The sequence below is a fragment of the Sapajus apella genome, unplaced genomic scaffold (genome assembly GCF_009761245.1).
Source record: "Sapajus apella isolate SASKATOON/1434 unplaced genomic scaffold, GSC_monkey_1.0 scaffold23, whole genome shotgun sequence".
Lineage (NCBI taxonomy): Eukaryota > Metazoa > Chordata > Mammalia > Primates > Cebidae > Sapajus > Sapajus apella.
Window position 1 is genome coordinate 22,718,569 of NW_022436963.1, and position 137,858 is coordinate 22,856,426.

General features: G+C 42.0%; 3 protein-coding genes and 1 long non-coding RNA gene across 8 annotated transcripts in view; 2 read left to right on the top strand and 2 right to left on the bottom strand.

Moving 5' to 3' along the window:
* The first annotated feature begins 25,650 nt into the window (after positions 1-25,650).
* On the top strand, positions 25,651-45,028 carry LOC116559206. The gene is made up of 3 exons (XR_004272374.1): positions 25,651-25,677; positions 42,188-42,194; positions 44,731-45,028. It is a non-coding gene; the product is annotated as an uncharacterized LOC116559206 (long non-coding RNA).
* Positions 45,029-47,027: 1,999 nt separating this feature from the next.
* EIF4E3 (eukaryotic translation initiation factor 4E family member 3) lies at positions 47,028-119,357 on the bottom strand. Of its 4 annotated transcripts, XM_032289667.1 has the most exons (9): positions 118,415-118,529; positions 117,879-118,038; positions 93,957-94,104; positions 76,100-76,172; positions 64,952-65,046; positions 62,134-62,194; positions 59,540-59,606; positions 55,717-55,872; positions 47,332-50,181 (listed from the first exon to the last, which is right to left on the bottom strand). In XM_032289667.1, the coding sequence occupies exons 5-9, from the start codon at positions 64,975-64,977 to the stop codon at positions 50,135-50,137; spliced, it is 357 nt and encodes a 118-aa protein (XP_032145558.1). In that variant the 5' UTR covers positions 64,978-65,046; positions 76,100-76,172; positions 93,957-94,104; positions 117,879-118,038; positions 118,415-118,529; the 3' UTR covers positions 47,332-50,134. The 4 variants fall into 4 exon arrangements, with proteins under 4 accessions (XP_032145560.1, XP_032145558.1, XP_032145559.1 ...); XM_032289669.1 differs by lacking the exons at positions 117,879-118,038; positions 118,415-118,529 and adding an exon at positions 94,554-94,672 and having other exon boundaries at positions 47,028-50,181; XM_032289668.1 differs by lacking the exons at positions 117,879-118,038; positions 118,415-118,529 and adding an exon at positions 119,189-119,357.
* GPR27 (G protein-coupled receptor 27) lies at positions 118,674-121,464 on the top strand. The gene has a single exon (XM_032289663.1). The coding sequence runs from the start codon at positions 119,018-119,020 to the stop codon at positions 120,152-120,154; it is 1,137 nt and encodes a 378-aa protein (XP_032145554.1). The 5' UTR covers positions 118,674-119,017; the 3' UTR covers positions 120,155-121,464.
* A 10,974-nt stretch (positions 121,465-132,438) lies between these two features.
* PROK2 (prokineticin 2) overlaps positions 132,439-137,858 on the bottom strand; it is a 12,526-nt gene continuing 7,106 nt past the window's right edge. Inside the window, exons 3-4 of one of the 2 annotated variants that reach the window (XM_032290477.1) lie at positions 135,949-136,011; positions 132,439-134,342 (exon numbers count right to left, since the gene is read on the bottom strand). In XM_032290477.1, the coding sequence (XP_032146368.1) occupies positions 134,238-134,342; positions 135,949-136,011 (168 nt within the window). In that variant the 3' untranslated portion in view covers positions 132,439-134,237. The remainder of the gene's footprint in view (positions 134,343-135,948; positions 136,012-137,858) is intronic. The other variant, XM_032290478.1, reaches the window with a different exon arrangement.

Below are 137,858 nucleotides of genomic sequence, written 5' to 3' on the forward strand. Positions count from 1 at the left end.
CTGCAACCTCCGCCTTCCAGGTTCAAGTGATTCCCCTACCTCAGCCTCCCAAATAGCTGGGACTACAGATGCACGCCACCACACCTGGCTAAGCGTTTGTATTTTAGTAGAGACAGGTTCTCACATGTTGGCCAGGATGGTCTCGATCTCCTGACCTCGTGATCCACCTGCCTCGGCCTCCCAAAATGCTGGGATTGCAGGCATGAGCCACTGAGCGCAGCCTGCTTCTCAATCAATTGTAAGAAGCAACCCTTCCGAGGCCATTTCCACAAGCAAAGCCAAGGTCTTTCACAAGGTAAACTGCCGTATTTATTGTAGTATTTATCTATTTCTTGGCCATTTAAAATATGTAAAACCAGGCTACTGTTTTTACTAGGTTCCTGTATTTTTTATTATGGGTTGCTGACAAAGTTTTGAATATTATGGCCCTAATCGCACTCTCTTCATAAGCCCTGTAGTTTTTGTTGTGAGATTTTTGCATATCATGTTAGTTTTCAGAAATGCCTCTGGCTGTATTTCTACTAGACAGGGCTGAGCTACAGAACCTCAGTTCCCAAAGCACATTCTGGCACCTCAAGAATACTTTTCAGCCACCTGCTTAATAGAAGCCTAGATCTTTCTTTAAAATAATTTTTAAAGCTATATTTCTAAGGAACTGTAGGCCCACACGCCATATAATCTATATTTATATGGCTAATGATGACTTTGATTTAATAATGTTCCTGCTAACATTGCTGTAAAACTGAAAACAACTTATAAGTTTACGAGCAATGTGAGGGGGAGTGAAATAAATAAATGGTCTTACTGCTTTGATGAAAACATGCTTGATTTATGAATAAGATGGACAGCATGACTATTTAGGAGGGCTCTTCCTTCAAATCCCAGGGGCTACAATTGCTATGACATCATTGGAGAAGTACTGGAGCCCGGGATTCCTGCCTCTGAGATGATGACGCTTTATTATTTTTTTTTTTTCCTGAAACCAGGCTTCATCCTAACACTGTCAGAAAGGACCCTGGGGGCTTGATTGGAAAACCAGTGTAGAATATGGACTCACTTAAACATAGACACTTCCTTAAAAGCTTTTGGTTCGATGTGAATGTAAGTCATTTTGATTACTCAATTTCTATATTTATTAGGAATGATAAACCAAAGTACTTGAAAATAATTTCAGTGGCGATGAACTGTGGCGCTCGATCGATGGGGGACACAGCAGTCAATTACCCTTTCACTTTATTTTGGTCCTCGGCAATCAGTTGGGATCAATACTCTCAATCTCAATTGATAGCAGAGTGCAAATCACAAATAATTTTTGTAAGTGGCCTGTCATAGTGTGTGCAGGCAGCTCCAACAGGTCCTGAGCCAGCCCCCACACTTCCACGTGGGCAATCAGGACCAGGTATGTGCTGTCGCAGTCAAAGCACCCGTCGTTTCAGCACGAGTAGCTGCCAACGACCTCTTCAGCCTGAGCGGATGTTTAGCATTGCGGCTGCATCTCCTTACAGCCTAGTCTGTCATATTCAAAATTTAGCCGCCTGAAATCATCTCAAGTCAGAAACTTGGTAAAATAATTGAGAAAGGAAGGAACTGGAAGAAAAATCATGCAAAACTCAATGAGGAAAAAGAAGGGAAGAATTATTTAGAACATATGGGATTAATACCCATACATTCTAAATACACTTTTTTTTTTTTTTTGAGAGGAAATCTCACCCTGTTGCCCAGGCTGGAGTGCAGCGGTGTGATCTTGGCTCACTATAACTTCTGCCTCCCAGATTCAAGTGATTCTTCTGCCTCAGCCTCTGGAGTAGCTGGGATTACAGGTGCCCACCACCATGCCCTGCTAATTTTTATATTTTTAGTAGAGACAGGGTTTTACCATGTTGGCCAGGCTCTTCTTGAACTTCTGACCTCAAATGATCCACCCACCTCAGCCTCCCAAAGTGCTGGGATTATAGGCATGAGCCACCACACCCAGCCCTAAATATGCTTTAAAAAAGGAAAAGAGGGGTGCTTTTCCTAAAGGGTCAGCCTCTGGAGGAAGGCTTCTTTAATGCATCCCCTCACATCTTCTTTGGGGTTGCAGAAAGACCCCTGAATTGCAAGTGAGATCCCTTCAGCTCTGCCATGCAGAAGCTGAGTGACCTAGGATAAAAACATGCCACCACTTCTCCTCTAGAAGGTAAAGTAAGCTTTCATGAAATGATCAGGTTGGATTACATTGATGGTTTGCAAACTGTGTTCCCTGGGGTACTTTGAATTTCACAGAAAGGAGAAAGAGGCGGAGAAGGGGAAAAAAGGACAGAGGGAAGGAAGGGGGGGAGGGAGGGAGGGAAGGGTTGAGAAGAAAGCCAAAATACTCCTCACTACATATAAACAAGAGCTGCTCTGTTTATTTTTGTTTGGTCATATGGCTTTATGTAAGCTTTTGTTAAAAGGGGCAGCCTAATTAGTGTCTAAGAGTCTGAAGACTGGAAACAGATTGCCTGGGTATGTATCCCAGCTTCCCCTTTCTAGCTGAGTGACCCTGGACAAGTTACCTAACCTCTCTGTGCCTCAGTTTCCTCAAATGAGATATTGCCATAACCTACTCTAATGAGGTGGCTAGGAAGACTACATACGTTCATGTTTGCAGTATACCTGGAACACTGCCTGGCATATAGCAAGCACTACAGAAAGGTCTGTTAAGTACATAGATCTGTGTGCTACCTTTTAAAAAGTTTCATAACTACAGCTCTAAATTAGGAGTCCCTAAACTATTTTGGCCTTATGTTTTTGTTGGAAAATAAATTCTGAACATACAGTTCCCATGTGTGTACACTTGTATACATAAACGTCCCATTGTTCTCGTGTATTTTGTGTTTGAAGGAATGCAAACAATTCTGGGATGGGCATAAGGTGGGGACATGAATAGTGAGTGAAATTAGACCTGTTGCCTTGATTTTCCTCCAGGGTTCTGGGTTCAGAATGTCTAGCACTTGAAGCTTGTCTCAGGCCTCCAGAGAAAGGAGTTGGGTGAGTCCTGATTGAGCGTAACTAGACAACTTTGCAAAGTCATGGCAAAAAGCCACTTGCCTGTCTTGGTTTCCAGTCAAGATGGGATGCTCTGAGCATCCCCAAGCATGAAGTGAGCACCTTCTGTGTGCCTTGGGGGCAGAATGAAGCAAATACAAGTTGAGTTATCTGGTCCTACATAACAGCTAAGCAATGTCATGAACTACAAATACTAAAAAGCCTGGCCACAGGCCTTACACTGGAGGATCTCTCACAGAAGGTCCATTCTAGCATGTAAATATCACAAGGGAAAGAGAAGACACTCACGAAGACAAGAATGGTCTTTTATGTTAGTATTCTAAGATTTGAAGCATCTTAGATTCAAAGCATCTGGATATGTCATATCCAGGCTGGGAGTCAGTGTCCTTGTAGTCTGTGTCCAAGAGCATTTCCAAAAAGACCATGCTCAGTCATAAAGAGCCATGGACGTGCCATGGGACTCCCATATATGGACTTTCTTATTCTGGGCAGGTTTATCACTCAACCCTGTGGCCAGCTTAGGCTGCATGAATTCTCCAGACTTAATGTGAGATCAGAGCCTGCCACCTGCCATATGGGAGAAAAGAGAGAATCCAGGAACTATTAAGAAAGCATCACATAGACATGAAACACTTCATTTATACCGGGACAAATGTCTCAGTCATTCTCCTCTACAGATGTTCTTAAGAGCTACTGTTTCTCTCCAGAAGTAGCCTCCAGAGCTGAGCATATGGATGTTATTTCAGTAGAAACATTCTGAGCTATCTGTTCAGCTGCCACCAGCCTCTAATTGCCCACCTCATACACAGAGTGATGGTCAGGCAGCTATGCTGTTTCTACGGCTCAAACGTGCATACCCACGACCTGGGGATCCTGTGAAAATGGAGATTCTGATTCAGTAGGTCGGGAGGCCACTTGAGAGTCTACATTTCCAACAAGCTCCCAGATGAGGCCACTATCGCTGGCCCAGGGACCAGCTTGAGTGACCAAGTTGTTTGTAACCCCATGCCCTGGCCCCAGTTGACTGGACTCTGAGTAAATACCTTCCAACCGAACCCCAATCAGCCTCACTCCCTGAATTTAGAATAGGGTCAAAGGGGGTTCTTTTCCTGTCAGGATGATCTCTCAAATGGAGAGAGATATAAAAACTCAGGAGCTGTGGGGGTGACCATGTTCTGCTACGTGAACTGAGAAAACGGGAAACCAGGAGGCAGAGGAAAAGCCAGGAAGCCATGCTAGATAAATGACACAAGGGAACTGCTTGGGGCCCAGGCTTTTAATTCCTGGGTCCAGATCTTGCATTTCTGTCACTTGGGCTCCACAGGACACCATTTTATCATTATAATATTTTATCTTTTTAATTTTACTTTATCTTAGAGACAGGGTCTTGCTCTCTGCCCCAGGTTGGCGTGCAGTGGGGTGATCACAGCTCAGTGAAATCTTGAACTCCTGGGCTCAAGGGATCCTCCTCCCTCAGCCAAGTAGCTGGAAATTAGTGCATGCCGCCATGCCCAGCTAATGTTTTCAGGGGTGGTGGCTCATGCCTATAATCCCAGCACTTTGGGAGGCCGAGGCAGGTGGATCATGAGGTCAAGAGATCGAGGCCATCCTGGTCAACACGGTGAAACCTTGTTTCTACTAAAAACACAAAAATTATCTGGGCATGGTGGTGCGCACCTGTAGTCCTAGCTACTTGGGAGGCTGAGGCAGGAGAATTGCCTGAACCCAGGAGGCAGAGGTTGCAGTGAGCCGAGATCGCGCCGTTGCACTCCAGCCTGGGTAACAAGAGCGAAACTCCGTCTCAAAAAAAAAAAAAAAAATTTGTAGAGATGGGTTTTGCTATGTTGCCTGGGCTGGTCTTGAACTCCTGGGTTCAAGCCTTTACCCACCTTGGCCTCCCAAAGTCCCGTGATAACGGGCCTGAGCCACTGTGCCCAGGCTTTTCTTCTGTTTCACTTAAGTTTGTTGCAAATTGCTTTCTGTTACTTGCAACCACAGTGTCCTAACTATACAATTTTATAGTCTATAAACCATTACCTAGGATAAACCTGGTTCTTTTCATCTCAGGCTTCAGCAGGAGCACAACGGAGTTGCTTGTTAGATAATTGATAACTGAATGAATGAACGTGATGCCTCAGGCGTGATGTTCTCTACAACTTCTCTGTGCCCAGATTTAGAGAAACACTTTTAATTCCTGTCTCACTGTCAATCCTAGAAATCCAATCGTGAGCACAACACATTGACTGCTGATTTTTCTATTTATGCCTTCTATTCCCTCGACACTCTAATTTCATTCTTCATATCTGGCAAGGGAAAAAGGGACTTGGGGAAGGTGTATTTCCCCTTTAAATACCATGAAAGTTATGAATATATCTTTCCCAAACTGCCAAAATAATTGTTTCATTTACAGAACTGAAATTCTCCAGGGAGCGTCCCAGCGAGGTTCGAAACTGCTAACATCAGATATGCAGAAAACAAATATGGAGTGAACCATATGCTCCCAATCCTGAATTTAGCATCTCAGCGCAACAAAAACTTACATTTCAATCACTTTCCATCAGTTTTGTGTTATGAGTATGCACAGGGTTAAAAGGCTGGATGGAAGCCACCGGCCTGGAACCTTCTGTAGAGAAGGGCTCTGTCTGCACAGCCTGGGGCTCCAGCACAAGTTGCCATTTGGAGAGTTCGCTTTAAATTAACACGTATAGGCTGCAGATCCCCAGTCAAAGGGGAAACCTGAGAAGGCACTGGCTGCGTGATTGCAGAAGGGGAAGCTGCCAAATTTCTCCCTCTTCTTTTTTATTACTACTCAAAAAGTCCTGTTGCTTGGGGGGGATTGGGACATGGCCAGGAGTTTCCATTATAAAAACAATATGTAAGAAGGCATCGTAGATCCGTAGCTTGGCGTGATGATGATGATGATAGCTAATATTTACATAGCAGATTCTAGGTTCTAGCACTATTCTCAGCACCTCACATATGTTAACTCATTTAATCTTCAAAATAATCCTATCATTCATGGATCATTTTTATCCCCATTTTACAGATGAGGAAGCTAAGGCTCAGAAAGATGGAGTAACATACGAATTAGGTGTAGTGGAACAGCTATGGCTTTTTCCAGCCAGCAGTCATTCCCCCTCTTCTGCTAAGAGTGACTCAGTTTTCCTTTGGAAAACCAACCCCACCCTTACCTGTACATTGTTTTCTGATTGTCTGCTTTGTTTTTTGAAACAGGGTCTCAATCTATTGCTCAGGCTGAAGGGCAGTGGTGATATCTCGGCTCACTGCAACCTCTGCCTCCCGGGTTCAAGCAATTCTCCCACCTCAGCCTCCCAAGTAGCTGGGATTACAGGCGCGCAACACCACACCCGGCTAATTTTTGTATTTTTAGTAGAGACAGGGGTTTCACCATGTTGACCAGGCTGGTCTCAAACTCCTGACCTCAAGTGATCTGCCTGCCTTGGCCTCCCAAAGTGCTGGATTACAGTCATGAGTCACTATGCCCGGCCTCTGCACATTGTTTTGAGGAGACAGAGGTCCCAAGTTATATTCTAGGACCAAAAGATCCTATCTAATTCAGTCATTGTTGGACTGTTAAGTACTCCAAGAACAGGCACTGGTCTTTTTCATCCCAGACCCTAGCACAGGGCACAGTTTAGGTACACAGTAAATATCTGAAGGGCAAACAAATGAAGGTAGCATACCAGGTGTAACATATTGGTGTGATATTTTCTACAACGGCTGTGCTTAAGAGGTGTCCTGATTGGTTGATTCTGGGTCACATGTTTACCCTAGCCCAATCAGAAGCTGTCCTAGGATATGAATGAAATGACACATGGATAGACGCTTTCTTGAGCTGATTCATTCTGACCCTTGTGCCCTAGTGGGGTTATCAGTTCCACCTTGGACTCACTGGCTGCTGCACTTTCCAGGCCCAATGTTCGGCTTTTCCTTCCATTCTCTGAAACAACCTTTAGTTCATACAAAATTCCCTTTTTGCTTAACTGGGTCAGAGTTGGTTTCCGTTACTTGCAACTAAATCGCCCTGCATTCTAGCTGGAATATTTGTGCCGTTCATGACATGGATAGACCCGGACAATTTAACTACAGGGGCACATAGCAGGGCTGAAGGCTCAGGACCTAAAATTAGGTACAGCCACTGGCATGGGGTATTCATTTATTCAACAAACATCATTCACTGAGTGCCTCTCTGAGCCTGGAACTGAACCAGGTCTTTTCTCTAGCTCCTTCCTTTCAATCATCACCATATAATGACATAGATATTATCATGCCCATTTTTCAGTGAGGAAACTGAGGCTCAAGGAGGTTAAGCAACTTGCCCATGAACATGAACACAGTGAGTGACATAGCCAGGGCTGGAATCATGTCTTCTTGAGACCAAAGCAAGTGCTCATACCATGATACTGCACAGTCTTTGAGGGACTGGGAGCTGGGCTCACTGGCAGGGCTGAGAAATCCAGTTGCTAGGTCTTGGACAAAAGGACAGAGAAGAAGTGAATGGAGACTGAGTTCTGAGTTCTGTGCAGGTTAAACTAATTCAAGGGATGGGGACCTTAGGCCAAGTAAATTATATTATTCAATGAGATTTTCTTTCTTTCTTTTTCTTTTTCTTTCTTTCCTTCTTTTCTTTCTTTCTTTCTTCTCTCTCTCTCTCTCTCGTGCTCTCTCTCTCTCCTTCCTTCCTTCCTTTCTTCCTTTCCTTTCTCCTTCCTTCCTTCCTTTTCTCTTTTCTTTCTTTGAAACAAGGTCTATCTCTCTGTCACTCAGGCTGGAATGCAGTGGCACAACCATGGCTCACTGCAGCCTCAACCCCCCAGGCTCAGATGATCCTTCCACCTCAGCCTCCTGGGTAGCTGAGATTACAGACACATGCCACCAAACTAGGCAATTTTTTGTGTGTTTTTTGTAGAGATGGGGTTTTGTCATGTTGCTCAGGCTGGTCTCAAACTTCTGGGCTCAAGCGATCTGCCGGCCTTGGCCTCCCAATGTGTTGGGATTACAAAATGTGAGCCACCATATGCAGCCTCAGTGACTTTTTCAATTAAATAGAATAGTGCCTCATTTAAGCAGAAATCTTGTCTGATGCAATAAGGGCCCTAGGAATTTGCTGAATCTCCCAAATCTCCCTTACCTCCATGCTCCAAGTACTCCAAATCTCCTACCATCGTGGTCTAACATTCACCTACAATCTCTTCTGTAAGAGTCTGCTCACAATCAACTTAAAATCCAGTACAACTCATTAAGGATAGTTGAAAAATTTAAGTTGAAGAGCAATAAATGACATCATACAGCCAAATGGAACCTTCTTGCCTTGATAGAGTGAACAGCAGATGTTTTCATCCTCATAGCAACCATTTCACCTTCTTGTGATTTCCCTTTGAGTAAACCTGACACTTGATCCATGGGGCTTAGTGGGGCTAACCTTAATTCCTCCTCTCTCCTTAGGTGCAGCAGGGGGCATGTGATTTGTATCTGCCAAACAAATGCCTTCTATCCCCCCAAGCTACAACATTTGGTTCATATGTTGGTCTTATGTGACTCAGTCCTGGGAATTTTGCTGGGCTAATGATTTAAAAAAAAGCTCTCCTTTCCCTGAGGTTATCAGCTATAACAGCTAGAAGGAAGATACAATTCTAGAGCTGCCCAGGAACAAAGCCAACACTGGAGGTGGTAGAGTCGCCGAGAAGTGAAGAGGAGAATGAAACTCATTCATCCTTTGAGTACCTGAATACAGTCATAACAAGTCCATGCCTTGAACTTGGTAGTTACAAAGAAAGCCAGAAGTTTCGTTTCATTCTTACGTAAGCTGAGTTGGGTGTCTGAATCTCCGAATCAAAACAGCCCATAGTAATACCATACATTCAACCACATGTTTTGAAATTGCACTGACCTAGCCTGACTTGCTCCTATATTTTCCCAACTCTTACTCAAGTTGCCTAAGATTTACTAATTTGAATGGATGGAACTGGAGATCATTACATTAAGTGAAATAAGCCAGGGACAGAAAGACAAACATCGCATGTTCTCACTTATTTGCGGCGTCCAAAAATCAAAACAATCAGACTCATGGACATAGAGAATAGAAGGATGGTTACCAAAGGCTTGGAAGGATAGTGGGGCATGGGTTGGGGGGGATATAAGGATGGCTAATGGGTACAGAAAAATAGAATGAATAAAACCTACTGTTTGATAGCACAACAGGGTGACTATAGTCAAAAGTAACTGTGCATTTAAAAATAAAGGGTGTTATTGAATTATTTGTAACTCAAAGGATAAATGCTTGAGGTGATAGCTACCCCATTCTTCATAATGTGCTTATTTCACATTGCATGCCTATATAAAAACATCTCATTTACCCCATAAATTACGTATATCTACGACGTACTCCCCCCAAAAAAATTTTTTTAATTAAAAACATAGTTTAGGCGAGGTGGCTCACACCTGTAATCCCAGCACTTCGGGAGGCTGAGGTGGGCAGATCACTTGAGGGTAGGAGTTTGAGACCAGCATGGCCAATATGATGAAACTCTGTCTCTACTAAAAAAAAAATACATAAATTAGCAAGGCATGGTGGTGCACACCTGTAAGCCCCAACTACTCAAGAGGCTGAGGCAGGAGAATCACTTGAACCTCAGGTTTCAGGGAGCCAAGTTCGCATTGTGCTTCAGCCTGGGTGACAGAGCAAGACTCTGACTAATAATAATAATAATAAATTTAAAAAATTTACAAAGCAAGATTTACTAATTTGCGAATCTTGCTTGTTTTACTTCATGTGCCTGGGAGTTAAATGTTTCAACAGACGAAAGGGAAAAACACAATTCATTCCAAATGGGAATTCATTAGATAACTTAATTCTCTGTAGTAAGCCCAATGAATGATGTTTAGAAAAAAATAGTTATGTGCCTTGCATATTATGCAATATTTGCTAAAAGCCTACTAAGCTCCAGGCTGCTGAAAATAAGGCAGGGAATAGAGCCAGGAAAATAACTCCTGCTCTCATGGAACTCATATCCTAGTAGAGGAGAAACTGATGATAAACAAACATATAAATAAGCAAAGTGAGAGAAAATGGTGCAGGAGGTGATGTGATTTTGGCCAGGAATCTCTGATAAGGTGACATTTTTGCAGACACTGACGATGATCGGGGAAGAGCATCCTAGGCAAAGAGAGTAGCTAGTTTAGAGGCCAGCGCGGGCGTGTGCTTGGCATGGGGGAGGCCAGCATGGCTGGAATAAAGTAAGTGAGGAGAACAGTGAGTTCAGCAAATTAGCCAGAGGCCGGATCATCTGGGGTTTTCTGGTCCTGGAAGGACTTTGGGGTTCATTTTGCTGCGATGGGAAATCATTGGTGAGTGGGGCAGAAGAATGGCATGTGTTTATATGACAAAAAGATCACTCTAGTACCATGCAGAGAATGAACCACAGATGGGCAAGAGTGAAAGCAGAGAGTTCAGTTAGGAGGCCTCTGTGGTTTTGGCAAGAGAGGACTGGGCCCGGGAGGATGAGGTGGAGGTGATGAGAAGGAGCTAGATTGAGGTTTTCTTTTCTTTTGGGAGATGGAGTCTCACTCTGTCACCCAGGCTGGAGTGCAGTGGCATGATCTCAGCTCACTGCAACCTTCACCTCCTGGCTTCCAGAGATTCTCCTGCCTCAGCCTCCTGAGTAGCTAGGATTACAGGCTTGCGCCACCACACCCAGCTAATTTTTGTATTTTTAGTAGAGACAGGGTTTCACCATGTTGGCCAGGCTGGTCTTGAACTCCTGACCTCAAGTAATCCACCCACCTTGGCCTCCCAAAGTATTGGGATAACAGGCAAGAGCCACCGTGCCTGGCTGCAAATGTATTTTGAACATGGAGCTACCTAGGTTGAAGGATGGATTGGGTGTTCCATGTGAGCAAAGAGAAGAATCGAGTATGAGACTCCAAGTTTTAGCACATGCTTAAAGGTGAATGGAGGTGCCATTTTTTAAGATAAGGAGGATGGCAGGAAGAAGCAGTTTGGGTGAAACCTAAGAATTTCATTTTGGACATGTATTTTTTATTGTGGTAAAATTTATATTACATAAAAATTACCATTCTTACCATCTTAAAGTGTACCATTCAGTAGCATTACATGCACTTAGTATCGTGACCATCACCATCGTCCATCTCCAGAAATTTTTCATCATCCCAAGCAGAAATTCTGCACTCACTAAAGTCTATCTCCCCCTCCTCCACTCCCTGCAGGCCCTGGTAACCTCTATTTCACCTCCATCTATAGTTGAAGTTTAAGATGCCTGCTGGACATCCAAGTGAAGACGTTGCAAGGTAGTTGGTATACTGATTCTGGGGCTGAAGGGAAAGATGAGAGCTAGAGACATCAATTTGGGAATCATCAGCAGACGGAACAGTATGCACACAATTCCCATTGATTCAACTGAATGTTTGACTTAGCTTCTCTCACTCCATTGCCGCCCAGAAAATGAACATGGTATAAGACACAGTACCCGCCATAGAGTAATGCCTCAATCAATATTTATTAGACTAAGCAACGAAACCTTTTGCCCTATAGTTTGTAGGAACATACATTAGTCGAACAAGAATTTTTAAAACGGTAAGTCTTTAAAATAAATAATTTTCTCTCTTGAAAAGAAAAAGTCTCAATGAATCTTAAATACACTGGCACTTCTTTTGCAGTTTTCGGGAATAATGTTTGATTTGTGATCTCTTTGGCTGATGGTTGCACCAAAATCCAGTGCCACCTGATGCCATCCTGTGCTACATAAACAGAATGGGAGTGACACGACCAGATGTGTGGTGTCACGGTGGACCCATCAGCTTGAGAAACAGAAGAAGAGCTTCTGTCTAAACCCAGGCATACAAAGTGTGTTTCAAAACTGCCAACCTCTATTCAAAGTACTCTGGCGGCATTTAAAGAAAAATGTGGTCATGCACAGAGGTAAAATTATGGCTACCAAAATGAGACTCAGACAGTGATTTATCTTCAGCCAACAAGTGTTTTCTACACAGAATCATCTTCAAGTGCCAGATCTTGATCATCTCAGTTACATGCAAGTATTTAGGAACTGCTGAGCCTCAGTGGGCAGCAGCCCTTTGGCTTATCTATGTGTGCAATGCATAGCTGGGGTGTGGGAGATATTGGAATTTATCTTTGGGTGATAACATTGGAATCAGCTTCTCCAGCCACGCAGTCACAAGTGTAGAAATACGGGGATATGGGAAGATTTCAAAAGCCTCAGCTGTATATTGCATTCCGTTGGCATCTGTCTCCCATCACTCCTATAATTAACCGTAGGTTATTAATCCACCAGTGTCATGGCTACAGACTTGAAGTTGAATGGAAACAGCCTCTTTGCCATAAACAGAGGCTGTGAAATTCAAAGTTGAGAGGTACAAGATGGGCAAGTCTTCACATACTCCAGTTTCAGTGCTTCACTGAAAAGTGAAACCTGTTCACACTAAAATCATTAATGTTTTCTCTCAGTCCTCATACCTTCTCAATTCACACTGGCTGTGTTGGTAGATGCAAAAGTATCTGAATTTGGCATTAATAATACTTCAAGAAACCAAGCAGTTTCTGGAAGGCATATGAGAATCTTCAATTACTTGAGTTGGAATTTGAACTTTGAAAGCTAGAATATATTTGCCTACTTTGAAAAAAGATAACCTATCAACTTAAAAGGCTGGTAATCCAACTCTAATTGTGAGGGAAACATTTAATTTCCCTCCTCCCCTAATTGTCATTATTTTATTAACTTCTCATTAAGTTAGATGAGGAAGGGACCAGTATTTCCCCATATTCTTCTTCTTCTTTTTTTTTTTTTTTTACAGTGGAAAAATATATTCAGGATGGAGTTCACAAAATACTTTCTTAACCGAGTACTATGCTGAATCACCACCCACCTCCAGATGTGAATTTCCTTAGGGTATGTGGGGCTCCACCTATCTTCAATGATGATAGAAAAAAATTATTTTAATTGCTATTGTATCATGAAAAGACTTACGGACCAAAATAAATGCTAAAATTCCTGCTTCTGAATGTTGGCAAAACACAAACTTGTATTTCTAACGATAGTCAATGAAGGAAACGAATATGTCCTTAGTGATGCACCAACAGCATTTTCTAACAAATTCCACTGCAAAACTCAAAGCCAGAAATCTTTTCCAACAGGCAGAATAATTTCAAGTGCCCTGGGGTTTTTGAATGAACTATATATTTGATGTAAAACCACTGTTCAGTGATGTGTCCAATTCTTTAAGCTATTTTTAAGTTATCATAGCCCTATTAGACAATGCTGATGACCACTATTAGCAGAAAATTTAAACTTGACTTTCCTGCTACCTTGGCTTGGTGTATGTCATAATCCATTATCAATTGGTGACTCTCACCACACACACTTATTTAGCCAAATGCACAGCTTTTTAGCATTTCCTCAGGAAATAATTAATGCAATAAAAACGCTTTATATCTATTTAAAGGCCATGAACTCCTTTTCTTCCATTGTATCATTGGGAATGCATTATAAGACACAACATGTTTCTAGGAAGTCCAAATGGAGATTGAAAAAATCTACATGGCATGACACTATCCATATATTGGTCAAACTATGGCAACTGCATCTTAGCCTCTGGGTATTCAAGCAAGCCTTCAATTCAGGTAAGAAGGAAGAACCTATTTTATGTTGAAGATATGAAGTGTTCTCAACACGCAATCCAGGTTTATCAAATCTATAGTGTACACGAATAGGAATCATGGTGGCTAAGAATGAAAATATGGTAGGTAAGGGTTCTTAATAGCATTAAAGCTTGGTAAGGAGAATATGGAAGGCAGTGAGAAGTTATGGGACACCTGGCCACCAGCATGGTTGTTGCTGGGTTTTAGAAGCTCTACATTCTTGTTGGATACACTGGAAGGAACAGTCAATCAGCAGGCGTGAAAAGGAACCATAAAGGAGATGGATCCTCATGTGTTGAGTTACAAACAACTGGTTCCAATTCACTGATCTGAAAAAGGAGACCAGGAAAAGGAGCTGGCATTGATTAGAGCGGCATAGAGGGGGTTGTATTTTGAAGAGCTTGAGTTTGAGGGGCCTGTGGAATATCTGCCTAGAAGTTCAGATCTTGTGTCCTAGGAGAAAATACATCCTGAAGGTCTAGATTGTGGAACACCTGGGAGAGAGGTGCTAATTAGGCTCTGGGAGAGAATAAAAAAGTTGAATGTAGAGAAAAGGAAAGCTGAGGCCAGAATCTAGCGGGAGGCAAACGGAGTGTGGGGAGAGGAAACAAGGAGGGACCCCAGCACATGTGGTGGCATGGACACCAGGGAGGGGGGCGTTTCAAAAGCTGCAAACCATGTAGGTTAGTTCGCAAAGAAGAGCCCAGAAAAGGCACATAGGATTTGTTAGTTAGCGACTGGTTTATTCTGTTGGGTCAGATTAAAAGTGAATAAGGAGATGGGGCAGTATCCACAGGCATGATCAGTTGTGGCTCTGCAGAAAGACAAGAAGGTGAAGGAAAGGAGAAGCTAGGAGGGCGGCATGAGGACTTCCCGGGACTGGAGACTTCAACAGCTAAGAGGCAGAATAACATGTTCTAGGAAGTCCAAATGGAGATTTAAAAAATCTAGCACGAAGTCTAGCTGGAGCAGGGTGCTTTCGCTGTGGCCAGTGCACAGGTCAAACACGTGGCCATAGGTGTCGGGATCCTGCTCGGCAGGGGACATCAAAGCCACAGTGGAAATGACAGAGCCAGGGAGAGACTGCCTAGAGGCTGATGAGGGGATAAGATATATACTATACACTGGTTGTTTTCTTTGTATGTTTTTCTTTTAAACACACACATACAGTTTTGAGTGACTAGTGAAAAGGTCATACGTTGTATGTTTTACATGAATTTTTAAAACACTGAATTCGTTGCTAACATTTTTATTTAATAACTTATTTATTTTGAGATGGGGTCCCACTCTGTTGCCCAGGCTGGAGTACAGTGATGTGATGTCAGCTCACTGCAACCTCTGCCTCCCAGACTCAAGCAATCCTCTCACCTCAGCCTCCAGAGTGGCTGGGACCACAGGTGGGCACCACCACGCCTGGCTAAATTTTTTGTATTTTTGGTAGAGATGGGGTTTCACCATGTTGCCCCGGCTGGTCTTGAACTCCTGAGTCCAGGCAACCTGCCTACCTTGGCTTTCCAGAGTGCTGGGATTATAGGCGTGAGTCATGTCACCTGGCCTAGTTGCTAACATTTAAAAATTGAGAATACTTCCTGTAAATTTTCTTTTTCTGACTTACCTGGATAAATGAAATGACCGGGGGCACTTTCCCACTTGGCAGCCCTTGTCAGGAGCTGCCTGGTGGTGGCACCTGCCTTGGATGGTACAGGTGGTCCCCTGTGCCCTGGTCCTCACCAGTTCCTATTGTCTACCTCAACCCACTCCATTCACATTATCTCCTCGGCCCCTTTAAACACATGAGTTTGGAACCCATGGGCTGGAAGTTCTAGTCAGCAAGAAAAAAGTCAAATACTAATAAGCCATGGAGAGGGTTACAATTAGACCCAAATTTACAGCCAAATCTCAAAGGCTATTTCCAGTAATCCATAGATCTTGAACGTAACTTCTATATTGCATTTCTTCTAAAATATAACCCTATGTATACAATATAAATACAGATTCACAGTCCCTTATTCACAATTTTGAAATTCACAGGTTCTAAGGCACAAAGCTTTATTTTTACAAACGAACTCAACGTTGGCAAGACCTGAGCTGATGTGGGGCTCTTTATAGAGTTCAGTTAGCCCACTTAGTGTGAATATTCACACATTTCGCTGCGGCAATATTAATGCACAGGTTATGGCGTACATAATATACAGTTTCTGTACCATAGTACCTTTATAAAATTCTAAATTCTGGCACCAAGGGTTTCAGATAAGGAACTGGGACTCTTAAACAGCAACTTTCACATACTTATAAATGAAGATACCACTTTTGCCATTTGAGGGGGAAGAAAAAAGTTCCCTGTTGGGAAACAAAAGGGAGGTCTAACACGGTATTTTCAAAAGAACATCTATGAAGACAATAAGCAATATTTGGTGGGGCAAGTGATTCAATATTCTCAAACCAGTAGCTGGAGGAACAAGCCATGCATGGTATTCCACAAGGTTTTTTTGTTTGTTTGTTTTTTCCCAACAGAAAGCAGAGAACACAAGTTTATTAGAAAGCAAGTCACTTCTCTTTTCCCCGTCCCCAAACCTCCTCTTAATATTCCTTACATACTGAGAAACAGATATCTCTACACCACGGCGATCTCACAAGAGGAGGTGAGAAGTTGCAATCATCCTCAAGTCTACTTGCTACAGTCAGACTGGTCATTACAGACTCTGGCTGTGCCTCACCCAAAACACTAGCCAAGCCCACAAATGGAGGCTTACCCCACTCTGGAGATAACCTGCCTTTTTTTGTGTCAACTAGAAGTCAGGCTCTACAGGCTTCCAACACCACGTTACCCTTGAATGCGCCTTCCAGACTATGACACCCTCAGGCACATTTCCGATTGGACTTTGACCAGTATTCCCCATTGCCTGATGTTCTATTTTCTCTACTGGGGTGATGGACAGAAACATCATCCAGAAAAGGAGGCTGATGTTACTACAGAAAGCCAGGCTCCCCAGTGACCTCCTCTTAGCCAAGGTAGTCATACGGTTTGCAGGGATGCTAAGCATTTCAGAAAACCATCTCACAGATGTGCCAGCAGCATCCTGCACCTCTTCCCTGAGTGTACGGTACTGAACAGGGCCTGGATACCTGCTTGCTAAGCAGAGAAAAGCATGCACCTGGTTCTGTGCCAAGCCAGAGAAGACCCACTTGGTACGACAATAGCCTAAGATCTCCAAGAAACTGCGATATTTTAAAAAGCTTTTCTATACAGCCAGAGAATATGCTGGCGAGTTCGCTGTTTTCAACTGCACCTGAAGCTATGGAACCCCTACAAAGGAATTTGGATGAAGTTTCCTTCCCTTCTTGCCTCTTTAATCTCGAAGGAATTGCCACTAAACCTATGCCACGTTGGCAGAGGCTGCACCAACTGAGCCTTTCTCAAAGACAGAATTGAAAAAAAATGCCCTCCTGCATCAATATCCTAGAATACGTTTTATTCCCCAATGCCCATCTGTAAAAGGCAATGCTCACTTTGTGACAAACAAGGGGATAAATGTGCTGGCACCGAAATTCAGACTCCGCAGCCAGGCCCTGTGGGGTTGGCCACTTCACTGAGAATATCTACACCCCCGTCCTGTAACAATAGGAAAGCAGGGAAGGAGAGGAGAATGGTTCAACAAGGTTTTCATTTTGTCTTTAGTTATTCTATGCCTGAAACAGAACCAAAAGTGGAAAACACCTTCCCATGTTTTGCACTTGCGGTTTTGGTCTGATCTCTCTTGCTTTTAATATTTCCCTAAACCTTTTCTTTCAGGTTAGATTTGAATCTGTTTTCTCTGAAAATGCAAAAGAACCTGTCCACATTGAACTGCTAGATCACCTCTCACCAGTGAAAGTCCAATGGCAATGTAACATACTTGTAACATGTTTCCTAGTTAATGTCTCTCTCTGGGAATCATTCCTGTGTGCTCAACCTGCAAAGCCTGACAACCTGCTGGCAACACACTGAATCTGTTCAGTCCTTATACTGGATAGCTGACTCTCTCCATAATTTATGTTACAGTGCCATCTTATGGCAGTTTATGACCGCCAGTTTTAAAAACTGGGCTGTCTCTTCTGCCTTTTAAAGAAATATATGGGTTTAAAAATCATCTTTAATTAATCACACCAGACACTGTGTCAATATCATGGTCTGTAAATAAGAAAGCTGTTTCCACATGGGGTCTGCTAAAGATGAGAGACTACAATGAGTATTTTGAGCAGCCCACACGCCTTAAAGAGAACGGATTAATTTTTAAAAGACATTTATGTTCTTGTTCAGTGACTATTACTGCATAATCCGACATTTCAGAAGCAGTGTTCTTTGTGAATGCCATGACATATTTGGGAAGAATATCAGAGAGAAAGTCTGCTCTAAGTAAATGATGTGTGGTCCAGAATTTTCGGCTCTGCATTCTCATTGTGCATCATTCCTCCCTTCTCATCTCCAAAAAAACCCACAAAACTCTCTCTAGGCCCATACCAGCATGACACGAGGAAACCCAACCCCACTTTTAAGCCCAATCATTTGCAAATGTATTTCAGTCCTAGGTTTAATTCTAGGAGAAGATTCCTTGGAGAAGCCTCCTTCCGGAAGTCTGCCTGCCAATTTTTGGAGGCTTTAAGGCTTGTTTCCTCTCTCTCCTCCAGGTTTCTTTCCACCCACAAAGTTAACGTGCATCGTGAATGGGCCTGAATATAATTCCTTCAACAGAACTTGCCAGTTCTGTGGCTGCACTGCCAGTCACTCTCAGGAATGCACAAGGAAAAAGATGATTTCAAGTCCAGGTTTGTTTGGGGGGTTCTGGGTACATAAAATGAATTTATGAGATGGGGATCTGGAAAGATCTGGGGTGTCAGCGGGTTTTTTTTCTAAATGCTCTATTCTCCTCTTCAACGATAAAACACTCTAATAGCTAGCAGAGTGATTGACTTCTAACTCCTACATTCAGTTCTTCAGTTCACATTCCAATCCCTTTTCCAGATTACCCCATTTAACGTCTCATCATTCCTATAGGATGAAGATGAAAAGTTTGAGCTAAGGGAGCAAGGCAGGGAAGACACCGCTTTCCTCTTCATAAAGAAGACACAGAACACACAGTGATTCATTAGGAAGGAAGAGAAATTAATATGCATTTAACCAGATGCAAAATAGGAACTTTGGAACAAAGGCAGTTTAAAAAAAGGCATTTGAATGTCAGATATTTCTCAGGTTCTTCCTGCCCTGTCACAATCAAAATGCCTCCCTTTCTAACTGCTCCATTTTCAATAATTGTAGAGATCACAATTTCAAATTAAACATTCCTAATAAGTCATGGTGGGTTTGGTTTGCTTGGTTTTGCTTCTTTTATTCTCTCCTGGACTCCCCACCTGCTCCCCGCCCCTTTGTTTTGCTTGTAAACTTACCTTTGCTGACCCTTCTTTCCTGTTTTGGGGGACTGTTCTTGCTTCCTTCCCTGCATTTAAAATGTTCTTGTCTCTTCAACTGTCATCCCCAGATCAGCAGGAGCCTGTCTGGTGCTCACATTTCCCCCATCTTTGGTTGAGTGTGTGTTTTTGTGTGTCTGTTATTGTTTCCCCCCGCCACCCCTTTAATAGAAGAACATTATCAGAGACTCCAACACATTCAGCTGGGGCTGAACTGACTGTACCCATTAGGAATTCTTAAAGTGCAGATCGACTCTCCAAAATGACTCTTTACAGATACAAAACTGACTTCATGGGTTGCCTCACCCCCACTCCATCTCCCAACATGTATGGTTTTTCATCGCTGTTCCAATTTAAATTTCTCAGTCTACCACTCAAAAGAGATGATTTTTTTCTAATATCCATCCTGCAAACTCCATCTGGGATCCCCCAAACAAGCTGTGTTCTTCTGTTTCTCTCACAGGCAGGAATTATAAAAAGTCTGCAATAGGAGCAGGAAGGAGGTCAGACCTTCTTGGTCCTGAACCACAAGCGTTTTAGTGCCTAGAAACACACAGGGTAATTGAACAGGGAAGAGAAAATAACTGTCCACTTAGAGGCGATTGCCACACCCCCTCAATCCAGCCCGCGGATCTGGTGCACATCACCTTGGGAAAGCCCAAGTTACAGTCCTCAGAAAACCAGAAGCAAGGAGCATCTACTATAATCACAATTATCCTACGATGTTCATGCCTCGCAGGATTACTATCCTTCCAAGCTTTGGGCCTAGTGTCTTGTGTGAACAGAGAACCAGATGGGAGTTTTGGGGGCTAAAATGGATCCACCAATTATTTATAGATTCGGACTAAAAATCATGTGAACCGCCTTCTGTGGAGTTCCATCTTCCGAGAACAGACTTGAAATAGACATAGTTGTGGAAAGTCTCGGAATCATTTAGAATAATCCTGAACATTGTATTGCAAGTAGGGAATGGTGGAGTTAAGCCTAAAGAATGTTAGAAGCCCCTTCAAAAAGAAGGGCAGAGTTTTAGAACAATCTTTTGGAGATCTCTAGAACGAGACCCTGTGGTTCAATTTGATATCCCGTTGGTTTTAGTAGCATTGCCCCTAGGCAATTTTTTTTCCTGCTGAAAAAAACCTTTAAGGTTTGACATGACTGCTTGCATAGCTAGGTGACCAGCTTTGGAGAATAAAATTGTTCTTAGTGCCTTGCATATGATAGACAACCAACATTTATTGTAAGGATGAAAATAAAAGCAGACCTTTTATCGTGCTAAGTATACGATTACATAATATAGGAGGAAGTTTTCTTAAGTTCTCCATTTTATTTAACTCTTGACATACATTTTTTTTTCCTGGAGGGGTGGGAGTGGAGAAGCAGTATTTCCTGAAGAATTTCTTTATGTTAGCTACCATACTAAATACTTTTTTTTTTTTTTTTTTTTTTGAGACAGGGTCACGATTTTCTATCTGTTGCCCAGGATGGAGTGCAGTAGCACGATCATGGCTCACTGAAGCCACAGCCTCAAGCGATCCTCCCAGCTCAGCCCCTTCAAGCACCTGGGATTATAAGCATGCGCCAGCACGCCGGACTCATTTTCATATTTTTTAGTAGAGAAGGGGTTTTACCATGTTGCCCAGGCTGGTCTCAAACTCCTCAGCCTCCCAAAGTGCTGGGATTACAGGCATGAGCCACCACACTGGCCTAAATATTTTAACCTATGTTGTTTCATTGCAACCCCACAGCAACCTAAAGTCTTTTACATTTTACTTTGGAATAATCACCTGGTTATTATTGGTTGAGAAAGGTTAACCAGCTTGTCCAGGGTCACCCAGCCAACTAGGGCCCAAGCCCCAAATGCCCCTAAATGCTGCTGGGTCTGCTGTGATTCCGATGGAGAAATGCTGCCTTCCTTATTACTCATTTATCTCAATATCAAGAGGTTTTGAGAATGGCTTAAACCATGAGGATTTTTCAGGGATAGTGATTTTTCAATCACTTTGGGAGGCTGAGTTTTCATTTTCGTAGCCAAAATACCATTTAAAGGAATCAGAAAAAAATGCTTTTGCCTTCACATTTAAGAATATATATTTTTTTCTTTTTCTTTTTTGAGACAGGGTCTTGCTCTGTCACCCAGGCTGGAGTGTGTGGTGCGATCTCAGCTCTCTGCAGCCTCAACCACCCAGGCTCAGGTGATCCTTCCACCTCAGCCTCCTTGGTAGCTAGAAGTACACAGCTATAGGCATGCACCACTATACTTGGCTAATTTTTATATTTTTTGTAGAGACAAGGTATCGCCATGTTACCTAGGCTGTCCTCGAACCCCTGGGCTCAAGCCATCCTCCCACCTCGGCCTCCCAAAGTGCTGGGATTACAGGCATGAGCCACTGCTCGCGGCCTCAAATTTCTGAAATAACTCTCTTCAGTCTCCTGGAAGGCACTGCCAAGGGTCAGATGCTTAGTACTGAGCTGCTCTCCACAGGCTCTCCTGTTAACAGACTCATTTGGTGTACATATTATCTAAAATGCTTAAAAGGAAAATTTAGAAATGAACTTAATATTTGGTGACATCCATACCTGAATTATAATACTAATTCTAAAATAAGCTATTTCTACTGATTTACTTTTCACTGATATCCATTTAAATATACATTAATATCCCCAAACATATGGGAAATTAATAACTTTAATTAGCATTTATTTTCTACTTGGACGAAATCGTCATTCATCAGTAAGTGAATATTTTACCACTCTATCGAACCTGTTTGGAATCAAAACAAGCTTTTGTGTTTTCCCGATTAATTCTCAGGAAATTGAGATGTTCCCGGCTGAAAGAGAACCCCGGTATTCCAGGGTATCCCCTAACACATATACACACAGAGAGGTGTTAATTGGGCCAGGCATAAAGATCTTGAAAGCTGATACAATTCTAGGCTCTCTGCTTCATGTGGTTTGAATGTCAGTTGAAAGAAATCAATTTTCTAAAAATTACAATAAAGCATGCATTGAGTTATCAATATTCACTTTCTATGGGGTCATTTTCAAGTCAATCACCTAAAATGTTCAAAGACCCCGCTTTATGATGCTCAGAAAGCTGCAAAGGTGGAAACACATCTTTCCTCTTAGTTTCACATCCTCTTGTGCACCCATTTTTCCCCCCACTGTCACGGCATGAAGTGTTGTGGGATTGTGAGTGTGTTTGTGTGTTCTCTGCTTATTCTTTGTACTTCAACTGAACACCACCTTAGATCATCCTTGACAAGTGAGTAAAGGTTATCATTAGCATGTTGAATAATGGATGGGTTCCATTCTATTTTCTTGTTTAGGAAAATAAATCATTCTGAAATCTTGTATTATGTTCTATGTGAAATGGAAGCACATCAGCCCTTGTTATGTTTTCCTCTCCTGAGTCGGTTTGGCAAGGTGCCTGAGGCTGGAAAGAACAGCCAGGGGTTGCCAAGCAAGGGCTGGCTTGATTCTGTGCCCGTTCCTCTAGGGGATATAAACATCCTGCCCTGGAATACTTCACCAACCTGTAGCTAGAAAACTCCCGTGTACCACGGGGCAGCTGGGAGAACTGGAAACTGTGAGTCACAGCACCCATGAGGCCCTGCTGGGTAACGAGGAGGTCAGGCGTTGAAGTTTCATCCGCTCCACCCCAGCCCCCAGAATGAGGATGGCACTCAACTCAGTGGAGAAACATATAGGAATCATCTGTAGGGGAAGGGCCAAGGAGTCTAGGATTTCCTGAGGACCTACTGCCCACATGCTGGACACTGTGCTGGGCACCTTCATGCACCTTCACTCATGTCAAATCGAGCAGTGTTGCCTAGTGGTTAACACCACAGGTGTCTAAAGGGAGACATACCTGGGCCCCACCACTCACTGACTGGACAGTCTTGGGGGCAATTTGCTTAATCTCTCTAATTCTCAATAGATGATCAGCCAAATGGAGACGGACCAGTTAAAATACTGAAATCCTTTCACACCACAAGGGCAGGAGCAGTTGCCCTGAGTCCTGAGAACACACACATTCCCACTGCCCTTGCCGAACCAGCCGGTTCCTGGAAACCACCGAATTATGCAGGAGAGTAAGGGAGACTCAAGCCTAGAAGAGCTCTTGAAGGCAAGGGCTAGTGTGCTGTCATTGACCGGTGCCCATGTCATACCAGTCGCTAGCCAGCTTCACAGGGCTGTCATAGGAGGAGTCTACAAGGCCTATCATGTAACAGGCCTGAAATACAGGACAATCATAGTTATGCCCATTAAATAGATGGGGAAAGCTAGGCTAAACAAGATTAAACAACAGGGTTAAAGCCATGTATAGAACCAGGATATGAATCTAGGTGAGTTGGACGCACAAGCTTGCACCTCTCAACCCTGATGTATCGATGGAGAATCATAAATGCCCATTTAATGACAGGGTAAAAGTGCTTCCCTCCTAGAAAGAGCCAAATGGATTTCAGATGTCCATGCTCATCTAAATGTCGCCCTTGAGGATTCATGTAAAAGGCAAGCATGAACCCAGTTGCTAAATGTTTTAATCACAGAAACTGCTTTTCTCAAACCTGAATAGAACATACTGGTCTCAGCCATGGCATCAACTGTGACAGGGGCACAGATCGCCCTTTGACAGGATGCGATTCTTGTTTGGGCACTCTGAATGGGCCATGAGTGGGACCTCTGTGGTTCTGCGTGAATGAGGATAGGGGAGGAAGGAGAAAGTGTGTCAAGATCTAATTCCATATTGAGAATAACATTATTTCTTTAAAATTTTTATCAGGGTAGAATACGGCCAGGATATATTAAAAACAATAAAAGTTCACCAATTAGAAATGCAATTTTCACATGTGTCACACCACAGTTCCTATACCTACTGTCTTCTGAGTCCACGCCCTGCTTCTCCATCAGGTATTAATATTTGAGTATGAAATAGTCACCTGCAGGCAGGAAGGTGCTTTCATGAGAATAGAATATAAGGGAGTTAAATTTGGTTAAGAAACAGGGGGAAAGGCAGGAACATTATTGGGAGGAGGCCAGAATGCAGATTATTCTAGAAGCAATGTAGGACTTTGCTATTCAGCCTGTGGTTCTCAGACCAACAGCAACGGTGTTGCCTGGGAGCCCATCAGATGTCAGAACCTGTGGCCCACTCCCGGCCCAAGGATCGGAATCTGTATTGTAATCAAATGCCCGGGCAGTATGCATGCTGACTGCTGGAGAAGCTCTGCTCTAGAAGGCCCAGCCTCTGCTCACACTCGGTGGGTAGGAGTTGGTGGGGGTGGTGTGAGCAGAAAGTGAAGCTATAAGAGTTGGGAAGGTACCCAAGTGTTTGCCTAAGAGATTATCCTGTCTGAATCGGCTGGAGGAGAAAAAAAAAAAAAATCTGTTCTCCAATGATGAGCAGGCTGCGGTTGCAGTTGCACACAGCGTGATGACCATCTGTGTATAAAAAGTGAAGTTGAAAAAAAAAAGCAAGCAAGCCAAGAAAAGAAACACTGAGCAGGAGTGCAGAATTGCTACAGAGGCTAAGCGCGGCCAGGTGTGTAAGCGGGAAAGCCAGTCTTGAAGATCAAAGGCAAGTCGATTGTAAAAGACAATATCTTGCCCACCAAACCTGGGCCCTCTGAATGGAGAGAGGGTGACATCTGAATAGACCAGATGTTAGCAGCTGAGGGATCCTTAGAGCTTAGAATAAACTCACCTAAATAGCTCTGTGGCATCTAAACCTCATTATCTGCCAGGCCCACTGCTAAATACAAACACAGGTTCTATCAGCAGATGTGAAAGAAGTCCTTCCAAGCACCCAGCTGAGGCAGGAGGAATTTTCGGTCTCTGTGGTAAACGGGTAGTAATTAATTACAGAATGCTGAAGCCCAAAAAGTAAGTTCTCTTTTGCGGATGACCAGGAGATGTGGTTTTTGGAAACAGCTGTGTGAGCACTTCACGGTAACCAGTCTGGGGCCATCACAGGTGCTGTCTCCCACAGGCCTGACACGGGCCAGGCAGGTTATTTTTGTGAAGGATGAGGGACTGAAGCTCTGAAGCTTCCACCCCTCCCCCCACCTGCATTTCACTTCCGGTACCCCAACACCATCCTTCCACCAGCACCCCAGCAGAATCGCAGGGGATTGGCAAGGATACGAGTGTTTCATCAACTTGTGAATTTTCCACAAGTACAAGCTGGTCTCCTCTTAATTGCCCCCACAGAGATTCTCATAAATACGTTTAAATATAATATTATTGTTATTTTACTTTGTTCTTCTAGATGGCACTTTTCCTTCAAGCAGCTCAAAAGAATAATTCAGAAATTATCCAATTAATCTTTGCAAAATTCCTGTGAAGAAGGGGGTTGGGGCGGCAGTTTCTCTACGTTTCTGGAGGAGAGGAAAGGAACAGAGAGGTTAAAGGGTCTGGAGTGAAATAAAGATGACCCTGAAATGGAAACTGGGAAGCCCCATGCTCCCAAAGGGTCCTCAATTTCCAAGTTTATCATCATTCAAAGTGTGCAACTGCTTAGGCCAGTACCCTAAGTGAAAAGCACTAGTATTCAGATCTTGCTGTCATGTCTCAGGAAGTCATGACTTCGTGCAAGTCACTGAGCCTCCTTGGGCCTCCATTTCCCCATCTGTCAAATCAAAGGGAAACCTTAATGGGATGTAGCATAGAAAAGACCCAAGCCCTCTCCTTCAGGGTAGCAAACCCTCTGGAATCCAACCCCAGTGGACTCCTTTGCAGTTTTATGCATGAGGCTGTCTTAGGCTTCGCAGTGGAAATGGAGCAAGAGAGTCCAAGATCAGGCGTGAGAGACAGCCTGATTCAGATCTTAGCTTCAGCACTTTTTAAGCCCTATGACTTTAAACAGGTCACTTAACCACTCTGAGCCTCTGTTTCCTCATCTGTCAAATGGGGGATGGTGACGATTCAATGAGATAATGCTTATGATGGGTCTGACACTGACTAGGTGCTCAATAAGTATATAGAAAGCGGTTAAGAGGAGGAGCCTGGGATCAAAGTGTCGGTATTTGAATCCTGGCTCACCACTTTCCAGCTAAGTTACCTTGGACAAGTCACCTTGCCTTGCTGGATAAGAAAATTTCCTACAGGATTAAGCAAGTTAATATATGTAATTTGTAAAAGAGTCTGGTGCAGGGTCTATGCTTGATAAATGTTATCATTAATCAAAATTCTTGCTTAATTTCTTGTTTCCATTTTGTCTTAAGAAACTGCAAACGCTGGCCTCCACCTCTAAGGAAGGAGATTACTCCATAGTGTAAGGGCAAGGTGGAGGACAGAGTGTCTCAGTATAGAACCACTTTCCACCAGTAAATTGAAAGAAGCATCTCTTAACTAGAAGTATTCCCTCTGGAATTCACAGGGCTATGGTCTGCCACTCATGGGCTAAGCAATGCTGGGCAAGTCCCTGCACTTTCTCTCGGCCAACTCATCTGCAAACCAGTGGTAACCAGCTCACTGCCTTGATTTGTTAGAAAGATTTTATAAGCTAGTGCACACAAACACACTTTATAAACTCTTAAATGCCTCATCTATTGAAAGTGCTATCAATTCAGAAAGATACGCTTATACTGGAAAAGCACACAAAGCTCTGAATTTTCATTAGAACATGGGGAAAACTCAACATGTGTGCTTCTACGTTTCATTCCTCTGAATTACAAAATACAGTGTTAAAAATCTCTTGTCTCAGGTAGGAGAAGAATGAAGGCACTTTAATTTCCGGTGGTGCCAGCACATGGGGTTTGGGCTTCGCCACCAGCTGCTGTGAAACCAAACCAAACAAACAATATATCCATCCACCCAAAGTAACTCAAAGTAACTGGATTTTTCTTTGCTGAGTTTCCTGTGAATACTTCAAAGCCTGGAGACTTTGCAGATGTTTTCTTGGTGGTGATTTCCCTTTAGCAAACACATGGGAAATACTCCAATAAGAGAGAAACCAGCTCCATGAGAGAAGATTTGGGGGCAGACATGGAGGGAAGACGGCTTGCAAGCTGAGCATGATGAGTGCAGTAGCCTGATCTTCATTTCTCAGATACTCAGCACACATTTGCAGCTGGGGCTAATTCTTCAGCTTCTCTCCAGTGTTTACAGCAAGGAAGCACTTCTTGGGTTCTAGCCCGTGAATAGTCAAAACTGAACTTGACTAGAAAGCATTATATTAAATATTTCACTATTGCTAAGACCCTTCTTGCAAGCCGCCATCCCCATCAGAAGAGAAGAACAGGCAGCCTCCTGTCCCAGTTGGAGGAGTGGGAGGGGAACACTGGACAAAGGATGGGTCTCCTCGCCTGTTGTGTTATTTCCAAATTTGTGTTTCTTTTACATTTTTGATTCTCCTTCCAAAGCAAATTTCCCTAAACATGTAGTTGGGGAAATGTTTTTACCTTGAGCATCTCTAAAGCTATAACACAGAAAGTAAATATTTGCTTTCGGGAAAGTTTGTTTGTGGATTAAAATCTGCTTCTTGGAATCAAGAACCAGCTTATCCTTTCAAAATAAGAATTTATTACAAAACTACGACACTGTCTACAAACCTACAGACAAGGATGGTAACAGTCCATGCAGTCGGCAAAATGACCGCTCCCAGGCTCTAAGGCAGGCCCCTCGGGTGTTCTCCAGGGGTGAAGATGGTGCCCATCACGCTCTCGCCAGGCATCAGCAGGATGCTTTGCAAGGCAATGGCCTAGATTTTGGGGTGAGGACCCCCAGTTGCAGGACAGAGTGAAGCTTCTTCATCCACTGGATCACCAAACCCTCAGGGCCAACCAGGCGTTTACCGGGAGTTGCTCCGCCTGCCTGCCTGTGGTTCGCGGCTCATGCCTCACTGTTTTATGAAACAAAGGTCCTTTGAACACTTACTATGAGCCGGGCATGGAGGTCACCTGAGCGAACATCATGGTCTCTGCCATCACCTAATCTAGTGTGAAGGACTTGCAAATAGCGTGCCATCTGCTATACTTGAAGGGGTGCAGGGCTCCAAGCAACAGAAGAGGGATACCCCCTGAGATGGAGAGGGGCTTTCCTGAAGAAGATCAGGCAGGTAAGTGGGCAGAGAGAGGGAGGGAAGAGAGTGCTACAGCAGACTGGGCAGCCTGTACAACAGCACCTGGGAAGGTCCCTCCCTTGCAGGAGCAGTGGGAGGGGTCATGGGAGTGGATCCAGAAAAGGCTGTAGACTTAGCTCGTTGTGGGCCAATGGAGAAGTCAGGACTTCATCCGTCAGGCAACAGGGAGCCACTGCACCACCAGGTCCCAGCCCACTGGCTTCTTGTTTTATGTTAATTACTCAGCTTGATCAAGCCTAACTACATACAAAGCTTAGGATACTACACAAAACCAGGGCAGAATCATCATCTTCATTCTCCAGTTAAAAAAATGGAGCTTTGGATTTAGACAACATGACTTAGTTCACCTAATTATTGGAAGTTGATGCCACAGTGGATCTTTTGGGGTTTTGTCACCCAGAATCGATGCCTCCTCTTTTTGGGGGGCAGAGGATCATCTTCATGATTTCACCCCAGCTGTAGGGGTGGGTGACTTAAGCCTGGCCCGGCACAGCATTTCCATCCTTTGGCCACAGTGACTGCCTCAGGAAAGAGAATCGGGTAGAACTAATGGTACAAAACCTTGGGGCTTACTGGGACAGTTGAGAGAGAGAGAGAGAGAGAGGCCCACTGTGTCTTTTTTGGACTGGAAACTGGGAGCTCATGCCTGTAATCCCAGCACTTTGGGAGGCTGAGGTGGGTGGATCACTTGAGGTCAGGAGTTCAAGACCAGCCTGGCCAACATGGTGAAACCCCATCTCTATTAAAAATATAAAAAGTTAGCTGGGTGTGGTGGCATGTGGCGGTAATCCCAGATACTCAGGAGGCTGAGGCATAAGAATTGCTTGAGCTCAGGAGGCAGAGGTTGCAGTGAGCTGAGATCGCACCACTGCACTCCAGCCTGGGTGACAGAGGGAGACTCCATCTCAAAAAACAAAACAAAACAAAACAAACAAAACCGCCCCTCACAAAAAAAAAAAAAAAAAAAAAAAAAAAAAACCCAATCAACCAACCAGACAAACAAACAAAAAAACTGGAGGGCGTATGTCTACAGCTGGAGAATGAAGAACCAAGAGGTTGTCTCCTGGATCAAACTGTACCTGAAGCTGCTACTCTACAACTTTTCAATTACATCAGATATAAATTTTTTTTCTTATAAGAATCTTTGCTGCTTTCTCTCATTTGCAGTGATGGAGCCCTGAGGCAATGGTGCTCATGGTGACCCTCTCCCACTTTACCCCTCATGTTATAAGCTACTGAAATTGATTTGGTGTTTTGCTATATTCTTATTTAAAAAACTTATCCCAGTGAAAATTCAAACATGGAATAAATTGAGCTCTGAAAATAAAAGCAGAGTACAGAATATAGGAAAGTGTGATTTAAACACTGATAAAATTGTAGCTGTGTAGGAAGAAGGGAAGTGGATGTAGAGTGAGGGGACTGGAATGCAGCTCTTGCTTTGCGGGCTCACCTGCTCTGTGACCTTGTGCAAGCAGCTTTTCCTCTCTAAGGCACAGCACCCTTAACTGTAAAATAAGGGAGTGTCGCTGGATGGGACCCTGACTTAGTGTCCATGACCTTCTTTTTAGGCTGCTTTAGAACCACAGGTTAATACAGCTGGGCACAATGGCTTATGTCTGTAGTCCCAGCTACTTGGGAGGCTGAGGCAGGAGGGTTGCTTGACCCCATGAGTTCAAGGCTGCAGTGACCTACGATGGAGCCACCGTACTCCAGCCTGGGCAACAGAGCAAGGCTCTATCTCTAAAAACAAACAAAATCTAAAATTTGGCTAACACAGATTTAGAAAGTTCTTTCATATTCAAACATAAATGAAGGTTTATCTTTCTTCTAAGAAAGTCCACACCTAATTGTCTGTGGCAGATGCTGCTAAGAAAGGTTCATCACTGGGCTTGTGTTCAGGGAAGTGGAATTATGTAACTGACAAACTCCAGAGGACCTAACTTGTACTGGCTCTTGAAATCTCAATGGCAGCCCTGCGAGCGGATGGCAGAGAGGGACCAATGGGTCTCCAGCCTGGCTTCAGCCTTTGTATGCTCAAGACAACACTCCACCACCAAGTCAACAGAGAGGGAGGACATTCTCCAGGTGCACTCTTAACCACCCCAGAACCGCTCTCTAGCAAACCCTGACAACGAGTTCCCAAGGCTCAGCTAGTCATGGATTTCTCTTGATGACTCCAGCCAGTGAGATTGATGGCAGCCCACTTTCATGATCCCATGAAAGCTGTGCTGGTTAGTTTATAAATGTTGACACTGACAGGTTGCACATGGGTAGTGATTTTAATAGAATCTAATGGGCTGAGTGCTTTATTGATCTATTCTGCTAAAAATTAGCCAGAGGATTTCTACAACCAACTTTTAAAAAGAGATACTTCTCCCTATTTTGAACGTCTTGCAATGAGGACACTATAAGAATCAGAGACATGAAAGTCTGTCACTGTAACATACTTTTTACCAGGAGCTGCCTTCTAGACCAAGCGAACCTAATAGACATCTGCAGAACTCTCCACCCCAAAGCGGACCTAACAGACATATGCAGAACTCTCCACCCCAAAGCAGACCTAACAGACATCTGCAGAACTCTCCACCCCAAAGCGGACCTAACAGACATCTGCAGAACTCTCCATCCCAAAGCGGACCTAACAGACATCTGCAGAACTCTCCATCCCAAATCAACAGAACAGACATTCTTCTCAGCACTACATAGCACCTACTCTAAAACTGACCACGCAATTAGAAGTAAAACACGCCTCAGCAAAAGTAAAGGAATGGAAATCATAACAAACAGTCTCTCAAACCACAGTGCAATCAAATTAGAAATCAGGATTCAGAAAGTTACTCAAAACCACACAAGTACATGGAACCTGAACAACCTGCTCCTGAATGACTACTGGATAAATGACAAAATTAAGGCAGAAATAAATAAGTTATTTGAAACCAATGAGAACAAAGACACAACGTACCAGAATGTCTGCGACACAGCTAAAGCAGTGTTTAGAGGGAAATTTATAGCATTAAATGCCCACAGTAGAAAGCACGAAAGATCTAAAATCGACCCCCTAATATCACAATTAGAGATGCAAGAGCAAACAAATTCAAAAGCTAGGAGAAGACAAGAAATAACTCAGATCAGAGCTGAACTGAAGGAGACAATGACATGAAAAACCCTTCAAAAAAAAGATCAGTGAATCCAGGAATTTCTTTTCCTTTTTCTGTTTTTGTTTGTTTGTTTTGAGATGGAGTCTCACTCTGTCTCCCAGGCTGGAGTGCAGTGGTGCAATCTTGGCTTACTGCAACCTCTGCCTCCTGGGTTGGAGCAATTCTCCTGCATCAGTCTCCTGAGTAGCTGGGATTATAGGTGTGCGCCACCATGCCAGCTAATTTTTGTATTTTTAGTAGAGATGGAGTTTTGCCATGTTGGCCAATCTGGTCTTGAACTCCTGACCTCAAGTGATCCACCCACCTTGACCTCCCAGGGTGCTGGGATTACAGGCATGAGCCATCACGCCCAGCCAGAACTGGTTTTTGAAAAGATTGACAAAATAGATAGACCGCTAGCCAGACTAATAAAGAAGAAAAGAGAGAAGAATCAAATAGACACAATAAAAAATGATAAAGGGGATATCACCACTGATCCCACAGAAATACAAACTACCATCAGAGAATACTATAAGAATAACCATAAGAATCTATAAGAATACTATAAGAATCAAATAGACACAATAAAAATGATAAGGGGGATATCAACACTGATTCCATAGAAATATAAACTATCACAGAGAAACACCTCTATGCAAATAAACTAAAAAAATCTAGAAGAAATGGATCAATTCCTGGACACACATACTCTCCCAATACTAAACTGGGAAGCAGTTGAATCCCTGAATAGACCAATAACGAATTCTGAAGTTGAGGGAGTACTTAATAGCCTACCACCCAAAAAAAGTCCATGACCAGATGGATTCACAGCCGAATTCTACCCCTCGTACAAAGAGGAGCTGGTACCATACCTTCTAAAACTACTCAAAACAATAGAAAAAGAAGGACTCCTCCCTAACTCATTTTATGAGGCCAGCATCAGCCTAATACCAAAACCTGGCAGAGAAACAATAAAATACAATTTCAGGCCAATATCCCTGATGAACATTCATGCGAAAATCTTCAATAAAATAAAAGCAAACCAAATCCAGCAGTACATAAAAAAGCTTACCCACTATGATAAAGTCATCTTCATTCCTAGGATGCATGGCTTGCTCAACATATGTAAATCAATAAACGTAATTTATCATACAAACAGAACCAATGACAAAAACCACATGATTATCTCAATAGATGCAGAGAAGGCCTTCAATACAATTCAACACCACTTCATCCTAAAATCTCTCAACAAACTAGGTATTGTTGGAATGTACCTCAAAATAATAAGAGCTATTTATGACAAACTCACAGCCAATATCATGCAGAATGGGCAAAAGCTGGAAGCATTCCCTTTGAAAACAGGCACAAGACAAGGATGCCCTCTCCCACCACTCCTATCCAGCATAGTATTGGTAATTCTGGCCATGGCAATCAGGCAAGAGAAAGAAATAAAAGGTATTCCAATAGGAAGAGAGGAAGTCGAATTGTCTCTGTTTGCAGATGACATGATTGTATATTTAGAAAACCCCATTGTCTTAGCCCAAAAGCTCCTTAAGTTGATAAGCAACTTCAGCAAAGTCTCTGGATACAAAATCAATGTGCAAAAATCACAAGCATTCCTATACACCACTAATAGACAAACTGAGAACCAAATCATGGGTGAACCCCCATTCACAATTGCTACAAAGAGAATAAAATACCTAGGAATACAACTTACAAGGGATGTGAAGAACCTCTTTAAGGAGAACTACAAACCACTGCTCAAGGATATAAGAGAGGACACAAACATATGGAGAAACATTCCATGCTCATGGATAGGAAGAACCAATATTATGAAATTGGCCATACTGCCTAAAGTAATTTATAGATTCAATGCTATTCCCATCAAGCTACCATTGACTTTCTTCACAGAGTTAGAGAAAACTACTTTAAATTTCATATGGAACCAAAAAAGAGCCCATATAGCCAAGACAATCCTAAGCAAAAAGAACAAGGCTGGAGGCATCATGCTACCTGACTTCAAACTATACTATCAGCCTACAGTAACCAAAACAGCATGGTACTGATACAGAAACAGATATATAGACCAATGGAACAGAACATAGAAATAACACATCTACAGCCATCTGATCTTTGACAAACCTGACAAAAACAAGCAATGGGGAAAGGATTCCCTGTTTAATAAATGGTGCTGGGAAAACTGGCTAGCCATATGCAGAAAACTGAAACTGGACCCCTTCCTTACACCTGACACAAAAATTAACTCAAGATCGATTAAAGATTTAAATGTAAGGCCTAAAACCATAAAAACCCTAGAAGAAAACCTAGGCAATACCATTCAGGACACAGGCATGACTTCATGACTAAAACACCAAAAGCAATTGCAATAAAATCCTACATTGACAAATGGGATCTAATCAAACTAAGGAGCTTCTGCACAGCAAAAGAAACTATCATCAGAGTGAACAGGCAACATACAGAGTGGGAGAAAATTTTTAAATGTATCCATCTAATGAAGGGCTAATATCTAGAATCTACAAGAAACTTAAAGTTACAAGAAAAAAACAAAACAAAACATCGAAAAGTGGGTGAAGGATATGAACAGGCACTTTTCAAAGGAAGACATTTATGTGGCCAAAAACATATGAAAAAAAGTTCATCATCACTGGTCATTAGAGAAATGCAAATCAAAACCACAATGAGATACCATCTCACGCCAGTTAGACTGGTGATCATTAAAAAGTAAGGAAACAACTGATGCTGGAGAGGATCTGAAGAAATGGAAATGCTTTTACACTGTTGGTAGGAGTGTAAATTAGTTTAACCATTGCAGAAGACAGTGTGGCGATTCCTCAAGGAGCTAGAACCAGAAATACCATTTGACCCAGCAGTCCCGTTACTGGGTATACATTGAAAGGATCAGAAATAATTATACTCTAAAGACACATGCACATGTATGTTTACTGCAGTACTATTCACAATAGCAAAGATTTGGAACCAACCCAAATGCCCATCAATAATAGACTGGATAAAGAAAATGTAGCACATATACACCATGAAATACTACGCAGCTATAAAAAAGAATGAGTTCATGTCCTTTACAGGAACATGGATGAAGCTGGTAACCATCACTCTCAGTACATTAACACAGGTATAGAAAACCAAACACCGCATGTTCTCACTCTTAAGTGGGAGTTGAACAATGTGAAGATATGGGCACAGGGAGAGGAACATCACACACCGGGGCCTGTTGGTGGTTGGGGAGGAAGGGGAGGGATAGCATTAGGAAAAATACCTAAAGAATATGACAGGTTGGTAGGTGCAGCAAACCACCATAGCACATGTATACCTAGGTAACATTTCTGCACGTTCTGCACATGTATCCCAGAACTTAAAGCATAATAATTAAAAAAAAAAGAGCTGCTTTTAAAACCTGTATTATCATGGATAAAGAAATACATTTTGTCCCCCAACAACTGAATTTTTGAACTAATCGTTTTTGTCTGCCACATGTGAGATTTTAAAATTATGTTTGGAATGGAAATATACAAATGGATATATTAAATGGCTATTGAGATTTGAAAAATGGGAGAGCATGTTATCATCACAAGTCATTGATGCATTTTCATGGGCAGAAATCTTCTCAGCCTCTGGTAACACCAGGCAACCCTCTCAACTACTCAACGTCCCAGTGAAGGCCTAACATGACTTCAATCTTTGTCGTTTTGAGTGACACTCTAGGGCTGTGACTGGGGTCTCCACATGGGCAAAGAGACACATATTATTTAGCAGAACAACAACAAAAAGGGACAATCAAAGTAATTAACTCTCATTTTTATACTCTTAGAATTTGACGCATCCATCCTAGCGAAATGTCCAGTAGAAACTATTCATAGTGTACAACTCCTGTCCTGGTGACTATAATTCTGCTACATAAACACAAGAGGCATAAACCATCCTTGACGACAAGACACAACACTGCCAAGAATATCAACTGGATCTAAAACCACAAACCTTCAGTGAAGTTTCTCGAGGGCCAACCAATTCAGCCTTGTGGAGTGAAGATAAGGAATAATTGTCTATCAGCATGACTAGTGACTTATTTAATTACCTATAGGTGGGTTTCGAAACTGTAGAACATCAGGGGGCTCTTGCAGATTTTCCCTGTCCTCAAACCTCACCACCTTGGTACAAAGTCTTCCAGGTGTTGGAGATACTCACACCAACGAAACATGGGGGCTATATTTCCTTTAGAGAATTTCCAACATGGGGAAAAAACAAGTGTTGCAAATGAATGCTATCTGCTGTACCACTTGCGATAAGGCGGGTGCCTCTTCACAAAGCTCAGGCAGCATTTCTTTTGCCCCTCCTTTTTCCCATTTAGTATCCTTCCTTCTGAAATTTCCGCCACAGATACCCCCAAAACCCCAAGGCCCCGGGCACAGCCCTGGCCTCAGCCCCAAGCATCCCAACTTTCTTCCATGTCTTGAGATATCTATAAGCACTGTATTTCCTACAAGTATGACTTAGGAATAAAAAGAAAAGATTTTGGTGAGGAGAAGGAGCTAGCTATTGGTATTGTTTTTGGTAAGATAAGCAGGTTTGACCTTTGTCCTTAACAAGGGGGCTTTGTGGAAATGGAAAGGTTTCTCGATGCTACTGTAGAATGTAATTTTAAAACAACTGTACACGTATCTCAAAAACAGGCCACCTTAGACCACTGTGTGGTACGAAGAGCATTAATATCAAGATCTACCCAAGAGAAACACTGAATAGCATGGAAAGGGCCTTCGTGTGCATTTTCTAATTTAATATTCACACTCTGTGACGGGAGAATTCATTGTTCCTGTGACCCAGATGAAGAAACTGAGACTCAGAAGTCAGGTGGTTCACTTAAGTCACAAGACTAGCAATTTGGGGTATAAGGCCAAGGAAGCTAGTCTTCTTAGCAGACCAAAACAGCAATCACACAAGAGTGGAGAATGGGTTTCCCAAGATGGGATCTCAGATGAGCTGGTGGAAATGTTGCTCCTTCAACTCAACCAACAGATGAACCTCTGTGTGCAGAGACATGTGTGATGTAAAGGTGGGAGAAGGCCTGGGAACCCTCAATTTAGTGCCACACTTGCAATGGCCATACACACTATATGCAGAATGGGTCGAAGGCCATAGAGGAGGCTAAAAGAAAATCCAAGTACCCTCTATTTTGCAAGAAAGGAAGCTCTTCTCTGCTGGAGAGCTCAGAACAGGATTTGTGGAGGAGGGGCCTTGGCTCACTCTCAGAGCATCCCTAAGGGGTGAGCAGGAGGGGGCCCAGCAGAGGGCTGCAGAGAGACAAGGGGCTTGGCTGGCCGTGGCTAGGTACACACATGTCAGTGAAGAGTAGGAGACTGCATGGCAGCATCTGGAGCCGCTTGCAGCGGGGGAGGGCTAGCTCACGGGTATTTTGCTCATTGCTGGAATCTAAAATACAGCTTTAAATTATTAAGCGTCCTGGAATGCCACAAACATTTTGAAAACTGCATGTCAGGATCAGAAAGACACTTGAAGGATCTTCAAACTGAGTGTCAGAAATGAGAGATGGGCCCATGTGACCCAACTTCACTCTGCATACTTAACCATCCGTCGCCTCATTCCCCACTCTCCGGACGGCAGGGCGGCTGCGTGGAAGCAGATCCCACAAACTTAGAAAATAGGATCCCACGGTATATAGATTTGTGCATTCTGCCCACACATGAAAGGAAACACTCATCAGGGCCTTCTTTTAAAAATTGTGCTATAAAGGTATAAACCCTCCATTTCTCGTGGAAGCCTTTTTGGGAAGGGCATGAAGCACCCCCAGAACAGTCAGGGGACCATATTTTGTGCAATAGCAATTCTTCTAAATATAGACCATAGAGCAATCACAAGAAGGATGCAAGCGATGTCCTTGGATGCTCCACAGAACAGGCGGATGACAAAGCTGCTAAGAGGGTTTTGCATTGAAATCCTGTGCTCCCCGATTTAGCAGAAGGCTTCTTTCGCCCTCTCACATGAGTGGGCTGCCGGAGTGGCCCCATAGCATTGCATTTTGAAGCCATTACTTCACCTCGTCCTAGTCCTGCCTTAACAGGTACATAAATTCCCTGGACTCAGGGAGCTTCGTTTTTAACCCAGTAGAAGTAAATTTACTTAACCAAATGTGGGCTCTCTCTAACATTTGCCAGATATCACTGGCCGATTTCTTTTTTTTTTAACCTCATCTTCACAGCAGAAACATAAAAGGGGGGATCTATAAACATTTCAGATTCATAATATACTACTTCCTCTAGGTTATTCTAAGTGGAAACTTTGCTCTTGAGAAAAGGTGAGCATCTACTAAAAAGTAATTTTCTCTTGTCAGGAGGACTCGCTGTGCACTTGGTTGCAGCTGAAATGTGTTTTAATAAGGCCTTTCTCCTTTACAAGCCCGGCTTGCTTTTAGCTCCATCCCACAGCCTGAGTAGGGAGGAAGATGGCTCTCAGATATCCTTTTGTTACCCTAATCAGAGCCAGAAGGGCTGTATTGACTTTCGGGCCTCGGGGAGTTGTAGTTCTTTTGTATCCATCTCATCCAAGAAATCAAGTTTGATTAATTTGTCATCAAGGAAAACGTGTGATCTGCTCAGAGCCCAGCCTTTGAAGTGGAAGGATGAACTTGGGCTGCAAAGTCCAGGTCAGCAGGCGAAACAGCAGTGGTGCCGATTCGAACCAGTTCTTCTCCGCAGAGCTGCCTGTTCTCATTTAAAAGTTTTTCTTTCTTTCTTTCTTTTAACCTGTTCCACACAAGTCTTCTGGGTTGGACTGCTCCCTGGCTAGGACCCTCTTTTGTTTACTTTAATTTTAAAAACAGAGTTACCAGGGCTACAAAGCAAGTAAGACCCAGAAAACATTTAGCCACTCTGCAAGGCATGGGGGTGGGAGGATTTGACCTCTCTACAATCTTAAAAGACCACTGTGAGTGAGAGAGCCACGAGGGCTGAACCCGGTGTCAGCACGTGCTTCTGGAATGAATAATCGGAAGGGTCTCCAGCTGGGTCATGGGACAGATGCTCATTAATGATGCTCTGAGCTTGTTGACCTGCACTTAGTGGAGTTCCCAAACTGCTGAAAATGCATAAGGTAGTGGCCCCAAGATATTATTTAATCCGAGACTTAGTGTCATATTTCTTGTTCAGATGCTATATATGCTTTATAAGGAGTTACCAGGCTTTTAAAAATTACAGAGTAAGCAATCTTTATACATTCCACAGTGTAAGGATCCCCATATTTCACATGCTGGTGCACAGGCCTTTTGATGACTGTTACCGCTCTAGGTATATACATAAAGACACAGTGAATTATTGACCAGAAGTCAGGGGCTTGTTTGGCTTTCAAAGATGTTTAAAAAGTACCAAAAAATTATAAACAGCCTCTGTGGTTACTGAATTCAGTGTCTAAGCTGTTATTATTATTAGAGAATTTGAAAACAATAATGGGATTAGTAAAAACACTCAGCTTTAGAAATCTAAGGGTTTTTTTTTTACTTTAAAAAAAACACTGCTTATGACAACATCCAAACATTCCTTCATTCAAACATGCATTGTATTCAGACTTAGATGCCACGCATGTGCAACTCAAAAATGTCTAAGATATACTTCCTGCATGTCTTATGGTCTAGTAGTTCAGTTTTTTTTGTTTTGTTTTTTTTTGTTTTAGACGGGTCTCACTGTCGCCCAGGCTGGAGTGCAGTGGCGCATTCTTGGCTCACCGCAATCTCTGCCGCCCAGGTTCAAGCGATTCTCCTGCCTCAGCCTCCCGAGTACCTGGGATTACAGGCACGCGCCACCACGCCGGCTATGGTAGTTCAGTTTTAATATTTACCAATCCACTAAAGTTGTCAGCACCATGAAACAGGAATGATTTCATGTCTTGTTTTTGTATCCCCAGTACCTAACACATCATAGTTGTTCAAGAAATACTTGCTGAATGAATGAGTCAATATTGTATATGGTCTATATCTCAGCTATACTGAGGCCTATTAACTTTCCTTTAAGGTAGCAAGGATTAAAATAACATTACATAATTATATATAACATAATTATAACATAAAATAATATGCACATCATACAGGGAACTCTTGGGAGCTTCTCACAATTGGCCCCCCAGTGACAAGTTTGAGTGTCTGCAATCCACGGTGGACAACAGGAGACTTATGTTTCAATGGGAATTTGTTCGGCCTCTAAAATATTTTCATCAACTTTTTTTTTTTTTTTTTGGAGATAGGGCCTCACTGTGTCATCCAGGCTGGAGTGCATAATCCCAGTTCAGTGCAACCTCCACCTCCTAGGTTTGAGTGATTCTTATGCCTCAGCCTTCTGAATAGCTGGAATTACAGGCATGTACCACCATGCTCAGCTAATTTTTCTATTTTTAGTACTGATGGGGTTTCACCATGTTGGCTAGGCTGGTCTCGAACTCCTGGCCTCAGGTGATTCACCCACCTCAGCCTCCCAAAGTACTGGGATTATAGGCATGAACCACCGCACCTGGCCCTGAACCTCCTTCTTATATTATGATGGCAATAATGCTCTTAGAAAATAATTGGCAAGTTCATTCAGGTTATAAGTTGGTTTGTGGCAAATCAACTCAGAAGTCAGGTGCACAGAACTCAACTAAATGGGGAAGATTTGTTTTTTCCCAATATGGTACCACGAGGTAGAAAGATAATAAACAAGCAGTTAGGAGACCAGTGGGTTTGGCCACAGTGTTGCCACCAAAGACTTGCAGGACTCCAAACAAGTTAAGCTCTACCAATACCTGAAGAGGAAAGTGGGAAAGTTTCCTTGGAGCAGTTCATCCTCTTCACTGTACGGATGAATTGATACAGCCAACCAATGGAAGTACCATTTACTAACTCTTTACTGCATGCAAAGGGCTGAGCTGAGTGCTTCAGATGTTACTGGCTTTGAAGAAGTTCTACCTTGCCCTTCTAAAAAGGAGGAAACGGGCTCAGATAAGTTGAAGAACTTGCTCAAGGCACAAGCTAATAGAATTTCAACCTAATAAAGCAAATTCCAAACTAAGCTCTTTGCATTACATCAGTTTGCCTTCTTTCTGATTGTTCATATTCAAGGCTAAATTGGGCATCCCAGACAAGTTCAATCCAGAGAGAGTCCTATGGTCTCTTTGTACTCTAAAGTGGCAAAACCACCAAACCTAAACCAGGACATCTAACATTCTAGTCAAGAAACCAAATTCCATCTTCTCTGCTCTTCTCCTTTCCAATCCCTGGTAGAAGCATTTGCAAACACAAATAGTTAAAGGTCACCAGTAAGAAGTAGAAGAGGGATTTTGCATGATCCATCTGTGCTGGGATAATCCGGAATTGGCCGTGAATATGTTGAAGGGCCTACACGCTACACCAGTAATTCTTTTTCACCTGCCATCTACACCAGTCAAATGTGTTATTCTTGTACATTCTTTGGAGAAGAGTGTTAGGCATGTGTGTCTGCAGATTGGGCACTCAATAAGCGAGACAAAAAAGCAAGCTTCAGATATAAATTTTTAAATTCCCAGTTAAAACCTTGAGAAAATAAACGAGTACATGGTTATGTCCTAGCTATAAACTGGCTTCGAGGCAAATCTGCTTACATGGAGTTGGTGCAAAGATGCAGGTTAGAAAACATGCATTTTTCCACATAAGGTATGGAATGAAGTAAAGATCGTTGACTTTAACAGCCAGGAGATTTGGGGATACGGCCGCAACTTTGCCACCAACTGCTTGTATGACCTTGAACGAATTCTTTATACTTTCTGGGTCATTTCTTCATGTGTAAAATGAAAAGTCTGAACTAGGCCAGTGATATTTCCATCTTTTCCTTAAAGCCGTAAAGTCTTTTCTTTATAAATGAACTCTCATAAGGAATCTCAAAATTCTTGCACATCACATCTTCAACTTCCATCAAGACAGCCTCATCGTAGAACAGGCTGTGGCCACAGTACCTCAGATGAATCTTGGCTCTGCAACTGACTAATGGTGTGACCTTCAGCAAGTTATTTCACCTCTCTGAATGTCACGCGTTATGTTTCCACATACATAAACTGGGGACAACAATGATAGCACCTACCTCCTACGGTGCTGAGAAGAACTAATCTCTAGACGGCATGAAACTCCATACATGCTATTGTTATTGTGGATATTATAGCTATGGACAGAGCCACACACTACAGCAACAACAAACTTTGCCTGATCACTAACTTACGGGGGTTTCAATCGCTTACAGTGTGCCATTTGGCACTTATCATTTAAAAGACTTACAAATAACTTTTCTGAACCAATGCTCATAGTTAGAGAAGATTTTCTATGTAAAATGATGTTTATCACCCGAGATAAAACCAGAGAAAAATGCAAGTAAGTGCCTCCTGTAGGTCAGGATAATGGTTAGTTTAGTGAAACGGGAGGGGACACACGAAGGGGCCCCTGGGGTGACTGGCAAAGTTCTATTTCTTGGCCTGCTGTTATAGTGTTCTTCTTGTAACAATTCACGAAGTTACACATTTGTGTTGTGTGGTTTTCTGTACCTTTCTTTTATGTTACAATAAAAAGGTTTTTATAAAACCTTTGTTTTGCTTCGTAAAACAAAATTAATGAGTACATAAATTATGCTTATTGGCTTCCAAAATGTTAAAATTTGGCCATGTAATGCATATCAGTGTGTGTTACTGCTTTATTACACTTTTAAAAATACTTCTTAAAATGTATTTTACAATGAAAACTTTGTTTGCCATATCCAAAAGTGTTTCTGTAGAACCAGCCTCCTAGGCGACATTCTTTGAAAGCTGATGGACATCTGTTAAATTGTGGATTCCATGATGTTTGTTTTTTTAAAAAAATAAATTCTGAAAAACAGTCTTGTTCTTTATAACTTGACTGTTTTCATGAAACACTAATTATGGTTGCCTTAAAAGGGGGCATAGCTTCAGTGTGTGACCTTCACTTCCATCATTCTTTCCCATTAAGAGTGAATCACAAAACCCAAATATTTCCTAAGATCTGAAACCTTTCTCTAGGTCCATACTTTATAGAATCCTATATGTGGAAAAAACAAATGATTTAAGTTTCCTGAGTTAAAGAGGGAATTGGGGAGTAAGAGCTTGTCCATTTCTTTAATGCTTAGAGGAGCACACACATTTAGCCTTGCCATCTGTAAAAATGGTACCGGAGTTCAACATGCTTATGATTATAAAGAATTTATGATTTATGCTTGCTAGTTAAATATGCTTATGATTTAAACTTATTTTCTCTGGCAAGAAATAAGCTAGTCAGTACCATAGGCTAGCCAGATGATGGGAAATAGAGACATATTTTAATGATACATATTTTAACTTGCTGAGCCTTGTAAATGCTACTGTTTTTTCTTTTCTTCATATAACAAAAGACCCATCATCTTGTAGGATTCCAGAGATTTTTTTATACATTCATTAATGAAAAGCAGTTAAAAGTTCTTTACTAGCAGTTACTGCAGTAAAAGGATCACTGAGGAAGAAAAGGCATGCATGGTCTTGGCTTCCAAAAAAACTGTACATTAGGTGACAAGGCAGAGGAACCTATGCTAATAGAACAACAGAGAACACACTCTAAAAAGTGCATCAGTAACGACTAGATGATAAAGTACACGTAGAATGCATGGTGGCAGTAATCAGATGTAAATATGAGAGGGGAATATTATGAAATTGTAAAGCCTTCATAGTATTATGCCCTGCCCCTCAAAGATTTCATTACATTTGCTGTGTTAAAATTAATTAGGCATCACACACAAAATCTTGAATTGCTTGTTTCTGCAGGGAGAGATAGGAAAGTCTGCAGATGAATGGAAGAGGAAAGAGCTTGCTGGTACATTTTGCTTGTTTTTTAAAGGAATATATTAGACAGCAAGAAAGGAGGAGTGAGTTCACTTTACTTGGTGAAATGGGACAACTGAATCTCATGGGCAAATTGCAGCACAAAAGAGCAACAAGAGTAACTGACATATTCTAAAACAAAATCATTCTTAGTAGAGGGTAAAGAAAAAGAATTAAAATAAGCAAAATGTGTTTTCTAAGAGACCCAGATGAGCCCTGTTATCAAATGTGTTCAACAGAGAAGTGTAAAAACAAAAAGTTACTTCCCATCAGAATACCAGATAACCTACTAAGCACCAGACTACATGCTAGCAACATCAAACATATTAGAGCTGCTAGACAGAAACCTTTAAGATGTGTTGGAATAAACGGGGTTATGCCAATTCTCTCTCTCTCTCTCTCTCTCTCTCTCTCTCTCTCTCTCTCACACACACACACACACACACACACACACACACACACGGAATCTAATAACGATTAAGTGATGTGTTTGATTAAACCACATTAAATTCTTAAAACTGGAGGATGAAAATGACATTTCTATACCATAAGAACCTCAATACATAATGAGAATTAGCAGCAACAAATTACAAAATATCTCAAAATACAGTTCTACAAACGAAGAGTTATACAAACCCTGTGAACTACCTTGAAAAACGAAGAAGCATAAATTCATAGCAATATAGTCCCAAATCAGGAAATTGCAAGAACAGTCTAAACATTTGCACTAAACACATAAATCACTACCTTTTCAAATAAGAAAAGTATAGTCTAGTCTTACCTTATTGCTGCAAAAGGCTGGAATAAAAATTACCAACTTATAGAAGCAACTTTCACATGTATCTGAACATCAAACACAACACACAATATAAAATCAAAAATAACTAGAACAGAAAAGTTTTCAGTCTGACCTTAAAAATACTGAGCAAATCACTAGATGAAGCCAGATCAAAAGAAAGGGCATTACACCAGCTTGTAGCCAGATGTGAAAGGGTCCCCAACTGCACAGGGCACAGATGGTATAAAACAGGGGTGGGGGCACAAGCAGATCCAAAACATAATCTAACAAACCTGGTTCAACTTACACAGGTAAGACTATTCTAAAGAATTAATAATGTTCAATGCAACTGATAAGATTTTAAATTTGAGACAAATGACGTTAGATGTCTCAAGCCAAAGTGTGCTCACTAGTTTACAATTTAAAATTCTTTTGTGGAAACACCGAAATAAATTTTCCATGAGAATATCTTCAAAGTCATGGTGACTTGTTTTACATGAATACCGAGAAGACAGTGTTAAAACTTAAACAAAAACAATGGTTATAAGCCACATTATCTGAGAACTTTGGGAAGAATTTAATGTATACCCACAAAATTAATACCTCTATTTGAAAACAGAAACCCTGCAAGTTGATTAAAATGTTCAGAGTCCTTTAATAGTCGTATGTTAAAAGATGGGAGGTAGCATAAATTTTCTACGGAAAACTCAGAAACACTCAATTTACTTTATGTTCAGTTGCACAATGCAAAGTTGACACTTTAATAAATCCCAAATAAACATTTGTTCCAAAATAAAAGTTCAAGAAAAATTATCTGACTTCAATATTAGAAATCGAAATTTTCATAAAGAAATCTTGTGTTTGTTTAAATGAGTTGGTAACTTTTCTCAGGCAGCAACCAAAACCAAAACATTTAACACAGATTCCCTCAATCTCATGATTTCTAAAGGACACAAAAACATAGAATATCCAAAGGCTATTGTATTGGATATTCTAATAAGGTACACTAAACACACACATATACAATGTGACTCTAAATTTCAGTAGCAATGAACAAAAAAATATTGACTTCACAATGACTTTTGCTTATCGCTCACATAGTTTAGGGAATACTTATTTGATTTTTTTGACATTTCTATGTATTAAAGGATCTCTCCAGTTTAGTAACAGCTTTGCTAAGCTATGTTTTGAAAGTGACAATTAATTTTAGTGGAAATTCATTCCCAGGCTGCTTTGATAGTCATTTGAACAGTTTTGCGTTATTTTACATGCAATTTTACAGCTCTATAACGTTCATTTAATCTTGTTCAATGATGCTGAACCCCAGATGCCATAAGACATTATAGAAAGTAGTTACTGCACATATGGAGTAACTACTTTTCTGAACATTAATTTCTTTTCTCTTAACAGGCTGAAATGGTATTTAGAAAAGGGAAAAGCCACCACTCTGTATGAAAGGCTTTATATTATGGACTTCCAGAGATGTGTTTCTATGACTGCTGTGGTGCCAGCCATAAAGTTCTTATTTACGAGCATCATCTATTCAAGTCTCAGTATGAATGGTTTTCTCCAGCCTTCCTTCATAAGATTGTTGGTATCATACATTAGAATCAGGTCACCTGACAGGGGTTAGAGTTGGGAGACTTTCCTCATTTGTCTTCTGTGGGAGTTGAATAAAATCAGGGGTTCTCCAAGAGCGATCTGAGCACCGTCAGCATCGGAATCACTAGGGCACTTGTTAAAAATGCAGATATCCTCCCAGACTTCTAGGGCTGAGGTCAAGAAATGTGCTTATAAGTATCTGAGTAATTTTTCTGCATGCTAAGGGGTGAGAAGCGCTGGTAGATGATCTCAAAGGTCCCTTCCACTCTAAAATTCTAAGAGTCTCTGAGCTTTCTTTTAAAAATGGATTCATGTCAGCAACATGAAATAATTTATAAAACACAAGACAGTGACTTTTGGCCTCAGTGGGTCAACCTAAATAAATATTCTTAGATTTGGATGCATAAGTAAAAATAATAGAAAATAAAATCAGAACAGTATAATCCGACATGAAAGGAATCTATCTGGGATTTCTTCTTGGGAGTGGAGGGGCAACCCACTCTAATTGCTATACATGAGCACAGATTCAAAGGGACTTTTCATTGCACCTCAGTTCCTATTTTTTCCACGTCACCCTCTGACTCCTCCCAGCTGTTGAGATCCAGGCTTTTTACAATCCTGAGTCATCAAACTCTTGAGTAATTTTAACTGATCTCAATATTTTCTTTTCAGAAGTAAACAATTCACAGGCAGTCCTCTACTTTCATTTGTAATGAGTGAAATCTTACAGAAACATACAATATAGGGAAGGTGAAGGATACACTTACATTTTTAAAGGGAAGTTCCATATTCAGAGCTAAAAAAATTAACTCCGAATTTTCTCTCTTTAGGCATAATATTTGATGAAATATTTCCCGTATTTCCTATATGTGAGTTTACTCTTTTTATTCCCAACCACTTAGCCCAATGAGAGCCTAGGATTTGAGATATTTTAAGCACATCTGGAGCGATCTAGCTTTGACACATTTTTATTAGGTGCATGAAAGCTAAATGTCTTATTGCCAAGTATCATTTTTACATTTTCTTGTCAAATTTTTATAAAAGCATAGGAGCAAAATGCAGTAGGATCTTAAAAGAATTCCACAAACATAGCTGGATAAATTCTGCTGCAGAGCCAGAACTGTTGGCTGGAAGGCAGCGCCACCATGTGATCGTTCCAAAGGCTGTCAGTTTCGTCTAAGGACACAAGTTGGGATCCTCTAAGAGCCAGGCAACTAATAGCAAAAGCCCACCTCCTGTCGTAGGAAGGTTATTTTCAAACTCCAAACCCCAGTACCACCTCTGTCTCTGAGAGGGAGAAGGACGAGCTGTTTACAAAGAGGACATCTGATTACGGAGTCACATCAGTGGCCAGACTGGATCAAATATTTAGTGCTTGATTAGGGTAGCTAGTGGGGAAGTTAAGGTAGACAGATTCTGAGTACTCTCCATTTAAGGACGCCTGCACTGGGATGCAACTTGCAGACTTCAATGCCCAGCTCTGTGGCTGGCTAGCCCTATGTCTTTAACAGGTGACAAGTTCAGTCAAGGCTCAGTTGGTGGACTGTATACTATGTCTATAGAACCCAATTACATCTAAAGCTTCTTAGCTGTAAAGTCATGTGACTGTGTGCCTGGTGTAGATGTGGGCTAAATTCAAGAAGATGGGTGAGAGAGAGTCAACTTAAAGTTTATTAGAGTTGTATTTTCCTTTTCACGTTTTTGCTTCATAAAGTATATCATGAATCTAATAGCAATATTATATTAAATGTACATGTTTGCAGTGAATTATACCCTCATTTAAGAAATGTGGAAAAGTTGGGGGAAAAGAGGAAATCTTAAAACTAAGTCAGCGGTGCAGAAAGTGCTTACAAAAGACAGTCGAAATAAAGACAAGTTACTTTAAAAGAGTATTTTTTGTCCTTACTTTCCCAATGTAGGCAACTGCCTGTGACACAACAATCTAGGGAATAATGGGAGAAGAAAAAGCATATTAGTTTCAATCAGATTTCCTGGCATGTATCACAGACCCTAAGGAATTACAAAGACAAAAAAGCGAGCTCTTTGGTTTCTATATGGTTCTTTGCAGAGTCCAAGGCTGCACCTGCAAGCACTTGGCTGAAAGACCGGGATTCTGCTGGAAGCCTGTACTTTCCCCACATCGGCCAAGATGGGTAAACTGCTTTAACACAAAAGTCACATGCCCCATAAAATATTTCCTTCTATCTCAAAAGAGTATTAGCTTCTTTAATCTAAGAAGGTAATGAGAGGTTTTTAAACTGATTAAATCAGCTTAGTTCATACAAAGTCTATTATGACTAAATATTCAATTAAAACAATTTCCAAACCAAAATCTGACAAAATCCTCTCTGAAAGTAATTTAGATGATAGGTTTTTAACATTAGGCAAATTAAATCCTTCTCACAGTTGGTATTTTTGAAAGGGTCAGAAACAGTTGCAGAAGTTCACTGGGGCAAAAATCTACTTTGTGTGCTAGTCATGTTCCAAGATCATAAACAACAGAAACTGGAAATATTAACGTGAGCCTAACATTCCTATTTCATTTTATTTTTACTTCAAAGACTACATACATGCAAAAGTTGAACATGTCATCACAAATGCTTTAAATAAAGTTCAAAAAATAAAAATACTTCGAAATCCATTTACTTATGGAAATATATATGACAATATAGTGAAAACAATTATATCCTTTTTTTCTAATCAGAAAAATACTTATATTATAAAAAAGAATTTTAATTCATGTCCAGAATAATTTTTTAAAATCTTTGACTCATAATTTTAAAACAAGTTAACTGATAGTACAACATTTGGAGAAACAAGTCCCAGGCTTTTGCTAACTGGATCTGATATTCTTATACTTCATTTTGAAATCACTAAGGAAACTCAAGTTTAGAAAAAAAGCATTTAAAAAAACTATGATGATAAGTATTATGGCTGAGGTGGTTCCTAACCAAGGGAAGGGCACGACTTTTATAAACGGATAATGTGGAGAATCCTTTAAAATGTTTGAATGGAGAATTTTATCTACAAACACATAGTGGAGGCTTAAAGTAGCCTCGACTCTCTCTGCTGGTCAACACTGCAAGAGGAATTAAAACTCCTGGGTACACTGAAGATCTCATCGGTACACTGCCCTTTTGAAAAATGTGAGCATGCACTAGCTCCCGTGACTCCAAAATCAAGCCAGCCAGGGAAGTGTCTTCGAATGGCCCTGCCCTTTATCAGGCAAAAGCAGCCAGAGGCTTGGCAAAGTCAGGAGAGGGGAATTGGCGTATTCTGAGCAAGTCTCCATGGTCCAGAAGATGACCATTCCCTTCTAATAAAACCAATAATTCTTTGGTAGCATAATACAATATATACCAACAATCCCAACGATTAATAGGAGCAGAATGCGCTCAAAGTTCAACTTTGTAAATGTTCACATTCATCCTGGTAATGAGATTTAACTTCCTGCACCTATAAGAAAAAGGGCGGGGACAGCTGCCCAGGCTGGAAGACTATCGATGATGAGAAATGACACACAATGTGAGCAGGGAAAGGGATCATTTAACAAAATGTGTTAGCGTTGACTGGGAAAGCCCTAAGTGGGCAAATACCTGAATTTTGGAAGGAGCTTAATTCAAAAAATTAAAATATCATCTTCTCTTTAAATCAGAAACATCAGGTTTTCTATTGGGAGAAATCCCTTGCTACCACTCTAAGCCTTTTGTTGAAAAGCACAAATTGAAATTCGGGTTAGAAATGTTTCCACAGAGGGTCCAAAGACTTAGAGCTTGATTTGTATCCTGATACTGAATTGTGATTATAGTTTTCATGTTAGGCAATTCAACTATTATTTTCCTTTTATCGCTAAAAAAAAAGTTTTTAAAAGGAAAATTAAAGATGTGTGGGCTGTCAGTGCAAAATCAGATTAAGTATGGTTTTTCTTTTCCCTGGGACAGAAAAAAACGATGCCCAGCTCACAGTACGTAGGAATATGTCACAACAAATAATCAGAAGACAGGTTTCTCCAAGCTAGTATCCCTCCTTGTACAGTGTGGTATTCAAAAGCAGTCTTGTCACGATTATGCATATTCTCATTAACTAGGTACAGCAGAGCTAGTTAAAGGGAAACCGATTTCTTGGGCCTCAAATGAAAGGGGAGTGTAGAAAACAATAATTAGGCTGAATAAGGAATTTTAAAGAACAAGAAAAAAAAATGCAGTGTGAAAAGAACAGAGAATTTAGAAAGCCAAAAAAAAAAATTTTTTTTTTTTAAAGCAAGTAATGTGATGGTAGAAACCCACACAATCTCCCCCCACCCCACCTGCCACTTTGAGTCCTAATTGCCCATCTGCAAGGACAGAAACCCACTCTAAATTGACCAGCATCGGCTTCGGCAAGTCTTCTCTTCACTCTCCCTCCTGTTAAGACCGTTTCCAAAACCAATCAGCAAAGGACAAAGAATTCTTTACAGAGTGCAATTAGTGTTTTCCACGTCCACCTTCAAAAGCATGATGCTCTTCATGGGCTAAAGGACAGAAAAAAAACAAAAAAGAAAAAAAGGAAAGAAAACTTTAAGCAAAGGATGGGCCAACCCTCCTCTAGGCATCTCATTCAGCTTCCCCAAACGTTGGCAAGAACTCAAATACCGTTGGTTTTTTTTTTTGGATTTTTTTTTTTTTGGGTTTTGTTTTTTTGCCAGTAACTGTTAGCTAAGGCGTGCATTTCCTGAGAAATGTAATAATGAAAATTAAAACAAGGAATAAACAAGCAATGGGCATGCTGCCTGTTTCTTCTTGCTGTGCCTGGGAGGATGAGTCATCTCGACAAGCCGATGAAGAGAGTATGTTGGGCTGCAAGCAAATGCCACGGGGGAAAATGTGCCCCACAGAATGCATTGCGGGGGGTGAGGGGGGGCGCCTGACACAACCCAAGACAGAGCCACTCACAAGCCTATCTTTAAAAATAAACTAAAAATAAAACAAAACAAAGAATCACACCAGGGTGACAGCAATTATATCTAGGTGTCCCTGCTCCCTACCTGTCAACACTCTCCCTGGGAAATGAAGTTTCATAAAATTGCTAAGTCTTATTTTTCCAAATCATGTTCCCCACCCCCCCAAATAGATTTTCAGCCCTATCGTCTGGCTTGCAAAATTACTAATTTTAATTAGGAATTATAGAATTTTTTTTTTAATGGCATGCAGTGGCACAATCTCAGTTCAATGCAACCTCCTCTGCTTCCCAGGTTCAAGCAATTCTCCTTTCTCAGCCTCCAGAGTAGCCGGGATTATGGGTGCACACCAGAATACCTAGCTAATTTTTATATTTTAGTAGAGACGGCGTCTCACCATGTTGGGCAGGCTGCTGTTGAACTGCTGACCTCAAGTGATCGACCCGCCTCAGCCTCCTAAAGTACTGGCATTATAGGTGTGAGCTACCAACCCCAGGCAGAACTCTAGAATTTATTTTCTTTTTTGAGACAGAGTCTTGCTCTGTCACCCAGACTGGAGTGCAATGGTGTGATCTCAGATCACCACAACCTCTGCCTCTCGGATTCAAGCGATTCCCCTGCCTCAGTCTCCCTAGTAGCTGAGACTACAGGCACATGCTACCACGCCCAGCTAATTTTTTTGTATTTTAGTAGAGAAAGGGTTTTACCACGTTGGCCAGGATGGTCTTGATCTCCTGACCTTGTGATCCACCGCCTCGGCCTCCCAAAGTGCTGGGATTACAGGCGTGAACCACTGCACCTGGCCAGAACTCTAGAACTAAAAAATAATATGCTACCAAAAATATTTTCAAAGACTTAACATTGTTTAAAGGAGACCCTACAAAATACGTAACATTTTCTCTAACGCAAAAAAACTGAGTGTGAGAATCTACCTCCTGGATCTGGTTAGCCATCACCAGGAAGCCAGGTCTGATAAAGCTGGGGTGATTCAGGACTCTAGGGGCTTTGTTCCCCAAAAGGATACCCATACTAGCAATGAATGGGGTTCCAGGGAGGCAGATGGGCTGGCCCATTTCACCTTTTAAGCCCCTTCCAATTCTGTGTGGTTTGTTAGTTTGTTTTTGCTTTTGAGACAGGGTCTTGCTCTGTCACCCAGGCTGAAGTGCAGCAGCATGATCTTGGCTCACTGCAGCCTCGACTTCCTGGGTTCAAGCAATCCTCCCACCTCAGCCTCCTGAGAAGCTAGTATTACAGGTGTGTGCCACCATACCTGGCCAATTTTTGTCTTTTTGGTAGAGACGGGGTTTCGCCATGTTGCCCAGGCAGGTCTAGAACTCCTGAGCTCAAGTGATCCACCCACCCTGGCCTCCCAAAGTGCTGGAATTACAGGCGTGAACCACTGCACCTGGCCTCTGTGTTTTTCATATGGAATAAATTCTTCAGACTATTGCTGGGGGGGGTGGGTGGAACAGGTCTATTTTCCCTCTGACATCATCTTGGACGTTCACCCTAACCTGCTCCGCACTTGGATAAAATTTTGGGAGAGATGCACTTTATACCTCCCAGGTCACCTCAGGTTGGCCACACTCCTAAGGGGGGCCTGAAATCTGAACTGATTTAGTAGAACAAATATTTCACATTATGTGTGTGTGTGTGTGTGTGTGTGTGTGTGTGTGTGTGTGTGTGTGTGTGTGTGTGTGTGTTCGTGTTTTCTTTTTAAGAAAGATATTTAGGGAAGACACCAAAGAAAACATGGTTTGATCTGCAAGGAAATTATACTATGCTTCAGGGTCAAGTAGAGGTACCACAGAACTACAGTGACCTGGTTTCCAAATAATAAATCCAGATACACAGACTATCCAAAGTTCAGTATTACTTCTAGGTGTGAGGGGCAGTCTGGCGTGGTCACAGTTGCATACTACAACGTTGATGGGTTAAAGAGACAGTAAAACAGAACATTTGGAACTGGGAGTGCCTAGTGAACAGAATTCTGTCAGCCTTAGGTTACTTTGGGTAGAAAGGGGTTACAAAATTGCTCTACACCTGGAGTTGGCAAACTTTTTCTGGAAAGGGAAGAGAATAAATATGTGCCTTTATGAACCATATGGTCTCTGTCCCAATTATTACTATTATCAATTGTTGTGTTGGCATTTTTGAGATGGAGTTTCTTTCTTGTCGCCCAGGCTGGAGTGTAATAACCCAATCTTGGCTCACTGCAACCTTCACCTCCTGGATTCAAATGATTCTCCTGCCTCGGCCTCCTGAGTAGCTGGGGTTACAGGTGCCTACCACCATGCCCAGCTAACTTTTTGTATTTTTTAGTAGGGATAGGGTTTCACCATGTTGGCCAGGGAGGTCTCAAGTTCCTAACCTCAGGTGATCCGCCCACCTTGGCCTCCCCAAGTGCTGATATTACAGGTGTGAGCCACCACGCCCAGCCTCTGCCTCAATAATTAACTCTGCCATTGTAGCACTAAAGCAGCTATAGACAATATGGAAACAAATGGGTATTGCTCTATACTAATACAACTATTTATGGACACTAAAATTTGATATTCATATAATTTTCATATGTCACAAAATATACTTTTTGATTTTTTCCAACCATTGAAAAATGTGAAAACCATTGTCAGCTACACCTATACAGAAACAGGAGAGGAGAGGTGAAGAGAGGGGGAAGATTTGCGTTCCAGCTTCCTGCTCTAAATATTTCTCACGCCAGAAAAGACCTTTGTCACTTAACTGTTCTTAAGAACTTAGCAGAATTGGCGAGGGTGGGGCTGGTCAGGGAGTGGAGACTGCATTGTGAGTTTCTCAGTCAAATAATCTGTATCCAAATCAAAGGTAAGTTATCAGTGGCCCAATCCCCATCCACCTGCTAGAGGCCATGACTGAACATGCTTGGGTCCTTTCTACATGGAAAATCTACAGTCACCTAGCTTCTGTAAACTTGGGAATACTCACACTAGGATCCTATTAACCAAACCAGAGTAAAAGCATGAATTGGCCATTTCCAACTTACGTTACCCTGCTGTGAAAAAGATTTCAGCTCAAACCTCATTTTTCCAAATCATTTCTGCAGCAAATGGTGTATGCCCTGCTGAGTAAAGGACTGCCTGCTTTGTTTACAATAAAGAGAACTACTTGTTTTTTCAAATTCAAATTTTTATTTGAACAATCTTTGGGTTTTTAAATGTTAACTTATGCCCTTAAAACACGAATTTCTGCCGAGACCCTTACTCAGTTCTGTATTACATACTTTGCAATGGTCTCTACCTCTGGGGTATCTATTTGATTCAACCGGCCGAGCTGCAGTTTTCTTTCCCCTCGTTTGGCTTTTTTCTTCCCCGGAGCCATCACAACAGTTAAGCAGTGAAATCATCCTGCCCTTTGTCAGTCTTACATGATTACTGCCATGGCCCTAAAAACTAGCCTAACCACTCTGTGGCCTTATGATTTGATAAAACAGGTATCTTATTATCTGTGTTGAGCCTGCTGCTAACCCATGTGCTACCTGGAAACTTAATCATAGAATTTTGGAGTAGAAGGAACCTTGGAGATCATCTAAGACCAACCTCCTCGATATTCAGATGAGAAAGTAAAATGATGAAAAGTTGTCAGTTGCTCAAGGTCACACTGGTGAAGGGGGACAAAAATCCATAGTGCCTGACTTTAACTACTCCAAATTGGTGTTCTCCTCTTTCAAGTGTGGAGCTGGTTCAAAGGCAGGAAAAAATGTTTTAGCCCCATACATAAATGCCAATGAAATACACTGCCTTCTGTAGAGTTTCTGCTAGTCTTGTGAAATAAAAAAAGAAAACCCCTTGATGCCCTTTCAATTAATATCTGGGGTGAAAATACAATTAAAGTATCCCTAAAGAATAAAAATGGCATTAGCAAATTTGCAACTTCTACACTGCACAGCCAATAAGCAATTTCTGCCCTGCCATTTGTGTGTCTCCTTTATTTAAACTTCCATTTAAAATTCAGAATATCTGCAGTGCCAGATCAGTCCCACTGCTTAACATCGGAGTCATTTGCCCTGTAATTACATGGTTCCTTATAGGGAGGCCTTAGTGTTAATATCCTCTGTCATACTAGGATACTCAAAACAAAATTTGCTTTTTTTGTTCTTTTTGGCAAAGAGTTGGACAAAGAGAAGCAATGATGAAACGTATTTCAGCAATTCTAAGATGCACTCCTCACCACTACCACACACATATTTGAAGACCTCTGGTACCAATAATGTGTTACGGTTTAATTGGGAACCTTTCATTTTTCTTTTTTAGTAATACTAAAGTAATGGAGCATCTTATCTTCAAGAGCATCGTAGAGTCAATGAAATACGGTAGTTACAAAAATGGGTTATTGACTCTAAGAACAGTTTTGATATAGGAAATTTACCATACATGTATAGGGCTGTCATCTTTTCTCTAACTCATTGCTAAATGTGTAACCTGCAGTTTGAGCTAACAAACATTGGTTTAATAGCACTAAGATGTTTTCATTACGAAAAAGAAGACTTTTTCAAAAGAGCACACGAAAGCAATGAACATGAATCATGATGGAAACAATGGGTCCACACACCTATTCATACTGTTAACATTTCACCACTAGGCGTGAATTCTCTCTCGGTTCTGTGTCACAGTCATTCATAATGAGGAAGTATTAGCATTTCAGTAGGACATTCAATCATGCCTGTGCTCAGAATGTATTTCTTCTGAAAATACAGATGTTATACATTATAAATTCCTGTTTATGAAGGGATGATTGAATATCTACCTGCCAGTTCGTATAATGACATTTTTATTATTGTTGTTTCCAACACAATGTAATTTTTTTTTGAGAATCACAAATTTCAGTTCAGGTACAAATTTCTGAAATAACAAATACAATATTTGTTATTTCCTTTTCTGATCCACACAGGTAGGCAAGAATAAAATCTCATTTTAATTTCTGAGACTAAGCTTTTTTTTTTAAACACTTAGTTTACTGAATTCTTTTCTGAATTATCAAATTTCAAATGAGTCTGCCTTCACCGCATTTGCAAAATGGTTTCTATCGTTAAAAGTATGATGATAGAGTAATAACTGGAAATGAAGCACTTACGTTTATAAAATACTGCTTTAAAAGTTATGTGGGGCAGAAGTTCATAGATCTTTTCTAAAACGGTCGCTTCACCCACTAAAGAGGCATTTACATTCCAGACTTGGATGACGTCTTCTCGATCCCGAACACTGACACTAACTCCTATTACTTCGTCATCTGAGGGGAAGACAGGAAAAAAAATAAATGAGTGATATGTTCAAGTCAGTCTGACTGTTTCTAAGAACCTACTCAGTTTATCTGAAAGTTAAGGATAAGATGGAAAAAAGAAGGTGGCACAAGACAACTTGTAAGAAATAACTGTTTCTATGGGGAATCATTGGAAGAAAGCAAGTTAGTGCACAAAAGCTATGGCAGTCATATCACATTTATCCAGGAACTTATATAAAGTGTTCCAGCCAAATGCATTTTCCAGATAAGTAATTTACCCTTTATAACATTACCAAAGCTTTGGGACTATTTCTTACTCTGTTTTGATGAGACTTTTGCTAAAATGGGTTGCATAATTCCCTGCCCTCTGAAAGCCAAGTGAACTGAAATGAACTTTTCCTTGATGCCTTGCTGTCTCTGTTAAGGATAGCAAGAATTTCTCCTGACTTCCTGCCAAGCTTTCAGGGACCCCGGAGTGGTCAGCACTGTATGCCCCGACACTAACTGGACCCAGATTGTGCATTCTCAGCTGCTCATCTGCTTTCTGTGGTTTACTTGTCTGCTCCTTTCCTATGAATTCTTCCTGCTCTCTCTGATGCCTCCCTCTAGAAATCCCTTTTCTGCTGTTGGGCATTATACTGTGGGTTAGAGACCCAGTGATAATCTGTTAGCACTGTGTTTAGAGTGAGAGTAAAGTCTTCTCTGAGTACAGCTCTGCTATTCTAGGACCGTCCTTCAATGAATGAACTGTTAAGGCATTTATCTACATTGATTAAGGTGGGCCTTTTTTAAAAAAACAAAATTCCAGATTAGGGCTGGCTTGTACATAGTGGAGAATGGCAGATGGATGGTAAGGTGTTATACTGTTTTATTCTCTTTTGCAGTCACTTTGTTAACACTAATTTGCAGCAAAATGAAAGGAACACAAACTTTTGATTCCTGGTTTTCCTTTTTCATGACACGGTAATGAAATATGGTCAACTCTATGGACTTTCATAAACAGCATCAATAAGTAATATGTGAGAGACAAGCATTATCAATATAAGAAAATTTTGCTTTAGTTAGTATACTCTGCCTAATTTGCTGGCCTCTATAAATCTAAATATTCATGCCATCAGTTTTTCTAGTTGACTTCTGGAAGTTAAAACATTTCAGTATTAGGATATAATTTAAATAAAAACATATCCAATTTTGTGCAGTAATTTCTCCATTCTTCCCTTCTCCTTCTCCTCCTCTGTCTTCTTTTTTAAAATGAATTTGATCCTGGCTAAATGTGTATGACTTGACACTAAATAAGTCCATTTATATAAATACTCAAAATCAGGTAAAATTAGCCTCTGATGTTAGAAGTTAGACTGGAGGCTACCTTTGAAGGAAGGAAAGACAGCAGAGGAGGTTGCTGGGGGGCTGGTAATGTCCTGCTTGTACATCTAGATGCTAAAGTTATATGCTTACTTTGTGATTATTTATCAAACCATACACATGCAACGTGTGTAATTTTCTGTGTATTTGCTACGTTTAAACAAGAGTCAAAAAAGATAGTACCTTATCATGGTCATTCACAGAAACTTTTTATCCCACCAAGAAAATATTTTTAGGTACAGATTCCTTATTTTGTAATTTACACTTTAAAATAGTCTTGCCAGAGCTCAATGTTATATTTTATAGGAAAATAAAAATCATCAAATAAGAAGGGAAGCTTAGCAGTTTACCACTTTCAAGAGTGGCCATGAAGTCACGAGATCACCCTTTCGGGGAAATGTTCGTGTTTCCAGTCTTTTGGTGTTACCTATTCCTACCCTACTGGTGAAAGCTTGATGGAACTGATGGGTGCTGAACATGCTTCACTGTCAATATTTCAGTTTGGTTTGGCTCTTGGTACCCAGGCATAGTTACTAGCACAGCACTTTCACAAATGGCTCAGTTAAAAAAAAGGCTGCAGCTCTTATCCAAAGGCAGATCTATCAGCAAACATGTAATATTCATAAGTAGAATCAACCAGCAAAACCTGGATTATTTTAGGGTACTGGCAACATAAGACATTAGAGCTGGGAGGAGCCACTGCTTAAAGATGAGGGGAGTGAGGCCCAGAGAGACTAGCTGACTTGCTTCAAATGGCACAGCTAGATAATGGAAGAGCTAATGGTTAACAGCTAATGGTGTTCTCATGTCCCAAGTCAACCACAGAAAAACTAGTCTTCTTTACTCAATACTGGCTATTCATTACTACCTTAGACTATTTTTCCCTGGTTCTGCAAACAGGAATAATTGATGCAGAAAACCTCCTCTCCCAGGGATTTATGTGTTTATAATTATACACGGGATACATTTTTGGCTGTATATTATCAAGTTGCTAAATACTCCCTATTAAAACAGAAGGAATCTGTACTTACAATTTTATCTTAATCCAGGTCTTTTTTTTTTTTTTTTTGAAACAGGGTTTCGCTCTATCACCGAGGCTGCAGTGCAGTAGTGTGATCATAGCTCACTGTAGCCTCTACTTCTTGGGCTCAAGTGATCCGCCCACTACAGCCTTCCAAGTTGCTGGGGCTATGGGTGTATGCCACTATGCCCAGCTAATTTTTGCACATTTTGTAGAGACAAGGGTCTCTCTCTCTCTGTTTCTTAGGGTAGTTTCGAATTTCTGGCCTCAAGTGATCCTCCCATCTTGGCCTCCCAAAGTGCTGGGGTTACAGTCATGAGCTACCAAGCCCAGCCCAGGTTTTGTCTTAAGTGAATAAAAAGCGGTATTAAGAAGTAAGCAAAACAAAACTGGAATGATTGGAACTCCTTGTGAGATGAATCTGAACTGTGCCCCAGGACTGGCAAGACCTACAGGGCTCTCAAACATAGCCCCATCTAAGACATCCGAGGGACAACTGATCATTGTCATCAGCTAAAAAGAAAAACTTAACTGGCAGCTGGGGAGGAAAAATAGTATTCTAAATGTTACTTCAGGAGCATTCAGAAGGAACTACCAAAAAAAGAAAACAAAACTTTAAACAAGCAATTAAATTCTGCCCTTTGAGTGGGTTCATCATAAACACAAAACACTTAGAAATACCCTGGGTATTTGAAAATGGTCTCCAAAGGAAAGCCCTGAAGAACTTCTGTCTTATCCTCCACCGTGAAATCACGCGTAATAATGGTGAGCAGTCCCCACCTACCACTCTAGTCCTCTGTGAGCAGGGGACAGAGAGAACAAGAGGAAGGGGCTGGGATTGAGAAGGACAGAGAGGCTTGTGCTTGACCACCTACAAACTTCACTAGACACTGAACGCATTTTCCCCTTCTGGAAGAACTGGAACAGGTAAAGGGAATCTACTTTGTGTTAAGAGCCCAGCTAATGTCAGATTTTTCTTTTCTGCCTATTTATTTTGGACAGATGGTTACAGATACTATTAAGTTGAGCTAGGAGGGAAAAACATACGTGACTATATACATACATGTATAAATATTATATGCACATATGTAAATATACATATGGACATAGGCATACATATCTAACACTAAACACCACAATCACATGAAAAAAAATTGAGTAACTTTGTAGTTCCAAAATAAACAACTTCAAAACATGTAAAAAGTCAAACACATGACCACAAACTTATGCAAGAAACAAGCACAAGCCAGGAGCACACGAAGCAGGGCCGGCCAGAGCCGTGGGCTGCTTTACCTGCTGCGGCACAGTCTGTGAACTGTTCCCCGATGGTTGCCAACAGCAACTCTTTCCAAACTGTGGACTGATGTGGGAAAAGAATAAAAAACAAAACAAACAAAACACACATATTTTTAGATAATTATCCTCAGGAGCTAAACAAATTATGTTTTCTTCCACTTCATATGTAGTTTCTGCACCCATATCTGGAGTCTACAGACACCTCCAAATCCTAGGTGCAAACATTTATTATAGTGGCGTATTTTTCACTGGTTTACAAATAACTTTACACAGACATAAGTAAGCCAAAGTCTGGCAAAAGCTAATCGCTAGTGAAACCGTTGTTGAAATTTAGAAGAATTTCTAGGGAAAATGTATTGCAATGACTTAAAAGTTTCCAATTTCTTTACCTCTCACTGATTCAAAACATAGAAGCTGATTATATGTGGATGCTATTAGTAAAATCTTTCTCTTGAAAATCCTTTTTTTTTTTTTTTTTTTTTTTTTTTTTTTTTTTTACAACTTATGAGGTACTTCAAAGGTTATACAAGTAAAGAACACTTAAGGATATTTCTTGTTCATTAAATACTAGAGTCTTGGGAAATTCCATTCATTTGAGGCAGACTGTTTATGGCAGGCAATAGAACTGTAAGGACGTGTGTAATTTCCCTGGAAGGTTCAGTGCACGCTCTGGTCTGCCTCCCACCAATGATAAACACTGGAGTTTCTTTCTCCTTGTGATCTGCTCGTGCCATCCAACAGCCAGCCACATTATTTCCACTCACATTATTTCCTTTGAAAAGTTCTTGGTCCCATTTATCCTCCTTCCTATGGTTCACAGGCTCCAAATTGCCCCCAAACTGGGTTTGAATCTAGAGAGGCTGCTTGCTCTCTGAAAACCAGGTGGGTTAACGGCCTCTCTGATCATTAGTTTCTTTAGGTGAACAGGAAAATAATAATAGGGCTGACCTTCCAGGGCTGCTATGGGTATGAACTGAGTCAACAAGTGTGCTCAAAGGGCTTAGTACAACGGCTGCAATAAAAGGCCTTCACATTTAAGATCCATGCCATAAACAACTGCGTGTTTGCTATATTCCAAGTGCTCAATACATATTAACTATAATAATAGTGTTTATTATTATGTCCTGACAAGCTTAAAGTCTTGCTGAATCTTTAACCAAGGCCATGGCAGTTAGCAAGGGAACTGAAAGTGACCTTTCATCCTTTCCTTTTCTCTTTCCTAGCCTGTCCCTTCTGGTCTGCTAGTCTCCCACCTAGGAATCATTGCTTCCGTTTTCTATCTGTCCAGCTACAGTCCTTTAAGCTGTTACTGATGAAATTGAGAGTTGGGAGAGGCCATTAGGGGAAAGGAGACTTCACCCTTCTGCTTTGAATTCAGACAAGTTTGGCCCACAAGACTCCCACCGGTTGATGATGAAAAGTAGGCTAAACTGCCTGGCAAGAGGGCATTTGCACGGATACGAAAGCATTATTATTTGTGACCCAGTGCAGCCAAGTGAGCTAAGAAGGAGACAGAGGACAAAACTGCCTTTCATCTGCTTTTCAAGGAATGCTGACGTCATGATTACCTCTGGTAGAGTTCAAAGTCTAATGTGAATAAATAAAGAACATGGAAAGGCAAAAAGTGTTCATAATGAAATTTTAAGAACACCTTATATTCTCTCATTCTCTTATTTTCTCTGCTCCCCTGATATTTTTTATTATGTAGGCCAAATAACAGTAAAGCCTTGGAGCTTCACATCTTGACTAACAATTTGCACCTCTGACAAATAAATCTGGTCATATCTTTAGGTATGTGCTTATAGGAAAATGACTCCAGCTCAAGCATATGGGTCCCTGGAGACATTACAGTTCTTTGAGGTTATCCACATGAAAGAAACCATGAAAAGGTGAAACTGGGCAGCATTTCCCCTTTGTCCATTTTCAAAGAAGCTTTTTGGTTTTCCAGGGCTTAAGATAACTTATTTTAGTGTTCACATTCACTTCCAGTCAATATGATGAATTAGAGCTCACTCTGGGAAATCTGGGTTTCTGAGACTTGACCACTGCAAACCAGCATCCCACCAGGTCATCACACCCTCCAGGTTCTCATCAACCCCAGAGGGAGATGGAGCAGAGTCTCTGATGAAACCCCAAAGGATGGTGGAATGCCAAGCCTCCCCATTCTCTGTGCCATGGTCATTCTCAGAACTGCTTTTGCCCCTCCCGTAGAGGAGGGATGAGCCTTTGGAAGAAAAGATTCTGCTTCGGATTTCGTAAAACCAATTTCCCTGTGTTAGTCATGGCTGTCAAGGGAATGCCCACCATAAAGACATTCACCCAGCTTTTCTGTGAAGTTCACAGGCATTTACTTCTGCAGACTGCATCATACAGTCACATATTACACCACGTCTATGGAGAAACATAATTATATACTTTCAAGGTGACAGTGTAAGGCAGAAAATCATTGAGGTCAGAACAGAATTTCTCACCCCTAGCCTGTTTGGGGACTGCCAAGTAAATAGGCTGTCTGCAAAGCACAGAATGCTGATGACAGGCCATCAACAACCCCAAGCCTCGCTGGTTCTAGACGAAGATCAGAAGGAACCTACCGTGCTGTCCTTGGGGACTTTCATCTTCCATACGCCGCCCTTTGCATTACTCTCCTCCTCCCTGGGCCAAAGACCAACGTTTAAAGTTAGACTCAGGACTAAGTGATTCTACATACATTTACATATCTCTACATACATTTCGTTTAACAACGGATGACCTTAAAACAAAAATAATTGGGCATTTTTCTTTAATTTTTATTTTTTTATTGTGGATACATAATAGTTGTACATATTTATGGGGTATACCTGAATTTTTTTTTTTAAGACTAGGTCTTATTCTGTCACCCAGGCTAGAGTGCAGCAGCACGATCATAGCTCTCTGCAGCCTTGAACTCCTGGGCTCAAGCAATCCTCCCACCTCAGCCTCCCAAGTAGCTGGTATTACAAGCATGTGCCATCACACCTGGCTAATTAAAAAAACTTTTTTTAGAGATGAGGTCTCTCTCACTTTGCTGCTCAGACTTGTCTTGAACGCCTGACCTCAAGCAATCCTCCCACCTTAACCTCCCAAAATGCTGGGATTATAGGCCTGAGCCACAACATCTGGCCTACATGTGATATTCTGATACATGCAAATAATGTGTAATGACTGAATCAGGGTATTTATCTATCCATCACCTCAATCCTTTATCATTTCCTTATGCTAGGAACAGTCCAATTCCACTCTTTCCGTTATTTTGAAACCTATAATGAATTATTGTTAAGTATACCTACCCTACTATGCTCCAAGACCTCATTCATTCTAACTGTATTTTTATACCAATTAATCATCCCCTCTTTATCACACCCCATCACCTGCAACTTCCAGGCCTCTGATAACTCTGTCAATTAAGATTTTTTTTTTTTTTTTTTTAGCTCCTACATATGAATGAGAACATGAGATATTTGTCTTTTCATGCCTGGTTTCTCTCACTAAATATAATGTTCTCCAATTCCATCATGTTGTTGCAAATGGCAGAATTTCACTTTTTTGATGGCTGAATACTATTCCATTGTATACATGTACCACATAGTCTTTATTCATTCATCTGCTGCTGGACACTTAGGTTGATACCATATCTTGGGTCTTGTGAATGGTACTGCAATAAACATGGAAGTGTAGATTATCTCTTCGACATACTGATTTCCTTTCTTTTGGATACATACCCGGCAGTGGGACTGCTGGGTCATGTGACAGTTCTACTTTTAGTCTTCTGAGGAACCTTCATACTGCTCTCCACAGTTGGCTGTGCTAATCTACATTTCCACTGTACGAGGGCTCCCCTTTCTCCACACCCTCACCAGCACTCACTATTACCAGTCTTTTGGATAAAAGCCATTTTAACTGGGGTAAGATTGGACATTTTTAAATAAACTCTCTCCCAGTCCTTTTGTTGGAAACAGAAGCAGATGAAAGAAAAGGAAGGAGCTGAGGATGGAGAAAGCAGAAAGTGGCACTCAGTGTCTACATGGGCACGGAGGGCAATGGGACTTGAGATCCTCATCCTCCAAGGGTTGGTGCAGAGAGGCTCCCTTGACTTTGGGACTGACAATGAATATGGCTGCTTCACACATGGGAAGGCCCTTACACGTCAATGTCACAATCACAACACTGTCTCATATGATTCTCCTATCAACCATATGTCAAGGCCTCGTGGGTGTCCCTGTAGGGGACATCTGCTCCCTTTCTGGTAAGAGCATCCCAGTTTCCCTCTAAAGATCCACCTGCCCCCAACTCCTCTGTGAAGTCCACTCAGGCAGGGCTGATTCCACATCCTGGCTTCAAAGATGGGCGTGTGACACAGGCTAGCCTATGAGAGTACTGCCCCTTCCTAGTCCTTGTGATTGGCCAGAAATGGAAAAGAGACCCAAAGTGGGACAATGAGAGTCAGCCCTGGGATTTTATCCCGGCTGCTGAGTGCCGACATTGGTAAAAGTGCAGGACATAAGACTGGGGCATATGAATGCCACTTTGCCACCTCAGCTGGTAGATAATTAAACCAAAAATTAAATCAATGTAGGATAAAGCAAACTAATTCTGGTGGGGAGCATCGGATTCCTGATAAACCTGGAGCTGGATCTGCCAGAAACTAGCCCTATCAGTGAACTTCCCGGTCGCGAGATAAAAACATATTCTCTCTCTCTCTTTTTTTTTTTTTTTTTTTTTTTTTGCTCAAATTAGGTTTCTGGTGGCTGGGTGTGGTGGCTCATACCTGTAATCCCAGTACTTTGGGAGGCTGAGGCAGGCAGATCACTTGAGCCCAGAAATTCAAGACAAACCTAAGCAACAGGGTGAAACCCCATCTCTACTAAAAATAAAAAATTAGCTGGGGGTGGTGGCATACACGTATAGTGTTAGCTACTTGGGAGGCTGAGGTGTGAGGTTCACCTCAGCCTGGGAGGTCAAGGCTGTGGTGAGCTGTGATGGTGCCACTGCACTCCAGCCTGGGTGATCGAGTGAAACCCTGTCTCAAAACAAAGAAAAAATAAAGTAAACCAATCAACCAAACAAAAAACACAAAAACAAATTAGGTTTCTGTCATTTGCTGCTAATCAAGATAAGACACATTTCCATTTTATTAATGAGTAAATAATTCAGAAAGACTGAATGACATAAGGATTTATCACTAATTGGGACTCTAGACTGGGCAAACTAACTTACTGACCATCAAGCTATTAAAGAAGGAGGACACTTATCCCCCAACCCTGGGTGGTGATCGGTATCACAGACTTTCTATGTGGTCCATGTGAGACACACGCCTCAGGTGATGTGATCTTTTATGAGGTTCACAAACATTTCCCTCCCACCTTGACTTTAAATTACACATTAGACACTTACCAGAGTGGTCGCCTCTCTCCTCTCATTAAATGATAACTACATCTCAAAGGCAGGCTAGTCACAGGAGGGATATTATTGTATACACTCCAGAATATCTTCAAAAGAAAAACAAATACTTTGTTTAATATACCCAGTATTGATTTATTATGCTGCTAGATTATAAAATTAATGCATTAAAAACATTTTTATTCTCATTGTTTTATCCATTCAAAATAGATTTTCCTTAGTCTCCCTTTTAATTCTCTGTTAGAAAATGTATACAACATTAAAGAATGCTGGACTTGGTGGCTCACGCCTGTAATCCCAGCACTTTGGGAGGCTGAGGCAGGCGGATCACTTGAGCCCAGGAGTTCAAGACCAGCCCGAACAATGCGGCGAGATCCCATCTTTACAAAAAATACAAAAAATTAGCTGGGCATGGTGGCACATGCCTGTAGTCCCAGCTACCAGCAGGTTGAGGTGGAAAGATAGCTTGAGCCTGGGAAGTCGAGGCTGCAGGTGAGCCAAGGTCTCACCACTGCATTCCAACCTGGATAACAGGAGTGAGACCCTGTCTCAAAAAACAAGCAAACACAACAACAAGTAAAGACGTTCCTTGCTGATGCTGTGCCAAGTTCTATGTTTCAGGAAGCTATGGTTATTAAGCAAACATTCCTATGCAACATGTCTACACATAAAATCGGACAGGACTTTGCTAACGACTTTTGACAGCTAGATAGTATCTACTAAAGCCTTTAGTACCGAATATATGTACTGAACATATTTATTTAGTACTGAATATATGTACTGAACATATTTATAACTATTTCATTATAATAGACCCTGTCTTCTCTCTAAGCCTGGAAGGAGTCAGTGATGCTGTGGCTGGGGGGTTGAGGGGTAAAGCAGATGGCAAAAAGAGAAACCTCCTTAGACACTCTGTTTCCCCCTTATCTCTCCGCTGCTAAAGGAATAGGGAACAGCTTAGGTGCTGAAGCAACAAGCTGCGTAAGATACACAGTGTGACAGACGGCATGTCTGTGTCTTCCCCAAATTCATATGCTGAAACCCTAACTACCAATAGGATGGGGTTAGCAGGTGGGGCCTCTGGGTAATCAGGTCACGAGGGTAACGCCACCATGACGGGCTTGGTGTTCTTATGAGAGGATGAAGAAAGCCAGCCCTCCCTCTGCCACATGAAGGTACAAGGAGAGGGTGGCTATGTACAAACCAAAAGAGGCCCTCACCTGGATGTGCCCATGCTCGCACCCTGATCTCAGACTTCCAGACTCCAGAATTGTGAGAAGCAAGGGTTTGCTGCATAAACTGCCCAGTCTATGGTATTTGGTTCTAGTAGCCTGAACTAAGACACAGGGCAACTGCTAAATAGAGATAGATTACACAAAAATAATAAAGTAATAGTAATAAAACAGGAAGAGTCTCAGCAAAGACAAGTGGTCTGGAGCTGTCCTCTGTGCCAGGCTTTGTTCTATAAACATTTCCACGTTTATACAACTTATCCTAATGACAGTCTTAGGAGGAGGTGTGATTGTTATCCTTGTTTTAAAGATAAGGACACCAGGCAAAGACAAGCCTGCCCAAGAGACACTGTTTGGTATGACCTTTAGAATTAGAATGAGGATTGAGGCTAAGAAGAAAATGCTGCCCCATTTGTTTGGAGTAGGTCATAGAATTACTACGCTATGAATGCTATGCCCAGAATTACTGTGCAAACAAGAAATATTTTTCTGTGTGGTGAGGTAAGCATAGGGTGATCATCTGCATCTCCCAGTGGGTCTGAGAAAACCAGTATGAGTAAAAGAGCAATTAGAAAAATCAATCCTGGGACTCATGAGTTGAGTCACATGGGTGGGATGGAATTTTATCTATGCTGAACGATAATCCTGCTTGGTTGTTAAGCCTGTTTTGTGTTAAAAAAAAATAATAATAAAGCTGAATTAACTGCAAAGGTGGCAATGATGAACTATAAGATCAAATTGAAGGCAAAAAAAAAAAAAACTATAGGATGATAGATATATTAATTGAGAATTTACCTTGGCACCCTCCTACTAAAGTGGTGCTAGCGCTGGGAGGAACACGCGTCTGCCTTTATGGCGGTACCTATCCTACAAATGCTTTGCTATCTGTGCCAATAATACTATTCCAATATTTCAGTTTCTGTCTGTGGTGTGAGGGTGGGTAGGCTGGGCTGGAATCTGAACCCAGACAATTTGATTCCCAAACCCCTGTTCCTAACCACTCAGCTATTTTCTTTGAAGATATTACCATATGTTTTTGGCACATCTTTCTCCAATCTTAGCAGCCAGGAATCAGATGGTGAAGCCACAGAAAGAGGGACACCTGTTGAAGACGTTTTCCCACCAGTAAGATACACATAATTCCCGAGAGGCTGGTGGTTGTCAACTCCAGCCTGAGAACCCGGTTACAATGGGGCAATGACCTCTGTGGAATTTATGCACAGAAATGAAGTTAAGATGAAAACCCCTGCCTAAGGTAAAACTAAGAGGACTTTGGTGCTGGCAAACTTCAAGTCTCCTTAAAGGCATCACAAACCAAAGTTCCTGCCATCATACCCCTGTCAAAGTTGTTAAATCTTGACTTTTTTTTTTTGAGATGGAGTCTCGCTCTGTTGCCCAGGCTGACAGTGGTGCAATCTCGGCTCACTGCAACCCCCACCTCCCAGGTTCAAGTGATTCTCCTGCCTCAGCCTCCTGAGTAGCTGGGATTACAGGCTTGTGCCACCACACAGGCTAATTTTTGTATTTTTAGTAGAGATGGGGTTTCACCATGTTGGTCAGGCTGGTCTCGAATTCCTGACCTTGTGATCTGCCTGCCTCAACCTCCCAAAGTGCTGGGATTACAGGCATGAGCCAATGGGCTCAGCCAAATCTTGACTTTTTAACCTAGTATTTGAAGCACATTAAAAAAATACAACAGAACACTTCTTCCATTTCAAAGATCAGAAAAACACTCTAAGGATCATGCTAAAGACTGGAGCTTTAGAAGCTTCTCTTGAAAACAAAAACAGACAACGGATTGATTCTGTTTGGCTTGGCAAATTTGACAGGAAGAGATTACAGCCCAAGAAGATCAGGGATAGATTTAACATATTCATTAAAGCAAATATTTGTACATTTGTGCTGAGCACAAAATAGGAGCGAAATATCCAGTCACACCATTTTTAAAAAGCATGTGCCATTAAACTGGTCTGTTTCCCTGTTGCAAACCTCATCCAATGCGTAGAATATTTGTGAAGTATGTCTGCTGGTGAAATACCTACAGGAAGGAATCTAGCATTACTCAGCTTCTAAAAACCTCTTCCGCCGTTGCAAAAGTGAAAGGTCTGTTACAGTGGAAGCCTGGTGATTCAAGATTATACTCTCTGGAACACATCTTGAAAATGGAAACACTTAAATTTTACTACATATAAAACCTTACAAATAGATTTCAAAAGCCATTAGGCTTACAATTAATTCTGTCAGGCCTGCAAATAGAAGATTGCAGTAAAACTAAGCACAATGTTTATTAATGATGGTTAAATACTTTTTTTAAAAAGCCTTAATAATCACCCTAGGACTAGAAAAGGTATAAAAGTTGAACATCATTCATTCAGTCAACATCTGTGACCATCAGTTGTGAACAGGGCACTGGGATGAGTCCTTCGGGAACTGAGCTGAATGCAGGAGAATCAGCTTTGGACCACAGCAATCCACTCCTTGGGGGTATGTTCTGGAGCACCAATCTGGCACCTCTCCTTGAGAAACTGAGGCAGGGAAGGCACCTGTCCAGTGGAGTCTAATAGCTGGATTTAAGACCTAGGTTCTCAGGATAACCTTCACAGGCCATGTAGCCCTTGAAACCCAAGTTGCCTCCTCTGTATAAGGATACAGCTATTTCAATGGAAAACGTAATGATGAAATGCAAAGTGAAAGCACTTGCTAGGCCTAAGGAAGGAAGCAAAGTATGATTAGACCCATTAATATGCTGACCATTTGACAAATCCCCAATCTATTAGTACTGATTGAGGCAATTATGCCCCACCTGACAGTCTTCTGCCAAATAGACAATCATTCATCACCAGGAAAGCTGGCAAATTTCCTAATGGAATGTTCTGAAGAAAAAAAATGCACTTGGAAATTCTTCAGAAGAAAAGATGCTATGTGCTGACAGACAACAAAGTGATACGTCTGTTTTGTAAAACAAATAAAAAACAAAACCACTTAGCAAATACACCTCAAAAAAAAAAATCCAAGATGTATTCCAAGGTTGTGGCATGTGTAGCAGGAAAGTATTTTCAAAAAATAAAATAAATATTTTTGCTCATTAGGTATTACTGGTTGCCTGGGGTTTCTCACCAACTGAATCAGTGGTATTTATGTGCAGGGCCAACAGACGTCTGAACCGAGTAGGCTACTGAAGAGCTTAATGGATGTTTTTAACTCACAGCAGACACAAAAGCTGAAAGTGAAGTCCTTCTGACTTCCAAGAGCTAGGTACTTGAGAGAGAAATGGGTTTTCCTTTGAATTCCAAAAAGGGCTTGACTTAAAGAGAGCGCCCAACTGTGGAGCTGTGATCATAGAGTAGACAGATGTGACAGGATGTGAGGGTAATTTCCCACCACATAGAAAGTCAGTTAGGAAAAAACAAACTGAGTTTGGGGGTTAAAAGCATGAAGTGAGAGGAGAGTGGGGTTAAAACCCTAAAAGGATGGGAGAGAGCCCCACCCAAAGTTTGGGGAGCCCTAGAGCAAAGCAATGTGGAACCTGCTTCCTGGTGCAGCCCATGAGGCTCCAAGGCTCCCAGAGAAGACCCTCATTCCTACAGCGTTGGGCAATATGGCAGCCAGGTCTGAGAACAGCTGTGAAGGCAGGACCGTTATTCTTGTGGATGGGCCTGCCACAACCTTATAAAGTTTCCCTCCTTCTGGTGGGGTAGGGGGAAGACAGCCAACATTTCCTAAATTCCCAATCTGAAGCTTAAAATTGCTAGAAAGCCTATGGACAGTAGGGCCTGGGGTCTGGATGTGGGTGTGCACAGTAGGGGGTCTTCATGACATGAGGTTGTAACAGGGCCAAAGGTGGTGGGCATGGCCCAAGGTCTGGAGGGGCCGGGGTATTTCTGCACATGCCTGCTCATGTGGAGAAGGAAAACAGAGTAGTCATTTTCCTCAAAAGGGACTAAAATTGGAAAAGACCCAGTTTCACAGATGAAGTGACTTAATTACCTTTAATTAACAAAGTCATATCTCGCCCCCACCCCAATATACACACACAATGGCCCTCCACTGACAATGTGGAGGAACACAAACAATTTAACTTCAGTTACATTTCTGTATAACTGGGTTGTAGCTACAGAAGTTGATCCTACTATGCATATAATGAATAAACTAAATGATGGATAAAGAATCTTGTTATACTTGATGTGAAGACTGCGCTAGACAGAACTACGAGGTGGACCTGGCTGCAGGTCTTTCTCTTTCTTTTCAGTGCTGGGTTTCTTCCTCTTTCCTCTCAGGCCCCTCCCTTCACCCAAGTGGTTCACTCCGGGTCATTCTATTACAGGACACCACCTACCATGGGCTGTCCTGTTGTATCCTGGGCAGCAAGTACTTGGAATCAATCTTTCCATCATCCTCTAGGATCAATACTGACCTATAAAACCTCTTCATCTGAAGGAAGAGCCCTCATTTCCCAAGTGTTTGGAAAGCAATCTGCTGCCCTAACTTAATGACCCATAACTGCACAACCACAGTCAGGCAGCTTGACCTGCTGATATGAAATGAAGTCTTGATATCATTGACAGTACACAGGATAAGTTTGGCATATGCAGGGATAACATTTTCTTAATTTTAATAGATTATATATTCTTTGTGAAGACTTTCTGTTTATGATAAACAATGCTGAATTTCCACCTACAGAGGAAATATGAAGTTTGTTTTATGCAAATTTAAATAAAAAGTCAATTTATAAGAAATAATGGGTAGAATGTATAAGTGAGACAAGTGTTGCAAAATCTTGAAGGCGATACATCAAATAACAGATTTGAGACAGAGTGCTGTACAGGAATGAGTTTTCAGGGGTGGAATTTTTAGTCTTGTAGCAGGTAAGACAGAAAGAAACTATGGACAAAGGAGAGTTCTCTTGCAAATCACATCTGACAGGTAGCTCTTCATTCTTTAAGAGGTAAAACAGGGCTGGTTCAAAAGCTGTGCTCTGGTTTTTTTCCCCTCCTAGAGATGCGGGTCTTACCATGCTGCCCAGGCTGAACTCGAACTCCTGGGCTCATGCAATCCTCCCACCTCAGCTTCCCAAGTAGCTGGGATCACAGGAATGAGCCAATGCGCCCAGCTAAAAGCCATTTTCTATCCTGCACTGCAACTGCTGAGGATGCAAAACCACAAGAGAAATGTGGAAAATCTGGACAGGTTCACAAAAGAGTAAAAGAATAAATAAGCACCTGGAAAACACACCTAGAGGTAAAATATAATTTTCCAAGAAAGGCAGGAAAGTAGAAATGAATGTAACTCTAGGCAGAGAGAATTACTATTGGGTGTGATGAAAGTATCCACATCAAAGGTTCCTAGGTCCAAAGAAGGCTGAGCCTCCTCCACACCTCAATTAGGGGGAGTAAAAGAAAGAACTGGACTCAAGTAGAGGGAGTTCCACTCCTAGAGACAAGGCATGATTGGCTCTTTCCACTGAATGCTTGAGCCACTTACCTCCAGCCTCAGTCTTCTCAGCTAATAGATGGGTAACACTTCCTCTCCCAAACCCATCTACTTTGATTTGCAAAAGGGCCTCAAAGTATAAAAAGACACATATGTCTTTATATAAGGTAATCATTAATATCACAGGTTTTTCAGTTTTCATCCAAACACATATGGGAGGAAAACATAAACATGATTGGAGAAGCGGTTTTTTTTTTTTTTTTTTTTTTTTTTTTTTTTTTTTTTAGAGCTAATGGAGTGAGAGTAAACAAACTGACGTACAGGCCAAAGTGGTTCATGCCTATAATCCCAGCACTTTGGGAGGTCAAGTTGGGAACACAGCCTGAGGCTGGAAATTCTATACTAGTCTGAGCAACATAGCAAGACCCCATCTCTACAAAAAATAAAATAGTTTAGCTGGGTGTGGTGGCACATGGCTGTAGTCCTAGATACTAGGGAGGAAGCTGGGGTGCAAGGATCTCTTGAGACCAGGAGTTTGAGGCTGCAGTGAGCTATGACTGCACCACTGCACTCCTGCCTGGGTGACAGAGTGAGACCTTGTTTCCGAAGAAAAAAAATCAATATACAATCCTAGAATAAAATAAAAAGACAGTGGGACAAAAACATCCTCAAATGACTTGCAGGACAGTTCTTAAACACAAGGACAATTTATCAGATGTTAAGGATACTCACAGGCTGAAATCTCAAAAGTCACTGATACGTTAAGTATCTTTACATACAAAGAGGTGTTAGCGGTGGTGCAATCCAGAGTATAATCACTTGAAATAAATAATCCAGAAGCAGTGGTATACAGTTGTCTGATACAAAATATGGCTGAAGAAAGCATGAAAAGATGTCTCAAGAGAAGTAGACAAATGACGGCAGATGACCTTACCATTATTATTGGGTACTTACTGTGGCTCTTTACCTCATTGTATCATTTCATTCTCACAACAGCATGAGAAAATCACCATCACAATGATTCCCATCTTGTATATGAGTAAACTGAGACTCAGACAGGTTAAGTAACTTGTCCATGCCAGTAAGTGTCTGCTATGGGACATGAACCAAGGCAGTGTGATGACCCTAGCCCACACCCCAGCCAGATAACTGATGGAGCTGAGGGGTAGAATTCACTAACACTTAAGTAAAAGCTGGCCACATCTGCTAAGAACTATATACCAGCTCATCTAACTTCCACTCAACCTTAGGGAGTAGGCACTATTACGACATCAGTTTTATAGATGAGAAACTGAGGGAGCAGAGGCAGCTGAGACAGAAAAGAACTTCCTGATCCTTAGAGTAGTGTTTATGAGTCATTTTTTCACTGTTGCCCCCTTAGCCCTTAAAAGAACCCTTTTTCCTAATTACCCATGATGAAATTTTAATACCACAGAAATACCATATGTATTTATGGACTGTGTGGACTTCCATGCTTTGTAAATAGCAAGAATGAGATTTGTTCAATGATCTATTCCCCATGCAAAAATCACCCTTTGATCCCACTGAGAACGTGTGGCCTACAGAATCCTCACAGGAGCAGTCTGTTATGACTCAGGAACGTGGTTATTTATTTATAGAGTCTTGCTCTGTCGCCAGGCTGGAAGTGCAGTGGTGCGATATCCGCGCACTGCAATCTCCACCTCCTAGGCTCAAGCAATTCTTCTGCCTCAGCCTCCTGAGTAGCTGGGATTACAGGCATGTGCCACTGCATCCAGCTAATTTTTGTATTTTTAGTAGAGACTGGGTTTCACCATGTTGGCCAGTTTGGTCTTAATCTCCTGACCTCGTGATCCACACGTCTCAGCCTCCCAAAGTGCTGGGATTACAGGCGTGAGCCACTGCGCCCAGCCCCAAGTGGTTCATTTATTAACTTCTCATTCATTCTTGTTTTTTGGGGAGTGTGTGTGTGTGTGTGTGCGTCTGTGTATGTCTGTGTGTGTCAGAGTCTTCCTCTGTCACCCAGGCTGGAGTTCAGTGGTGTAATCTCAGCTCACTGTAACCTCCACCTCCTGGTTAAAGTGATTCTCCTGCCTCAACCTCCCTAGTAGCTGGGACTACGGGTGTGTGCCACCACTCTAATACAGCTAATTTTTGTATTTTCAGTAGAGACTGGGTTTCACCATGTTGTTCAGGCTGGTCTTGAACTCCTGACTTCAAATGGTCCTTCCAAAGTGCCGGGATTACAGGCATATGCCACCATGCTCGGCCTCATTCATTCATTCAATCCTTCAATATTCATTGAGTGCAAGGGATCAGACACAATAATATAGTACTGCATGATTCCATTAATATAAAGTTCAGTAACAGAATGAATGTATGGTGGTAGAAATGAAAACAGTGGTTGCTTTGGGGGATGGGGGTTCAAGGGGCATGAAGAGACTTTTTGGTGTATGGGGAAGTTTTTCATCTTGACATGCGTGATGGTTGTGTGTACGTACCCTCATCAAAAGTTATACTTAAGAAATCTGCATTTACTGCATATAAATTATATCCCAATAAAGTACAGCTTCAAAGGAAGTATTTCCTAATATGTGCCTGCCTGGGTGTTTCAAATTGCTCTCTGATGACCCTAAAATGCTGTAAATTCAGAGGCTCTACCAAATGCCCTGGGTTATCTCGTGGGGTCAGAAAAACCAAGCCAATCCCCTCATCTGACTAGTGTCAGCCCTGGAACTGCTTGCATAGTCCTGATGGTTCAATGTCATGTAGGTTGGGAAAAGTCTAATGAGACTCTGAGAGCTTCTACATGAGGACAGGCCTTCAAATCAAGAGCTCTGAGGGTTGCAAAATGGCTGCTGGAAAGAGGTAACAAAAGTCCCTAAATCCACAGAAGAGGAGATGTGCAGCGAGGCAACCCAGACTCTGAGCGCGTTGGTTTCTCTGGACGGTGGCCCTCGTGCTGCCTTGCGGTGCTGCCTGTACTTGGCACTGCATGGCTATTCACAGCGGCACTGCTGCTCTGCTTCCCATATGCTTATGCCATTTCCCCAGCTACACCAGAAATGGCCCATAGTCAGGACTGTGTCTTCACAGCCGGCTAACTGCCCTTGGTAGCCACACGCAGCACCTTACATTCAGATTCCTGGGACTTTGTTACTACGCATGCCAAATTTTTGAACCAGATACTGAGACAACAGCCTGAAAAAAAAAATGGATCTCTGTGCTACTTCTGCACGTAAGAGGCTGCCTAAGAGACACAATCTAGATGCTGATCTATTGGAATTTCTAAGACATTAAAAGATTTAGGGATACAACAGGAAAGCTATTTAAAACCCATCCCTTCTAGAAAATTCATGGACATATGGTCAATGCAACTCTGAAGCAGCCTGAAAAGCCTTATTCTATCTGCACCAGCACATTAAACTAGAAGACAGGAGAAAATGGATAGAATCTGCTTTTGAAGAAAAGAGAAATGGGATCAACTCAATCTATCAGGTTTTTTTCTTTTTTGAGACAGTGTCTTGCTCTGCTGTCTAGGCTGGAATGCAGTGGTGTGAATACAGCTCACTTCAGCATTGAACTCCTAGGCTCAAATGATTGCCATGCCTCAGCCTCCCAAATAGCTGGGACCATAGGTGTGTGCCACCAGGCCCAGTTAATTTTTAAAGAAATTGTTTGTAGAGATGGGGGTCTTTGTTGCCCAGGCTATTCTGGAAATCCTAGGCTCAAGCAATCCTCCCACTTCAGCCTCCCAAAGTGCCAGGATTTCAGGCATAAGCCACTGGCCAGTTGTGTTTTTTCAATGTTCACCCTCAGAGTTGGATAGAGAAAGAACAAATAAAACTAAGAGCTTGCATTCATTGAGAATCTGCTATGTATTAGGTATTCCGCTAAGTATGGTATAAACATAATCTTATTCAATCCTCACAGTAACCCATGAAGGTAGGTGCTGCCATTATACTAATTGTACAGAAATAAAAGGGGTTTCATGCCTAATTTAGAATGATGGAATTGGGAGATGAAGTAGGAGACCAAGCAGAGACTCTCCACCTTCATGCTCCACACTATCCTGCTCTCCCTATGTGACCTCTGAATCTTTAATAACCCTGCAGGGAAGGCACAATTGCCTGTCACTGATGGGGAACAGAGGCACAGAGAGGCAGTTGCGAGCTGGAGTTTGAACAGGGACACAGATAAAGGTCTTAAAAACCTTTGCTCAACCTTACACAGCAGTCTGCCTTTCATGTGGGTCTATGAAAGGTTTAGGTAGTAAACAAAGGTTCAACAGGTTGCCAAGAGAAAAGCAGAGGTCACCTGATTGTGTGCTCAGCTGGCCCTGGGGTGGACTTGGTCAAGGGTAGTTGTGCCAACCTGGACCCGAGAGCCAACTCCAGAGCAGAACCCTGGACAGTGGCTGCCAGCACAACAGATTTAAGGTGGGCGATTAGGTGTCCGAGATGTGCCATGTTAATCCGGTTCATCCCTCTCTTGATCTTACCTGTACTGTCTGTACTGTGTAGATTTTCTTCAGATTGGATGCGCACTCAGCTGCCGTGGCACCGGGGAGGGATCTAGGCAAGCAGGAGCAGGACAAAGACACAAACAAAACAGTCAGTGCTCACGAAACAGCCCACAGTAGAATCTTTCAGGTCTTCCTAAAAGTCAGGTCTCAAAGCCCAGGACTGGACATTTTGGGGATGCTCATTAGAATTTAAAAGGTGAAATTCCTACTTTGTGAAGTCATGTGTTTGTGTCTCCTAAAAATCAGCATATTTATTCTTGGAAATTTAATAGAAAAAAGCCCAGTAAGTATGGATTAATAAGAAAGGGAATGGACACCTTGAGATCACATTTTAAAACATACCAAAATAACCTAGTGCTAACCAAGCATTTTCTCTAGGATTTTAGAGGAGAAACTGCCTGTTGTACAGGTGACAATAAAAATGCAGTGTCCTGACCTAGTGACATGTTTGAAAAGTTGTTAGCAATCTAGTGGCGAATATTCAAGCACGCTTGAGAAACAGGGTGACCATTTGCCTACTTTAAGAAAAGTCAACTCTGGTTTCATATGAATTTGCATGTTACCAAAACACTTGCCTTTAGAAAATACTTGCAGTTCCTTTCTCCGGCTGATTTAATCAGCTCAGCTGAACTTTGTGGTCAGACTGCATTAATCTTTAGTTTGCTATATGTTCCACTAGATGGCAACATACTACAGGTTTAGTCACCAGACACACTATGCAATTTAACTGGCTTTACCAAGCACCATTGCCTGGGATGGTAAAATGACCTGGTCCCATCAAACCTTAGGAGTTCAAGACTCTCAATTCCTGCTACCTTTTCTTTCTCCCTATATTGAATTAGCAGTTCATGCTCAAAAATGTTGGGGTACAATTATGTCAGCCTAAGATTACATATCGCCCCCAAAATAATGCTTGAAAGCCCACATCTGGTTCTTGGTGAGAAATAAGCAGCTTGCTGAGAGGAGAAAGTACCTTAATCCCAGCTGACCCACGAGGATCTGGAATCTATAAAAGCAGTGCTCTTTACCAGACACTGACCCCTGAGACATTGTCCCCAAGGACCCTCAGTATGTTGTATTTCCTGGATAGTTGCTAAACTGCTGCAGACCACAGATGTACACAAAACTCACAGGAGCCCAGAGGTGGCGGTGATGCCAAAGGCCCATGCCCAGGTTGGGGAAAGCTCAGCAAGGACTACAGTCCTTGAACTATGAACCAGTGAATGCTCCCTAGGAGTCGAACCTGAATATCAAAAATGCATTTCTGGCCAGCCACAGTGGCTCATGCCTGTAATCCCAGTACTTTGGGAGGTTGAGGCAGATGGATCACTTGAGGACAGGAGTTTGAGACCAGGTTGGCCAACATGGTGAAACCCCACCTCTACTAAAAATATTAATATGAAAATGACCCAGAAGCAATGGTGCTTGCCTATAGTCCCTGCTACTCAGGAGGCTGAGGCACTAGAACCACCTGAACGCAAGTTTGGGCCACTGCACTCCACTCCAGCCTGGATGACAGAGCGCGGCTCTGTCTGGAAAAAACAAAAAAAAATGCATTTCTGAATACAGCTTCCTTATCAGAAGGTCACTAAGGAAGCACAATCACAGACTAGGTTTGAGGGAAAACAAGGGACTTCCACTGGGCAGGCGCAGCGCAATAAAGAAATCCACTGTAAAGCACTGAATTTACAACGAAATTTGCTGGCCACCGTTTTTAGAAAAGCAAATCCACATTAACCACCATGTGCATTTTGTTGTTGTCAGACTTTAAGCCTAAAATAACTATGTCAAAGAGTGTGGCAAAGAATGAAGTACTCAATCAATACCGTGCCAATGACAGTTCATGCCTGGGCCCCTGATGAAATATATCAGTTCATGTGGATTGACCAGCCTATAGTTACTGAAGTATCAAATTGGATAGATATTAATTTGGCTATTTAATGTAGGTGTGTATGTCTTCTTCAACTTTATTTTTTTAACGAGGGAAACAACTTTGAAAATCTTAAACATTTTCTGAATAGACTGTTAGCATGAAAAAGCTATCATTTTTACATTAAAATCTGACTTTTCTTTTTTTTAACTGACTGCTCCACTACATATGCCCACATTCCTGGATTCCCCCAAAGCACACAGGAGAGTAAACACAGGGCTTCTTCTGCACGTGTGAGTGTGTGTGTGTGTGTGTTTGTGTGTGTGTGTGTCTGTGTTGGGATTCTAGGGCCCAAAAAAGGAAATACACTTTGCATTTTTTTCATTCAAAAAACTGTATATTTCAAAAAATTTTTAACTAATCTTTACAGTTTACTTCAATTTAAAATGGCTTAGAATGAGTATAATTTGAATGTTTGCTTCATACAGTATTGTATCAATTTTAAGCAAATACAATGAGGATAATACCATTTAACCTAGACCAAAAAATCACTGATGAGCATTTGTTATACATGGTTCTTTTTAAATGCCTGTGTCTCCACAGTCTGGTCTTTTACTCGTATTCCACTGCAGGAGGTAATTGTACAAAGTTATGTAGGTCCCCTCAGTTTCATTATCCAGGTTTTTTGAAGAAATTACGTTTCTAGAGGCCCTAAAAAGACTCTAGAATCAAATAGTAACTAGGAAGTGCTTATTAGTGTAACACAACAGCGTCAACAACTAGCACGTAGTTACGGTGCTGAAGACTTGCTAGCGTGCTGAGCCTCCGACCTCCGTTGCAGTACTGAATCCCTGCAACTGTTTATGCAGCTGTCAATATTATTTATCACCATTTTACAGCTGAGTAGGCTGGTGCCTAGAAAGGTCTAGGAACTTGCCCATGGCCACAGATATGTGATTTGAATACAGGTGACCCATCTGTGATTTCCTGCTTTTCACCCCTCACTGCTCAGCTGCCCATCCAAGCCATATATACACTTGCATTTTTTAATGGAGTTTTACAGTTGACTCTTTTGGTATGTTCTCAGCAAGGCCACCATGTTTGCTGAATCCCATTTTTCTGGGGGCAGACAAGGTCTCACTCTTGTTGCCCAGGCTGGAGTGCAGTGGCACAATCATAGCTCAATGTATTCTCGATCTGTTGGGCTCAGGCAAACCTTCTGCCTCAGCCTCCCAGCTGAGACTACAGGTGCATGCCACCACAGCCAGCTAATTATTGTATTTTTTTTGTAGAGGCAGGGTCTCGCTATGTTGCCCAGGCTGGTCTCAGACTCTTGGCCTCAAGTGATCCCACTGTCTTAGACCCCCAAAGTACTGAGATTACAGGAGTGAGCCACAACCTCTGGGCCTGAATACCATTTTCAATACAAGACTGTATCTATATAATATTCTGAGAAGAAACAATATTAAAATAGTTTTTCCAATGGAGCAGGGTACAGAAGATCTTCACAAAAACCAAAAGGATCACACTCGACAATAGCTCTATTTTAACAGACAAACACGTGATGATACTGATGTATTGGGATTTGAAAGGAGATATGGGCCGGGTGTGGTGGCTCATGCCTGTTAATCCCTGTACTTTGGGAAGCTGAGGCAGGTGGATTACCTGAGGTCAGGAGTTCGAGACCAGCCTGGCCACCATGATGAAACCCCGTCTTTACTAAAAATACAAAAAATTAGCTGGGCATGGTGGTGTGCACCTGTAATCCCAGCTACTCAGGAGACTGAGATAGGAGAATTGCTTGAACCTGGGAGGCAGAGGTTAGAATGAGCCAAGATCGCATCACTGCACTTCAGCCTGGGCAACACGAGCAAAACTCCATCTCCAAATAAATAAATAAATAAATAAATAAATAAATAAATAAATAAGAAAGGAGGATGTCAGGCTCCATGGAAACTCAGTTTCCTAATTTCTTCATGGAGGAGGGTGATTCCATGCTCTTAAAGATTCTCTCCAGCTGCTGGGCACCTTTCTGAATATTCAGGGTTCAAAGTAGCAAAACAGGGTTGTCGGAAGTACTGATGGTAGTAAGCAGTTGGTTTGGCTGGTCAGCAGAAGGCATGGCATCGTTTTGAGAGCCAAATCTGATTCCAGCAGTCACTGAAAAACACCAATGTGCCTCAACCTCATACCTGAACTTCATACTTGCTTAACAAGCAAAATTGGGCCATATCCACAGAATCAATTTAAAAAGAGCAAATAACCCGAGATTTTTAAACGATCTGCCCTGTAAACAGGTTCAGTCTGTTCTGAACTTGCTGATTCAAAATTGAACCGCAGCTGTATCATCTACGGTTACTTTTTCTTAAAGTAGCAGTGCAAGCTGTTCGTGGCAATGCTGCAGGCTTGGCAGCCGGCAGCCACACCTCTCTTCCCTGTCACCCCAGTAGACACTTGTAGCAACTGACGGTAAATGTTTGTAATGCATGTTGAAGAAGGAAACATTCACTGGTATCACATATACAGTATATTATCATAGCTTTAAAAATCTTTATCTTTCATTCATGTTACAAACCTTCCCTCCCCAGCAGAACCCTAGTCCCAACCCTGTCTCTGCGGACCAGAAGTGCTCATCTATCTGAGGGTGATGTTGCTCCCCAGAAGAGATTTGGCAATATCTGAAGACAATTTTGGTTGTCAAAACTGAGGATGTGCTGCTGGCATGTGGTGGGTAGAAGCCAGTGGTGCTGCTGAACATCCCACAGTATGCGGGACAGCCCTCACAACAGAGAATAATCGCCCCAGGATGTCCATGGTGCCCACGCACCCTGCTGGCAACATGTAACAAAGAGTCTCTGAATATTCAGAGGGGATTTAAAATGTATTCAATCAACAAAAATGTTTTATACACCTCTTATGGCTGCTGAAGATACAATGGTGATCATTCTAGAAAAATACATTTTCCCATGGAGTTTATGTTTTAGGACCAACATCCCTCCTCTCGGAAATTCCCCAAGCTCCCAAAGGCAAAGAAACAATGTTCATATCGTCTTTTTATTCTCCTGGGACATAGAATATGGGAAAGAAAGCTGAGAGAGGAACATACATGCTAATAATGACCATTCCTAGTATAAGATGAAGCCAGAGCTATGGAAAATCACAGAACCCAGGAATCAGGACACTGGTTCGGAATTTTCTGAATCATACGCCACCTTCCCACAGTATACAACTAGAGCTGAGAACACAGCAATGCAACAATAAATGCTCCCCTCGATGGATGAGGTTAACGAATTTATATTGTTCCACCAGGAGTTTTCTCTTTAATAATATTAATGTAATAATTGCTTCCTTTTATTAAGCATGTATTATATGAAAGGGTTTTGCAGATATTACCTGTAATTCTTACAGCAATCCCGTCAGGTTGTTTTCATTATCCCCACTTCACAGATTAGAAAACTGAGGCTCAGTGAACTTGTTTTTAAGTAGCAGGTCTGGGTTCTTCACCTGGTCTATCTGGCTTTAAGGCCCATGACCTCCCCTTTAAAGTAGGCTGACTCCTAGTAATAACTGAGCAGTCATTGCCAGCATAGGTATCCTATCGCACATCTTGTGTCAAATCCCTCCTTGGGCCCACCTACTGTTCCTGCCTGCCATTCCTGCTTCCCCACCATACATCTAGTAATACTGCTGGCAAGGCACAGAAGCAGAGATGCAGGAGAAGGCTAGATGCCACTAGAATCCCTGGCAATAAAGACACCCCAAAATGTAATACAAATAACATGATTCAGGAAGAAGTGAAGTGCTTGAAAGCATTTTATCCTGTTTCTTATTCTAGAAATGCTGAGACCCCAATAATTGAAAGGCCACATACCATGTTGTACATGCATACATGATCTCCTTTTATCTTCATTAAAACACCTCAGGTAAATAATAGTTGCAACCTCACTTTAAAAATAGGCAAAGTAAGTCTGAAGGTGATAAGGTAACTTGCCCAAATATATACCATCAGTTAGTGGGAGATCTGGGACTTGAACCAAAGGCTACTTGACAACCATGCCCTTAGTCTTTAGCCTAAACAGCTCCTGCATGACCAATATTTGGCCTGGCACCATCATAAACACACTCTGCACGAAATATGGCCCCAGCTGTCCGCAGCTTACAATCCTCCATTCAGACTTTCCAAATATGCCTTTCCCATTAAACCCCACTTTTAAAGATGTAATTGCTACAGCCTAAGCTCATTAAGAAAGTTCATGGGGACAGAGGCCTCTGTAAATACCTAAGGAAATTATCTTAACTATTGCCTGGCTGTCTTTTATCAGGCCATAGCACCACTTAAGATTCATACGTATACCTAGAGATGCTTCTTACAAAGCAAAGAAGCTGAAAAGGTTTCTTCAAATCCTGCCTGCATCTTTGCCACTCAAAGTGCAACCAGGCAATGGGTAGCAACACCTGGGAGCTTGTTAGAACGGCTGTCTCCAGGTCCCCATGAGACTCGCTAAACCCTAGGTGATTTGTATGTACATTAAAATTTGACACATGCTGGCCTATGTCATCTAAATCAAGTCACCATAAGAAGTGCTAGCTTGGAAAGTAAACTTTAATAAACTACAGCATCACAAGACAAATGTAAAAACCACCATTGTCACAAATGCATTTGTCAACACCCAAAGACATGAAAAAGAGGTGATCCTTAAATGTAAAGGATAGTTCTGTAAAAGCACTTAAATATGGGTCTTCAGGCAAGGGCTCTCTTCTTTCCTCAGCAAATTCTGAAGCAAGGAGTCCTTGGCTTAATCATCTCCCATGAAACTGGCTCTTGGTTTCCTTATTTGTAAAATTAAGTGGTAGACCCAGACAACCTCTTAAGTCCTGTCTGGCTCTGATATTTTAGAAAATAAGATACGAGAGAATTGTGTCCCATCCATGTTCATGTTCACAGGAAAGCAGTGTGTGGTAGGGTCAGGGACACCAGGGCCTGGAGTCATACAGTCCTAATTCAAATCCTGTTTCTGTTCTATATTGCTGTGTGACCTCAGGCAAGTTACTTCTCTGGGCCTCAATTTTCTCATATGTAAAATGTTGCTGACACAGCCTAATTAAATACTGTGAGAATACTGTGGATAATTATGTGCAGTATCCAGTCCAGTGCTTAACACAAAGGAGTAAATCGCAAGTTCATATTAACAAGTTAAAGTGGGGAAAGATGTCTGAAACATTATACGGTACAGTATATCCAACTACTGGATACACATGCTCAATACACAGGCACAATAAATGTTTGCTGAAAAAACCAACGATGACAATATTCCATCTTATGTGAGAGATCATTTTGTTTCAGACAAGAAAACCCAGTTTAAAGAGGAAGACTTAAAAGGCAGACTACATCTCCGAAATGCCGGTCTTCCTGTTGGATTTACAACATCGGGCTCAGCTGTCAGAGGGAAAATTTGCACAGCCCAGTTACATGATTAAGTATGCCCCTCGTATGCCATTCACTCCATTAAAGATGATTTCATTTTAATCACTTTTAGATAGATCTGTGGCTTGCGGCTACAGCAGCTTCCTGTCTGATCAAGAGTCGCATACAAAAATGGTCCAGGCCCTATTACTGACAGTTAATAATGCATCTACTGAAAATATCTACACCATTTAAAGGGTTTATTTCTGCATGTTTATTTGATTTTGATTTCTTCCTGCTTTCCTATGGTCACTCCTAGTCTATCTTACAGCTCTTTGACAGTAGCAAGTGGGGCTCCTTTCAACTTGAGATATATTAATCCTTTAGTACATGTAGGAAGAGTAGAGAATTACAGCAGTGTTAGAGTTGACAACGAAATTAAGAAAGACCAAGTTTTGAACTATCCGCATGCCAGATCACGAAACTGTTGCCATGTTCCCTGGGTTTGGAAGTAAGTAAATGGTCTCTCTAATATTAAAAGCAGAAATGTTTTTGAGCAGCTAGTACCAGGTAAGGACCAGAAACGTTTCTGAGTGAGGATGTTTAAGGCCCTCATACCTTTCTGCAAGAAGCAGCCAGTGACCTGAGGTGGAAGGATGGAAGTACCCTATGTCAGGGCCTTGCCCTGCCAGACGTTCTCAGAGGATCTTTACCCCTTACGAAAAATAAAATCCTGGACCATTTAGAGTTTATGGGTTCAGGAGGGCAAGAGTGGGAAAAAAGCAAATTTCAGATGCCAGCCACTCTCTCCCAGCCAATCATGGCCCTTCCGTACAGTCTCCACCCCAATCTCGTCCCAGTAGGCACTCTATGAATAAGGATAATTTTGGGGTCCCTTTTGTCAAGCTCAGCCCTACCTTCCCATATCAGATTTATTATTATGGACCACACCAATGGAATGTATTTTGAAGTACTGCACCCTTTGGGTGGGTCCCTCTAGAACTCAACATCTCTCAGAATTCTTCACTGACACTATTGAAACATTCAGCATGTGCAATATCCCTCCTGTGAGGGCAAGACCCAAGGTGTAGTCATCTTTGCAATCTTATAACCTGGAACTGTGACTGGTAAATAATATGCTCAATTGATATGATCGATACATAGAGCGGTAACTCTCAAGTCTGGATATCTACAGCATTTCTTACAAAGCTACCTTTTATCCCAGAGGTCTGAATGAGTAGGTCTGGGGGAGGGTGGGGAGCCTGTATTGTAACAAGCACAGCCAGGTGATTCTGATGGGTGGATGAGGGAATAAAATTTGGGAAACACAGGCTCGGTGGAGCTAAACCATGATTGGGTAGGGTTGGTGACAGGTGTATATGATGGCTCACCTCTCTGATCAAAAACAAAAGTCTTCAAATACTTGTTCAGCACCTATTTTGTACCAGGCGCTGTAATGTGCATTCCCTGGAGTCACAGACGTGAAGCGGTTAGATCTATCCAAGGACAAGGCCAGTAGTCTGATGTGACCAGGGAGAGTGGACAGACCGAGTGGTGTTGCGGAGTTGGGGAGTGATAAGGTTAAAAAGAGGTGGGTTTTGGCTGGGCACCTCTAATCCCAGCACTTTGGGAGGCTGAGGTGGAAGAACCCCTTGAGTCCAGGTGTTTAAGACCAGCCTGGGCAACATAGTGAGACCCTGTTTCTACAAAAAATACAAAAATTAGCTGGGTGTGGTGGCACATGCCTGTTGTCCCTGCTACTTTGGATGCTGAGGTGGAAGGACTGCTTGAGCCCAGGAGGAAGAAACTGTAGTGAGCCATGATTGCGCCATCACACTCCAGCCTGGGCAACAGAGAGCCTTCTCAAAAAAAAAAAAAAAAAAAAAAAATATATATATATATACACACACACACACACACATACACACACACACATGCACATTTATATATATTTATATATATAAATCTTATATTTTAAGAGGTAGTTTCCAATTTAAAAAAGCAATACATGAATTTATATCATAATCTGTAAGTCCATAGTTTTCCTTTAAAAAAAAGGTAGAGAATCTTTTATTGAAACTAAAGGGGTCCTTTCATATACGTGCATATATATATGTACATATGCATGTATTTTTAGAGACCGGGTCTCACTCTGTCAACTAGGCTGGAGTGTAGTGGTGCGCTCATAGCTCACTGCATCCTCAAATTCAGGCTCAAGGAAACTCCTAGGCTCAAGGGATCCTCCAGCCTCAGCCTCCCAAGTAGCTGGGACTACAGGCTCTTGCCACCATGCCTGGCTAATTTTTTTTTTTTTAATAGAGACAAGGTACTGCTATGTTGCCTAGGCTCAAACTCCTGGCCTCAAGAGATCCTCCCTCCTTAGCCTCCTAAAATGCTGGGATTGCAGGCATGAACCATCACACCCAGCCTAAAGGGGCCCATTTCTAAAAACAAACCACCCTACCACCACCTCTCAAAGCTGCTCTGGTGGAAGTAGTGGTGGAGATCCAGAATCCCCACTGTCTGGATCACACAACCTTACAACAGAGGCCCTCTTAGGTGGTAAGAGATACAAAGTAAAAATCTGCTGCTGTGGAGGCGAGCGGGGAGAAGCAGTTTTGGAATGACAAGAGAAGGCGTACGTTTGGAAAGCTAACCATGCCAGCTCAGGTGGGGCATGCCTGGAGAGGAGCAGAGCTTGGGAGCAGGCAGGAAGCTAAGAGCAGGCTGGGGGATAACTGGAACTAGACATAACCAGAACCTGCAGAGAGGACACAGAGAAGAAAACGGCTTAGACTTGGAGCAAGTTTTCCTAGGGGAGTTAACAGTATGAAGTACGGAACTGGATGGAGTAGGGTGCTTGAGAAAGAAGATTCAAGAATCAAATGGAAATGCCAATTCTGAAAAGCTGGAAGTATGGCGGGATGGTTAACCAACACGTGGTTAGCAGAAAAGAAAGAGAAAGGAGAGAAATCAGCTCAGTCACTGAAGAATCAGTACTGCATTTGAAGTGCTGTGGACTTTCCCAGCTTTCAGACATGTGCCCAGAACTCAGAAGAGAGCTAAAGGCTGGAGATGGAGATTTGCAAATGATAAGCAAAGTAATGAAGCCATCACAGGAGAAGGTAAGGTCACTGCAGGTGGAATTCAACAACACCCTGGTATTCAGTGCAGGCTGGCTTGTGCTAGGTTCCAACCCAGGAGCGAAGGACAAGGCATCCGGGATGAGAACTCTACCATCATGAAGTTTACATCCTACTGGGAGAAGACCAGTCAGTGATGGTAATGATATGGGGAAAGTATAACAGGGTCAGGGGCCCGGGGGGTGTGTCAGGATGCTTGTGCCATTTCATAACAGTGGTCAGAGAACAAAATATGGTTTTGCTGTGTCTCTGCCCAAAATCTCATCTTGAATTACAATCTCCATAATCCCCATCTATGTCAAGGGCAGGACCAGGTGGAGGTAACTGGATTATGGGAATGGCTTCCCCATGCCGTTCTCATGACAGTGAGTGAGTCTCATGAGGTCTGATAGTTTTATAAGCATCTGGCATTTTCCCAGCTTGCACTCACTTGGTCCTGCTGCCCTGTGAAGAAGATGCCTGCTTCTCCTTTGCCTTCTACGATGATTCTAAGTTTCCTGAGGCTTCCACAGCAATGTGGAATTGTGAATCAATTAAACTTATTTCCTTTGTAAGTTACCCAGTCTTGGGTATTTTTTTGTAGCAGTGTGAGAACGGACTAATATGGAATGTCTGAGAAACTGCCATGTGAGCAGAAGCCTGAAGGCCAGGCAAGGAGGGCAAGCACTGATGGAGGCGAGAACACTCCAAGCAGTAGGGAGCATCAGTGGCTAAGGTCCCTGCTTGGGATGATGGAGAAAGAGTAAGGGAACAGATGAGCAGAAGGGCATCTCAGGAGGAAGACTGACAAGAAAGAATAGGGTCATGGGTGGGGCAAGAAGGGCTGCAAAGCTTTATGGGTTACTGTAAGCCCTTTGGCTTTTGCTCTGGGAGCAGGGGTGGGAGGTGGTTACTCCTAGATTTTTAGGCTGGGCAACTGGAAGGATAGACTTGCTCTTAACTGCTCTTATCTGAGATACAGATGGAAGGAGGCAAGTTTGGGAAGGCAGTTGACGAGGTGGTTCGGCACACACTGAGTCTGATTGTTTCTTACATTAGATATGCACGGAGACAAAGGGGAAGAAGCACTGGATACATGAATGTAAGGTTTTGGGAGTCATCAGAATTCAGGTGGACCTAAAAGCACTGTGACTAGATGAGATCCCTGGTGCAAATGGCACTGGGAAGTGAGGCCTGAGTCTTGCGCAAAAAAAACTCAGAGGGAAGAGGGTCACCATGAGATCAAAAGGAAGCAGTCAGAGACACATAACCCAGAGTGGCTTCCAAGAATCAAGACAGGATAGTTTTAAATGTCCAGAAAAGGGGAGAAAAACTCTTCATCCTATACCCCCAATCTAAAATTACCTTCCTCAAATGCTGAGATCCTTAGCCATACAGTCTAATTTTTTAACCAATTAAGGACTTACTGGAGTTGACTATTAAAAATACTAATAACTTTACCGAGGAGTATTGCAATTCATCCAGTGTGGGGAATGAATTTAGGTTTCTGGCTTCCTAACACGGAATTCAGACAAGCTGCTCCAGAGAATGTTCCTGGAGAGTGTGGGTGTGGGGAGCGGTCAGCAGCTGGGGAACATGGTAATGACAATGTTAGTAGTTTACACTTAGGAAGCTCCTTATGACAGGTGGCACCCATTAGGTGTTGCACATCATGGCTCTCATTTAATCCTCAGAATAGCCCTGTGAGAGATAGCCTAGGACTACCCCATTTTACAATGAAAGTGAAGCTTGGGGCAGCTAGGTGGCTTGCTCATCAGCACACAGCAGGCTGGAGGGTAGGACAGGCCGGGAGGTAGGTCACCAAAGGGGAGTTTTAGGTAGCAAGAGGCCTTTGGGTGCTATGGGACTCAAAAACTGATGTCATCTTGGTGGGGAGACATTGACTATGCTGCGGGGAAGGCTGCCTTGGAGGGCTCTCCTGAGAACCTAATCAGTCTCTAGAATGTTTACCTGAGGGGAAAGTTACTAATGAACTTCTAGAACTCAAGGTCTTCATAATCCCAAGCGGGAGGGGGTGTCCTATATAAAGGTAATGGATTCCCAGAGAAGTAGAAAAAGTTCAATAAAAATTATGAGATGATTGATCAGGCAAAATGAATTCATATGTACAATATTGGAATTCATTATAATTTCTAAATTAATACAGCCATTTCTGTTAAAGATCTGGATACTGTGGCAATAATGTATTTCATTTGATGATTGACCTTCAGAGAACAAAATTGTGTAAATCAATAGTAAAATATAGTTTGTGTTTTCACTAAAGTTACTGTAATCTTAAACTACTGGTCTTAAAAGATTGTGTTATTTGTAGTATTGACATATTAGACCAATGTAAACTAATTTTAGACCTGTTTAAAAAGAAACTCTCTTGATACTGCTTCCACCAGTCAGCAGTATTCACAATTTAGAACACAGGTCCAGGTTTAACACCTTAAAAGCTGGTAGCAGGTAACAATCGCACAGCCACGGCCACCTATGCAAACACACACATGATCTCATTCTGCTAAGGTCTGCCAAAACCACTCTCATTATGACAGTATAATGCTTTCTTAGCATCCCATAATGAAAGTGAAAATGTTCTGAAAGAAGGAGACTCACTCCATCTCCCCCACCACCAACATTTTTTGGTCTCCGGCAAAGAAAATGGCAGCAAACGACAATTTTTATAGACGAGTACTATAAGAATCCAAAAAGAATGAACTTGTCTTCACCAAAAAAGATGAATACCACTTTTTAGAACAATCTTGCAGTCATTTTATGCAAGGCCTTTTAAAACCAGGTTTGTATGTACTAAGCAAACTTTTCAGAACACTGTCACACATTTCCTCCTATCACTTAGCCAGAGGAGACAGGGCTTCATCAAAATTTCCAAATGCTCTTGGGGACAACCTTGAGGTGTCATCATTGGGCACCTACTGCAGGGACAGATACTAAGACGGGGCTTTGCATTCATCCATCTATTCATTTGTCAACGACTTCTGGTGTTCTTACTAGGGGCCAGGCATAGTTCTATGTCCTAAATGTCCAAAAACAAAAAGCCACTGTTCTTTTAACCTTAACTGAGGGGAGGTGTTGAGGAGCTGGGGAGACAGAAAGTAAACAAATTCATGTATAATAGAATCCGGCTGCATTAAGCATTAGGAAGAAAAAGAAGGCAGATAGGAGAATACAAAACGATGGAGCAAGGTTTCTATTTTAGATACGGTAGTCAGGGGGCCTTTCTGGGAACGGGACCTGGGTTGTCCCGTGAGAAAACCGTAATTCTCCCCCTTCCTGACAAGGTGAGCTGCTGCTCACTATTGAATCTGCAGCGCATAGCAGGTGTGTGGCTCCACTGTAGGTGTCCGGGAAATACCTGCCCAGCGGATGAAGAAGAACTGGAAGAGGAGTCCACGGCAGCAGCGGCGGGGCATGGTGGGGGGCGCCCACCGAGCAGTAATTATTGCACCACCGCACACCTCCCAAGGAATGGGCAACTTTTCCGAGCGCTGTCACAGCTGAGGTCGAGTCCTGAGCTCCCAGGCGCCCCGCGGGGTAAGCAGGACAGCCCTCTCCCTGCAGCGGGGACGCGGCCACCCCCGGCTCGCCCACCCAGTCCTACCGCCCGGCCGGCACGCAGCGCTCCGCTCGGAAGGGAGCCAGGGGGAGAAAGTGTTGCCTAAACTTTTGGGGCTGCGCTGTCCTCTCCCGGCCCGGAGGCGAGGCCGCCGAACAGCCGCCCGGCGCGGCCCGAAGCTGGCTTCCGACCCGGCGGGGCGAGTCCCGGGGCGCGCGGGCGGACGCGCGGGGAGCCCGGGTCTGCGCCGCGGCAAAGCGGGGCCGGGGCGAGGGGCTGCGCTGAGACAAAGCGGCGGTGGCGGCGGCGGCGGCGGGGCCGGGGCCCCCTCACCTGTCGAGCCAGAAGGTCCAGGGCGAGTGCAGCGGGACCCCGCCCGGCTCGGGCCGCAGAGCCGACAGCTGCTGCAGGCCGAGCGGCGGCTCCGGGACGGCGGCGGCGCGGGACCCCGGCGGCTCCCGGGCCCCGGCGGGGGGCGCGGCGGCCGGGGGCAGCGCCATTTTCTCCGCCCCGCCTGTGAGGCCGGCGGACGCGCGGACCGCGGGGCGAGCGCGGCTGAGTCACCCCGGCCCCCGCCCCGCCCAGCCCCGTGGGCCCCGCCCCGCCCCGGGCCCGCAGCCGCCCGCCGCCCTCAGGGCCTGGGAGCCGTGCAGAGGGGCCGTGGGAGGCACTGCCGGGCCAGGGCCTCCGAACAAAGACAGGCCCACGGAGGGGTGGGGGGGCCGATCCCGCACAGGCGTGCGCCCCGTGTTGGGGACCGACGGCCCGGCCTGGAGTGGCGGCCGGGGACGGACTAGAGGGCCCACAGGGGTGAGAGGGACCGGGGAACTGTCTGCGGGCTGGCTCTGCAGCCAGGCAAAAGGGCAGCGGGCTGGAGCGGCAGGCTAGAGACAGATGGAGGGATGGATGGGCCAGGGGATGGAGCCCCAGACCCACGTGGTGCGAGGGAAGGAGGGATGGACAGACATACCAGCAGTCAGAAGGATGGAGGGAAGGCTGGCAGATGGCTGGAGGAGGGAAGGAGAGATGGAGGGCAGATGGAAGCACAGTTGGATGTGACAGATAGATGGAGAGGGGAACCGATGGCCAAATGGATAAAGAGGCTCCAGTGCCCGCGAGTACAGAACAAAGGGCGAGACAGAAGAACGAACAGGAGAACCATGACTGGGGCATGAGGTTGGAGCAGATGGGCTTTGCATTCCTCTTGGTGAGGACATACTTCCTAACTCCGCTGATTTGAAGGGGCCGGAGCCCCCAGCCCATCCTCTGGAGCCACCCTGTGACCACAGTGAGGGCCTCAAACCTGGCTTAAAGTATGGCCAACTTCAGAGGACGTTTCCCCAAATCAGCCAAAGTTCTCCAGATCTGCCCCAAAGCAGCAGCCAGTGGGGAGAAGGAAAGCCGGCAGCTGTGAACACAGAGCGCTCTGCTTCCTGTACCCCTGAGCACCCAGGAAGTCTCTTAGGCTGTGACATTCCTGAGCCTAAAGTAGGAGGGATCCTCCTAACACAGCCCCTCCCCAGGTCTCTGTCACTTTCTTTTTCAAAAGAAAAGCAAAGGCATGAGGCATGTGAACACACATGCATGCCACAACTGGCATGGACATCGTCTTTACTCTTGCATTTCTAGATAGTTCCTCTATGGCCTAACATGTTCTGTTCATGACGTGAGCATTCGCTGGGATGGAAGAGCTGCAAAATAAGATGGGTTCAGGGGCTTCACTGTATCATAATAGGCTGTCATGAATCCAGAGTAGATGCCCTCCCAGAAAGGTAATCAAGGTCACATAAAATGACAATAATAAAACCAAGGCTGCTGTTTTGTAACCCCTGGTTTAAAGTTAGCTTCTATACAACATACAGTGCTGGAAGGAATGGCAGATGTTATGAAATCCATCCAACACTAAAATACAGGGGTGCTTTTGGTTAGATGCATTTATCTTGTTGCTTAATAGCTCTTTTTATTTTTCCAAGAAACATTGTATATGGCATTGTTTAAACTGTTCTGAGCACTTTACCCTTATTAACTCATTTAATTCTTAAACCAATTAGGAAGATACGATTAACCCATTTTACAGATGAGGAACAGAGATAAGATTAAGATAACCCCAAGGTCACAGAGCTAGTAAGTGGGAGAGTTGGGATTTGAACTTAGGTATTCAGACTCCAGAGTCTAGACTTTCAACTGCCAGACTCTCCTGCCTCTCTACATGGAACACTAACAAGTCCACATGGTAAAAACAAGCTGTGAATAATAGGTCTCCCTCCCAAGACGATCAATCTTCCTTCCCAGAGGAAACCACTAGCAACAGTTTTCTTCCAGAAAAATGCAAGTATGGCCGGGCGCGGTGGCTCACGCCTGTAATCCCAGCACTTAGGGAGGCCGAGGCGGGTGGATCACGAGGTCAGGAGATCGAGACCATCCTGGTCAAAATGGTGAAACCCCGTCTCTACTAAAAATACAAAAAATTAGCTGGGCATGGTGGCGCATGCCTGTAATCCCAGCTACTCAGGAGGCTGAGGCAGGAGAATTGCCTGAACCCAGGAGGCAGAGGTTGTGGTGAGCCGAGATTGCGCCATTGCACTCCAGCCTGGGCAACAAGAGCGAAACTCCGACTCAAAAAAAAAAAAAAAAAAAAGAAAAATGCAAGTATGCACATACAAGCATATATCTAGATTTATAAGTTATAAATCTATATCTTTTTTTATAAACGAAATAGAAGCATTTAATACCAATACTGCACCTTCTTATTCCACTTAATATTATATCCTTAAAGATTTTTCTACTTCAAAACATATAGATATACTCTATCTTAAGGGCTGCAACATAATTCATTGTAAAGAAGTAATATAATTTAATTCACTAGCCTCCAACATTTATGTGGTTTCTAGACATTTTCTTATATAAATAATGCTACCATAAGTATTTTTATATTTATGTCTCTCTTCATCTGCACAAGCTAATCTCAGAATAAGTTTGGAGAAGAATTGTTGGCTGCATTTAAAAATCTGATACATATTGCCAAATTGCTCTGCAAAGTGGTTACATGAGTTTATATATAGCTGATTTATAAATAATGGTTGATTCTGAAAATTCATATTTACTAAGTGACACATATCTGTATAAAATTCCAAGGCATGGGTAGAGAGGAAGTTTTGCTTTCTAATGATTAAAACTAGTCAAACTGTCAAGTTTAGCTCCTTCCTTATGTCCTTTAACAATATCTGCAGCAAAAAAGGGCTATTCAAGAATTTTTATCTGCAGTTTCTATAAAAGGGAATGTGTACCACATGAAAAAATTCCCTCCAGAATTTAGAACTAGGAACAGTCTGGCAGTTTTTCTTTATTGAATAGCAATTATATAGCTTTCTCTCTTTTTGCTTTGGCTTCCAGGCTGCTCATAATTACATTTGGTGTACAATCACCACACCAATATCAGCCAATGAAGAAGCATCATAATTTTTATATTTATTCCTATTTCTATTTTAATTACCTAATAGCATATATACACCTTACTCTGTGAACCCCTTAAGTTTATTTTTGAAGTAGGCGGTGTATATGAATAGATAAAATTTAAATGACCTTACGATTAATAAAAGAGATAAGACAAAATGGCTAAGGAGGGAACAACGGGCACAACTTTCATTCCCTTCCTGTTTGATATGTGTAAGAGACTCAATTATTTTTATTCCTCTTAAAATCATTCTTAGAAGATAATAAATTAGGAAAATTTCCCTCATCTGGGATTTGGATGGCAGGAATTAGAATTTCAAGGTAGAAAGGGGACTTAGGGATTATCTAAGCAAACCCATCACTTTACAAATGAGGAAACTGAGGCCCAGAGAGGTGAGGTGACTTACCCGAGGCCACAGCTCTAGGAAATGACAGAGGCGGGACTAGAACGTGGGTAGCTTGAGGTCCGGACCAACGTGCTCTCCCACTGCATAACACGCAACACAGACGACTTGGGGTGGCAGAAGAGAGGAAGAGAAGGTGACCCCACAGCCCCTAGCAAGGAAAACAACAAGAGGACTTGAGGCACTCATAAATAATTAAGCAATTAGCTGCAGCAGCTACTCCCCTCCCCTCCAGCATCCAGTCACCAAGGCAACTTGGGCAGGGTGCCTGCTGGTTGCCTAGTAACAGTGTGGTCTGCTCCCCTGACATGCTCCCTAGGCATCAAAGGATTTGAGAGCTGGGAAGAACCTTAGACAGGGATCACCATTCCAACACCTTCATTTTCCAAATGAGAAAAGAGAGGCTCAGAGAAGCTGGGTAACCTGCCCAAGGTCACACAGCTATTCAGAGACACAGCCAGGTTCCATTCCCAGTTGCTTTCTATTGCACCAGAGCTGCCTCAGGGGGGCTGCAGATGGAGGAGAGGGGGATATCTCTCTACAGTTCCAAGAAGAATAAGAAAGTCAGAGCAAGCAAGCAGGCAAGAAAGAGACAGAGACCTGAGCACTCGTATGCAATTAGCAGGAGCTGGTAATCCCATCAGCCCAACTTTCATCATCACCATGGCAACATGGGTGAGGTGGGTGCTGGTTGCCTAGCAACAAGTGGTCCTCTCTCTTCTACTCACATCCGCTCCCTGAGAGTCACAGGAACAGTAGAATGATGACGCTGGAAGGGAAGGCAGGGGTCCTAACCCAGTCTCCTCCTTTGCCAACAAGGAACCTGAGGTTCAGGGACACTGGAAGTCACACAGCCACAGAGCCATCTAGGGGCATTCCCTTCATTGATGGCCTCTGTCTCAACACTTTGGGAAGGTAGCCTTCCGCTCCATAAAGGCAGAACATGGGAGGCAACTGGACAGTGCTTTTCTTGAAAGAAGATACTTCTACCACTTGTCTAAATGGTGGGGATGCCACAGACAAAACTTGGCATGTAGTGGATGTGCATAGGAGGCACTATGCTCACTGGTTACACACATCATCTCTAATGTCAGAAAACCTGAGTCAAAGCCAGTTCTCCCTAAACCTGGCAAGCTTCCTATCCTTTCTGTGGCTCAGTCTCCATGTCTGAGGACTGGACGGTCTAATGATCTCTACCTCTTGAGTTATCGTTAGGATTAAATGAGAAAATGTGCATGCCAAGTGCCTGGGATATAGTAAAGATACTGTAATTATCAGGCATTCATTCATTCCACATTCAATAAATATTTGTTGCATGTCTGCTATGCAAATGTCACTGTTCTAAGGTCTGCAGGTTCATTAGCAATATAAAGAAATTTTTGTCCCAGGGAGCCCACATCCCAATAGAGAGAGAGAGAGAGAGAGAGAGAGAGGGAGAGAGAGAGAGAGAGAGTGTGTGTGTGTGTGTGTGTATTTAAATGTTTGTTGAATGGGTGGGGGAACTCACTGGCAATATGCTGTTTATGTTGCTGGGCTCCTTCTCTAAGACTGAGAAGTTTCCTGTTTACAGGGTGTGATTCTATAAATATGCAGGCCTGTCTTTTATGTGGGAACTCCGTTTTCCTTTCTTTTAACAGGAAAAGAAAAAGGAAGGCAATGGCCACTAGATGGCAGTCTTCAGTCCTTGTAGGTACAGGGCACAGGCTCTGACTGAAGCTTCCAGCAAAGGTAAGTGTTGGCAGCTCGTCAGTCCTAGAGCAATGGCTTGGAGAGGTAGGGGGAGACCTGAAACTATTCTGGGATACTCGCATGTCAGGGAAGGCTGCAGTGTGGTTCAAGAGTGATTGCTTCGGAGTGAGACTTATCCCCGCTCTAATCAAGATCCTGCCATGGGTAAACCCTGTGACCTTGCTGAGCTCCAGATTCCTCATCTGGGATACAGAGGTGATAACAAGAGCGCCCTCAAGGGGCTGCTTTGAGCCATGTTATAAGAAAACATTGTCTAATGCACCTTGCAAGTTGCACACAGGAAAAGCTCAACCAGTGTTATTTACCTAGATTCCAAAGGACCTCTGAAGGTCTTTGAGGGGCCAGGCCAGGCCTCTCTTGTTCACTGCTGCTAATGGAAGAGAAAGGGGTAAAGGAAATGGTATGCTTTAAGCATTTGCAGTGAGGACACTGAAGTCCATGTAGTCACTGAGCCTGGAAAACGTGGCCTTGAGGTTTGTTGCCCAACTCCCTACATCCATCCACCTGCAGACAGAGTTCTTGTCCTGATCTGCCTGCACTCTGTGTGTTGGTCTTCCTTCTTTCTTTTTATTATCATTATTTATTCATTTAGAGACAGAGTCTTGCTCTATCACCCCGGCTGGAGTAGAGTGGCACAATTTCGGCTCACTGCGGCCTCAACCTCCCAGGCTCAAGCAATCATCCCATCTCAGCCTTTTGAGTAGCTACAGGCGCATGCCACCATGCCCTGCTATTTTTTTTTTTTTTAAACGGAGTCTTGCTCTGTCGCCCACATACGCTAGAGTGCAGTGGTGCGATCTTGGCTCACTGCAACCGCTGCCTCCCAGGTTCAAGCAATTCCCTGCCTCAGCCTCCCAAATAGCTGGGATTACAGGTGCTCACCACCAGGCCCAGTTAATTTTTGTATTCTTAGTAGAGACAGGGTTTCACCACCTTGGCCAGGCTGGTCTTGAACTCCTGACCTCATGATCCACCCACCTTGGCCTCCCAAAGTGATGGGATTACAGGCATAAGCCACCACACCCAGCCAGCCCTGCTAATTTTAAAGTTTTTTTGTAGAGACAGGGTTTCACCACGTTGCTCAGGCTGGTCTTGAACTCCTGGCCTCAAGTGATCTTCCCACATCAGCCTCCCAAAGTGCTGGAATTATAGGCATGAGCCACCATGCCTGGCCTGTTCTTTTTCACTGGTGCTATCCACTCCCAGTCCTCACTCCTGAGTCAGCCAAGCATGGCCTGGAGGACTACAAAAGCCTCCCTGCTTCTAACACCTGACCCTCTCATCTGCTGCCAGACAGCAACCTGCACAATAGTTCTCCAACACTGGTTTGCTTCCGCCTGCTCTCAGAAAAAAACCCAGACTCTTACTGGTGGCCAACAGTACTTGGCACCTTCTGGATCCTTCCTGCCTTTCCAAATGCATGGCTGAGCTCTCCCCTGCCTGAAAGCTTCTCTGTGGCCACAGGGCATCTGCACATGCTGTTCTTTCTCCAGAACTGCCAGTCCCTCTGCTTGGCATGGCTGACTCCTTCTCCTGCCTTAGGCCTCACTCTAAAGCAGGTCTTCTCCCCTTCCTCATTATTTTTTTCAGGGCACATGTCAGCTGCATACATCTACTGCCCATCTTCCGAACCAGAATATCCGGTCCAAGTGGGGAGGGCCAGGCCTCTCTTGTCCACCTTTGTAATGCTCAGTGCCTAGTGCAGGCCCTGTCCACAGCTGGCATGCCAGCAATATTTATTAAGAAAACAAACTAGGTATACAGCAGATACTGGTTGAAAGGAAGAGTCTGTGACTTTGTCTCCAAATTTCTTGTCTTTCTCCTCTGCCAGTGTATCCTTTTTATGGATGGCATGTTGGTCTTCCTAAAAAGCACTTTGTCCTATTACTTCTTTGCTCAGAAGCCCTAACGGGCTGCCTGTTTCTCACAGGCTGAGGTCTGAAATCTGAAATCTAGCCTCTAAAATCGTCTACACGACCCACCTTTCCAAATGCATTTGCAAGTATATTTCAAAATATATTTAGAGAGATATAATTATACACCTATATTTACATATACTTGGAATATATATGTTAAATCTATATATTTGGAGATACAGCTATATATGGAAATATATATATTCCAAACAGATTTGCCCCTATTTCTTGGTGCGTTTTCAGCTCTGCCACAACATGAGCTCCCGAAGACAGGCCTGGGCCCACCTCCCCCACCACTGTCTTCCCAGTTCACAGCACGGTATCTGGCACATGGGAGATCCAGCTTTACTGAATCAATGATGGGCTTACTCCCCACTTGGTAAACACACCATATGTACTCGTATCTCCACACTTTTGCCTGAGACCTTTCTTCTCTCCTCTGACCATCCGAATTGTCTAACCATCCTTCAAGGGTTAGGCAAAGTTCCCTCACAGGAAATCAATCACCAAACACACCCCAGATTGGGACAGGAGATTCGCAGAGTCCCAGAGACATAGCTGGGCAGTGCCCAAACTACTTTCCCAGGAGGAAATCCCTTATCCTGGCAAAAGGAGCACTGGGAAGTAACCAAGCTCTTCCCTGGTTTTAAAAAAAAGTCCCAGTGATTTCAGATACATAGGTTTTGTGGCCAATCCAAGAACTCTGATTAAAGGAGCTTTGTTGTGGCCACACAGAATTCCACTGATTGGAGGAGTACTAATTCATATAACCAACTCCTCCTGTCGGGCACTTAGATTCTTACCAATGATTGTGGCTATCATGTGCAACCCTGTAATAAACACTCTGTCAATCACTGGCTTCTTATCAAAGAGTAGTTCTGAACATTCCTGGCCAGCCAATCAATCAGAGATACAGAGATGCTTCACATCAGAAACTGGGCTGAAGGGGAGAGCCGGCAGGCCTCAAATTAGTCTTCAGCAATTTTTAAAAGAGAGGAAACAATGAGCAGTAGGGAGGCAATGTGATCAGAGGGAAGTCCAAAAACATGTGCTTTGGGACAAATCGGTGAACCTCTTTGAGTCTTTTTTTCTCAGTTAAAAAAATAAGTGAGTCAATAACACCTGCTTTGCCTTGCTGCCTGAAGGATCATCAAATCAGGAACATCTGGTGAGGCTTTCCATAAGCCAAAAAAAAAGTTACGCAAGTGTTGACTCGTTTCCTTATTACGGTTCCTGGAGGGGATAACCCTACATCTCTCTGCTCTTTGAACACGAGTGTCCTCCTTTGTATGCTCTTTGGGGATCGAGAGACAGGTGGAATGAACAACTGTCCCAATTTGCCTAGGACTGTTCCGATTTGAGGACTGAAAGTCTTGAGTCCTGGAAAATGCTTTGGTCCTGGGAAAACCTGAATGGTGGATAGGCAAGGAGCAGGTCCTGGAGTGCTACCTGTTCCTGAGGATTTCCAGCAACCATCCAGGAGGCCTCTAATCCCCACTGTGAGCTGATAACTGCTCGCCTGGTGGGATAAATCAGCGGCAAGCAAGTCACTTCTTCACATCTAAGAAGCTGCTTTAGGGTAAGATTTTGTTTGCGGCTTTCAGTTACGGTTCATAGATCATTTAGGGGAACATTTTGTAAGCCAGTTCTCTAAGGAAGTGTATTGTGCTTTCCAAAGCTTTATTTTTAAGCAGAAGTAATCGTGTTTATGACATGAGAAATCCTGATACTGAAAATATAAGCTGACTTGGCAAATATTAGGAGGTGAAGAGTCAGGCTGCAAAAGGATCCCCTGCACCATCTTTCCCTGTACCATATTTAGCCCAAGCTTCCTGAGGGGTGAGGAGCTCACCTCTGAGGTCCTCAGAGACTATTATAAACTACTATTTATGTGCTGGAAACTCAATAAATATCTGAATAATAAATCCTTCTGTGATTAAAAAACATTAAAGTGTAGATTGAAATATTTTATAAGTCATTTACTTCTTAAGAATTGAGTACACTAAAGTTTTGGAAGCCATTATCAATTGATGAGCAATTTAGTAAAGAAAAAGCAGTTTTGGAAATGAAGCTGTATTATTTGTTTTCTAAAAAAAAAAAATCATAATTACATGACATTTTTAGAACTGTAACTACTGTGCAAAATGCTCCATTAGGAAACATGAGGACACTTGCAGTGTTTAGGCCAATAAGACCCCTTTAGTCACTCAATCTCTTTTCTTTTACCATCAGCAGGAATTGCATACTAAGAATACAGAAAGATCCTGTTAATTTTTCACTCTTTTCCTGTTCCTTCTTATTTGTTACATATTATTCCCATAATGGCAGGTTGCACCTTATAGTATTTGCTTCAAATTTTCTTACTGTTTGTGGTAAGATAGTGTCTTATTCCCAGGCTAAAAATGTGCACATATTGATCATACCAGGTCATCACTACAAAAGATGAGCTCTCATGGAGGCTATGAGGAACATGGTACCCCCCCAGATGGCTTTATACAAATATTTGATGTCACAAATATATATACTGCGGTTGACAATGATCTTGGAGACAGCTGAGTCACTTTTGTCCTTTCAAAACCTACCAGGTCACTCAGAAATACACTGTGAATTATCCTAAATTTGGGATGAGTACCTATCATTCCTAAAACGCCTAAGGGTCATGTCCGCCTTATTGGACTAAAATATTTTATGACACATGAAACATAAATTTGTCAATTAAATGCAGTATTGTATTTTTCATAGTTTGCAAAAGCACAGTTAATGATGCAAATAATTTCCTATTTTTCATTCTGAGGGAAAATCATTAATAAAACCATACTCCTTACAAGAATTGAAATCCAGCAGTTAGAGGGCACAAACCACCCATAAAGGCAAGCTATAAATTAGCAGTGAAAAAAACAAGCCCACTGATTATAATGTCCAGATGGAAATAAATAACTGAATCATTCTTTGTCAAATCAAATAGCATCTTTATAAGTTGTTGCATCATCTCTGTTGATTCAATTTAACTGGAAGATATCCGAAAATGACTATGACCTGCATAAGTATCTTCATTTCCCATGCTCATTCGTATTTGGCCTATGAGTCCTCTCCTTTTATTTTGAAGGTGAATTCACGTCTAAAACGGTTTTTAGGTTTCTAATCCTCAACATCATCCCGTGTTAAAAGAAAACTGGCCCCAAGCTGGAATGAAATTATTGGAATCAAAAAACTGGAGCCTCAGTGTTGGGTCAAATCTTTTATCAAAGAAAGAATTCAAGCACTTCTTTTACCAGGCAAGCTGGTAAGTACAAGTTGTCATGGAAACAGGATATATTCAAATTATATGAGGAATGACGTTCCTCATCTAACTAGGTGTTCATCTCGTCTAAATGGGGAGAAATTGGTGTAGCTGAAATCCATTATATTTCTTTCAAATCTGCATTAAAAACAATCATTTCCTTTATTTTATATAGGAGTACACAGGCACAGAGGCTCACTCTCATAAAATGAAGAATTAAAATTACCTGCAAAAGAATTGGGGCATAAACAAAAAGACATAAAATGAAAATGAATCCCGTGATATAAATCTATTGATGCATAGTGAAGGATGGGAGAATGAAAATCAGATAATATAATACCTCCGCCTATCATGGGACATATTTTTCTTCAATAGCATTAGTAGCTAGTTTTTCTATATATATAATTATTATACTTTAAATTCTGGGGTACATGTGCAGATCTTGCAGGATAGAATGGCAATCATTAAAAAATCTGGAGACAACAGATGCTGGAAAGGATGTGGAGAAACAGGAACACTTTTATGCTGTTGGTGGGAGTGTAAATTAGTTCAACCGTTGTGGAAGACAGTGTGGCAATTCCTCAAGGATCTAGAAATAGAAATACCATTTGACCCAGCAATCCCATTACTGGGTATATACCCAAAGGATTATAAATCGTTCTGTTATAAAGACACACGCATACAGATGTTCATTGTGGCACTGTTTACAATAGCAAAGACCTGGAACCAACCCAAATGCCTATCAATGATAGACTGGATAAAGAAAATGTGACACATATACACCATGAAATACTATGCATCCATAAAAAATGATGCGTTCATGTCCTTTGCAGGGATATGGATGAATCTGGAAACTATCATTCTCAGCAAACTGACACAAGAACAGAAAACCAAACACTGCATGTTTTCACTTATAGGTAGGTGCTGAACAATGAGTAATTAGTTTTTCTGTAGAATGATCCAGGCCAGAGCAGTTCTCTGGAAGCTGAGGAGACTTGCTGATAGGTATAATGTCACCACCCTGATAACAGCAGAGCAACTTGTGAATCCACAGATTCCTAATGAAGAAAGGCAATACTGTGGTAAGCAGGAACTTCCCGCTCCTTAATAAGGCAATTGTTGAAAAACACATGGCACAAACTAATATTGTCTGGAGGGTGTTATAGCATGGAGGGCCCATGAAGTCACAGATCTACTTAAGAGGCAGCCTGAAGTTCTTTCAGGATCAAAATAATCTAAGAGAACATCTTTTCATTTTTTTTTCCAAGTGAAAATCATTTCTCTACCTCCCTCCAAAAAATAAGAAAACATTTTCATGTTTTGCTGCTTAAAATACTGAGGCCTCCATGAAACTCTTGTCCAAGCACTTAAGATAATAATAATTCAAATAAAAATACCCATAGCTCCAAGATCTACAAATAAATCTTTAAACTCAAGAATAAGAAAATGAACACTGCATTTTAAAATTAGACGAAAGACCTGAGCAAATATCTTGCTGATCATATACAGATGGCAAATCGGTACCATGAAAAGATGCTTAATAGCATGTCACTGGGGACTGCAAATTAAAACAACAATAGGATACCACTATACACCTATTAGAATGTCTAAATCCCAAAACGTTGGCAAGACCAAATGCTGGTGAGGATGTGGAGCAACAGGAACTCTCACTCGTTGCTAGTGGGAATGCAAAATGGTACAGACACTTTGAAAGACAGTCTGGCAGTTTATTACAAAACTAAATATACTCTTACCATACGATCTAGCAATTATACTCCTTGGTATTTACCCAAATGAGCTGAAAACTTATGTCCACACAAAAACCCACACAAAGATGTTTATGGCAGCTACATTCATAAGTGTCATAACTTGAAAGGAGACAAGATATCCCCCAGTAGTGAGTAGACGAGTAAACTGTGGTACATTCAGACAATGGAATAATATTATTCACTGCTAAAAAGCAATGAGCTATTATGCCCTGAAAAGGGATGGGGGAAACTTTAATGCATATTATTAAGTGAAAGAAGCCAATCTGAAAAACTACATACATATGATCCCAACTAACACAACATTCTAGAAAAGGCAAAATCCATAGAGACAGTTAAAGGATCAGTGGTTGTCAGAGGTTCAGTTGCAGAAGAGGAAGGAATGAATAGGCAGAGCACAGATTTTTATGAAAATAAAACTATTCTGAATGATAGTATAAAGAGTTTAGAACCTGAAAAATATCAGAGTTCAACTACAAATGAACAGTAGTGTAATTTTTACCATAAGGTTCATTGAGTCAACTGCTTTTGGAGAGTGACTGTTTAAGAGGAATAAACCCTTGGATTCAAGAATCTCAATGAACTCCAATCACAAAAAACATGAAAATCACACCAAGGCAGGGTATAATAAAATTGCTACAGTGCAGAAAAAAAGACACATTATATACAGAGGAGCAAAATAAGAATTAGGCTGGGTTTGGAGGCTCACATCTGTAAACCCAGCACTTTGGGAGGCTAAGGCAAGGGGATTGCTTGAGGCCAGGAGTTCAAGACCAGCCTGGGTAGCATAGGGAGAACTCCCATCTCTACAAAAACAAAAACAAACACAGTTAGAAAAGATTTTATTTTCCATAGGAAACAATACAAGCAAGAACAGTCTCTTTACTGAAAGAAGAAAACCTGTCAACCTAGAATTCTATACTCAGTGAAATATCTATTCAAAAATGATGAAGAAAATTCTCTGCCAGAAAGATAGAATAGACATGCTGTCTCAATTCCTCCATGTACAGTGAAAAACCCTGAACATTATATAAAACAAACACAAGAAGATTCTGAAAGGGGCCAAAAGGTGGCATACCAGTTAGGGACCTCAGCAGTTAAGGAACAACACAGCAGTAAGTTCCCTGGGTTTTCTTTTTGCCTCATATATCTCAAAGTCAGAGCTGGAGAAGCTGGCAACCTGAAAATGCAAATGAGCACAGACAAGAAAAGTCTGGTTTCTCTAGCCAAAGGAGCAGCCTTGCAAGACAGAAAACTCTCAGACATAAATATGCCAGCCAAATGCAACAGAAAAAACGGTGATCCTCCCCGTACCTAAGCCAGCAAGGCCAAGTGAGAAGCCTAATTAGACTTTTACCTTCACCAGGTAGAATGGATTAAACAACAAGTAAATACACAACAACAAAAAACCATGATGCAACAAAATGCTATCTATAAAAAAATCACTTCAAATACAGCCATGTGGGTAGGTTGAAAGTGAAAAAAATGAAAAAGATATATCTTGTAACAATACCCAACAAAGTTAAGAGTGGCTATATTAATATCAAATAAAGGAGATTTTCGAGAAAAATTAACCAGAGACAGAGGAGATTACATAATTATAAAATAATCAAGCCACCAGAAAGACATAATGATCCTACATATGTGTGCACCAAACAACAAAGTCTCAAAATACATGGAGCAAAACTTGATAGACCCAAAAGGAAATAGGCAACAGAAAATTATAGCTGGGAACTTCAACACCCCACTCTCAGCAATGGGTAAAACTGCTAGATAGAAAATGAGCAAGGGTATACAAGAAATGAACAACAAAATCAGAATCAGCCAACAGGATCTATTTATTATATGTAGCACTTTAGCAGAGCACAATTTTTTTTCCAAGAGTTCATGGAATATTCACCAAGATAGATTACATTCTGGACCATAAAACAAACCTTAAAAAATGTAAAATAAATCAATGCCAGAAAATGTACAAATGCCTGAAAATTAAACTATATATATATACACACACACACATATATATGTATATATGTACATGAGTGTGTGTGTGTGTGTGTGTGTGTGTGTGTGTGTGTGTATATATATATGGTTAAGGAACAACACAGCAGTAAGTTCCTTGGATTTTCTTTTTGCCTCATATATCTCAAACTCAGAGCTGGAGAAGCTGCAACCTGAAGATGCTAATGAGCACAGACCAGAAAAGTCTGTTTTTCTGTGTATGTACATATGTATGTACATATATACGTACATATATGTACGTGTGTGTGTATGTGTGTGTGTGTATGGGTTAAAAAGGAAGTCTCAAAGAAAATTCAAAGATACGTAGACCCAAATGAAAATGAAAATACAACATATTAAAGCATATCAGATGCAGCTAAAGCACTACTGAGAGGGAAATTTACAGCACTAAATGCTTACATTAGAAAAGAGGAAAGGTCTCAAATCAACAATCTAAATTCCTACATTAAGGAACTAGAAAAAGAAGAGCAAAGTAAGGCCAAAGCAGCATAAGGAAGAGAAAAATAAAGAGCAGAAATTAATAAAATTGAAGCAGAAAAATAAGAGAAAATCAAACAAAAAAAAAAAGAGAAATAGAGGTGTTTTCAGATATGCAAGAGCGAAAAGTATCCACTACAAGCAAATCAACACTACAAGAAATGTCAGAGGCTGGGCCTAGTGGCTCATGCCTGTAATTCCAGTACTTTGGGAGGCCAACGCAAGAGGATCACCTGAGGCCATGAGCCCCAGACCAGCCTGGGCAACATGGTAAAACCCTGTCTCTACGAAAATATTAAAAAATTAGCTAGGCGTGGTGGCACATGGCTGTAGTCCCAGCTACTCAAGAGGCTGAGGTGAAAGAATCACCTGAGCCTGGGAGGTTGAGGCTGCAGTGAGCCATGATTGAACCATTACACTCTGGCCTGGGTGACAGAATGAGACCCTGTCTCAAAAAAAAAAGAAAAGGGAATGTCATGGGAAGTCCTTCAAGAAGAAGGAATATGATGCCAGAAGAGAACGTACATTTACAGAAGGAAATAAAGGGCACTGGAAATGATAACCACATAGGTAAAATATAAGAGAATTTTATTATTTTTGAAATCCCTTTAAAAAATAATGGACTGTATAAATGAAAATATTAACAATGTACTATGAGCTTTATAATATGAATAAAAGAAAAATCTATGATGATAATAAGACAAAAGTTGGGAGAAAGAAATGAGAATATGCCATTGTAAATTGTTATACTATATGTGAAGAGGTATAATATCACTGGAAGGCAGACTGTGGTAAGTTAAAAATGTACACTACAAATCCTAAATAAAGCACTAAAATAAAAAACAAAGAATTATAGCTAATAATCCAACAAGAGATTAAAAGAAATCATAAGTAATATTTACTTGATTTTTTTAAAAAGCATAAAAATAGGAAAAAGGAAACAGAGCAGGTAAGACAAATTGAAAACAAAAAGCAAGATGACAGATTTAAATCTTGCCATATTAATATCGACCTTAAATGTATGGTTTAAATATTCCCAATTGAATTTCGGCCATTATTTGGTTAAGTATAAAATCAAGAACCAACAATAATGCTGCCTACAAGAAATGCGCTTTAAATATAAATGCAACAACGGATTAAAAGTAAAGGACAGGGTGTCTGTTTCTCTTTCTGCATGTAGTAGACACAAATATTCCATTTAACAAATATTGGCTGGGTGCGGTGTCTCCCACATGTAATCCCAGCATTTTGGGAGAGCGAGGCAGGCAGATTGCTTGAGCCCAGGAGTTTGCAGCCAGCCTGGGCAAGATGGCAAAACACCATCTCCACAAAAAATACAAAAATCATCCAGGCATGGTAGTGCGCACCTGTAGTCCCAGCTACTTGGGAGGCTGAGCTGGGAGGATCACCTGAGTCCAGGAGGTAGAGGTTACAATGAGCTGAGACGGTGCCACTGCACTCTAGCCTGCGCAACAGAGCGAGCCCCTGTCCAGAAAAACAACAAAACAAAACAGAAAAATAAGTACTGAGCACCTACTATTGGCCAGGAACATATGAGAAAACCTGTTAAAGGAACAAAAGAATTGTAAGAATTCATTAAATTCATGCACATGTGCATGTGTGTGTGCATGAATACACGCGCGCGCGCACACACACGCGCACACACACACACACACACACACACACACACACACATGCATCCTGGAATCCCAGGCATAGATTGTAAGCAGAATGAGAAGTGACATTGATCCTTAGCTTGATGTTATGAGCATAGTCTACAATAAAATAGTTTTTAAAGTAAAAAAAGATACATTGTGTTAATTCTAATCAAAAGAAAGCTGGAGAGGTTATATTAGTATCGCACTAAGTAAATTCCAGAGCAAAAAACATTACTTGGAATGAAGAAGGTCAATTAGTAATATAAATGAATCAATTCACCAAGAGGACATAATAATTCTAAACATTTTTTGCTCCTAATAACAGAGCCCCAAGATACATGAAACAAAAACTATTAGAAGGGCAAGGAGAAATACAATCCAGATTTATAGTCAGAGATTTCAAAACTCATCTCTCAATTGTTGCTAGAATGAGTAGACAGAAAATTATTAAGAATATAAAAGATGTTAACAACACTATCAACCATCTTGACCCAACTGACATTTATAAACATTCCACCCAACAACCATATAGAACACATTCTTTACAAGGGTACACAGAATGTTTACCAAAATAGACCATATTCTGGGTCACAAAAGTCTCAATAAACTTAACAGAATTAAAGTCATACAAGTTTGTTCTCTGATACAGTAGAATTAAATTAGAAATTAATAATAGCAAGATATCTGGGAATACCCCAAATACTTATAAACTAAATAACACACGTATTTATATCTCATGGATCAAAAAAGAAATCAAAAGGAACATTAGGAAATATTCTGAAATGAATGAATATTAAAAAAAAATACTATAAAATTCACGGAATTCTACCAAAACAGTTCTTAGGGGAAAATTTATGACACGAATGCCTGAATAAAGATCTCAAATATACGAACTCAGCTTCTATGTTAAGAAACTATAAATAAAAGCAAACAGGACACACATAGAACAAAGGAGATAATAAATATTGGAGCAGAAACCAATGAACAGAAAACAGTAGAGAACATCAATGAAAATAAAAATCTGGTTCTTTGAGACTGAAAAAAGTGATAAACTTCTAGCAGGACTGTTCAGGGGAAAATGTACCAATAACAGAAATGACAAAGAAGATATCAATACCAATTTTATATTATAGCTATGTAGAAGGTAACAAGAGAATGTTATTAACAACTTATGCCAATGAATTGGTAACACAGATGAGATGAACAAATTCCTTAAAAGACATAAATTACCAAAATCTACTTGGTAAAATACATAGCTTGAATAGCCATATATATATAAAATAGATGAAATATATAAAAACCTTTCCCCCCAAAAAAATTCCATGCTCGAATAGTTTTACTAGTGAATTCTACCAAACATTGAAGAAAAAAATTCTATATCAGCTTTTAAAAAGCAATTGAAAAGGAGAGAATACATTCCAAGTCATTCTGTTAGATCAGCTTCATCCTGAAGCAAAAACTAGACAAAGTCAGTACAAGCAAAAAGGAAGGCAGCTGAAGATCAATAACCCTCATGAATATAGATGTAAAAATTCAAAAAAATTTTTTCACAAGTATAAAAGAAGAATATACCAAAAGGATTGTAGTTCATGAATGAGTCATATTTAAAGAATGCAAGGTTGGCTTAATATGTGAAAGCCAACCAATAATTCACCACTTAACAAACTAAAAATGTAAATCAGTATGGTTATCTCAATAGATGTACGGAAAGCATCTGTCAAAATCCAACATGCATTGCTGATTTTAAAACAAGCAAGCAAACACCTCTCAACAAAGTAGGAATGGAAGGGAACTTGTAATCTATAGGCACCTATAAAAATCCACAGCTAACATCACACTTAATTGTGAAAGACTGAATGCTTTCCTTTTAATATGAGAGAAGAGACCAATAAGGTCACCTCTTGTCACTTCTATTTAACATTGTCTTAAAGGTTCTAGCCAGTGCAACAAGGCAAGAAAAAATAAATAAATAAATAAGCATCCAGACTGAAAAAGGTAACATTACCTATTCCAGACAAGACACTATGTAGAAAACCTGATGGAATTTACTTCCCAAAACTGAAATAGTGAGTTTAGCAAAATTTCAAAATATGAGGTCAATATACAAAAATCAATTATATTATTTATGTGGTAGAAATGAACAATTAATTTTAAATATCATTTAAAAAAGTATCAAAAATATAAAATGTTGGTAGATAATTCTGATACCAGATATACAAGAACCATACAATGGGAATCATAAAAGACTGCTGAGAGAAATAAAAGAAGAGCTAAAAATGAAGAGATACACCTTGTTTGTATCTCTTACATATAGGAAGATGCAGTATTATTAAGATGTCACTTCTCCCCAGATTGATCTAGACACAACCCCAGTTAATATCCCAGTAGGCTTCATTGTAGAATTAGATAACTTCACTCTAAAACACGTAAGTAAATGCTAATGACTGAGAACAGCCAATACAACTAGAAAAAGAACAATTTGGAGGAAACGTTCCCTGATTTTAAGGCTTATTACAAAGCCACAATACTGAATACAGTGTGGTACCAAGATAGACAAATATATAAATTCAACAGAAAAAAGAGTCCAGGAAGAGACCCATACGTATATGAACAATTTGATTTTGACAAAGGTGCAATAAGTTTTTCAACAAGGGGTGCTGGAGCCGTTGAATATCTATATGTTAAAAAAGTTAATTTCAATCTATTGGAATTCAATCCACTTCACACTATTTACAATATCAACTAAATATGGAACATAAAACTAACTGAAAACCTAAAACCATAAAAATTCTAGAAGAAAACATAGGAGAAAATTTTCATGACCATGGTGTAGGCAAGGATTTCTCAGATATGACTGAAAAGCTTTATTCACCAAATAATTCAAATTGATAAACTGGACTTCATCAAAATTGAAATCTCTGCTCTTTTCAAAGATACTATTAAAAGAATAAAAAGACAAGCCACAAACCAGGGGAAAATAGGATTTCTAAATCTTATATCTGAAAAAAAACCCTTTTTTCCAGGATACATAAGGAACTCCCAAAAGTCAGTAATAAGAAAATAAATGACTTATTGAAAAAATATGGGCAAAAGTTTGAACAGATTCATCAACAAAGAAGATAGGTGGATAGCAAATAAGCACATGAAAAAACATGTTCAATATCATTTATTGTAATTGCCAACCGAGCAGAATTCTATTCCCAGCCAAACTATTAAGTATGACGATGGTAAAGTAAGAACATTTTCAGATATGTAAAAAATTTAAAATATTTACCTCCAAATCAACTTTCTCAGGAAGCTATTAATGTATTACACCTCCTGAAAATAAAAGAATAAAACAAGAAAGAGAAAGATGTGGTTTGTTCCCGGAAATAGGAAGTCTCATAGCGGAAGAGAAGAGCATGCTTTGGAAGGCAGTGCCAGGGCCACAGCTGTGCAGGGAACTGTCCAGACCAGATAAAGTAAGAGAATGAAGGAAGGGAAGGAGCAGGAGGTTTTCTGAAAAATGCAGCTGTTTATCCAAAATGTTTGAGATATGGAAATCAGACCACTGTGAGTTCACATGGAAGTCTAAGGAGAAACAAACCCAAGTTGTACTTTTTATGTGATTTATCATAAAAATCTGTCTGCGTTATCTCTAAGGTTTATTTTTATAGATGTTCTCTTCAACAACTGTCATAATTCTGCAAATGAAAGAGTCTCTACCTCATTTATATCAAAACCCAATGCAAAGCTTAGTGCTGGGGGGTGGATAACAAGAATTTACGTGTGTGGGAGGTAGGAGGTGTATGTATTTAGAGGGTGGGCATTTAAAGGAGCTACACTTTCATATTTTATTACAAGGAAGTCGTTGCATAATAGGTAAACTACCAATTCAAGAAACAGGAGGTACATCCTTAAAGATGTGTCTTACAGGCCCCTGCTCCATAGTTCAGAACATTTTATATGGATGTACCCCCAACATCTCCACCTTAGAAAGTACATTTACTGTAATTCTCTAGAGTAGAAAGTATCAATAATCAATGCACGATTTGATTTTCGATGAAATAAGAGAGAAAAGAGACGAAAGCAAGGATTATAACAATAGTAGCTTTGATATACAATATTTATACCATTACTCCATCCACATGAAAAGAATGCTTAAGGAACAGGTTTGATCCTGTAATCTTCGGCACTGCCAGTAGCACCCTAGTCCTGGTGGCTGCATTGAGTCTTTCAATGCAAAATTTAGAATCACAACATGACTTAACCACTAGAGGGAGTTTAAACAGCTAGTAAATACCATGCAAAATAGAGGGGCCACATTTTTTTTAAAGACCCTTTTTCTCTCTTGGAGTGGTCGCTATAACTTGCTTAAAAAACCCTTACAGAAATATTAATAATGGTATTTTAAATAGTGATAACATGTTAGTGTAGACTCCTTGTCTCTTTTCGATATTGAAAGTGTTTATTTTCAGGTGGTTAAAATACTGCCACCTTTGCCGTTAGCATAACGGTTTTTCTTGATTCTGTAGTAGTAGATACAACCCCAGTTTAATACTTATATCATCCTGGTAGGTTTTCCTTTAATTACATATTAGTCGACAAAGCCCTCTGTACATATTAAGAATTCAGGCTTTTGGTCCAGACAGACTGGAATTTTACCTTGCTTTTGTACTTTGTGCTGTGCAACCATAGACTATGGTTAACTGCTTTAAAACTCAAGGCTCCTCATCTGTAAAGCTGGGGTATGGAGTTTTTTAGGATTAAATCAGATCATGTATGCAAAATAGCTTAGTACATTTTTGAATCTAAAAAATGATAGTTTTTCTAGTGGCTATGCTAGATATATAAAGCTATTGATTGAATAAAATTTTCTCAATCATTCTTCCCAGATTTACCTCAACATCAAAGCCCCAAAGCAGGCAAATGCTAAGGCCCACCAAAGGGGCAATCCTTGTGCACCTGATCATATGGCAAGGCATGACTTATTTCTATGGCCAGCCTCAAGAAGAGCGCAAGAAATCACACCTTAAGAATCCGCATTTACTCAGAAAGTGGTAACCAGGAGTCCATGTTACTTGCCAGGCTCGTATCCACCTTTTAATAAGGACACCTCCAAAGGCCACAGAAGTCACCTCACTTTCATAAGAATTTTTTAAATAATTCTGTTTTCTTAGGACAGCTACAGAGTTGTGGAACTATCACTATTATCCAATTTTAGAACATTTTCATCACCCCCCAAGCCCCCAAAAACTCTGGACCCATTAGCAGTCACTCTCCAATCCTTGTCCCCAGCTCCCAGCAACTACTAATCAACTTTCTATCGCTACGGATTTGCCAGTCCTCGGCATTTCACATGCATGGATTTGTGCAATACATGGTCTTTGTGTTTGGCTTCTTTCATTAAGCACGGTGTTTTCAAGGTTCATTCATGTTGGAGCATCATGTACCAATACTTGTTTTTATGAATGAATAATATTCCACTGTAGGGATATATGACATTTCATTTATCCATCCATTCATTCATGAACCCTCGTGTTGCTCTCTCCTTTTGGTTATTAGGAATAATGCCGTTATGAACATTTGTATATGGGTTTTCATTTCTCTCAGGTAAATGCCTAGGAATGAAATGGCTAGGCCATAAGTTGACTCTATGTTTAAATTTTTTGAGAAGCTGCGAAATGATTTTTCCAAAGGAGCTGTATCATTTTCCATCCCCACCAGCATAATTTGAGGGTTCCAATTCCTCTATGTCATCACCAACATCTGTTATCGTCTACATTTTTGGTAACAGCCACCATAGTAGATGTGCAGTGGTATCTCAGATGGTTTGAAACGAATTGTCCTACTGATTAATGATGCAAAGTATCTTTCCATGTACTTATTGACCATTAATCTATCTTTTTAGAGAAATGCCTATATAAACCCTTTGCCCATTTTTAAAATTGGGTTGTCTTTTTTGAGTTATGAGTTCTTTATATATTCTGGATGCAGTCCCCCATTAGACACATTACCTGAAAACATTTTCTCCCATTCAGTAGGTGGGCCTTTCATTTTCTTGATGGTGTCCACTGAAGCACAAATTTAAAATTTTAATGAAATCTAATTTATATATTTTTTCTTTTGTCCCCTTCCTTTTGGGTACATATTCAAGAAATCACTTCCTAACATCATGAAAATTTACTCCTATATTTTCTTTGAAGAGTTCTTACAGTTTTAGCACTTATTTTTCGGTCTATCAGCCATTTCTAGTTTTTAAAAATGTATGGTGTGAGGTCGGGGCACAAATTCATTCCCTTGCATGTGGAGAAGGAAAACTGTTAAAGAGTTTTCACTAAACATATTTTGCTTAAATGAAGTGTGACAATATGTTATACATATACACATAAAGATATTCAGTTATTCATTCAAGAAATACAGACAGCAAGCACAATATTTTGAGATATGCAGTGATAATTTTTCTTCCTCTATTTTTCCCTTTCCTTCCCAACATTCAAGCAGACAGCAGGCTCTGGGCTTCCTTGCCTAGGAGATGTTTATGGCAAGTTGGCTTCCTGGCTTTTATTTTTTTCCACACACCTGAATTTGGGGACCACAGCTTCCCAGGGAAATTGATTCCAGTTGACCCTTGAACAACATGGGTTTGAACAGCATGAGTTGGTTTATATGTGAATTTTCTTTCGATGAAAATAGGATGGAAAGTATAGTATTTGAGAGATGTGAAACCTGCATATAGGAAGAGCTCACTTTTCATATATGTGGCTTCTGCAGGGCTATGGGACTTGAGAATGGTGGATTCAGGTAGGCCCGGCACAGGTTCCCTGTTTATACTGAGGGATGACTGTAATTACATTGTCCAGAAGAACAAGGAAGAACTGGGTTTTCACCTTCTTCCAGAGCATATAGGGAATCCCTGGAGATGCAGTTAGGAGGAAGAGAAGTAAAGAAGACGGTACTGAGAGAGAGGGGAGCTACACCCAGTTTCTCAGACATACTGCTGAGAAAAATGGCTGTGGGTGCATCTAATATCAAATGCATCCTCAGCCTAGATTCTCTCACCACAAGTCTGGCACAAGGCAGCCTTTAAGAGTCACCAAACCACAATGGCTTGGAACAAGAGGAACAATATGGCAACAACTGATGAAACATCAGAAGGGATACCCCACACACATGCACGCACTAACTGGAAGGACCACATACGAGGCAATTTAGGCACTTTGCCTGAAATTACAGTGTATCCCGAGAAAGCAAGGACCCATGATGAAACCCAAGATGCGCTACGGCTACCTTCTTCCCTCACCAGCAAGACAAAATGGTAACACAGAATCAGAAATGAGGTTTCTAGGAAGCAGCTGCACTTCTTGTACTCTTGATTATATGGACTGACACTCATACTTGCCACACACATATTGAGAACCTACTGTGTACAGGGCATCCTGCTAGGTTACCATGAGGTGGGAAATATAAAAGTCAACTAAACCATGGTTAGCTGAGACATTTATATAGTCAGGTAAGAACAAATATGCGTAAGTGTAGTTACCATTTATTGCACACTACCTGTGTGCATACCTTGTGCTACACTCTTTCTAAATGAATCTCATTCAATTGAATCTTCCCCACAATGAGTTTTTGATACACAGATGTTCGGAGTAGGCAAGAGACTTGCCCAATGAGCCAAAGTCTAGGCCCTTTGCAGTTAGGTCCACTCTGGTTCATGTACAACTGCTGTCAATGCACAAGTAGTCATTGGTGGAACATGTACATGAACCAGAGTGGACCTCACTGCAAAGCCCATTTTCATTGTCAAAGTTATGACTTTATCCAGTGGAGAGATCAACCTGAGGGCTGCCCTTTGATAGTCTAACATTCACTGGGCCTAGACTTTGGCTCATTTTTTCTAAGAGTTGGGATGGAGTTAATTCAAACCAACTTTCTCTAACTTGATGTTTAATGTACCTACTGGCAGGTGACTGGCTAGAAACCTGAGGTTAAACTGGAGACATTGGCCAGACTGGGCCTCATGATGACAGAACCCATGACCTTGACTGTAACTGCCAAAGCTCCTCTGAACAGTGAGGATTTTTAGTACCATTCACATCATCTATATGTACATCAAAGAAGTGACATAACTGATTTGGGGAGTGGGGGATGAGAAATAACCCACATTTCTCTTCTATGTGCAGAAGGAATAATTTGGTTACATAAGCATAATGAAAATTTTTCTTATAGGAAAAAATCTCATAGAGCTCTTTTGCTTTGAGATGAGGGCATGCAATTTGGTGCCTAAGAAAATATTTAAAATTCTTGCCTGCAGCTTCCTAGAAACAGTAAAATACGTTGACCCTGGCCAATGAAATGTTAATAGTTTTTCCTTAAGTATTAATCTACTGAACAAATGTGATAATGAAAGAAGTAGGCATATCAAGGCTGTGAGAGAGCCATGATTTACATATTTTCTGCTGCTGCTTCTGCTATTTGAGCCTGGGAAAATGACTAAAGCAAATCTCAAGTCCCAAAGAGCAGCATTTTGAGCCGTAGACAGAAACAGAAAACAGAAAAATTTAAATTATAAGGAACTAATAATGTCTCTTCTTTCGTGTCCTTTTTTGAAGAATAAATCTCTCCCCATTTGGGAGACATAATCACTTAACTTCCGTTTCCTCAAACCTAAACTCATTCAGAGCCCAGGACCCTCAGAAATCATTTAGTCCAATGTCCCATTTCATAAACGGACACATTTGAGATTCCGAGGTTAAATGACTTGTCCAACATCATGTGGTCATTAGAACAAAAATATGAAGATTTTAACTAAGTGGAAGGTAGTAACCTAGGGGTGAGAGGACCTGGATTCTCCCTCCTACACAGCTATTCATGAGCTTCTCTGTTTGTAAAATTCAAGTGTTAGGATTAGATGGTTTTGAAAAATCCTTTCCCTCTCGGAAGGGGTTACAATTCTGTGCACAGGAGCATCAGTAGTTTGTGTACGTTAGTTTACTGCTTTTATAAACACAAAAGCTTTCTTCACAGTTATAATGAAGAGGAAGTGTTTGTGGAGATCATGAGGATGGACTCTAAACACATTTCCTCAGCTGGGCATGGTGGCTCATGCCTGTGCTCCCAGCACTTTGGAAGGCCATGGTGGAAGGATCACTTGAGCCCAGGAGTTCTAGACCAGCCTGGGCAACATAAGGAGACCCCATCTCTACATATAATTTTTTAAAAATTAGCTGGGCGTGCTGGTATAAGCCTGTGGTCCCAGCTACTGAGGAGGCTAAGGTAGGAGGATTACCTGAGCCTGGGAGGTTGAGGCTGCAGTGAGCCATGATGTTGCCACTGACTCCAGCCTCGGTGACAGAGTGAGACCCTGTCTCTAAATAAATAAAGTCAGACTTCCAGCTCTTACACTTACTTGGAAGTAAGTGTAAAGTAAGTGTAAGTGGTGAAAGCCTGAATACATTAACACTCTGCACCTCCTCTGCAAAATGAAGACAGTAAGAGTATGTACCACATCTGGCCATTACAATGATTACCTTAAATAATACATGTCAAGAATTTAGCACAATGCTTGGCACATAGCAAGTGCTCGGTAAAAGGGGGCTGCCATTAGTGTCACCACAAAGTAAGCAGAGTTGGTGAATTTGTTTGGGTTATTAAGAAGGCATTCCCTCCTCTGGGCAGAGGCAGCCCAAGTGCTAAGGTCCCCAGCAAAGCCAGATCAAATTCTCTACCGCTGTGGGTCTAACTTTAAACAAAGAAATAAAGAAACCATTTCCCACCCTCCCTTATTCAAGTGCTCACTCTCAAGTGATAGCCAATGATATGTTTAAGTGTTTGGTTATAATACAGGGCTTCTAGAAAGCTCTTCTTCGGAGGGGGCCTACTTAGGTGGCCGGAATATTTCTGCTCTTTCCCTTTTCTTCTTTCTGCCTGGAATGAAGAAGCAATGATTGGGGTGCTGGCAGTCTACTGTGATCATGAGGGAAGGGCTAAAAGGCTTTCAGAGATTCAGTCCTTGAGTCAATAAATCAATGTCAGCAACCGCTGACCTCCAGACTTCTTTTTTCATGAGGAAAATAAACTCATGTACATGTTTTTGCTACTAAATCAAACTGCAATTCCGAACCCATACATCCTCCAAAATCTATTTTCTATCAACATACATTTGCAGATGTGCCTGGTCAGCCACTTGCTGCTGGCCGCTTAAGAGTCCCAAGTCGGGTGCTAAGTAGCTGATTTTCTTGAAAAATCACTTAGATTTAAAAATATATATATCCAAACTGTCCCCAAGGGCCTTACTATTCAAAGTAAGGTCAGCAGACCAACAGCATTAGTCTCACCCAGGAGCTTGTTAGAAATGCAGACTCTCTGGCCCCATTCCAGATTTACTGAATCAGAATCTTCATTTTAACAGGGTCGCCAGTGATTTCTGCACATAGTAAAGTTTGAGGCTCTGGACTAGGTTTCCTGGCTCTGCTCTGTCATCCCTCCTAAATGCTGCTGCCAGAATAATGTTCCTGGAACCCACCTAGTCACATCACCACCTTCTCAAAAGCTTTCAAGGGCTCCCGACTGCCTGTAGACTAAAGTTTAGACTCCTTAGCCTGATCATCAAGGCCCTCTATGATCTTGCACTATCCTGAAAATGCCCATCAAGGTGCCTGCCTTGCATTTAATCAATCGGTAGGCAATAACTAATTTTCTGCACAGAAGAAAAAAAATATGAGTGTGCATGAGAAACAATGCATTGTTTAATTCTGGCTTTACCATGCCAGCCACTGGGGATACAGTGGTACCAAAACCCAGGCATGATCCCTTGCCTTCAAAGAGCTTAGAGACAAATGAGAAGAGCAAGATTTTAAAAAGGAAATGAAAGTATATAATGACAAATTCTAAGTGCCAAGAAGGAAATGAATAGAGGGCAGGGATGTAGAGTAAGACAGACTGGTCAGAAGGAGGCCCTGAGGAGAGGGAGCCTGTTGTGGGGCTGGTCCAGGCAGAGGGGCCAGCAAGTGCAAAGTCCTGCTAGACAAATGTAGTGTGTCGAAGAATCAGAACAGAGGCTGTCCTTTCAGGCTTACCCAGAAAATAGATATCCTGGGAGGAAGGTAGCATAGGGTTCACCTTCCAAGTCACTTAAAGATGAAATGCTGAATTTCTCTTCTCCCTGATATAGGTCCTTCCCTGGGATCACTGATGAGTTAGCGAGCAGGGGATGCTGCAGAGTCGCTGAGTCCAGCCCTGGAAATCAGACCAAGCGAAATTCGAATCCCAGTTCCGCCACTTCCCGGCTGTCAACTCCCTTGACCTCCAAGCCTCTGCTTCCTGAGTTATAAAGTGGGGCTAAGGATGGAGCCAACTTCATGATTACTGTTGAGGGAGATAATGCTTGCACCCCCAGCACACTGCTGCCCACAACAGTGAGCACCTGAGTATCAGCGGTTTTAGGATTATGATGACTATTACCACCGTAAATTACTCCTAGCTTTCAGACAGAAGGCTCATTCCAGATATTCCTGTCCCCTCTGAGGCCTCCCGACCCTGCCAGCCCAGGCTACCTCCCCCGCGCACGGCCACCGTGACCCCAGCGCGGGCGCCGCCGCCGGACCCCCGTTACCTGGGGCCAAACGCGACTTGTCGCCACCTTGCGTCCTGGGCTCTGTCTCCCTCCCGGCTGCCTCCCGACCCCGCGGCTGCCGCGGCGGCGCCCCCAGCCCAGCCGGGCCCGGGCGGTGCGGGATGCCTCGGCGGGGCTGGCGGCGGCGGCGGCCGCGCTGCGCGCTCCGGCAGAGGGGAGGGGGCTCCGCGGCGGCGGCGGCGGCGGCGGCGGCAGCGGCTGCGGCGGCAGCGGCGGGCCCAGCGGGGGGCAGAGCCAAGAGGCGCGGCGGCGGCGGCGGCGGCAGCAGAGAAGGAGGAGGAGACGGAGGAGGATGCGGGGGGCTGCGGGCGGCGGCGCGGCCCTGTCCGCAGTGAAGCCCGCGGCGCCCAGGGCGCAGGGAGTGGCCGCCTCCTCCTGCGCACACCATTCCTGAGATGGCGGCAGCGGCTCAGCGGCGGCTCGGGGAGCCCAGGAGGGGCCGGCCGGGCGCGGGCTGAGCCCCGCAGGACCAGGAGCTCGCCCAGGGCCGGCGCAGCGGCAGAGCGCGGGGCCGGACGGCCTGCGGGAGCGGCGAGGCGGGGGACGGCCCCGGGGCGGAGCGCACGGCCTGGGGAGGCCGCGATGGCGAACTCGAGCGAGCCGAGCAGCGGCGGCGGCAGCGGCGGCGAGGCGGCAGCCCTGGGCCTCAAGCTGGCCACGCTCAGCCTGCTGCTGTGCGTGAGCTTGGCGGGCAACGTGCTTTTCGCACTGCTGATCGTGCGGGAGCGCAGCCTGCACCGCGCCCCGTACTACCTGCTGCTCGACCTGTGCCTGGCGGACGGGCTGCGCGCGCTCGCCTGCCTCCCGGCCGTCATGCTGGCGGCGCGGCGTGCGGCGGCCGCGGCGGGGGCGCCGCCGGGCGCGCTGGGCTGCAAGCTGCTCGCCTTCCTGGCCGCGCTCTTCTGCTTCCACGCCGCCTTCCTGCTGCTGGGCGTGGGCGTCACCCGCTACCTGGCCATCGCGCACCACCGCTTCTACGCCGAGCGCCTGGCCGGCTGGCCGTGCGCCGCCATGCTGGTGTGCGCCGCCTGGGCGCTGGCGCTGGCTGCGGCCTTCCCGCCGGTGCTGGATGGCGGCGGAGGCGACGACGAGGACGCGCCGTGTGCCCTGGAGCAGCGGCCCGACGGCGCCCCCGGCGCGTTGGGCTTCCTGCTGCTGCTGGCGGTGGTGGTGGGCGCCACGCACCTCGTCTACCTCCGCCTGCTCTTTTTCATCCACGACCGCCGCAAGATGCGGCCCGCGCGCCTGGTGCCCGCCGTCAGCCACGACTGGACCTTCCACGGCCCAGGCGCCACCGGCCAGGCGGCCGCCAACTGGACGGCGGGCTTCGGCCGCGGGCCCACGCCGCCCGCGCTTGTGGGCATCCGGCCCGCGGGGCCGGGCCGCGGCGCGCGCCGCCTCCTCGTGCTGGAAGAATTCAAGACCGAGAAGAGGCTGTGCAAGATGTTCTACGCCGTCACGCTGCTTTTCCTGCTTCTCTGGGGGCCCTACGTCGTGGCCAGCTACCTGCGGGTCCTGGTGCGGCCCGGCGCCGTCCCCCAGGCCTACCTGACGGCCTCCGTGTGGCTGACCTTCGCGCAGGCCGGCATCAACCCCGTCGTGTGCTTCCTCTTCAACAGGGAGCTGAGGGACTGCTTCAGGGCCCAGTTCCCCTGCTGCCAGAGCCCCCGGACCACCCAGGCGACCCATCCCTGCGACCTGAAAGGCATTGGTTTATGAGGGAGGCCCCGCCACGTAGACCCCCAACCCAGCCTTCCCCTTTGGCTTGGACGGTGACGTCGTTTCTTTCCCTTCTGGCCCGTTTAATTTTCTAAGCTGCCTTCAAAATGACTCGAAGTGGACAGACACTCGGATTGTACTGACTCCTTTGGGGGTGGGGTGGGTGAGGAGTAGGATGCTCAGCCCGCTCCAGCTGCGCACGTTCGTCCTCCTAACTCGACTTTCTTCCTGACAGTAGGCCCTGCAGTCTTTTTGTACCGGTACTGGCGTCTTTTATTCCATGCGTGGTTACTTTTTTTCTTTTTCTATAAAGGCTATACTAATTTTCTTCATGCAACGTTTCCTAAAGACCATGGCCAGTTTTCTACAGAAGCTATTTTTGACAACCTCAAGTGGCATTACATTTTGCAGTGAAGTAGAAGGAACCTAGGGGGACTTCTTCACAAGTTAGATTTCTTGAGGATCTTCTGTTGGAAGCAGGAGAAAGTGGGGGGAAAGTTGTCTGAAATGCCCTCTGAATTGCCGGCTGCGGGGTCCTTGTGCTGCGCCGGTGGTTTCAAAGTGTCAGCATGGATATTGAACTTAAAGAGCAGAGATGGAGTTCAGTAGCAAGGCAGTCATTTTTTTTTAAAGCAGTAAGTAACGAGTAAGATTTGGTTCCCGGTTTACTTTCTACTGCTAAAAACCATGTCAGTGACAGCTGCTCTCTGTATTATACCAATCTTGAATGGAAACATTTCTGTCAAGTTGTAAGTTTTAAAAGAGTAAAGTGTTCTGGTTAGTAATGGTGTGGAGACAAATACAGTATTGCATGTGTTTGTATGTACAGATTGTGATTCGAGGATTGGGAAGGCTCTGAGAAGCCGAGTACTACTTCAAAATTGTTTAAGTATTTTTTTGCCAATAAAAAATTAATTTTATGGAAATGGCTTGTGCTTTGAGAAGCCCAGTTTTATTCTGTCTTATGAAACTATTTTCCACTTTGAAAATTGTTCTTCTGTTGTTCATGGTATAAACAAATGGAATATAATGATACCCTCTTTCTAGGAAACAAAGCATTTCCTTAAACTGTTTGCTAGGTTAAGCTGTGCTGTTCTACTGATGGTTGTTTTAAATTAATAATGAGAACTATAATTTAAGTAATATTTGTTAGACATTATCATGTTAAACTGAAAGACTAAATTCTGCAAGTACTATATAATATTTTTTGCTTATAATGCTACATTTTTATTAATGTACTTTCCGTTTTGAGGATTTATATCTGTATTTCTCTTTGCATTATACAAATATACCAGTATTTTCATTCTGGAGTGGTGGTTTTGTTGTGGTGGTGTTGTTTGAGGCTGGAGTGGTACATGCATCTTAAGTATGTTACATGCCTCTAAGTATGTTATCTAAGGATAACATGTTCTGTGATCCTTTTAGCACATGTTATTTAGTTATAGATTTCATAGTTTCACCCTCAGCATATCCAAGACATGTGGCGGCTTAATTTAACATGCAAGATAAAAGTCTGCGAGTCTTTAAAGGGAAGAAGCAGTAGACATATACTGCTTTAAAACTTTTATTTATTTGGATGACAGAACATTTTAATGACTTCATTAAATGACATAAAAAAGGCTTTTAAATAAACATTTCAAACTCGAGTACAACAATCATTTTTGATAAAAGTACTAGGTAAAAATGGAGGCGATAGGTATTTTGAAACTTAGTTGAGTGTAATATAAACTATTAAATGTTCAGTCCAGTGGGGATAAGTTATGAAAAGAGAGTATGGTCAATTTAATTGATCTCTGGTAAATAGGCTATATGATTTGATTTTGTTGTGGAAATTAATCAGTCTATGAAGACAGTCTCATATGAGACAGTTACCCTATTTCTCCCCACATTATGGGTCCAGGTTGGCTTCAATCATCCAAAGGCCACACTGATCAGACACCACAGCCAACCCAAAGACAGAGGAGCCTAGGAAGTACATCTCTCATGTAACCCTCCATCTGCCCAGGTGATGTCAGTTAAAAAAATAAGAGGTTGGACCAGACTGTGATGGCTCAAGTCTAAACTTTGGGAGGCTGGGCAGAAGGATTGCTTGAAGCCAAGAGTTTGAGGCCAGCCTGAGCAACCTAGCCAGACCTCGTCTCTACAGGAAATTAGCTGAGTGTGGTAATGTGCACCTGTGGTCACAGCTATTGGGGAGGCTGAGGTCGAGGTTGCAGTGACTCATGACTGTGCCACTGCACTCTAGCCTGGATAGCAGAGTTCTTGAGGCCCTGTCTGAAGCCCCCCAAACAGAGATCACCAAGTTTCTGTGTATTTTCACACCTGGCATGGCACAGGAACCAACCCATCAAGTCTGACTCCTGAGCCACTCTAGCTTTGGGCAGCAGCTCAGCTGCACCAGAGATGACTTGTTGGCTTGACATAGCCTTGAATTCAAGGGATATTTTTTCATATGAGAATGCATAAGCTAGAGTTCTCAAATTCTAACATTCATACAAAGTACCTTAAGTGTTTGCATGATCCTCAGAGTCTTAGGAGGATGTGTTGAGTCCTGGGGAAAAGCATTTCAACAAGTTCCTCAGGTGGTTGGAGACAGACCTCCAGGACTTCATTGAGATATGATTTACTTCAGATATGGTGTGTTCAAACTTGGCTACCTGGGTTTTCTGTTTTTATGTTTTAAAGTTCTGATTAGATGAGGGAAAGCACAATTTCTAGTGACAGTTCAGGTGACAGTAAGTAGCAAGAAATAACAGCCAACTGTAAAGAAAACAAGAACCAAAAGAGGCAGAGAAACAAGTTATCAAGGAGAAGGTGAAGAGGTACAAAAGGCCACCCCAAATAGCTTTTAGGATCGCTGAATCTATTAACGTGTGCTTTGATTATTAATTACATTAATAAAAAATTATCCAAAAGAAGGTTAGTTGTGTCCACAATACTCCACTTATCATACCAGCACAGGTCCCAAGTATTTAGGGAAGATTAAAATTGCTTATTTTAATTATTTGGGAAATCAATTTAGCGGAGCTTCCTCACCTGCCCACGGAGTTGTCACTATACTTGAAGCAATAGAAAACAGGCTTCTTGTACATACATCTTTGTATGTTCTAGCATGGAATTATTGGGTAAAAACAAGCATTTTTAGGACTTTTGATATCAAATAGTTTTGTAGAAGGACGATGTGTCTACGTATCTGTTTAAATGTACACCTGACATATTCTTTTTTTTTTTTTTTTTGAGACAGAGTCTTGCTCTGTCACCCAGGCTGGAGGGCAGTGGCATGATCTCAGCTCAATGCAACCTCTCTTCATGTTCAAGTAGGATTACAGCTCAGCCTCCCAAGTAGCTAGGATTACAGGCACCTGCCACCATGCCCAACTAATTTTTGTATTTTTAGCAGAGACAGGGTTTTGCCATGTTGGCCAGGCTGGTCTCCAACTCTTGGCCTCAGGTGGTTCATCTGCCTTGGCCTCCCAAAGTGCTGGGATTACAGGTGTGACATATTCATTTTTTTAAATGAAATATCTTAAGCAAAGCGGGGAAACATGTAATAAATCAGTAACAATAATGATAATCTCTGTGTCCACTACTCAGCCTTACCAAATGTCATATTGGTTTCTACTGTTCCGTTTCTCTTTTCCCTTCCTTCCTTCTCTCCTTCTTATTTCTTAAGAAATAAAATGGCACAATTATTTCTCCTAAATCGTTGGTCTCACTGTTAGCCCTCTACATTCTAAAATGCCTTGCTCCTTAACAGGGGAAAGGGCCCCAGGTCCTGGGGCTGACTCAGAAGCCAATTCCTGTGTTGAGCAGTACAGAAGGACACAGGGATACGGATGGGGTAGCACTCTTACTAAAGAGATAGTAGGCGTGGTGGCTCATGCCTGTAATCCCAACACTTTGGGAGGTCAAGGCAGGCAGATCGCCTGAGGCCAGAAGTTTGAGACCAACCTGGCCAGCATGCCAAAGCCCCGTCTCTACTAGAAATACAAAAATTAGCCAGGCGTGGTGATGCATGCCTGTAGTTTCAGCGACTCAGGAGGCTGACGTGGGAGGATCAATTAAGCCCAGGAGGTGGAGGTTGCAGTAAGCTAAGATCACACCACTGTACTCTGGCCTGGGGGACAGCTCGAGATTCCATCTCAAAAAAAAAAAAAAGTTAGCAGGCTAATTGGGAAAACTTGGCAAATGTACCCAAAACCACAAAGCAAGGCAGAACATGGGGTAGATGCCAAAAGAGGGATCTAGATAAAGAGCTCGGGAATACCGAAGAGATCAGGTATCATCATCGATTGTCTAGAAAGGAGGGAAAAAGAAACCCCGAAGACTGAAACAGAAATTGTCCAGGTTCCATCTCTCTCTCCTCCTGGGTTCTTACATTTCTTTCTGACTCCTTCTGCACTCTCTGCACTCTGGAATCCATTTTCCAAAATGCATTTCTCTAAGCAAAATAAAACCGCATAATTCCCTCTTCAAAGGTTTTTCTTCCAATTCTATCCAAATAGTCAAGTGCTGGTAAGGAATGTGGTCATTTTAGTGGAGGAAGTTTTTTACATAAAACCATGCTGTGAAGAGAGCCAGCAAAGACACCATTGACCAGAAATGTCAGAACTGAATAGAAATTAAACAGGTAGCCCTGAAAAGTGCCACTTCAACACCCTCCAAAAGGAGGAGAAGGGGAAATGGCAGGTTTATACCACAGAGAAGGGTATTTCCTGCTTTCATTAAGGAAAAAAAAGGGCAGGGAAAAGGCTCAGTAGGTACCCAACCAACTCTGTATCCTAGTTGAAGCATTTGAGATAAATAAACAGCTCGAACTTAATATCTGAAAGTCTGAAGTTTTGAAGTCATTTCAAATTACACAGAGAAATCATGCAAAAACATTTTAAGCTGCAACGTCAAGGCATAAATGTAATATTTGTATTTCTCAGTTACATTTAGGAGACAGATAAATTAAAGCTATCACTACTTGGCTTCTAGTAGAAATAATTTAGTCATTTATAAATTAAGTTTTAAGTGGCCAGACCAATCTAGGTGGAAAGTATGTAAACTGTTGGAAAAGTGTATATTTAAACATTTCCCTGAAAAATGTATATTATCTGAACTATGCCAATCCGCATAGCTTTCTGGGATGGAAATCTTATTTTCTGCCAGAAAATGATATCCAAGAAGCATACATTCTTTTTTCTTTTCTTTTTTCTTTTTTTTGAGACGGAATGTTGCTCTGTTGCCCAGGCTAGAGGCAATGGTGCGATCTCAGCTCACTGCAACCTCCACCTCCCGGGTACAAGCAATTCTCCTGCTTTAGCCTCCCGAGTAGCTGGGACTACAGGTGCGTGCCACCATGCCCAGCTAATTTTTGTATTTTTAGTAGAGATGGGGTTTCACCATGTAGGCCAGGATGGTCTTGATCTCTTGACCTCATGATCCACCTGCCTCAGCCTCCCAAAATGCTGGGATTACAGGCATGAACCACTGCGCCAGGCCACATACGTTGTTTTTTGGTTTGAACCTGGAGGGAACAGTAAATGGTTTCACTTTCTTGAAGATATAGATGTGCTGTGATTTTGAAAGGCTTTGAAAAAGTATTTACATTTCAATGCCATCTAATATATGTCCTATTAAAAAATTCTATAGGAATCATTAAGCTTAAAATTCATGAGATGAAACTTTTTCTTGTCTTTTCATTTAACAGACTTATTTTTCCCTTTTATTCCTTATAAATCCCCCATATATTTCCAGAATATTGACCAATGTGCATGGCAAAGTGCTACATAGAAGAGAAAGACAGAGAAGAGATAGGAAAAAGCCTGTCACAGGAACTCATTCTGCAAAGTGACAAAAGGAGTGTAAATGTACAGTGTGTAATTCTTTTAACCCACAGTCACAATCAGTTTAATTTGCATATCTGTCTTGAGGAATTATGGGATACCCAGAGCTATTTCTAGAACTTAATTTGCATAATTGTTCTAATCCTTTATGAGTATAGTGACACGTGGTCTCACAAAAGATTTTTTTTTTAATTTGTAAGTTACTTCATACGTTTTATAAATATATTAGAATTTAATAGTTTTGGATATACATTTAATGATTTGCTTCTATTGAAAGAAACACAATTATATAAAGACATGATTAGTTTTCTGTTAATTTTATATTACTTTGCTTTTTCTAGTTTGAAAAGCAGCTTTGTTTACTCTTGAGTTTGTCATTTAAAGTTTGGTCTTTTTTTTTTTTTTTCTGGTTATCTTTTGGCCAGATTAAAATTCATTTCAACACCATAAGAAAATTTACAGTTGTAATGGGCCTCAGTGACTTTCCCTGTCTCTAAAACGTCTTAATCCATGGGCAGGTGACAGCTTTCAGAGTTTAAAATAGTGGTTGCAAGAAGATGGATTTACATAATTTCTTAGGGTTTGGAATATGGAGCTCTCATGACCAAAATTTTTAAGTAAGTTTAACCATTTGAAAATTCTTTCTTTATCTGATTAGCAGGTTCTCATGAAGACACCAGGACTGTAGTTAAGTGTAAAACTCAGTTTTGACATTGGAACACTGACAGCTCTCAAACCCCATCATTCTCTTTCTCTTTCTCTCATTATGTCTTTGCTCTACACGGGAGCTAGCCAACCCTGGTAAGAACTCTCAGCCTGGCTCTGCTTCCTGGTCACAATCAAACTGAAAATCAACCTCAGTGCCTTGCCATTGCCATCTGGGCCAACCTGTGCTTGCTCTTACCAGAACATTCCATTATGTGAGTAATAAGTGTTGTCACATCCTCCTGTCATCAGTCTCAACATCCAAAGCAGTTTTGGGTGGGTGGGTGTGGTGACTGATCCCACGCTCTACATTGCAGCCACTGAACAAGAACACAAAAACAATGTTTAAAACATAGTGAAATGAAGTATAAATTATAACACCATGATGCACTTTTGAAGAGAATGATTCCACCTATTGGTTAGGGTAGAGGTGGGAGTGCTTCAACAAAGCCACACAGTGGCATGATGTTTCCTCCCTGATATGGGGTGACTGGTGGAGATTATCCACGGACCCACATTGGTGGGTCAGCTCTACCATTTTCCCCAATTGCCTTCACTCTCTGCAAAGCGGACAGATTCATTATTGCATCTCCTCATTAGAGAGGAAGTGAAATTTTCTTTTAAGTAAGAGAGGCAGATCATTTCTGTTCACATTTCATCACTAAGAATTTATGTCACAAGGCCACACCTGGGCAGCTGGTAAATGCAGTCTCCAGTCTCTAGATGTCTAGATGGATGGTCATGTACCCTGCTAAAACAGAAAGAGAGAACACAAGAAGTAATGAATAAAGGTGAGAATGAATGAACTGTAGAAGACAAGTAAGAGTCTACCAATCTTATTAATATTTTCCATGTAGAAATTTTTTCTCTTCTAACCACATTCAAAATAATTAATATAGAATACTCACATTTGCTGTCCAAAGGACTAATAATTTCAGACACCATTCCACTACTATAAACCAATCACAGCACCACAGCTAGACACATACTTTTCTCTAAGTCTCTTACATTTTGAGCCACAAAATATTTTCTTTTAAATTTCTATACAGGAGCAAACGTTCACCCACATACACATTTTGAGCCTGAAATATTTTGCTCCTCCATTTCAAACTCCTACTTTGGATTTCAAAAATATATCTCAAGAGCAAATATTTAGGAGCACAGATTGAACAGTGAGATTACCTTAGAGCCCGCTGTCTTTTCCAAATGAAATAGTGACCAGTGGACCTTGTCAAGAAAGAACAAAACAGGTTTGCTTCAACACAATACAGAAGGGGTGGAGGTAGGTGGGGAGGTAGAGGTAGAAGAAGCTTGGCATCTAGATAAATGCTGATGAGACACTGGATGATGGACATACGAGACTTCTTTACACTTCCTTTCCTTTATGTTTAAAATGGATGAACCTGGAAACCATCATTCTCAGCAAACTGACAGAAGAGCAGAAGATCAAACACCGCATGTTCTCACTCATAGGTGGGTGTTGAACAATGAGAACACATGGACACAGGGAGGGGAGCACTACACACTGGGGTCAGTTGGGGGGAAATAGGGGAGGGACGGTGGCGGGTGGGGAGCTGGGGAGAGATAGCAAGGGGAGAAATGCCAGATGTAGGTGCTAGGGAGGAAGGCAGCAAATCACACTGCCACGTGTGTACCTATGCAACAATTTTGCATGTTCTTCACATGTACCCCAAAACCTAAAATACAATAAAATAAATAAATGGCAAAAAAAAATTTCAATAATACAAAGTTTTTGTTGATTTGCTTGTTTTTAAGAATGAACCAAATGCACTCCTGCCAGCCTCAATCTAGTTTGGAGGGAAACTCTATTTGAGAACTTCTCAGCAGTTAGTCAACTGTTTAACTTAATGAAGCACAATTTTCCCCAATTGTGCTTGCAAAGCTTTTACATTTGTGAAAAAAAAACATTTTTCATAAGTTATATCACATTTTAATCAAGAATACTAAAATTTAAACAATGTGGAAATGTGTTAGAAGTGTACTCTAAGGATGTGAAGTTGGCTGAGTATGGTGGCTCACACCTGTAATCCCAGCACTTTGGGAGGCCAAGGTAGGAGGATCACTTGAACTTCAGGAGTCCAAGGCCAGCCTGGGTGACAGTGAGACCCATTTCCTAAAAAAAAAGAAAGAAGGAAAAGAAAAGAAAAAAAGATGCAGTATCATTCATCTAATTTGTCTATGATGGAATTTATCTGAGCCCTTCATCTTAAACTTTAAGAGTGACTATAAAAATGTCTTCCTTGAAACACAATAAACTATAGATCTGACAGATAACTTTTTTTTATTGAATATGTAAACTATATCCAATGTTTGCCATTCCACTACTATTTTTTTTTTCTTTTGAGACAGAGTCTTGCTCTTGCTCTGTCACCCAAGCTGGAGTGCAGTGGCTTGATCTTGGCTCAAGGCAACCTCCACCTCCTGAGTTCAAGCAATTCTTGTGCCTAAGCCTTCTGAGTAGCTGGTATTACAGGCACGTGCCAGCTACCTGTTTTGCCATGTTGGCCAAGCTGTTCTTGAACTCCTGGCCTCAAGTGATCAGTCTCCCAAAGTGCTGAGATTACAGGTGTGAACCACCAGTATCCCCAGCCCCCTATTTTGAAAACAAAAATATTTTGTTTGTTTTTTTAGGATACTGATTTTGCAATGTCACATTTGGAGGTTTAACTTTTTAAATACCATCTTTCCAACTTTCTATACTGCAATAAAAACATATTATTATTAAATGAAGCCAAGAAGACACAAAATAGCTTTACACTAAAGCAGCAGTTTTCAAAGGGGCATAATTTATCCCCACCTGCAACCTGCAGAGGACATTTGGAAATGTCTAGAGACATTTTCGGTTGTCAAAACCTAGGGGGTGTTACTGGGAACTAGTGGCCAGGGATGCTGCTAAACATCGTGCAATGCACAGGAGAGTCCTCCACAATAATAAATTATGTGGCCCAGGGCCAGGAGCAGTGGCTGACACTTGTAATTCCAGCACTTTGGGAGGCTGAGGTGGGCAGATCCCTTGAGGCCAGGAGTTCAAGACCAGCCATGGCTGATATGGTGAAACACTATCTCTACTAAAACGCAAAAATTAGCCAGGCATGGTTGTGCACTTCTGTAATCCCAGCTACTCAGGAGGCTGAGGCAGGAGAACCGCTTGAACTCGGGAGGCAGAGGTTGTAGTGAGCAGAGATCATGCCACTTCCCTCCAGCCTGGATGACAGAGCAAGACTCTGTCTCAAAAAAAAAAAAAAATGCCCAGAAAGTCACTAGTGTACTAGTGTTGAGATTGAGAAACTCGGGTCTGGAGTAAAGTGAGAGTGCCTGGAACTATTCACCATGGTTGTCACTCCATGGAGGCCATCGTTTTACCCAGCTGGCAAAGCTGCATGAGTCGGTGTTCCAGGCTTTATGATGAGGGAATCCCTACAGGGGCATAAGAATGCATCCTCAGAATGAACGTAATATGCATTAGCCTTTGCATTTTGTTGCCAGCAATCATGTTGCCTATACCACAATTTTCTACTTTTTTGCTTTCAATCTTTTGTGACAAATATGTATTTTATTGAAATGCTTACCAGTCTGATTTATTCAGTGTGGTGCAATATTGGGCTTCCTAAAGCACTTAGATGATTTATGGACCCAGTTAAAACAGAATGAAATCCTGAGATGTACGGGGAAGGGGCTGGGAGAGGAGAGTGCCTGTTGGGGAGTTCAGAAGCTGGGTCACCCACGAGGGTACACTAGAGTATATGAGAACTCATGAAACCCAGGGAGCTGTGAGGCCAGCCAGATTGGACTGGGGTCTGCTTCCCTAATCTAATTCTAGGGAATTTCACATGAATTCTTCAAATGGGCTAGGTAACTGCTGCTGGGAATTCTCCAGTGGGACCCCTTTGTGTGTTTCCCTCTAGAATGAAAGGGAGGGCTGAGGACCACAGGAACTTTTGAGGGTGGCAAGAAAATCAAAGACTCTCAGCTACTATTCTCATTTCCAATTCACCTGGAAAGGTATCTCATCAAATAGTGTCACTGGATACCAGAAACCTTTCTGTAGGAGTACAGTCCTCTATTGATTCTCAGTGGCTCTCAACTATGGATGCACCTTACAATTAAATCAGGGAGCTTAAAAAAATCCCAACACTTAGGCCTCATCGTATAAAAATGAAATCAGAATTTTTGAGAGTGGTGGGTGATGGAAAAAATGGGGATGGTGCTTGAAGAACAGAATCACAATTGCACCTCTAATTTTGGGAAATGTGTACTCTGAAAGTGCCCTTAAAATATATGCATATATGTGTATTGTGTGTGTGTGTGTGTGTGTGTGTGTGTGTATGTGATAATAAAGTTTATTTGAAGATCATGTTGTTAAAGACAGTCATCTTTGAAATAAAAAATTTAAAAATCCCGGAATGAAGATCCATCATACAACACAGTGACTATAGTTAATACTGTATACTTGAAAATCACTAAGAGGGATGTTAACTGTTCTCATCACAAAAAAATGACGTGTGAGGTAGTCCATATATTAATTAGCTCAATTTAGCATTCTACAAAGTATCTATATTTCAAAACATCATGTTGTATACCATAAATACAATTTTTGTCAATTAAAATTTGTGAAAATGCTGGAAGAAACAGTTCTCTTCAACACAAAAGGGAGTACTAAGAATTAACAACTTTGGGGAAGACATCAGAGGATGAAATATTAATTTTGAGGATGTTATCAGAACGACATGGAAACATGAAGATGGAAACACCATAAAAGGTTGCCAGTGAATTTCACAGGGACTCTTAGTGAATACCAAAAATGTCCAGCTTTTAAAATTAAAATGGCCCCCAGCTTTGACCTTCTAAAAACGAAGCTAGAAAAGGGTGGGATGAGATTTCTAATATTGAAACCAATAAAGAGGAAAATTGGGTTATGTGTTTGATCTATCACTGGACTGACTTTGAAAAAGGCTCTAACAAAAGAACTACATTGAAATACTGAGAAGAATGAAGGTCCTCAGTGAGCTAGGAGGGTTTATAGGAAATGGTTTTGGCATAAACTTTTTTATTGTTTAAAAAAATGTTGCTTTTGATAAAAGGCAAAACAGTTAGAAATGATAGTTTTCATGAAAGTCAATGTTTGCGAAGAAATCTGAAGGTCCAGTAGAGTTTGGGCATCATCTTCTGGCATAAGATTTCTTTCTATCTTAGAATGAAGGGAATTCATTCATGGTATTTTCAAAGTAGACTATGGACTTAGTTTTTTTGATATAAATTTTCATCTTGCCTTACCTTGTGGAAATTCTGGTATATGAAGTCCCAGCATGTGTGTGAGTCGATCCTAGGAACTGGAAAAAATATCATAGCTTTTTTCTTTCTTTCTTTCTTTCTTTTTTTTTTTTTTTTTTTTTTTGATACAGGGTCTTGCTCTGTCCACCCAGGCTGGAGTGCAGTAATACAATATCACAGCTCACTGCAGCCTTGACCTCCCAGGCTTCAGTGATCCTCCCACCTCAGCCTCCTGGGTAGCTGGGACTAATGGTGCATGCCACTGTGCCCAGCTAATTTTTCTTTTCTTTTAGAAATGAGGTTTCTCCATGTTGCCCAGGCTGGTCTCAAACTCCTGAGCTCAAACGATCCTCCCACCTTGGCCTCCCAAAGTGCTGGGATTACAGGTGTGAGCCACCGCACCTCGTCAACATAGCCTTCAAAGTCATGGACAGTATACGAAAACAAACAACAAAATCGCCAAAGTGCCTGTTTCTTTACTCACAATTCCACTTGTTGAAGTTGAATTTTCTTCAGCAAACTCACAGAGGAATGTTTCTTGAACACGAACTAAACAACCAAAAATAACATTTTTCTGACCAAGCTTGGTAATTAACACAGTAAACTCCCACACACTTATGGGACACATTAGCCCAAGGGGTAAAATTACAATATGCAATCGTAAGCCCAAGCTGAGTCAATAACTACAAAATGGACAGTTTCTGTGTTTGGAAATGGTTGGTGGGTTGGCATGGGCAAGTTTAGTCAGTTAAACACATTTCTTAAGTTGTTTATTTGCGACGTTGAAACTATTTACAATACTTGGTGGGTTTTCAAGGCCAGCCTACGTTGGCATCACTGTGTGGGAGCACCTAGCACCCTGCCTAACCACCCGGGACACACTCCCATCACTGTCTGCCAAGTCAAAACACTTCAGTCCCATGAGTCCATTCCTCATTACAATCAGTTTTGCATGGCAACATTTTCCTTCATGCTCCAAGATCTCGCTGATTTATGCATTATTTTTTGAACCACCTTAAAATCCATGCAACAGATTTTATTATTTAACAGATTCCATACAGAATTCTGCTGTATGTAAAATGAAAATGCACATCATCTTTGGGGCTATTTTACCAACTTTGGGGTCTTTATCCATGTTGAAACGTAGCCTACTTGGAAATCTGCTGATAATAAAAACTGACAACAATCATGACAAAAATAAGGATATAATATTAAAATAAATCAAATGATATACAGTACTGTCATTATTCTGATACAGAATTTTTACACAGCAATATTGATACAGGTACAAACGGCAATCCATTACAACTGACCTTTCAGTTACAAACAAGGTTTAAATTACAACTTAATACCAATTTAAATATGGTAATTAGTGTTATGCCAGATTAAAATAAATACTTCCTCTTCAAGTGACATTTTCTAGAATATCTCTAAGTAGGAGACTAAAAAAAAAAAAAAAAAAAAAAATTTAGAAAAAGGAAAAGAAGTTAATGTCATCTTTTATTTTTAGAAAAACCCAAATCTAGAAATCTGGGCTAAATTAAGTTGGCTTTCCATTCCTTCTGTCCATACACTAGCCCATCAACCGAGGTGAAGTCCTCTTGGAGTGAGGGGTTTAAGAAGGCTCCGGCAGCACTCCCAGCGTCTGCTGCATGAGAGGAGTTTGGAGTGTCAAGTTCAAATATACACTCTTTTCACTATTTAAATAGCAGGCAAAAAGCTGGATTCCCAACAGTGTTTCTGCCATCAAACTCAAGGAGATAAACCCTCCACTTTAAAATGTAAGAAGAGGGAAGAGACATGGAGAAAAATAAAGTAAGGACCTTGAAATTCTTTGAGGTGGAAGAGGCAAGAGACCAAAGGTTGTATGTGTGTATCTGTGGTGGGGCACAAATGGGGCTTGGAGTGGTGAGAAAACAAAGTTTCTTTAACAAAATATCAAATTCCTACTTTCCTAATTTTTGTGAAAATAAGTACATTTTTGACATCAAAAAAATAAAAGTCAAAGCCAACCAAAACACAAACAGGGAAATGAGGGCCAGTTCCATAATGCCTTACACTTTATATTTCTATCCAAAATTAAAATTCCCTTTGGATTAAAAGAAATCATTTAAAAATCGAAGATAAAAATGTTACTTGGAAAGTTGAGGAAGCGAGAGCATTTCTTTCTGGCACATTCTTTGTTTGGCACAATCACAAATAAGACTTTACAGATAAGATGTGACTATTCACATTTGGTTTCTACTCTAGAGTGATTACTTTCGGGCTAAACAAATAAATCGGTTAAATGAAGTCCGTAAACAGGCCAAGCCTGGCAGACATGGGCAAGTGTGATGCATCCTCCGCCCCAAAAATGGAACCTAAATAAAAAAGAAAATGGAGTCACAGCTGGAAATGTTTCAAAAACAAACCCAACCATTCTTGAGATAGCTCTTTAAACAACAATAACTAGTGTTTATTGAGTGTTAGCTACCCATTAGGCAATATACTCAGTACTTTTTGCTTACTTATTACCTATTATGTATTTTTGAGGTAGAGTCTCAAAAATGCCTGCTCTGTCACCCAGGCTGGAGTGCAGTGGTGCAATCTTGGCTCACTGCAACCTCCGTCTCTCGTGTTCAAGCGGTTCTCCTGCCTCAGGTTCCCGAGTAGCTGGGATTACAGGTGTGCACCACCACACCCAGATAATTTTTGTAGTTTTAGCAGACATGGGGTTTCACCACGTTGGCCAGATGGGTCTCAAACTCCCAACCTCAAGTGATGGGCCTGCCTCGGCCTCTCAAACTGCTGGGATTGCAGGCATGAGTTACCATACCCGTCCTGCTCAGTACTTTTTATATGCTATCCTTTTCCATTCTGACAATCACCTTGTAAAGACGGCAAGCACTTTAATTAGGCCCATTTTATAGATGAGAGGATGAGGCAGAGACTGGTATATTGCCCAAGGTCACTTACCTAAAACTTGAAGCTTGGCTAGCAGTGGACCTGAGAGACCAAGCTTTCAGTCCTCAAGCTGTACTACCTTTTACTTTTTAGCATTTATTTCAGCTCCTTAAGCTTGAACCTGGAATCATGGGCACGACCATGTCTATGCCATGAACAAATATAAACTCACCATCATTGAGTAATATTTAAGTTCATACATTTGCACACAGATGCCAGGAGTCAAAATGCTCGGAAAAAGACTTTAAAAAGAACAGAGGAAAATCAGGAAGGAGGCAAGCTCAGTCTGCATAAATGGAACAAACCACGTAGCAGTGAAAAGTCTGCTTCACTGGAGAGTCACTCTAAGAGCCCAGCCCATGTCACCAGCCAGGCTGGGTTGAGGAGGGTCAACCAACAGCGAGTGTGGTGGTTCTCTGTACAAGTGGCAAATGGTGTACACTCCAAGTACATATGCTTTCCAGAATAAAGACAGCAAATGTTATTTTCCCTCCCCTAAGGCATAGCACATTCCTGAGAATCTGCCTGTGTTACAAGTAATATGGAGAAAGTTTAACCCTAGGCCTGGAGCATCTGTGAAACTGGATGGCAAGTGACTCTGATTCGGGTTCAAGTGAGAGAGATGAGTGACTACAGACTCATGTCTCAGAGATGTTTCCGTAGCTTAAACATGGCAGAGGATGTGTTCTTCTTGCTCCCAAACTCAAAATGCTTTATTCAACATCATTCTAGTGTATTTCTTATTCTGTTCCACCAAAAGAGGCCATCCCACGTCAATGATCTGTTCTTATGAGAAAATCCAAAATGCATCTTTTAGATGCCTTCCAGATAGATTTCTTTGTATGTATCGTGTAGATATTGATACAGATGACCAAAGCTGTCTACAGACAGTGACAGAACCATTCTAACCTTATTTTGGGGCTGAACTGATAGGACACACCCAGCTCTATGGTAGTTCAACAGTGTAAAGGCTAATTCTTCTGGGCATGTCTTTCGGTGGTACCACACTCACATTCTTCTTACCTCCTTTTTCCTTTTTCTTCTCTTCCTCTTTCTTCTTTCCTGCCTTCCATTTTCAAAATTGTTCTGGAAGGGCCAGGGAGATGATTGAGATCAATAAATACAAAGGGAAGAAAAAGAGGTGATAGGAGGGCAGGGTGTGTATGTAGTGAACTGGCGGAGCAAGATCTAGCCAAGCCATCGCAGTTCCTCTGCCCTTTTGCTATGTCATTACTTCCCAGGTCCTAATGACGCCGTCTACATGCAGGCATGTTGACCACTGGATTAATATAGACGTGTGCTCAGAATGGTTCTGTCACTGTGTGAGTCAAAGGGAACTTTGAGGGCCAGCTCTTTTGCCACCACCAAGAACACATCAGGGGAGGTGAGTACAGCTGGACTGGCTTAGACCTTTATAAGTGGATAGCATGAGAAGTGATAATCAATGATCTTTATAGCCTATTCTGACCCTGAGACCTTAAGTTTCCTTTTTGCCAAGCCTAAAGTTGCTACATGGGCCAGTGATTCTCAACTAGGGATGACTGTGTTATGAGGGGACATTTAGCGATGTCTGCAAATGTTTTTTTGTTTGTCACAACTAAGGGCAGGAAGCAGGGTGCTATAGGCATCTAGTGAGTTAAGGCCAGGGATGCTGCTAAACATTTTACAATGCACAGGACAATCCCTACGACAAAGAATTATCTGGCCCAAGACATCAACAGTGCTGAGGTTGAGAAAAATAGACACAGAGAGCAATATCCAAGTAAAAGGAGCCTGAAGTGTGTAAGTGAAATACACCTATAATGAGCATGTCACACTGCTATAAACGGAGACCACCAAGTATGTTTCTTTCATTCAGTCATTCAACAGATACTGAGTGCCGCCTACATACCAGGCCCTATCTTAAGTGCTGAGCATACAGCAGTGAATAAGACAGACGAGGCTGCGCATCACCATGGAGCTTCCCTCTTAATGATACAAGACAGACCACCAGTAAAATTGTTTCAGCTGCTTAATGGTCAGTGCCCTCATGCCGCTCACAGCCTTGTGCTTTCTGCATCGTGACCTTATGATCACTCTCTGGCCTGTCATATGGAGTGGGCAGTGCCTTGGGCCCAGTAGAAAAATCACATGGATTGTGTGCCTCGAGTCAGCTCTCAGAAGGCATCATGTATGGATGCCGTCCCAAACCTCAGCACCAGATTTTTGCTTTGTCTGAGACAGAGGTAAGTGGCTTCCTCCTGAGGTAAAGCAGAGGTCCTGGGCTGAGGTTACTCAGCTAGAAGGGGAAAGTGCTCACAGTCAAACACAATCCTGCTTTCTTCCAGATTTTACTCTCTTCTCAAACACCTCCAAGCCTAGACTCTAGACTCTCTAAAGAGGGGACCATATCCACTTTACTTGTGAGCATACAGCTCTTAGCTTGGTACACAGAAAACACTCAGCAAATATTTGCTGTGTGCCAATCACATGTCCCAAAATGCCCCACAGAGTCTAGGAATTCCTCGAAGGGCAGCAGTGGGATGACCACCTCAAATCCCGAGGCTCCCCTCACTCTGCCCTGCTCAGCTCTGAGCAGGCCCAACATAACTCACACCACCAAACTCAGAGATGGGCTCACCACAAAGCCCAAGAGGCAGAAGCCCCTTTCATGCATAGGTTCCTAGTCCAGGACCTAGGAGGGACCCTGGTAATGTGTTCACAAGGTCATCTGCTTCTGTAGAACTTTCAAAAATATCTTTATACTCTTTCTTTAAATCAAGGACATCAAGACTGTATGAACATCATCCTGGATCTGCCTCAACTGACCCTAACATCATGATTACACTGAACTGCATGGCCCTTAATACCTAGGTGCTTTTTTCTCATTCAGACTCAGTTCACTCAGATCTGTGAGCTCCTAATGACAAAAACCATGATTTCTTTTTTTTTTT

Excerpts from the sequence above, each read along its gene's own strand:
- EIF4E3 (XM_032289666.1), bottom strand. The coding sequence starts at position 90,596 with ATGGCGCTGCCCCCGGCCGCCGCGCCCCCCGCCGGGGCCCGGGAGCCG. Across the intron at positions 65,047-76,099 it reads ACACAGTACAGACAGTACAG|ATATTCTGGAGTGTATACAA; the intron begins GTAAGATCAAGA and ends TTTCTTTTGAAG. Across the intron at positions 55,873-59,539 it reads CACAGACTGTGCCGCAGCAG|ATGACGAAGTAATAGGAGTT; the intron begins GTAAAGCAGCCC and ends TCTTCCCCTCAG.
- GPR27 (XM_032289663.1), top strand. The coding sequence starts at position 119,018 with ATGGCGAACTCGAGCGAGCCGAGCAGCGGCGGCGGCAGCGGCGGCGAG.